The 114,329-nt window shown below is 36.9% G+C and overlaps 3 protein-coding genes across 12 annotated transcripts; 1 reads left to right on the forward strand and 2 right to left on the reverse strand.

The window, feature by feature from the left end:
* Positions 1–25,913: 25,913 nt before the first annotated feature.
* IPO11 (importin 11) lies at positions 25,914–107,433 on the reverse strand. 7 transcript variants are annotated; one of them, XM_077790056.1, is made up of 33 exons: positions 107,416–107,433; positions 106,326–106,395; positions 102,619–102,671; positions 99,708–99,792; positions 99,278–99,421; positions 95,441–95,541; positions 90,613–90,685; positions 87,087–87,290; positions 85,305–85,437; positions 84,287–84,345; positions 83,438–83,486; positions 82,160–82,230; positions 80,579–80,771; positions 79,614–79,766; positions 79,306–79,349; positions 78,315–78,405; positions 76,809–76,856; positions 76,056–76,161; positions 72,012–72,138; positions 69,999–70,032; positions 69,776–69,816; positions 68,615–68,731; positions 67,111–67,224; positions 65,811–65,926; positions 64,274–64,350; positions 60,349–60,428; positions 59,626–59,706; positions 57,888–57,983; positions 56,197–56,310; positions 55,152–55,273; positions 35,334–35,429; positions 31,092–31,176; positions 25,914–26,226 (listed from the first exon to the last, which is right to left on the reverse strand). In XM_077790056.1, the coding sequence occupies exons 5-33, from the start codon at positions 99,413–99,415 to the stop codon at positions 26,062–26,064; spliced, it is 2,928 nt and encodes a 975-aa protein (XP_077646182.1). In that variant the 5' UTR covers positions 99,416–99,421; positions 99,708–99,792; positions 102,619–102,671; positions 106,326–106,395; positions 107,416–107,433; the 3' UTR covers positions 25,914–26,061. The 7 variants fall into 7 exon arrangements, with proteins under 7 accessions (XP_077646182.1, XP_021390041.2, XP_021390042.2 ...); XM_021534366.3 differs by lacking the exon at positions 107,416–107,433 and adding an exon at positions 106,654–106,840; XM_021534367.2 differs by lacking the exons at positions 102,619–102,671; positions 107,416–107,433 and adding an exon at positions 106,859–106,891.
* LRRC70 (leucine rich repeat containing 70) lies at positions 41,980–45,623 on the reverse strand. Its single transcript, XM_021534370.3, has 2 exons — positions 45,521–45,623; positions 41,980–45,030 (listed from the first exon to the last, which is right to left on the reverse strand). The coding sequence occupies exon 2, from the start codon at positions 44,990–44,992 to the stop codon at positions 43,106–43,108; it is 1,887 nt and encodes a 628-aa protein (XP_021390045.1). The 5' UTR covers positions 44,993–45,030; positions 45,521–45,623; the 3' UTR covers positions 41,980–43,105.
* Positions 107,434–107,775: 342 nt separating the features above from the next.
* DIMT1 (DIM1 rRNA methyltransferase and ribosome maturation factor) lies at positions 107,776–113,412 on the forward strand. Of its 4 annotated transcripts, XM_077790517.1 has the most exons (12): positions 107,776–107,926; positions 108,032–108,105; positions 108,398–108,484; positions 108,859–108,920; positions 109,032–109,125; positions 109,227–109,276; positions 110,083–110,206; positions 110,318–110,410; positions 111,115–111,179; positions 111,437–111,500; positions 111,960–112,066; positions 112,792–113,412. In XM_077790517.1, the coding sequence occupies exons 1-12, from the start codon at positions 107,872–107,874 to the stop codon at positions 112,832–112,834; spliced, it is 918 nt and encodes a 305-aa protein (XP_077646643.1). In that variant the 5' UTR covers positions 107,776–107,871; the 3' UTR covers positions 112,835–113,412. The 4 variants fall into 4 exon arrangements, with proteins under 4 accessions (XP_077646643.1, XP_021390039.1, XP_021390040.1 ...); XM_021534364.3 differs by having other exon boundaries at positions 107,776–108,105; XM_021534365.3 differs by having other exon boundaries at positions 111,960–113,412.
* Positions 113,413–114,329: the final 917 nt, after the last annotated feature.

Consider the following 114,329-nt stretch of genomic DNA (forward strand, 5'->3'; position numbering starts at 1 on the left):
ACTCAATGAGTCAGGTGGATTCTTTCCAATTTAGAATATTCTGTGAAGTGGTCAAGGCCATCGAAGTTGCTGCTTCCTGAATTACCTGTAGCACTAATTCTTCTTCAAAGTAGGTGTTCTACCTGTAATTACTACACTGAACTTTTCAGGAATGGTTCTACAGCATTTTTTTTATACATTCAGTCAACTTAGGTCTGTAACTGAGATTTGTAATGTCATAAATCTAAGTGTACATACATGCTCTTTAAAACCTACTATTAAAATAAAAAATGACAATAGTTGAAAGATACACCCAAAATGAAATCAAAATTAGTTCAAGAAATCCCTTTTCTTTCTAACTCTTTAGACCTCCAGTCTTTGAACCACTATTCAGAAGGGCCAAGCTAGCCAAGAGACAAAGCAAGCACACGGCCAGTGAATGATTTCTAAGGACAGATTAAACATCACCCCTTCTTCTCAACTAACCATTGCATAATTATGGGTGAACATCACCTTTATCCACAATTGACACCCTATTCAGCATTCAAACAAAGTTTATAGTACATATTGGCAGAGCTGGATCGGTTCACCAAGCCTGACTTCGTAGCACGAAAAAGCACTTAGCTGAAGATATTCACAAATAGACAGATGGTCTTGCAAACTCTGCCAAGCCAGTGGGTCTTACTATTTATATGAAAATTAATTTACCTACTAATAATTTTTATCTCTTTTAAAGGTGAAGTCTCAGCCAGTGCTAATAAACCTACTTAAACCAGAGATTGTGTGCTTGATGGGAGATTCCAAAAAGTGAAGACAAGTGCTGCATTTCAAAAACTCCCTACATAATGAAGGTCCAGTGTGAATCAAAAGAACATCAAATAAAATATATGAAGCAGTGGCATTTTTAACCAGTATCCAAACAGCACAATTTTGAAGTGCGGTCTGTATTAGAAGAACTTGCAATGAAGACACTTGTGCAGAGTAAATCAAGACAAATGGATGTACAAAACTCTTTAGTGTTTATCCTATAAAAGCACAGTCACTACAAGCACAATCCCTTTGACTCCTTCAGGCAGGCTACCCATGGCAAGGACAGACTTCAGCTGCTGTGCCTCATGAAATCTACTGTGCAGATGGCCACTCATGGCTCTGGCAGCTGCTAGACATCTGTCCAGCAGAGGGGAAGACCTGTGCTGGCTGCATCTACGGAGATGTCAAGCTCAGTCTTGACCAGCCCTTCTCAGCACCATCTTTTGATCTACTATTGGCAAGGGGTCAATAACAGAGGAACATGATATGTAGGTGTTGCACAGCAAAAACATATATGAGCAAGTAGGTTTATAAGAGCAAGAGTAGATCTGCAGTTCACTAAACGATGGTAGAAGAAAACTGGAAGATGAACTCTGGCAGTTTGAAAATCAGAAGACTGCTTGGCTAAATTTTCTTTGGGTACTTCAGTATGTTACTACCAGAATCCCTATCATACTACCAGGGCAGCATGTGATATCATGGTGATAGCACTGTTTTCACTTCTCTTTTCTGCACAAATAATTTTGTCTGGTTGTGAATTTCAATTTTAAAATAAATTTTAAAGGTGAGAAAAATGGTTATGCACCATAATATTGACTGAGGAGTTGAAAACTGTATGATCTTCCCATCTATTTTAAGTGAGATAATTTTCTGCTCTACATGTTGAAACACTGATATTCCCAAGCATTACTTCTACATCTTTAAGCTAAAATAGGCTATAAATAGGAAGAAAGGCTCTAGCAGGTTTGATATCAGCTAGAGGAAAAAAGATAGCTGACTTTCTATAACAATAGTCATAGCAGATGAAAAACACTTGCAAAAAATGAAAAAATAAGGGTTTAAAAATCTAAGAAGCTAATACTGTTTTCCAGTTTACATACATCCAGAGCTTGTTCTATGTATGTCTAAAAAATGGTGTAAAAAATGTGGTTAATGTCTTGCAGGTGAATAACTCCTGGTTGCTTCATATTAGATACTTGTTTTTTCGTCTCTCATATAAGCTTGTTCAATTTGTAGACATCATAGATATATATCATTTGAATATAAAATCTCAAGGAAAATATTTCTATTTTGGTAATGCCAAGGATATAAGTGTACAGTGTAGAATATGCTATAATTCATTTGAGACAGATTTTAGGGAATGGTCTAAAAAGCTTACTTTCCCTGGGTGTGGAGTCTTCCTGTTCTGAGGAGGCTGTAATCTGATTTTAAGACTGTCCTCCCATGGGACACCTGATAAGCAGCCCTAGGTCTGCTCCCTCTCTGCTCTCCTCTTGGCTCTGGGCTCTCTGGGCTTTGCTCAGGCTCCTGGGCCTCTGCCCCCCTACTCCCCCCAGCACGGGGAGGGGGAAATAAATTAGACTCTCCTGCTAAACAACAGAGACTTGTCTGTTTTCCCTGCTGCTGGTGGTGGCCTCCCTGGATGACAATTGGCACTGCTACCACATGCTGCTACACCTGGGATTTTTAAAATAATATGTAGATATGTCACTTAGGGCACTTGGTTTAGAGGGCAATATGGTGATGCTGCATTAATGATTGGACTTGACGATCTCAGAAATCTTTTCCAAGTGATTCTATTCTATAATTCTGTTGGAGTCCAGGACATCCCTCTGGTTGCCCTGGCTGTCTTGAGAACCTGGCAGGGGGCTCAGAGACCTTGGCACAAAGTCCAAAAACACCTGTGGCTTTGGTTTTAGCCTGTGGAAAAAGCTGCCAACTCTGTATGAGGAATTACAAGCCACAAGGGTTTGAGTAATATGATAGGTGAGTTAACATAGGATGGAAAACTAGAATTTTGGGGTTTTTAGAATGGGGTTGAGGGGGTACAAGATGGAGGGATTTGGGCATGTCCTAGCCTTCTTTCCTTCTTCTTGTCCCCCATGTCTTGGAGGATAGTGACACTTCTCTATAGGTTCAAGGTAAAGAAACACTCTCTAACATAGATGATAGATATTGGCATAATACTGTAAACAGAATACATGTAGTTTTGTGTATAAAATGTACACTGCCTGAGGCAGCACGCAGAATGCCATGGCCTCCTTGGTAGATGGAGCTCAGCAGGTCAGAGAAAGAACGCTACAGGTAAGGAAAAATAAAAAACATTGAGAAGCTGATCCTACTCATTTCAGACTCCTTCTTTGGCTGCAGGGGCTGGGAAACAAGGACTTTTACAATCTTGGGATCATCCCAACACTGCAGACCTTGAGATGATTCAAGAATTGCAGTAGTCAGAGTGGAGCTAATACCATCCTCTGTGGCTACAGCCTCTCAATCCTTCCATCTCTCCCTACCTTCTCAGTCAATGCAGTGGCTTAGTACCCAATGCCACCTTTTCCTGACCAGCATCTCCCTTTTTTCATTCCTCTTTCCCAACAAAGTAAAGTCTAAGCTGGGTCCTGCCTTAAAGTGGGAAGTTATCAGTGTTGGATAAATTCTTGGACAAAGCTCTCCAAGCACAACTGGATCATAATGAAGTTTTACCATAAAATCACAGAATTATGATAGTAATATCAATCAATAGTTTTAGTAAATTAAGACAGAACTTTTAAATAACTTTGTCTTCATCACAGCTGAAGAACTGCTGATGGTTGTCAAGACACATTTATTTCCTTATATACACAATATGGACTACCTCTCAGGTGCCTTGTTTATTTTCTTGAGTTATAAGTTTTTCCCATATGAGCAGAATTAATTGTATAAATTTTAAAAAATATAAAAAAGGACAAAAAAACCCCCAAAGAACATAAACAAATCAAAAAACAAGCAAACAAAAAAGAACCCAAACAAAAAATTTCTAAACTATGTTTACCTAATATTCTACTGTAACATTCACTCAGCCTAATTAATTGCTTTAGTTCACATGCATCAAGTCTTATTTGTATTTGTGTTTTTCAGTGTTAAGCATTCATTCAATCCTGTTAATGCAAATGAAATTATATCAGTAAGAGCTACCTAGTGACACATATCTCAGCATTTATGCCTACAACACAGAGTGGGATAGCCTGGGAAAATGTATTCCTTATCATAAGGCAAGGTCCCTAGTAAAGCTGTTCAGTGATGTGCAGGGTGAACTCCAAATATAAGAACACTATTTAAAGCACAGACTAAGGGGTCAGCCTTTTACACTTCAAGTTCATTAATAGAGAGAAAGGCATCATGTCAAGGAAGTAGAGTCATGACACTTTTGTAGAGGGTAATATGAAACAAAACCTCATCACAAACTTGTGAACAATTTTTTCTCTTCAAACCAAGTCACCCTTTGAAAACCATGCAGCCATTCCCTTCGCCCAGGATGAATCACAGAATCACAGAATATTTGGCCTTATTGCTCTGCCACCTTCTTCCCTATGTTGAGCTGGAATTTCTTAAGTTTTTCTTTATGACCATTTCTCCTTGTCCAGTATCTGGGCACCACTGAAGAGTCTGGCACCATCCTCTTGGCACCTACCTTTCAGATATTATACGCATTGACGAGATCCCCTCTCAGTCTTCTCTAAACTAAACAGGCCCAGCTCTCTCAGTCTCTCCCCATAAGTGAGATGCTCCAGACCCCTCATCATCTTTGTGACCCTTTGCTGGACACTCTCCAGGAGCTCCTTGTCCCAGAACTGGACACAGCACTCCAGACGTGGCCTCACCAGGGCCCAGTAGAGGGGGAGGACCAGCTCCCTTGACCTGCTGGCCACACTCTTCCCAGGGCAGCCCAGGATCCCACTGGGCCTCCTGGCCACAAGGCCACCCTGGTGGCCCATTGTCACCTTGTGATCCACCAAGACTCCCAGGTCCTTCTCCACAGAGCTTCTCTTCAGTGGGGCAGCCCCAGCCTGTGCTGGTACTTGGGGTTATTCCTCCCCAGGTGCAGGACCCTGCACTTGCCCTTGTTGAGCCTCATTCGGGTTCTCTCTGTCCAACTCTCCAGCCCACCAAGGCCCAGCCCAAAGGCAGCAGAGCCTTCAGGTGTATCAGCCACTCCTCAGTTTGTATCATCAGCATGAAGTCAACTGCGGCTAAAAATGAAAAAAATCAGAGAAATCTGAGAAACCTGTATGTGCATACATGGACACAAAAAACATTGTAAATACATATATCTTGCCAGCAAAAGATGGTCAAGTGATAAATTGATTCCAGTTAGCACTTGCAAGAGGTTAGATATTTATATGATTAAATAATGTTCAAATAATATAAAATTCATTTAGTCTAGTTCTCACAACTGAAAACTGATCATCACAAAGCAAAATGCATACTCATGAGCTTATCTGAAAAATGGGTATGCAAATTTAAGATTTGATGCTTACAGCTAGATAAAAACCAAATACTACTGCTGACATACCTTTAAATCATAACTGGCTTTTCAAGCACAGCCCAGAGTTACCACTAATGGCTAATGCAACAACAGTGCTTGTAGTTGGCAATTTAATACACGCTTACTCATCCTGCAGAGACAGATGAGTGAAGAACATGTTTGTGATTAGAGAAGGCTCAAGAAATGCCAGACCTCTGAAGCAAATATCTCATTCAGAATCTAGTAGCAAAGCAACGGTAGCAAGAAGTCCACAATCACAGAGATTAGAGCTGTAATGACCTATTCACTCATTCCAGCTAATGAAAACTCAATATCCTTGCTAGCACTTCGCACCATTACCATTACCTCTCACTACTTTTATTGTTCAGGTTTTCTCTTCACCTTTGAGGTCAGAAGCACGCTGAGGAGAAATTACTTGTAACAGTGAAAACTATTTGTATTTTATCTGTAAAGCACTATCTGCTTTCCCCTAGAATCATAATCTCAGTTTATCAGAAAATGGTAAGGAAAGCACAGATGATTGACTCAGAACATTTTAATTTTTTTTTAAATTATTACTATTGTTTATATTTTCAGCTGAACAAAAAATATATCAAAGTTCTTTTGAGTGAAGTTGACTTTTTCTGTGCTTATGCTTTCTGACCTTTAAACTAGTAATTTGAAAAAAAGATAAGGTGTATCTCCAGACACTTATTTAAGTTGTTCAGATCTGTATTTTACCTCTTTTATTTTCATTAATAAATAACTTACTGTCCCCATAAATTACAGAAAAAAGAAGATGGTAAGTTACATCAGACAAAATGTACCTTCAAAATTAAGGAGCCCAGCAACCTAAAGTACCTAACAAATCTGTTATTCAGACAATGCAGATACATTAAAAACCAAACTGAACATACCAGTTGTTAAGGCAGGTATCACAATACTAAGAATTCCCTGGTGGGAAATCTCTAGCTTTGATCTGAGCCAATTCTCATAGGAACAAAATTCAATTCTCAGACAAAACAGAAGCAAAATTCTAAGCCTAACTTTGCATTTCAAAAGAGTCTTCTGTAAAGTCAACATAATGTTTGAAATGCTTAAAGAATGCAGACGGTTCACTTCTGAGAGAGAATAAGAACTGGTGCCCAGGGGTCAGTGAAGAGCCAGCACTCCTTGAGCTGAAATACAGGCTCAATGGGCCCACAGACAAACGGCTGAACACGTTACTCATTGTATCTGAAACGCATTAAATTCACATTAACAACCACAAGTATTTGTCTCTAACAAGAGTTGCTTGTTGCCTCTCTCCAAAAGCAATGACATCAAGCAATGAAAGCTGGTGTTCTCTAGGGGGCTCTTTTGTGGAACAGAAGTCAAGTTTTGTTGCACCTAAATTCTTCAAGCACAACACAGATTTCAGATGTGTCAATAGTCAAATATGTGGAAGACAAACCAATCTTTGCAACAGACCATTTTTTTGACTGTATTTGGAAGCAAAAGGAGGGACAGGGAGAACAAACAACTATTCCTGGATATAGGAACAGAGACAATTTCAGCCCTAAAAGAGGAATTGCATTTTAGAAGTGAACAGGGATACTAGCTGCAAGCAGTATTTTTTTCTCTCTATGTACCCAGCATAGTGGCCTGCCAACTAACTCATGGTGATAGCAAAACTGTGCATGGTAATAGTAAGGTAGGAAAAGTTCTGTTCAGTCTATTTTTGGACAAGTACTGCCTCACAGATATGGTTTCAGTACCAGAGGAAACTCCTGTGCTGATCCCAGCCTCCCATCCAAAAGCCAAACCTGCCCTCATTCACTTCTGCTCTGGGAGCTCTCCCTGGCACCGAAGCCATCAGTCTTCACTGCTCCATGGACAGCAACACAGCACCTGGGAGAAGGGAAGTCAGTCTAGGATATCAGCTGTCTCAGCAGGAACAGGAAACCTCCACAGCTTGGGAGTGTTCCTTAAGCCATGCTAATTGACAGAGGAAAATTTAGAAGGGATACTAAAAGCATGGGGACAACAAACCCACAGAGGAGTTCTGTCCCACTCCAGCCCTTCCTGCTCCCTCCCCTGTACCAGCAGCAGTGTATGGAGGCACAGACAGTATGACAGGATCAGCCTGACACTTTTTCCCTGCTTTCCAGATTTACAGTCTGTTCCTAGACAACTGCATTGTCACCTTCACACTTTCTACCTCTGTGCACAACCTCCTCTTCAACATAAAGTGTTCATAAGGAGATGTACCATCTGCAGTGCTAGTTTCTGCAACATCTACATTTAGTTTGGCAGTCTCACACCTACCCATTCCTTGCCAGCTGCAAACTAAGTGGATTTGACAAAATACAACTAGATCTCAGCAGCACAAATGAATACAGTGGAAAACAGAGGACTCACTACTGGCTTGTGCAATTCTTGTTCCTAATACTCCTCCCATATCATGTTGTGTCATCAAATAAATTAGATGGGAGAAAAGCATTCAATCTCTGTAATTGCTTTTTTATATACCTTTGACTCATAGAACTCATTGTTTTTAAAATCAAGACAATCTGAGAGAGAGAGAAATGTTTCTTTATATATAACTCTATATATTTTTCTCTATATATAACTCAACCAACTAAAATGCTTCTTGCTCTGTCTCTAGGGAGCATGAAAACAATTTCTTCAGCTTTAACCTTCAAGATATTATTTGGCATGTGAGGGCATTTTAAGAAAATAAAATTTTATCCAGGCAAAAGCATTACAGAGTGAAGAAGTAACCACGAATGAAAGTTACCCCACATCATAAGAGGTTGTGAAAGTAATTTCTACTTCAGAAAAAAATTAGGAGAAGCCATACTTGTGCATACTTTGTGGCTTGCTTGGAAAGTTTTGCTGCTAAATCCTGAGTCCTGCTGACCTAAACTGGCCTGTCACAGAGACAAATGTTCATGACTCAGCTTCCATATTTCAAAAAAGCACAGGGTTTTACTCAGTGAGTGTTAAGTAGTTTAGGAAATTAACCCAGACACAGAACAAAAAGTTTGGATGATTACTTAAAATCTGACACAACCATTCTGTCTGGAAAAACAGGATGCAAATCCCAATAGAAATTTCTATAACAGAAATTCTTTTTTTCCCTGTCTTTACTCAGACACAACTTAAAAATTTCCACTTTTTCCTATTCCACATTACCTCGAGCAGTAGGATATATATAATTTTTATCTCCATTTTAATATCCCCTTTCTCCCTTCAGAAACCCTACCCTACAGATAGAATACAGAATTGCATCATAACTTTTTTCACCTGTATTTATCTTTTACTGTTTTATCAGCCCAGCTCAATTTTTGCTCAGTGTGAACATAAAGTTCAACAACAACAAAGATTATTCTGGTTCCTTCAGACCTTGTATTGCCTTTTGAAATTTAGTGATCCCTGAAATCCTTTAGTCAAAAGGAGGCTATTTCAAAACAGCACTATCAGCCATAACTAAATTAATCTTAGAACATGATTTAAACTGTGTAGTCATTAATGCCACTTCTTAGACACTGCAGATGATATATAGGACTTTCCTGAGGTTTAATGACCAAAATAGGACCAAGACCAAATTTATTATGGCTCTATGCCTCCTGTTCTTACCTGCATAACAAAAAAAATTCAGAACAAAGCAAAGTCACAGAAAATGGGTTAGAAATTTTCAGAACTACCTCCAGAAAATAAATGTAATACTATAAAAATAGTAGTATTCATAATAGGTAATTGAGGAACAGCTATGAGCCTCCCACTCAACATATGCACAAACAGGCAATATAACTATTTTAGAAAAGCTGCAAGTGCTAAAAAGACCAAAGTGTTTACAAAGTTTTTTAAAGGCTTGGCCCTTAAGAAGAATCATCCTATGAACAGGTTACTAGAGGACCACAAGAGCTGAACTTCCAAATCTCAAAAAAACCCTGTCTTTTTTGTATTTTTTAAAGATTTATATTAATATACTGACCTAAATAAATAACTGCTGTCAAATTCCACCATCTCAAGTGCAATTTTCCACTGATATCTAATTTTTTGATTTTAAAAAGCACATTTTATTTCTGTCTTATCTTTGTTCACAAGCATATTTAAACCCCAGCACTCCCAACAAAACACTGCATGTATCTTCATGAATACTTTGTATTCAGATTTGTCATCATTACACAGTCTTGTGTAAGGCATCATATTCTCACCAAAAGCCTACAAAAAAACCTCTCAGTTACGACACATGAAGATCAGCTTTTGTTCACTGAAGAAGATTAAAATCCTTTTTGAAACCCCTGAAACCCATCATGACATAAGATCTGCCATCACCATACAGATTACTTTTCTCATTTTTACAATACAGTGCCTTGCAAAGAAGATCATTAAAGGCAAAGGAAAGAGAAAAGAAAAAGAAAACAATGTGTAGCAGCCAAAGTATAGTAAAGTTGCTCTAGAAATTTATCCATGCTAACAGGTACTGGGGGGTTGTTTTGGGCCTCATGTTTGGCTCAGCAATCAAATACATTTCATCAGTGTGAGCTGAATACTTTAAGGTTTTCACAGGTTTCAGGGATGCTAGCCCCAGGAAATTTCAGTTTCTGCATGAAAGAACCTTAGGTCAGCTCAAAACACATTTGTGCTAATGAAGATAAACTATTACCTTTGCATCTGATTTATTTGAATTATTACAAACTATCCCTTTCTAGAGACCCTACAATGACCAGCACATCTACTCTACAGGCTCACAAGGCTCACCTCACTCTTTGTGCCTCTAATAAGAATTTTGCAACTTCACAGGTAATTGCATACATGGAAACTATTTACATGTTTGAAAATACTGGCCACATAAGTCATAGACAAAATCAAGTAAACTAAGACAATTCTTGTTTTAATACTGTTAAACTCATGATGGAAAAAATACCATGCCAATTAAAACTCTTTTTTGACATGCCATATTTTGGCACTAAAGCTGTACAAATACACACATGTAGTCCCAGGATTCTGAGTCATGAGTCTCTAAAAATGAATATCAACTCACTGTCGTTTGCAACAACCTTTTCTTCTCCCCAGTTGTCCTGAACTCCTGAGTGCATTCAGTGTCAGGGGAACAAAACACCTGACATCTTGGTCTAAAGTGCTTTGCCTAACAAACACCATCTCTTTGATCTTTGACAGCTGTAGACTTAAAGGGTATCCAGCCTTCATCCAGGGTTTATCAACAAGATTGCAAAAAACAGTCTCCTCCTGAGTAGTGCAGAGACTCCTGAATGTCCCCTGTATTCTGTGGGATGCTACCTTCTACTTTCAGGTTATTGTTTTTAAGCATTTCAAAAGCACTTGCAGATAGTAAAAAGCTTAGTTTACATTGCCTAATGTTTTCTCTAACACAACTATTTTCCCCAGAGAAACATATCTCCTACTTCCACCCAAGACAGCCCCTTATATTTACCTCAAATTTATCATCAGAATTACCAGAAGCTTTGTTCTGAACCTGGTTATTGCCTCATTAATGCTCAGAGGACTGACATTTGCAAGCAGCCTAAACAAAGCGCTGAAATTTTCTTTTGAAAAACTTAGAGATGCATTCTCATTGTGTGTAGAAACATCTTTTACCATTACAGAAAACAGCTCTTTAACAAGGTTTTCATAGTTTGTTTTTACACACAGTGTGCAAATAGACCATGCAACTCAGTGAGATGGCAAATCCTTGATGACAGGAATTAAAGATTAAAAATGAGATTTGTAAATATACCAAGGATTTTGAAAGTTACTATTAAGAACCACTGTCTATTCTTTGTATATTTGGTCCAAAATTCTGGGATAAACAATGACGCTGCAGTAACTCAGACTCTGGAGGAGACCTGGAGCAAGGGCGGTGTTAAACTTAGAAATTTAAGTTGCATTTCATATAATGATAGAATGTTCTGGGTTGGAATAGGCTTTAAAGATCATCTATTTCCAAACCCTTTTCCATGGGCAGGGACATCTCCCACTAGACCAGGTTGCTCAGAGCCCCATCCAGCCTGGCCTTGAACACTGCCAGGGATGGGGCACACACAGATTCCCTGGACAGCCTGTTCCAGTGCCTCACCACCCTCCTGCAGTAAAGGATTTCTTCCTAATATCTCATATATAAGCCTATCCTTTTTTTGGTTGAAAACCATTATGCCTAGTCCTGTCACTGGTTGCCCATATTAAAAGCCTCTTCCCAGCTTTTTCCCAGCCACCTTAGGCACAGAAAGACTGCTAGAATTCTCCCCAGAGCCTTTGGTTATTCTCTGATTACGACTCATCCTACCTCAGGTAACACAATTGTGTTGCAAACATACATATGCTATAGCATGTATGTATAGCTGTATCTCTGCAATCCTTCTCTCATTGCTCACAGCAGACACTTGTAATGCATATCCAGTCCAAGAATATGTGTGGAACTCACACAGTTTTCGTTCTTGGAAGAGAAACAAATTTAAAATTGAATGATCTGCTATTTATTAGAAATTAAAAACCCAAACTATGACACTTCATGTGAAACACAGAGCTTGTTTTTTGTCCCAAAACATGAATTCCTTAAAGTCATTACATCACTACAGAAAGAAAAGGAACAAAAAAAAACCCAGCTGAAACACCTGAACGGTTGAAGTTATATCAGCTAATATATCTGAGCTTCTAAAAAAAACCCCTAAACCAAGTACACACATTCTGCAATATAATTTGCGTAATACTTGATTTTTTTCAGATAGTAATTCCAGAAAAAACAGTTGATTTGATACTTACAGAGCCAAACCAAACCCCTACCCGTGAAATCTTCATGACACAATTTTTCATCATGTACTTTTCCCATATATGAAAAATTCCTAATTTATGACACAATATTAGATAGAGGAAAGTATGTATAGGTTTCTGATATTGATGCTTTTCAGGGGCTGGTGGTGTGTTTGTTTAATTAGCAGAACTTCAGCTCTGCCAACAGCTTCTATATTATTGCAGAAGGAGCACAGAAGCAGTGCAGTGGAACATGTGATATGATGGATTAGTGATACTTGAGATTAATGGAATTGACCATACTCAGCTGCAAAGTTGAATAAAGAGGCCTGGTAAAGCTTACTAAGGTAAGCAAATCCACAAGATTTATTCCCTTTCCTCCTTCCTGAGCACCAAAGCAATAACCTCTCAGATAAATTTGTTATTTTGTATTTGGAAAGATTACACCCGAAAAAAGAACATTTATCAGTTACATAGGCAGAAAACCATATTGTGCTGTTAGGGTGTATATTCATCTGTTATGATAATTATATTTAATACAGGATTATACCTTCTCCTCCTGTGTACTACTATTAAAAACTAACATTATCCCATTTATACTGCATTTTTTCTTTTCCTCTTCAGGTGCCTTACAGAAAGCTTTGCTCAGGTGAGGCTCTCCTGCCAAAAGAGAGATTGCTTTCTGCTTATGCACAGTGTCAGTAGGCAAACATATGCTTTCAGCAAATTGTACAGCATCTAGCTAAATCCAGGACAAATGCATATGTCACCCCCTAAATCAAACACTCTCTCTGTAATTTACAGCTTACTCCAAATTATAGCAATTTAACCAAAAGAGGAATTTGCCTTAGTACTTCTGAGTTTTTTGGTAGACATTAGTGCCACATCATTTAATAGCTCAAATTAATGCACTCCAGTTTATTTTTGCTTGTCAGTTTAATGTGATAATAAGCAAATATGTGATGAGAAGCAACTGAGTAATCAGGTGTTGCTCACCCTATAGAAGAGAAGGCTGAGGAAGGACGTTACTGCCCTTTACAACTGCCTGAAATGAGGGTGTAGCCAGGTGCAGCTCTTCTCCCAGGTAACAAGAGGCAGGACAAAAGCAAATAGTCTCAAGTTGCACCAGGGGAAATTTAGATTGGATATTTGGAAAAATATCTTCACAGAAAGGGTTGTCAAGCATTGCCCAGGGAAGTGGTGGTATCACTGTCCCTGGAAGTGTTCAAAAAACATGTGGATGTGGCACATGGGGACAAGGCTTGGTGGTGACACAATGGTGGTATGGTTGGACTTGATGATCTTAGAGGCATGTTCCAACCTTAAGGATTCTATGATTCTATGAAAGCAAGAAGCATCATCAAACAAGAGGCTCATCATTTTAGTTAGAATATTTTTCTTGAACAGTAATGACTCTTACTATGAAGTATGACACAAAGAAGGACACAGCATACTATTCCCAGGAACAGTTATGAAGTCCAAGAAAAATCTGAAGCCACATTAAAAGATGAGGAGAGCAGCATTTCTGTCTGCTGTGCCTTAACCACAACCTCTGCCACCACAGCGAGGATGAATCACAAGGCCTTGCAGCTGCCTAGCCTCAGTCAGCAGAGCCACTTGCCTTTCCTGAGAGCAGCAGCAATGAGTAAAATACTAAAAAGAAAACAATTTCTCCACACAGCACCAGAATGAGTTAGCATGAAGCAGTATTCTAATTCTCTGCCCTGTCTATCCAATCCAATAATTTATTAATTAGGTCAATTTAGACAGATAAGTGTGGCTTGTGCATCAGTGCTAGGAGGAGCCAGAATTGAAATTGCCTGTCTCAGCCTGTGCAAGCAAAACCAAATGTGGTGTTCCTGGTCACCTTTCTTCACTTGAGAACACTGCAGGCAACAGAACAAGGGCATCTGTGGCAAAGCCAGCTCTGATTCAACAAATACCTCAGCTAGAGCTGAGATAATTCTTGCAGAGTCTGTTCATATGAGCCAGGTTCTGGGAAAGCACAAAGCGGTAGAGACTGTGTCCAACACGGACACGGAGATAGCAGAACTACAGAAATCCAGCCCTAGAGGGAGAGCACGCTAAGCAGCTCTACAGAAGAAAGAACAGCTAGCTTTGACTTGGAGCCTTAACACCCTGCTAAAGATCCACATGGTATAAACAACATCTGTGCACCATGTCTCATTATGTTCTCTAATATTAACATTATCCAGGCAGTAAACTACAATTATTCTGCTGTATGGGACCCCTAAACAAGTCAATGCGGAAAAACCAAAATCCTCCCATCTCTTACACAGGAACACACAGTTTTTCTGTTCCTGACCTCTGCTTTGTAATTGCATGTCATGAAAGACTGGAAAAGAATTTATGCCCTGGGTTAGGTATAATTTGCCTCTAATACAGTACTTAAATATCTCTTACAGTAATAGTGTATGTTATCTTATTAGTATCACAGCCTTTTCAGTTTAAATTGTCTCTAGTGCCTCAGCTGAAATGTATTTATGGGCACTAAAGCTTACATTAGTTATTGTATCCAAATTTACTGCAAAATGAAGTTGAGTTAGAACTTCAATTTAACCTGAAGCTGCACACAAAGTCCCTTGTACTTGCCTGAACTTAAGATTGCTTAGGATTTTATTGCTGTAAGATTTTATTGACTTTGAAGTGCAAACATAACTGAGGGCAAAGGGAAATAATATAGATTTTAATATAATTTCTACTGAAAGAAGTGTTAAAGTAATAACATTGAGCAAATTTAGTATTTGGTAGACTGACAACTCCAGAGATAAGATTATGCAAAAAACTCCACTCTCTGCTCTGAAGGGGTGGTAAATGGGATTTGTTTGTTTGTCTTTTCTTAATCATAACTTTCAAGTTGCATTTTTTATTGGTGATGCTTACCAGTAAGGCTTTACATCCATTTTTGGGATGTGCAAAAATGATCAGGAACAATTGAGTTGTTGTCACTTGGTGACTTATCACTGATCTGCTGCTGTTAAGGTCCGAAGCTTCAGTCCTACACATCTTCAGTAGGAGTTCATACTGTTTTAAGAAAATGCATTCTGTTTCTTATTTAGAACAGGAGGACATCTTACACCAACAGCATACCTACTCTGCCATGATTTCTACTCCTACTCTAAAATATGGCTGCAAGCAACAAAGAGCTTCCTGCTCTAAAACCGAGGTTCTGGTAAACTTGAATGCCCCAGATGCAAGCTTCAAGGCAAGCTCTGAGAAATAAAATAATCCTGGTGACAGAAACACAGATCAGTACATGCACACTGAATAGAACTTTATTACCCTGACACTGTTATCTGAGTTTTTCCTGTTTCCATCCACTTGTGTTTATAATTTTCATAGTTTAGTATCATTCACTTCTTATGTCCGTTCCCATGCCAGTTCTCATCACCTTCCTCTTTCCTTTTCTTTTCCAATACCTTTTTCTCCTAAACACACTTTTTATATTCTCTTCCTCCCTAAGGCAGTCCATTTCTCTTCAGCTCCTACTGAGGAAATCTTGCACTCACCTGTTTTCTGTAAGCAGGCAGTTAAAATTGTCCTATCCCAAAGCTACAAAGAGAAATCTCACAGCAGACAATATAAGCTGGTTGTGGTCAAACTCTGCTGAGTCACTGGCAGTAATGTGCAATTCAGACAAAATTAATCTGCATCTGTGAGCACCATGCTATGATCCCAATCTCCAGGCCAGGAAGAATTAGTTTAAAAATACAGTAAATACAAAGTTACACCTGTAGTCTTAGAACCATAGAATTATATAATGGCTTGGGTTGGAAGGGACATTAAAACTTATCTAGTTCCAACTCCCTTCCATGGGCACAGACACCTTCCACTAGACATGCTTAGTCAAAGCTCCTTCCAGACAGGCCTTGAACACTTCCATGGATGGGACATGCACTCCACACTCCTCTGAACAACCTGTTTCACCACCTTGATAGCAAAGAATTTCTTTCTAATATCTAATCTGAACCTACCCTATTTTAGTTAGAACATATTTTCCCTTATCATTTGACTACATGCCCATATAAAATCTCTCCTACAGGCTTCCTTCAGGTACTGGAAATCTCTGGTTAGATCATGCTGAAGTTTCTTTTCCTGGCTGAACAATCCCAATCTTTTTCTCACAGGAGAGGTTCTCCATGCCTCTCATCAACACTGTGGCCTCCTCTGGATGTGTTCCAACAGATCCCTGTCCTTCCTGTGCTGTGGCCCAGAGCTGATGCAGTCCTGCAGGTGTGGTCTCAGCAGAGCAGAGCAGAGGGGCAGAATCCCCTCCCTCCCCTGCTGCCCACCCTGCTCTGGATGCAGCCCAGGACACGTTTGGCTCTCTGGGCTGTGAGTGCCATGGCTGGGTCATGTCCAGGCTCTCACCCACAGCACCCCCAAGTCCTTCTGGGCAGGGCTGCTGTGATCTGCCCCTCCCCCAGCCTGGATTGACACCAGGGTTTGCCCTAACCCAGGGGCAGCACCTGGTCTTGTTAAACCCTGTGAGATCCCATGAGCTTGTCCAGGGCCCTCTGGATGGCATCCCATCCTTCAGGTGTGTCAACAGCTCCACTCAGTTTAGAGTCATCTGCAAATCTGCTGAGGGGGCACTTGATCCCTCTATGCCATTGAAGAGGATATTAAATAACACTTGCCCCAGTACGAACCTCTGATGGTCACCACTTTTCACTGATGTCCACTGGGACTGAGCAGCTGACCACTACCCATGGATTGAACTAATTCCTTATCCACCAAACACTCCTCCTATTGAATTCTTCTCTCCAGCTTAGAAGGATGTTGTGAGGGACTGTGTCAAAGGCTTTACAGAAGTCCAGATAAATTGCAGCCACAGCCCTCTATTTTTCCACAGATGTGGAAAAGTCACTGCATAGTAGAAGGGCACTGGGCTGGTTAGGGAGGACTTGCCCTTGCTGAAGCTGAGCTGGATGTCCTGAATCATCTCTCTGTCCTCCATGTGCCTTAGCACAGCTTCCAGAATAATCACAGAAGTGAGGCTGACAGGTTGGCAGATCCCAGGATCTTCCTTTCTATCCTTTTCTAAGACTGGTACCATGTTTCCCTTTCTCTGGTTATCTGGGACTTCACCTGACTGCCATCACTACCTTCCTCAAGTGCCAGTTGAGGCAAACTAAATATTTGTGAAAGCCTGAGAAAATCTTCTTAACTTCTACCTACCAGTTCAAAGTTTTCCAAGATTTATGGCCAGCAGAATTCTCTAATGCCACTGAATTTTATTTAGTTGCAGCCTGTGACTAATTTGCATATTCTATATGTCTGTAAAGGTAATGCAGCATATTAACAAAGGCCTAAGAAATACACATTGAAGATAACTCTGTTAAAGAAAAAAAGCTTCAGTAAATAGAATAGGAAAATGCCTAACACAGTGGTCAGTTAGGAGCAGCATCCTGGAATCCTTCACAATAAAAAGAGGTTAAAAATAAAGTATAGAAATAGATCAGCCTCTCATATGGTCTGCTAGGTCTAAGTGTTCTATACTACTCTAATGATAGTGAAGAAGTGACTCAAAACACTAAAACCGTTAAATTTCTAAAGCCAGTTTCTGTCATAATTTTTCTATTTACAAACTGATTTTGCATAAAGTGCAAAGAAAAAGAATTCCACTCAATGCCGGGGGGCAATAAGACATTAAAGATTTCATTATATCTTTGGTGCTTAACTCCCACTTATATGCTCGTATATTAAAATGAGAGCCTTGAACTCCAGAGATCAAGCTGTCATGAAAAACAGTTGACATCCCCATCTCAAATTAAGGTAAATACCTTCCTTGCTGTTTTACAAATGGGCCGAGCCAACATTGCTGGCTTTTGTTGAGATGCAATTTGCTCATGGCTGGGTATATGTGATGTCTCCAACCTAATTCAGGGTTCACCTGTCTGCAATTGTGCAAGTTCATCTTAAAAAATGGGACAAAATGATTCATTATTCAATCTCAAGGCAGATTTTGTGAGCAAATTCAACCTTAGACATTACAAGATTGGATTACTCCTTCCACAATTAATATGCCAGCTGTAGGTATCAATGCTGAAAGTCTTCAAATTCTGCCTTTCTCCACATTAGTCCTCCCTTTACAAGAAATCAAAATAAAACACGAACCTCATCTCTCTTGAAGAGGTCCTCACCTCCTTCTGGTCTTGGTTCTGACATATCCTCAGTGTGAAGGTTCAGATATCTCTCCTCCCTCATGACAGAGTATCTGTAAGACCCCTCCAGTCTGTGGAAATTCATATCCTCTTCTTATTATGGGTCTATCCAGTCTCCAACACAAACACTGACCAGTACTCTGTTCTAGACCATGAACAATCCTATTTCTTTACTACACCCAGTAACATTAGGATCCATTGAGTTTCACCATTTTATCTTCCTTGAGAGAATTTGTCCCCCAAACCCACTCCACAGAAAGAGACTGTCAAATTTTGAGGGATCTTAGCAGTATATACAAAAACCCAACATGAGAGATGAAGAAAAGGTTGCTGAATTCCTCTCAGGCATGCTCACTGACAGCACAAGAGGCAGTGGTAAAAAACTGAAACGTGAAAGTTTGTTTGAGTACAAGATGTGAGCATGGGCAAAGAGACTGCCCAGAAGGCTGTGGAGCCCTCATCTGTGGACATACTTGAGAACAAACTGAACATGGTTCTGGGCAATCTCCTGATTGTCTTTAGCAGGAGGGTAAACTATATGACCTCAAGAGAATATTCCAACCTGCACAATTCTGTGAAATCTCATTTCCAGCTGTGTGAGCTTGTTCAAATGCTCTCCCTCAACAATATGACCCTCTAGATTTCCATTTCACAAGCCCCAAGCGAAACATGACACAAAAGGGCTGACTCTGAACCATCTGTCATAAGGCAGATCAGCATTTTCTAGTTCTAGAACTTCATCCATCTTTCTGTTGCTACTTGTGTTGGTTCTGCACAGCCTGTTTTTTGGTACTGGGGAGCCACAGAGGTGGCTTCTGTGAGAAGCTGCTAGAAGCTTCCACCATGTCCAGCAGAGCGCGTCCCTGGTGGCTCTGAGGATGGACGTGCTGCTAGAGGCTGGGCCAATTAGAGACAATGGTAATGCCTCTATGATAACAGAGTTAAGAAGAAATCAAAACAAAGTGGGTGCACAGGTTTTTTCCCAGCCAGAGAGGAGGAGGAGATGAGAACATGTGATGGAAACAACACAGACACCAAGGTCAGTGGAGAAGGAGGGGCAGGAGATGCACCGGGTGCCAGAGCCGAGATTCCTCTGCAGGCCGTGGTGAGACCGTGGTGAAGCAGCTGTGCCCCTGCAGCCCATGGGAATCCACGGGGGATGCAGAGCTCCATCCACAGCCCATGGAGGAGGGGCCCACACCAGAGCAGGTGGATGCCTGGAGGAGGCTGTGATTCAGTGGGAGACTTGGTATAGAGAGAGGGCTCTGCTTCCAGGCTGGAGCAGCCTGTCCTTGAAGGACTGCACCCTGTGGAAGAATGACCCATGCCACAGCAGTTTTGGGAGGACTGACTGCCCATGGAAGGGACTCAGCAGATTTGGCAGGAGTGCTGCTCATGAGATTAGAAGGTGCTGCTTGTGAGGTTGGAACGACACTGGAGAAATTCATAGAGAAGTGTGTCCTGTGGGAGGGACCCCATGGTGCAGCAGGGGAAGGACTCCTCTCCCTGAGCAGTGGAAAAAAGCCTCGAGTGATGAACTGACCAAAATCCCCATGCCAAGTTTCTCTGCACTGTGGGTAGGATGAAGGGAGAGGTTTGGGGGAAAAAAAAGTGTTTTTAAGGCTTATTTTATTTCTCATGATCCCACTCTGATTTTATTAGTAACAAACTCACATTGTACCTCTAAGTCAAGCCTGTTTTGCTCTTAGTGTTTTTTTGGGTCCTTAACTCATGAACCCTTCATTAAGCGTTCCTCTGCTCTGCCCAGCCATGACAGTCTGGCCAGTGACAAACTGCAAAATGCTACTCCACCCTGCTCAGTTATATTCTTGCCGTTTCTATTTTACTGGCAGTTTTTTTTTCATCAGTGCTCCCGAACCATCCATAGTGTTTGATAAAACTCAGTCCTAATACAGAAACTTTGTGGGCTCTTTCTTCAGTCAGGCTGAAAATGGCTTATTCAGTCTGTTGATTATTGCCTGTTACTTGGATGTTAGCATTTCACATCTGACTGCACCACCACCCAGCCTCCCCAGGAACCTCTGTGCTGCAGCCTTCCGAAAGACCAATTCTCCCGTTTTTACACTGCACTTGCAGAATCTCAAGAAAGAGGCTGAGATAAATTTGTTGATTTCTTCACAAGTACTTCGGTAGGTGGAGGATGAAAAGGAACTTCTGTGGAGCAGAACAATTCTGCTTGCAGGGCTCTCAGATTCTTAGAAGAGAGACAATAATACATCTAAATGCTTCAACAAATGAGTACAGCTAGCAGCAAAAACCTAGATGAGGACTCTTAGGATCCAGGGTGTACCCACACATGAGGTATTAGAGTATCATTAAATAAAATGATTTAATAGCTTTAAAGTCAGGTAGGAGAATATGAGACCACTTCCTTCACCCATAGCTGTTGGACAAACCAATCTGCATCTTTTATTCCTCACCAGAGTGCTTGATAGCCAGCATATGAGGATTTCATTTATGTATTTAAGAACTGAAAAAGACAGTGCTTTTGAAACAGCAGGTACTCACTACAGATTGAGTAAACTAAAGAGCTACATCTGTAGCGTAAAGTGTGGAAAAATACAGGGCAGAGCATTTCAACAGCTGAGTAGGGTGAAAAGCTGTTTGTGCAGGTAGTTTATGCCTGTAACCTTCCTTGCATACCTCCCTGATATTTTACGTTTGGTTGGTGAAGCATCAGGGCGAATGTACAGTTTTTAAGTCTCTTGAAAGCTCACTTACTTAGTCAGTAGTCATTCCCACAATCCAGATGTATGAGAATTACTAGTTTTTCTCAGTATCCTCTTAAAAAATCTGTACGGTATCTTTGTAATTTTAGTTTTAAAAAACCAAATTGTAACAATTAATAAATAGATTATTTCCCATCAAAATAAAGACTACTTGGTTTAAAATACTTTCGAAATTACTCATGGTGTATATTTAAAACACCACCATGCAACAAAATAACAAGGTGTACACTTTCTCTGCTCAGAATTTATCTATCAGCAATTTCCATTTTCTCAAAGTGGCAAGTTATTGGGTATTTATCTATATTGTATGACTGATTCAACTGTTTCCTGAACAACTAATGAAACATTCTAAGTTTAAACCACAGCTAACATCTATCAAACAGGCCCCACAATGTTCTGCTACTTTTCCTGATTAACACCAAATATTGTGCTGGTGTAAATATTAGAAAAACAAATGTATCTTCTGGTTCAAATATTTGCATCACCTAAACATTTTCCACCTATTTCTAAACACGGCTTTAATAGTAATTTTACTAGTTAAAATTCCAGTGGGAGGGATGACAACCTGCAGCCACAGTAAACATGACTAATTTTTTGTCATTGTTTTAAGCAGTATCTCCTTATTAGCACTACACTCAATTATAGAAATGGGGAAGTTTTTGAGAGATTAATCTAAAAACTGAGAACTTTTACACTACCTGAACCAATATGCACATTCAGCAAAATGTTTTATCTAAAAGTATTTATTGTGAATTTATTGGGCTTTTCACAGTTTTAGAAGTGACAGCTTGACTTCAAAAGTGGCTTGTATTTTATTAAAAGCAGGTTAAGAAGTTTTAAAAAGGAGAGAAATACAGAATTAAAACTTACATCAAGTAATACGCTTCTGTTGAGCATTTTCCCTTCTTCAGAAAGGGAATGAAAAATCAACTTTTTGCACAACTCCAGCCCAGGTAAACTTCTTTTCCACCTGCCAACATCCACTGCTTACTTCAGAAATTACACACACTTTGATGTGGATTCTGTTCTTATTCCCTATAATCAATTTCTAAGAGACATTTTCTAGTATTGCTGGTTTGCAACAAATTATTTTAATCCTTTTCCCTTCATTTTAGACCAAAACTGATCACCCACTCTGTGTAAATTTGAAAACTAACTCCTTCATAATCAGTGTTTCAAGCATGCTGTATATACCAGATAGTGCAGTAGTACACAGAGCCTAACAAAGTGCTGCTTGGCCACTGTGAGGAGCAGAGGATGTAACATTTGTAAGCACTCCTTATGAATACCCAATTATATTTTGAAGGGGGGTGTCTCAAGTTAATTTGAGTTCATTTTCCCAAGAGTCAGCAAAATATGTTAAGAACAAGCTATTGAACCTTATGAAATGCTTTTACAGAAGTAGTCAAATCTGGCTACCTGGTGATTAGTCAGATTATTAATCACAGTTAGCAGTAAGATGGAAATTGTGTTAGTAATCGTTTATTTTTTGGAGTGGCAGCATTGAAGCAAGACAACTAAATGAGTCTGAAGAGCCTTCAAAACGTGTATCTTAGTTACCAAAGTGCTGCTTCTGCTAAATGAAGATGTGGCATGTTCACAGTTCTAACACTGTGAACTGCAATTTAGGAGCATTACTAGAGTTTGGAATTGAATAAAAATAAGGAAAAAAAGTCAAGCATACTAAACAGTATTGAATATTAACTGCAAACTTGTATCTGTGTTAATATGATGTAAAGAAGTGATTTTATCATTGCTGAATCATCAGAGAAAAGACCGGATCTGTTACAATTGTAGCTATGAGCTGTGATTCTGCTCAGGATCAGGAGTGCCTTCACTCCAGATACCCTGGCAGAACATGTCTGAACACCTGACTTTCCCTCTGGCAAATCCTCTGAGGCTTACAATCATCAAATCATAGAATGGTTTGCATTGGAAGGGACCTTAAAACCATATAGTTCCAATCCCTCTGCCATGGGTTGACACATTCTACTAGACCAGGGTGCTCGAAGTCCCATCTAAAATAGTCTCAGTAATTTAGGGAAAACACACTAGAAAAAGCGAGTTATTTATGTATAAGAAGATCTTGAGGAGAAAGAAGTAGACACAAATGACCTGCATGGTATGTTCTTCTCTGGAATTGTGGAACCCCCTCTCAGTGAAGGCACAGTGGGCAGAACACCCACTGCCCATCTGCCAGCTATGCTGCCAGCAGCTGCTTCCCTGGCAAGGAGCGGAGCTCTCTCCAGCAGCCTTGCCCACCAAGGGCTGCTGGGACTGGCACCCTGCACTGCCTCTGCACCTCCTGGGACACCACCCATGGCCGAGGTCTCAAACACACAGCCTGACTCTGGCACTTGGTTACAAATGATGCCAAATCCTCCACCACTTCACTGCAGAGAGAGGGTGGGAGTCCATGGCCTCACTGCTGGCAAGGCAAAGAGCACTCCGAGAACACAAGACCATGCCCACAGGCTATATAACCTGGAAACATCCTTGGAAGTTATTCCAGTTGTATTTTTCATGAGACAAATACCTCAACTATTAAATTATATAAATTATAACTTGGATAAATTTAATTTCTAAAGCTGAAAAAGATTTAACAGATTGCAAAGACAGCACATGAGTTATTAACACTTCAGTTAGGTGAGGGGCCTAAAATGGTCATCATTGATACACCAAAGCTAACGTTTTGAAGATGGAAGCAGCAGAATTAATCCTCTCATTTAACTCTTACCAGAAACAGGACACTTTTCTTCACCTTAATAATTGCCTTTTCTGAAAAGTAAACTGATAGCATTTTTAAGTATTCAGGGTGCTGCAGCGGGAAAAAAAAAAAGAAAACCAAGTTAAATTACTTTTGTCTTGAAAATCAAAGCCTAGAAAACAAGAGAACCCAAAATGCTTCCTCACTGTATTTTACTGCTTTGGTGTCAGTCTAATTGCTATATTTGGTTTCTACTCTTTCACTAGAGACCAAACTTAAAAATCTCACCATCAAATTCAAAAAGGGCTATAGCTTGCTGCGGTCCTAATCCACATTCTTCCAGTGAAAATTTAACCCTATGTGTAAGGGTTTAATATATAATGATAATATGTAATAATTTTTATGCTTTTTCAAGCTGAAATTTCTCCCCTTTCAGTACCAGATTGTTGCTGGTTGCAGATGGGAACTTGGTTTGGCATTGTGCTCATTGACAATGCCTGTCATATAAACAGTTATGATAATGATTATCATTTTCAGTTATAGTTCAAGTCTCAGAGAAAAATCTTCCAAGATCACAAGCCAAACACCTAGTAACAAATTTAACTTGTTCCCTAATGCATATGAAAATGAACACATGCAGTTATACAGAGACATTAGTCAGAAAGTTAATCACAACTTCTTGTGCTGTTATTAGCTGAAAGTACATCCATCATTCTTGACAGGGTCTTAGCCACCATCATGCATTAACATGAACTGCAGTTAACACTCTGCCACGTGAGGTAATGGGGGTGGAGCTGCTCTGAGAATGATGCAGGCAGGTCTGCCTCAGCCACGATGACAGACCTGACATGTGAGACACTGCACGGGGAACTGGGTGGCTTGGCCACACAGCACAGAGCAGCCTTTAGACCAGGGCTGGACTAGAGCAGGTGGGACCTGCCTCCCTCTGAAACTTCAGGGAGTGCTATTTGGCACTGCACAAGGGATTCTGCAGAACAGTGGAAGGGGAGTACTGCTTGCAGGATGTGTTTCTGTACACCAGGCAGTCATGCCAGGTGGGGTCAAAGGTGACCAGATCTGCACAGATTTTATACTGAGCTAAAAGCTTAGTGTCTGCAGATTAATTGTGCAACAAATCCAAACTTAGTCAAAAGCCACCAGGTTCTGCTAATTGTGGTTCACAACTGAATGGGACCATCAGCACACTGAGTCTCCTTGCAAATACCAAATGTAACCAGATAAGCCTCTTAATTATGAGATTATGATGGTGGATGACTGAGGAAATGACATATACGTAACATACAAAGACTAGCAATTCTCCTGGCAATCCTCCCTATGCCAAGGTAAAATGCAGGAAACAATGTGCTGAGTTCTCACACAACTTCTCCTGACAGATGCTGGCAGCAGGGGACAGGGGAGGTTTCGTATTCAGAGCTGTGAGAGCCCCAATAGTCACTAATGCCAAAGAAGGAGAGAAAGACGAGCCTTCCTCTACAAACAGAGGGAAGGTTTCAAAAAAGATTACTCCCCCAAAGTTCAGTAAAAAATACTCATATTTTTAAAAGCATCTGGTTATCTGTTAAGATTGTCAAAAGCTTGTAGGTGTCTTTAAACAGCTAATCCTCTCTGGAAAAAAAAAATGCCTGATTTAATAGCTGAATCATCCCTTAGTAAGGCAAAGTTAATTTCAGCTTTGAAGGTGGAAAATACTTAAAAGGAAAAATCTGAAAATGGAGATCAGCATTTTCTTCCCTGTTGCAGCCGGAATTGCCACTTCCACCTGCCAGGTACATAAAACAAAGGCATATAGAAAGGAGGAGCTTTACCCTGCAGGTAACTAATAAATAATTGAAAGTAAACGCCTTGTTTTAGAACAGGAATATTTCTATTACAGTCTTACAGCTTTCCTACATCCTTCTGTTTGTAAGGTTGAACATACAGTCTAAAAAGAGCAATAGAAAGGGAGAAAGTTACAGATCTGCAGTATTAAAAGAAGCAACTCCTGATACTGAATTATAGTGCTGAATTAACAAATTCGTCCCTTTAACATACATTAGTAAGTTCCCTCAAACATCTGACTTTATGACATACCTTAGTGAACCAAAAAATAGTACTACATAGGGCAGCATATACTGTGTTAGGAATCATGGAAATGTTAGCTTAATGATAGAAGCCTTAATTAACCTTTTATCATTAAAAAAAAAATCAAAAGAGCGTAGTTTAGGAGCAACAGCAGAAACTTTTTTTATTATTTAATCACAAGTTATTTTCATCTTTCATTAGACTCATCCATACAAGACTGAAGGCTAGAGTTTTTTCATATTTTTGAAATACAAATTTTACATAGAAAATATTTTTTCTGCTTATTTAGAAGCCTTGTAAAAATTCTTGTAGCTGGGCAACTATTTCTGTATCCACGGTTTCCATAAGGGCATGAAAACCTTGCTCTCCCAGTAATTCCTGCTGTGCCTTTAACTTCTCATAGATGAACTGCTGCAGTGACACAGTGTGTACTGGGTCCTTCAGTGCAAGCTGTGGAAAACATGTAAAATAAAAATATGTAACAATGCAAAAAAAAAAAAAGCTATGACTTACACATTTTGATTATAACCTCAGCTCAAGAAAGAAATCTACTTTTATTTTCCTTGTACTTACTTGAGAAACAAGAGGAAACGCTTGTGCAAAACAAAGATCAAATTAATTATTAAGGCAGATAATCAGTTTTAAACCATTTGAAACTGTCAAATCATGAGTCTTACACTTTGCTCTGAAGTTTAATGCTTCTACAAGATAAAATAATTTCAAAGCTACTTTATTAGTTACTGCTGAACAAGGTTCCTGTAACACTTAAAAATCAGATCAGATCTTACCAAGGATTTTATAGTGATGGCATGCACTATGGTCAGTTTTATTTTATTAGTAAGAAAACAAAACACTGAAAAAGTCAAACTTGTTTAGACTAAACAACAAACAAAATAAACTGTCCATATGTATAAAGAATAGCCACACTTCAGTACTGATAAGTACTACAGACCTCATAAATCCTGCTGGATTATACAATTTTATTTTGGGCAGGGAAGGACAGGATATTTGTCACTATTTTCCCATATTAGCTGCCTTTTAATAGCAAAAACAGGTAGAAAAAGAAGAGGCTACACTGACAGAGGATGTGTTGCTAATTTTAGTGTCAGCAGACACATGGGAAGGCTCAGGACATTGACAGTTATGCCACATTTGTACCCAGTCTACCAGGCTGGAGGAAAGGGGATGGGAGATGGGGACACCTGGTGCTTGCTGTATTATAAAGAAGTAGGATGTTGAAATCAATGGCAGTTAATGGAGACATGTCATCTGTTCATCTTAGTGTCAAACCCAAACAACACTGTCTATGCTGTTTCAAGGTAAGACTTGAAAATGTTATTACCTATTATTGCCATTATACTCTTTAGAAGTGGGAAGAAATTGAAGTAACAATTTGGTACTCTGTAGGAGCTTTTTTTCTTTCAGTAAATGTAATTTGAATCTGTAGAATGTAATAGAGTTTTCTAACAAAATTTATGAATCATAACTACTCTAATCAATATTTCCTGAAGTAGTGGCATTTTTTTCCTGCCTTGACAAACAAAGAATCTACCAGTTTCTGAATTATTTGCATTCACCTAAAACTGTAAAATTTGGGACATAAAATGAATTTATAGTTAGTTTCTGTAAGTTCATAGCTCTGAAAATCATGTATAAAATTACTCTAGGGAATTTTGCACGGAAAAACAGGTATTTAAATACGAGTGATCATCCTCGTGACCCTGACCAAAGCCATTCAATCATACTCTCCACAATTAGGACAGGAGAGAAAATATAATGAAAGGCTTATGGGCTGAGGTAACATCAGGAAGTGATCAGGTAAGATCACTCACCAATTTCTCACGTGTGCAAAACAGATATAACTCAGAAAAATTATTTTACCACCAACCAGATCAGGGTAGGGTAGTAAGAAACAAAACAATCTTAAAACACCTTCCTTCCTCCTGGGCTCAACTTTAACCCTAAATTCTCTACTTCCTCTGGAGCATCTTGAGGGACAAGGGAACGGAGATTGCAGTCATTTTATCACATGTTGTCTGTGGTGCTTCTTCCTCCTCACACTCTCACCCTGCTCCATCATGGGGTCCCACCCACAGGAGACTCCATGAACTTCTCCCACAAGTGCATCCATCAGCTGCAGTCCTTCACTAACACATCCAGTGTGGATCCCTTTTTTTCCATATGACACAGTCCTTCAGGAATAGGTTGTTCCCGTGTGGGCTCCTCTCCCCATATGGCCACAGGTGACAGGAGCCAATTCCAGTGTGGGCTTCCCATAGGGTCAGACTTCTTCAGCCATCCACCTGCTCCAACACAGGCTGTAGGTGGATCTCTGCTCCACCACTGACCCATGGGCTGCACTGGGGGCTGCGGGGGCACCTCAGCTCTGGCACCTGAAGCTCCTTCTCCCCTTCCTTTCTCACTGACCTCAGTGTCTGCAGATTTGTTGCTCTCACATATCTCACTGCTCCCTGTCTGCCTCACCATTCAAAGCAGTAGCACTTGAAGCCAGTGGAGACTTCTGTAGTATGCTTAATGCTTGCTGCTAGAAGCATCATCTACCATCTGTAAGTAAAGGCGACTTAAGAGTCTTCTGACTTAATTAAGGAGTTAATACAGTAATTTGTTTTCATTCAGACAGTCACATCAAAAGAATTTCAAGTAAATTAAGGATCTTCCTACAACAACAAGTTGATTTTCTTTTGCTCTACTTATTTAGAACTTGTATTCAGAACTAACAAAACAAATGAAATAGTTTGATATAATGAGTTTGTCAACAATATTTGACAGACAGCTGCAGTCTTCACTGACTTAAACAAACAAAATCATAAGTTTGGAAGAACAGTAAGCATAGTTGGCAAAGGACTACATTAAGTATGTATGCTGAGCTCCTAGGTGTGTGGCCATAGCTGTTTTATTGAAATGTGCTTGATTCTCATAAGACAAGAAAAATCTATTTTCCAGTTTAAAAATACCCTAGTAAATTCCAACAGCTTTTTAGTCAAAACAGCTACAGACAGGAAAGAAAAATTTGGCAAGTAATTGATTATCGAAATGTGCTTTAGGATGCTCAGTGAAAACATGGATTTTACTAGTTTTTTGATCTTGTTACTTTACAAATTGATCTTGAAACTGGATACAGGTTGTCCACCTTGGGGCTGGACTGAAGAAACCAATCTTCCACCTCCCTGGCTGTAAACACAGGCTTAAAGCAGACAAACAGTTCAGAGGTTTTGCTGATTCCCTTTAGGTTGTTCTTGATTTTCTTATCACATTATATATTTATTCCCTCTTTTACTTTACCAGCAGTACCAGCCACTATAGCTAGATTCTAAGTTTCATGTGAGTGTGTGCTCCTACAGAGAGGAAGAAACTTCCATCACACGTAGGTAGGAATGGGCCTGGGTAATGTTTTGGTTTTAATCCAGTTTCTAAAATCAAATGTTAGCTGTGCTTTCAAAGCCCTAACTAACAATTCTGATTATCATCTGACACTTCTGCTACTAGTGACCTGCCCAAACGACCTGTACAATTTTGAAGTAAACAGCCAAGTGTCATGTCTCAATTTCTTCACCATCTGCAAAGCTATATATCAAGCTATTTCAGTTGGGATTCAGAATGAATTTATAGCAAACAACTACAGTTCACTTGCTTTCCCAGCTGCAAGAAATTACAAAAAAGAGTAAGAATACAATGTATATTAAAGTTAGCTGAAAAAATTACAGCATAGAAAACTTAAGTCAAAAATATATCAGGAAGAATTAACTAAATATAAAAATGAGAAGACTAAAATACATGGCTATTCTTACAAAGAAGGCTTGAAAGGAGAAAAGCAAAGGATTTCCATAATGCTTAGAAATTTAGAAAACAAAACAACCATGGAAATAGTTAAATTTATACTATGAGATTCAAAACTAAAATGAAGCTTTGATGTTCATGTATGATAATTTATTCTCTGTAAACTTTGCAAGAAAACAAAGGCTGAAAATGTGTTGAAACTTGATGTTAAATAGAAGATGAAGAACAAAGCTCAAGCAATTCCTTAGGGAAAAAGGAAAGTGATATACAAAGGAAGATAAATGTAAGGGAAGATAGATGCAAGGGAAGTAAATCAAAACCTTTGATGTGGTGCTGTTAGTTTGTGAATCTCCTCCTTATCAAAGCACATTTGTCATTATTCAAATGACAATTAAGGCTGCATTGCATGTGACCCCAGAACAGTTCCCTCACTCTGTGTTCATCAGCAGAATATTGGTGTGTTGTAAATTTAATCATACAGTATAATTCAATATGCCCTGCTTTTTATTTTGCCTGACATATCTGCACTAAAGGTAGCCAATTACAAATCTAACAAATCTAAATTCCTCAACATACATCCAAACTATTGAAGTTAACCTGCAACAAAAATTAAGGTCTAACACAATGATATTAAAACTTTAGTCAGACATCAATATAGTCTGAGTATACTCAAAATTAAGAACATGAAAGCATTGCAGATTAAAATTAGCTTTTGCTATTTAAATCTGATTAATAAAACATGTCTCTCTATTGATCTATAGACATACTGATCCCTATTGACAACGATATACACATATATATATTTATATTGAGAGATTACACAAAACCACTAAGAATAAATGTCACTCTGCAACAAACAGCTAGAAATTAAGCCCACAAGAAGAAGGAAATTTAATAGAGTCCAGAGATGCTTTCAAGAGTAACAATTATAGAACTGTGTAATACATTTTTAAGGATCACAGAAAATGACATTTCTGCATTTTGTTTAAATCTGAAATTGCAAGACACTAGGAATTTCTCTTAAGGAATTTCTAATAGCAGAAGTATATGGAAAGGTTTACATTTTTTAAAGAAAGACATATACTGTATTGATTTTATATTTATTAGTATGTAAAAGAAAATACACTGGCTTCTTTGTAAGAGTTCTTCACACTAGATAAAAATTCTATGCATGCATACAAATTCTTTTAAATATGAGAAATTTGTCCTGCCATGACAGTTCAATAAAGTTTAGCTCTCTGCTTTTTTCAGTAAATTCCTTCTATATTGTATTAGTATTGTAATGCCCAGATATTGTGAATAGATGATGTTTAATTTGATAACGATTACCAAGATGCAAAAATCAAGCAAAAGTGTAAGTGTTGTGGTTGCAATGTTTAGCATTAAATTTCATCTTTTTTGATTCAAAACATAAATTTTCCAAGAACAATAGATCAACCAAACCTAAAAATAATTTTGTGTGACAGAACTGAAGTACATAATCAGATTTATGACTGAATAACAGATCTAAAACTTACCATTTTTTTCCTTTTGTCTTGTTCTGTGGGAGGTTCCTCATCTTCTGTAGCCTTGGGTTCTTCAAAATGAGACATTAACATGCAGCTAAAAATGGGAATAAGAACAGTTCTAACATACATTATCATTAAAAATTATTTTAAAACACTTTTGAAAACACAGAAGAGATATGGGAGTTTGTTGAAAGACAGGCAATCTAATCACAATTAATTTTTTTCTGAGAACAGTGAATCTAATGAAGCTTGAATGCATATTCTCTGTCACCTCTACCCATGTAACAATCTCAGTTATCCTTCATGTTTTAGCTGAAGTGGTGCGTTAAAATGCATTTATGTACATAGAAAAGAGACTATGTGGCTTTAAAAAAAATACTGACAAAACCTACTGTTACTTAGAAAAATTTTCTGCTCTTTCTCAAGAAAATGCTATACAAACCCCCTATACAAAGTCAAAGTGGCTAAACATATACAAAGATTGCAAAGATGTCTCATGGCATACAGGTTTTTCTATGAGACCTTTGACAAAAGGACCTGAAAACTAGTAAGGACAGTGCAATTCTACAATAAAATCTGCAAGACACTGAACAAAGGTTTTTAAAATCATTTTTTACCTGCCTCAACTGGCACATACCCATATGTAAAAAACAGCCATATTTTAACCTGTTTTTGAAGTAAGTGTAAAACCAGAAAATAGGAAAAAATATCCAGTTTAAAAGTCAGAAGTTTTCCTGTCTGCTGAAATGGTTTGAATGGACTTTATAAAGACATTGATGAAAGCTATCCTTTAGAAAACGTGCCTTTAATTCACTTTACATACTCTATGCTGAAACAACAGACAAATATTCCACCACTGCCAGAACCCCTGGCCTGGTTCAGGGGTCTCGTGTGGTGGTGAAGTCTCTCCTCCAACCCGTGCTTCCAAAGAAAAACTCCGCAGCCTCTTGTTGTTCTGTCTCAAGGGAGTTTATTGTAAGTTATCTAAAAGATTGTCTTCTCGGGCTGCGGCTGTTTGATCAGCGGCCTGGGCAGAGGCACACACACACCCTGACATCCTCTCTGTCTGCTGTCTTCTTCTCCCACCCGCCCAGGGCTGCTGCTCTCTTTTATATGATACATTACGTATTACATGTTTACAGTTTTTCCCCAATACCTACTACCTGTGTTACAAGGTGCTTTTCTACTCTAAACCAATACATAAGTGTCAGCATCACTAAGAACATGGAGGCAAGGAAGAAGAAGGAGGAAGAACAGGATCAGCCCACTTTCCTCCATCTTAGAACTTCTGACCCCCATGTACAAAGTAAAATCCCCCCTGTACAGGTGCTAAAACCCCCCTGTACAGTACTAAAAACTTTTCCCTTCTACTTTGTAACTACTTTTACTATACTATCTAACCCTTTGTGACTGCTTGTTCCACCTTCAGAGTTGGTAACTCATTCCATGGCTCAAACTCAAAATCACAGCTGTTTCCAGCTGCCTGCCAGGGTCTGAAATGCTCCTGACCAAGGGCTGGAACCTCTAAAAATGTCTGAGAGACATTTTGAGTTCCAACACACCGCTCTATCAAATCTTTTCCTGGAGTTTCTGCTTTAAAAACCAAAACTATTTATAAAACACTCAGGTGATGACAACTTACCATGTATCAGGTATGATTTAACACAGGAAGGACACATAATTCACATATTAGAAAGCACCAAGACAGATGCAGATTATTGTTAATTTTCAGTCCTGCACTACTGTGCATTTTTAACTGCTGTATTCCACTAGTATGTGAAATGCTCCATCAACTAAGATGAAGAATCCATTTAAATGTTACTAAAATGAAAAAAAGATTGTGATTTTATGTGTTTTTATAAGACTTTATATGAAGATGTTCAGACTTATTCTGTTTACATAATTAGTTTTCTATTAACATGTGTTTAGAGCTGTATGAAACACTTGCTAAATAGCATGGCAAGCAGGGTCAAATACTAACACAGAAGCCATTTTTGATAAAGGGATTAGTTATTTCAAAATAATACAGCAAATTGCATATCTCCTTTGCACACAAATGGCTGCTTGCATCTCAATTTATTAAAGGAAAAAGAGACAAAAATGTCAATGTCAACATACAGGATTGAATTAACTTTTTCAGACTCATAAATTTTGGGTACCACAAAATTCCAAACTCAAGGAGAGGAGAGAATAAAGGAAGAGATGGTGATAAAATTAGAAAAAATCTGAAGTGAAAATTGGTGAAGCAAGCCTACAGCAAGGGAATGCTCCCCTTTCCAAAAAATTTGAGGTTTGTAAAGCTCTCTCATAATTATCCCTACGATGTGAAATATGAACTCTAGGAAACTCAGATGAGTGCAATCCCTTTCTATTGTAGGTCAGAGTAAACATTTCCATAATCTGATTAAAATTCATAATAAATCTAAAAAATGACAAGGCTTTTACTGCTTCCAAAATTTCACTGCTCTAACTACAACAGTTTCTTTAAAATTCCAGTTTAAATGTATTCATTTTAAATGGTTAAGCCACTTAAGCCATTGCCATTGTTTAACCTTTACAATCTTGCCTGTACATGTTTACCCTCTGTTCATCCTTCAGTGGCTAAAGTTCTATAGTGTTTCAGCTTTGATTGTCCTGTGTTAAACAGAGACATAATTTTATTTCCCACACTACAATAATTAGCTAATATGATAATCAGAGGACAATACATTATCTTTTTTTTCTGAACCTGTTCGGGCTTAAACCATTCTTCTTTAGTCTGGAGAGCTACAAAAATGCACATGATTTCAGATGACTGCTCTCACTTTACTTCCAATATATTTACATCAAAATATATTATGCAAAAGTCAAAATCTTTCAAACAGCTCTTTCAGAAGCTGCCAACATAAATATGTCCTTGGTTCAGTGTGACTGTATTTTATAAAGTAAAAATAATGTCCAGACTTTGGAGAGTAGTGACAAGTTGTACAAGGCTACAGGCTTAAAATATGAAATGAACTAGGATAAAGTTTATTTATTTCTTGGTGAGAACTATTTTCAACAAGTGCTGGCAGAGCAATCTGTTTAGAAATAGAAGGGCTCTGCAATGTTTTCTCCAGCAGTATACAAAACACAGTGCAGACATTGTGCATATTTCCAGACTTTAGACTTACAACTTCTTTTAGTACTAAGAGTTTGATGGAAGTACTTTGGCAAGAAATCCTTAGGCATAGTTCAGGCTCAGTGTGAGTGTGGACTGTTCTGAACAATTGTGTGCATACCACCTGTTTTAACTGGACAAGAACTTAATGGATTGCATTCTGGCTGTTCTGTGCCACCTAGTTTCAGTGGCAGTAAACATCCCCTTAAGCAGTAAATTAATTAGTTCAGATAGAGTCTGTTTCATCACCATGCAATAATCTGAAAGAAAATGCTTGATTCTTAGCATCAGAGCATCAGTAAATTCTGTTATTAGCATGTCTGTAAGAATATCCCAAAGAGCATCTGTTTTTAATATCTTACAACTCTCCATTCTAAAAGTAAGTAATCATTACAGAGATAAAAAAGACACTAAGATCTCTGTCCAAAGAATATCTTCTATTCATTCGGTTTGGTTTTTTTTCCCAGCTTTGCTGGGCTACAACCAGAACCAGGGACCATGAGGAGATGGATGGATGAGTGTGGTGCTGGGTGGCAGTGCACTCTGGATACCTCCAACATCCACATTCCTGGCACAGCCAAGCTCTAGCTCCTAGCTCTGAAAACTGTCTTTTGAAATATATCCTGTAGCACTACATGTGTTACATGGAACAACTGGAGAACTCTTCTTGTGGGATATGCTTGTGAGTTCTGCAGGCTGTGAAATATTGTACACTAGGTAAACTCACATGAGGTTCATGTCACACTCAAAGAAACTCTGAACTTCCTCTGAACAAGGGTGGTCCCTATCAGTACACAAGCTTTTTATATTGAAATTTTAGATATAACAGTCAAGTAAGCAAAAAGAAAATCTAAGCATATAAATGTTTTAAGAGATTATTTAGTACATAACTTAATGAACAATATAAAATTATACTGTCATTTTAAGACCTTTTTCCCCACTGCAAATATTTTAAGACCAAAAGCTTCACATCTTCTTAAAACACTCACTCTTGAGAAAGTTAATCTCTAACAAGCATGTCTTAACTGCCTACAGATTTTTCAAATAAAAATACTTCATATAAAACAATACTGCTACTGTTAAACCCTGTTTAAATTAGATTTTCCGCTTACTCTTTGTATGTTCCCGTTTCAGAATCTTCAGTCATTACATCGTTCAGTCCTTCCACTGAAATGTTGATGATACCACAAAATTTATCTTGGATAACACTGTAAAAGAACAAAATTTATTTTGGATAACATTGGAAAAGAACAGGAAAGTGACTTAGCTAAAGGAACTGCACAGGAAATTTGCTCAATTGTAGAGTACATTTACTGAGAGGTATTTTCCTTGCTTACTGCTTAGCTGAGCATGCTGTCAAGCTACAAATTCAGTATTTGTTTTAATTACAAAAATGCTTCAAAATATACAAGAAACATTATTTTTAAATAGAACAGAACTTAGAACGCTACTGAAAAACCTAAAAGCAATTGCAAATGAGCAGAAGAAAATACACATTAGCAATGTCTTGACATTAGGAGTCAAGAGCTGAGCGGGAAGGGCATGTTCCTTCCCGCAGGGAAGAGAGTAGTGGCTTATACCCCCAACACATTTACACCTTTTTTGCCATCACTATTCAATGCATAAACCAACACAACCCCTTGAGCAATGGCTGCTTGTAAAGAAGGTACACTCCCCTACTTACCTGTATTCTTCAGCCTCCTAGGCAGCCAGCTCCCCAAAGTGGGTGGAAAAACCCTGCAACCAGTTCTGCAAGAATGTGACTTTCCTGACTGTACAGAGAAAGGTCGACAGGATTTATCTGTTTAAACACAGACACCATCTGCCATTTGACACATGAGGCTATTTAAGACTAATGAAAAGGGCTGGTAGATATCACCTGGGAGTTAAAAGGCAAAAGTATCTTTACTCAGCATGACCTGAAGGTTTGACTAGCGAGGCCCACAATGCCCAAAATTACACTGAACACATTTACATTTGCCCCTGCCTTGAGAAAGGATGTTCCTGTAGCGTAAGGGCATAGGAACACAATCTCCCTGTGATGGATAGAGTCACAAGCTCCTAGTTAATGGAGAGCAGCCAGCTGCTGCTTCTGCTCCGTTTCCTGCTGCAGTGGACCTAATGCCAGAAACAGGCTATTGTAGAACATGGGTTCTTGGACTCCTACTCTATGAACTGCAAAAGTGTGAAAACAAACTGCAAGTGAAAATATGTTCATCTCAAGAATACCTCTAGCTACATGCAGCAAAGACAGAGAAAGGACCTAACTGGTGATGGTAAACTACAACCCTTTTCCTGGGACTGCGACTGACTGAAGCACTTTATTGCTCCCGGTGGCTTCAATTCTAAGAGCACTTACATGTATTTTTCTTATAATTTTTATGATCTCAATTGCTTTGACCCTGTTTAAAAGAGCCTTAGTTAAAACCTTAGGGAATGTTTATTTAATTAACAAAAAGGGGGGAGATGTGGGAGGTGGTCCTGAGGAAAGTTATCTGAATATGCCTTGGGAAGCAACAACTGTATAAAAGTGTCATCTTGAGATTCCTGCCTTCCCCATGTAAATGAAGATATGCCCATCATATGTCATATCCTCCCCAGTTTATACTCATCACTGGTCGTACCATCCTTTAGTTCTACAAAGTTCTACATTCCCTGTTTCCCCTTTAGTTCTCTTGAGTTAACCACTCCTTCCCCTTGTTCTCATTGGTCCAGTTTATCCCACTCCATCTCTGCTCCCCCCTACACCTCCTTCCCATTGGACTGTCTGTACTCCAGACACCTCCCTTGCCTTTCCCAGTTATATACACTGGCCCCTCCTTCCCTGCTCACTCCTATAACCCGCTCCCCGTAAGTGCAGGTGTCTCCCCGCTCCCATCTCCTTCATCCTCATTCTATCCTCAATAAACCCACATGGATGACAGCAGCAGCTCGAGAGTCCTCCTGTCTTTTGGTGGAGACTTTATTACGCTATCCTGGCACCTGTGGTCTAGGCAGCAGCAGGCTGACCTGCCAAACAAGGCTCAGGTCACCCACATAATTCTCCCAAAAAGATGCTGCTGATGCTGCTCCCTAAGAGATAAAGGCAGAAGCATACACTTTCCATTTATTTACAGGCACCAAACATGTACTTCTTATATCATACTTCAATTGTAGTTGATCATTGTTTTAACACAGACAAATCTGTTTCTTAATATTCTTTAATTTCCTTATTTCCTTTTCTTAAAACTGAAGACAGGGATGACTGTAGCTCCTTATACAATAGCAACTGCTTTTGAAAAATTTCTTTTGAGACACACAACAAAATTTTACAGATGCGACAAATAGTTAAATAACAATAGATATCTTGGAAAAAATGCTTATCAAGTTAGAATATTAAGTATAGAAAGTATTTATTTTATATTTGTTCTGATAAAACTGTAATCACATTCATGATTCTTTCTTTCAAAGGGATTATTTTTGTTCTCTTTTTAAAATTCAGCTACTGCTGTATGCCAGAATCTGAAGTGGATTTTGTATCATCACTCTTGAAACTCTTGAATTCCACAAAATGAAAACTGATGTGATTTTTACTGCCTGATTGCCAGCTATGTATTTAAAAGACACTTATTCCTTTGACAAAAGGCTTCCCTATCACATTCAGAACAGCAAAGCATTGCATGTTGTGAGACTGAATCTCTGTGAGGTTCTGCAGACAGCAAGCAACCTACTGACCTCACAGCACAACTGAGAAAGTCAACATTGCCTCAGTCACCAGCACAATGAGCCCTCAGAGACAGAGCTGGCTTCTTCACCAAGTCAAAGGTCCTGCATAGCACACCTCCATTAAGACTCTTTTGCCGCATCCTTGTTTTTGAAACACATCTCTAGGAAAATGCCATTAACACATTAATATTTTCCAACATGAATAAGTTTAGTATTTTCCAATAAGCTGCCCTCAGATTCATGTCAACAGTAGAGAAAGGGCACTCAACAGAGAACACATGTGAACACTTTGAGCCCTAGAGGAGTAAACTATGCCTTACTCCTACACACTATTTAATTAATAATACAGGATGCTGTCCAATACTTGTATTATTTCTTCCTTCCAACTTGCATGAATCCCAGAATGGTTTGGGTTAAAAGTGACCTCAAAGGTTCACCTAGTTATGAGCCTGCTGCCATAGGCAGGTCACCTTCCAGCGGACTGGGCTGCTCAAAGCCCCATCCAGCCTGCCTTAAACACTTTCAGGAATGGAGCATCCACAGCTTCTCTGGGCAACCCAGTGCCTCATCGCCCTCACAATAAGGGTGAGGTGAAAAATCTAATCAAAACCTACTCTCAGTTTTCAGCCATTTCCCCATGTCCTATCACTACAGTTTCTGATGAACAGTCCCTCTCTGGCTTCCCTGCAGGCCCTTTTGGAGACTGGAAGATTGAGGTCAGGTCTCCACACAACATTCTCTTTTCTAGGCTGAACAGCCACAACTTTCTCAGCCTGTCCTCATAGGGGAAGTGCTCCACTCTTATCAACCTTCTGGCCTCTGGATTTGCTCCTGAAGTATCAGGTCCTTCTTATATTGAGGGCCCCACAACAGGATGCAGCACTCCAGTTAGGGTCTCATCAGCACAGAGAGTACAACATCACTGTTCTTGACAGTTACCACAAAAGCACATAGGGAAATCATTAATTTCTTGGAAAGAATATTCCTACTTTGTAACATAAATGAGAAATAGTATTTCACTTCTTTAGTGGAAGATTCATGAGAGGTTTTTTTGGGTTTTTTTAAGTAAAAGAAAGAATGTAGAACACCTTTCAAAATGCAATTTTCCTGCAGCTTTCAGTAAATATAATACCCTTCTCTGCTTTCTTTTTTTTTTCCTTTTAAATGAGACATACAGTTTCTTTCTATCGAAGACCCACTGAAATATTTACCAAGTATGGGGCCATTAAACAATGCAACTATTTCCAAAACACAAAACACATGCAGGTGAAAAATAAAGATACCACAGATTCACATTTTAAAAAAAGAAACCTCAAATTTCAGTGGCAATATAAAATGCATCAGGCCTTATTTTCAGTGATGAGAAAGCATGCCATGCCACTCAATGTAATACCTTTTCAAAAGAGACTAAAATTGGCCTGCTTATTTCAAGAAATAAGTAGAGAAGTCATATGAGCGGATTCAAAGACAAATCCATTCAGATGAATTTTCAGAACAGAACAGTTAATGTTTCATACTAAAACTGTATGCTGGGAGGAAGGCACCATTTAAGCAGCTCCCCCCTTGAATTGCATACAATTCAGATTAGCAATGAAACAAACAAAAGCATCAGGCTATAACTGGTTTTATATCTACCCAGACTTCCTAAATTACTGGGACAAAACCTCTTTTGGTATGCAGGAAAAGGCCCACAATTAGGCCCTGGAACACTTCATAATCCAGTTTCAAAGATAGACTATTTTTTTTTTTTTTTATTGCAGTAAGGCTATTGTATGCTGCCTGTTATATAAAATTCACCTTACCAATACAGAAAACAAAATCTAGCATTCAGAGCAGCTTCCATAAGAATCATCTCAAAACTTCTATTTCAAAGTTTGCATAAGTTTTTTAGATAAAAGAATAAAAGCTTTGCAAAGGACAGAACAGACCCCATCAGTTCTGAAAATAAAATAGATAGTTTGGTTTTTTTTCATTCTGTCTGTAATTTCTAATGCACAAAGCTATCTATACAACTTATTATCCTGGGGTTTTATGTGAAAATTCTTAATTTTTACTTAAATTATATAGCAAACTACTGTAGACAAAGCTCTATCATCATATTAAAAGATGTATTGACATATTTCTTAGTGGTCCTTAACTAAAATGGACCCCATATCTCCTTTGCATATTCCTCAGAGAAGGAGGAAAAAAAATCTGTACGAGAAGAAATACTTTTTCAGAGATAAAAAGATAAAACATTTTCTGCTTTTCTACATTCACCAGGATAATGCAATGAATGCTAAGAAGAGTTTGATTTCATATCTTTACTCATTTACATACTGAGAAAGCTTAATTAATTTTTTTCTTATCTCATTAGCCAAGGAAAGAGGTGGAGTGGGACAAACAGAGATTACTCAGCACATACTGTAAGTGATGTAAATTACTATTAGACACACACACATACCCTCGTAGGAGGTGCACAGTTCTAAGAAGCTTGTAAACCAGCAAAGCAGCAGCTAAGACTCTTTCCAGGGGAGTCCTATGACTGACCATAAACCGTGATCTTCATGAAGCACCACTTAGTTTCATGAGGGCAGACTCAACTAAGACTTCTAATTATTCCCTAATTATTTTAATTGACATATGAACCACACATGTACATGAAAGGCTTGGTTTCCCCATGTGAACATTTAAATACAAAACATACTGACTGCTGAAGAAAGGCATTTCCCTCATAACTGCGTAATAAATCTCCCAGTGCTTTGTTATTCTAATCCCTGTGTTATTTGAGGTCTCCACTCCAAAGGATGGCTTTCAATGGCTTTAACTCGCTGCTGCACAAACAGCTGCAACACCAGTTTCCTTTAATGTTCCACCACTACAGATGGTGAAATGCATACCTGGCAAACAACTCCCACAGCAGCTTGTCAGTGAAAAAGATGAACCTACAGAAAGAACCTCTCATGCCTTTCTGTAAAGAGCAGCTGTGGAAACCAGAGCCTAAAATAACAGAGCTGCTCCCTGACAGATTTCTTTGAGAATTAGGTTTATTCAGTTTTTAACCTCTGTGAACTACTAAAGTTCCTCTGTAAGAAAGGCATAGCAGCATTTCTAGCAAGAAAAACTTAACTAGTTCCTACTGCATTTGAAGTCCATTATTTCTGAAGGTGTCCACATAACATTAAAAATTTAAAAATATAGCACATAAAATCACAGAACCTACTACTGTGCAATCACTGATTGTGCAGTTGTTACTAAGTGAAAACAAAATCAGTATTTATCACAATGAATTATGTAGAAGAGACAGAAGGTAACAAAAAATGGGTTAAAGAGGAAGAGACTGCAGTGGATTAGCCTCTGGAAAAAAAGTGCATAAATTACAGCCAGTGTTTTCCCTTCTTAAAAGCATTTGCCCATTATATTTAACATCTGGTCTTAAGTTAGAAAATCATTTAAAAAAATAGTTTCTACTCAAGCAATACTGAACAGCTTAAGATTTTGTCCAAGAAGCTGAATTTTGTGTTCTCTACAAGTATTCAATCTATGATACAATAAATTACAGTCTAATACAGTATTATTTCATTACTCTAATAACAAACAACAATGAAGTCATACTTGCACTTTCACACCCATTCAGTGCAGTCAAGGTTTATACATGTCCTGGTAGCAGATAGTAAGATTTTCCCTGCTAGAAAAGAACTGCAGATGGACAAACAAGATGACCGGGACCTGCGTAGCCTGGATACGCACAGGATTTACACCAGCAGGAAAGAGACGGGAGAGAACAAGAATGCTGAGTGCAGCTCTGGCTCAGCCAGAGAATGCCACAGGCTCCAGGCTGGAGCCTGGAACAGTAACATACTTCTAACACAATTTAAATCAACCCCGCAGAGGAAAGTCTATCAAAGTATTGTTCCCCACTTTTCCCTGAGGAAAATGGTCTACCTGTCAACTATATAACTCATAAACAACATGACTGAAATATCTAGGGCACAGGCCTGTAGAAGAAAAACAGCATCTACAAAACTAAGTCCCGTTGGCTGAAAATTTTACAGCATTGGACCATTTGGCATATAGTTTCATGACATTTAATTCCAGAATAAAGTTTGAATTATTGAAGTAACAGAAAAACAAAAATCACAGAAATTCAGGTTGAAAATAAAGCTACAGCATATGAGACATAACCTGACAACAACAGAACACCAACATTTGAAATAGAAATAAACAGTTATATGCAAACTATAGAAGAAAATATCCCCATTTTGAAGATGAAGTTTTAACTAAAAACACATATCTTGACCTGACACCTCCAAATATAAACCAAATATGTAAATGCTTTCAGCCATTCCTTTAGCATTATGTACTTACAGTGTAGTGTATTTCTTCAATTTGTACCTCTTCTCTAGCTAAAAAGTTCCTCAAAATATTACTATATAGTACTGTGACATAGATTATGATCTTTTATTAACCAGCTCTATTACCTTAGAGATAATAAATTTGGTCATTACACTTTGGTAAATTTCAACAGCAATTTTGTTTTTCTCAAGTCCAGTTTGGGGTATTTCATAAAACTATACAGATACACACTAATAAAAAAGTCACTTTAATATATTTATTACACAGATTGAACATACAAATTGTATATTACAATACGCTACAGGTATGCATAGAATTTGTATAGTTTGAAATTTTTCTCTTAAGAGTTTGAACATGCTAACTGTAAATGTGCTTTTTTTCCCTGTGCTTTATTTAATAGAGGAAGAGTAGAAACTCTACTACAATAAACACATGAAACACTGTATTCTGATTCCCCAAGATTTCTTGGCTTCATGATCTGACTAAGAATGCTTGCTTCACAATAGCTGCGGAATTTCTACAGGAACTTACATCATGAAGTATGGAAAAATAAATTAAAATGTACTTTATACTGCATGTATACTTGAGAATAGGTGAACGATTACAACAAACAGGGACTTAGTTTAATAAACTTACCCATGTTAGATTGAAATTACTTATAATGAAATAATCAATAAATTTCAAAACATTCAGTAAGCAAATGTTGATGCAGAACCCGAATTGAGTCATTTTCCACAGTTCTATTAAGCAGTTGATTTTAATTGGTGGAGGTATTTTTACGGAATCAAGTTCTTGATTTCTTGACCTTTCATATCACAGTTAACACCAAACCAAATGAGATAAATTACAATGATGAATGTTCAAACAAGATGACCTGTGCCTGACTTTCTGATACTGTTCGCTTGAGCAGCCTTATTTGGTCCAGTTCTGAATGTTCCATGGATTTCCGAGTTAGAGACTGCACTGAGTCAGTTATGTTGTATCTGCCAGGCTGGTAAAAGCCATAATATTCTATACTCTTTTCCCCGGAGTTTTCCAGCACCTTTAGTTTTTGCCTAAACTGAATAATTTTACAGATTAAGAACAGGATAACAGCACAAGCCAGAATGAAAAAGGCTAGTAAAATATCAAAAGCTTGATTCAGCTTTTTAACCTGTTGTGTACAAATCAGGGTTGTTTTTAATGACACAGGAGCAGGATCTGTTGCAAACAACCATTCTTCTTCTACATTTCTATTAGTAGGTATAATTTCTGCTGTTATTTGCACTGGTAATGTTGCTGCCTGTGATGGCACTTCAACAGCATATTGCTGATAAAGCAATGGGGTAGAAGATGTAGCTGTAGTTCCTTCCCAGAAAGCAATATACTTCGTTTCTGCAGTGACAAACTGTTCCAATGTATTGCGCCTGTTCCCTTTATGCCAGGCCATCAGCAGAGTGGTAGCAGAGTGATGCATCCCGACAGATCCCAGACTCGGGGCAGAGCCCGGGCTGGCAGTGGGGCCAATGCAGTTTGAAAACCAAGCCCATTTCATATAATGCAAAGGTCTACCACGCATACTCTGGGGATTCTGACAGTGAATTTTTGCAGAAACAGAAGATGATGCTAGCCAATTCAGTAACGCAAGCATTTTACAGCTGCAGTTCCAAGGATTAGAATGTACCTGCAGATGAGTTAAAGATACTAAGGGCTTGAGAACTTCAGGTTGTAACTCTGTGATTTTATTAAATGCTAAATTGAGTACTTTAAGTGACTGCCCCATTTTTTCAAAGGTACCATTGCCAATACTGGCTATTTTATTTCTGTCTAGCTGTAGATACATTAAATTGTTCAATAAGGTAAAAGTGCTAGCATTTATATTTTCTAAATCATTATAACTTAAGATTAGCTGGCTAAGGTTGTTTAACCCAAAAAATCCATTTACAGCAACACATTTTAGCTTGACATTTTTCAAAGACAGGTATTTAAGCTTATTAAGTCCCTTAAATGCAAAAGGCTGAATTGATCCAATGGGATTGTGAGACAAAGAAAGTCTTTCAAGATTTTTGAGCCTTCCAATAGCATTTGATGGCACATGTGGTAAGTTGTTACCTTCAAGAAACAAATAAGCGAGATTTTCAAGATGATGAAATGCTGCATCTGATATCCGTGAAATCTTATTATTTGCCAGGTTTAGTGTTTGGAGACTTATCATTCCCCAGAAAGTCCCACTTCCAAGGACACTGAGACAATTTCTTTGAAGAGTTAAATATCTAACAGAAAGAAGATCACTAAATAATCCTCTGGGAAGAAAAGCTATTTGATTATTCTGAAGGTATAAACAATGAAGATTGGAAAGCCCTTCAAAGATTCCTGGATCCAGGCGTTTAATATTATTGCTATTTAGATGCAAGTAGCACAATTTGGGGAGTTCCACAAAAGCTTTTGGGTGTACATACAAAATACTGGAGTTATCCATGTAGAGTGCAGCAAGCTTCAGAAAACCTCTTAGATGATTTGGAGTGACATGTGATATATTATTTCCACTGAGGTAAACAATAATTGTTGTTTTTGGAAGGTTCCAAGGGATGCTTGAAAGCCCTGCATTACGACAGCTAACTTGTCTCCCTGTGCAGAGCTGACAAGCAGATGGACAGCCAAAAGCCTCCTTCTGGAGCAGCAACAAAAGAAAACAATTAAATATATACAGGAATGCTCCTGGGCAGGGTGAAGAACTTTGCAGAACACACATATCCCTGTCTTTGGCCTTCTTACTCCTCTCTGACTTCACTAGTAGAGATAAAAAGAAGTATATAAATATTATTTCAAATATATTTATTAAATATATTATTAATAATTACTTTAATCTATGTGTATAATTATAAAAATATTAGCATTGCTCTCAAGATTGGTATTTTACATATTATTCTTTCATGCCAAAGAAGCAGTTTTGAATTCCAACTTACTAACTGGACGCCACCGCAAAAAAAAATTTCTAAGTAAATAGACAATTATGTAACTATACTGCTAACACAGCCTCAAAATATTTAAATGGCTGTAGCATAGAAGTATCTAAGCTGCCAAAATAGCTTTTATTAATTTAAAAATACTATATATTCTGTACTTCTTACAGTTAACCATTACTAAGAAATGTTTTAAAACCATCCAAGTAGAAGTGCCAACTGTAAACAAGTTACATTTTACTGACAAATCACTTACAACTTGCATTTTATTTTATTAAACTGAGTTACATTTAAAATAAACAGAAGCATTTCCTTACCCCAAATCTGAAGTTCATTATTTCTGTTATTTTGCTGCTTGCAGTCCGCTAGACTATAAGCTGACCAACTACACTCCTCTGTGAAACCTTTGTAAAGGCAGTGTTGCTGAATACTACAGCATTCACATTTTTGCACTAGGGTTTCCAACAGTTTGCTCAGGAAACTAAGAAAGAAGTGCCTGAAGTCAGGTTGCCATGGATACAGGAAACCCTGGGACAGGAAGCCATTTTATCTGTACTTCAGAAGTATTGTCGGAAAGGAAATCTCAATGATTTGTTTCTAGAAAACCAAGAACTATCCTAGTCTGTAACTGCTAGGTTTTGTTGTTTGGGTTTTTTTGTTTTGGTTTGGTGTTTTTGGGTTTTTTTTTTGTTTTGTTTCTTTTGTTTTGTTTTGTTTTATTTGTAATTCACTGATTTAACTAGGAGAGGTTAAAAGAGTTCTATCTTAGTTAGGTTTAACTTTCAGAATAAAGCACAACAATTTGTAACAACACTATTGCATTACCTTATCTTTCAGCCAGAACCTGAAATGCTTCATTAAACTGGTAGCAAAACTTACACTGTTCTCTGTCTACAGAGCCAAACTGCTGCCACATGCACACACGTTCCAATGGTCTGGCTGAGAGGGAAAAGATACACACTGTGGATGGAAGAACCCAGTGTCTTCTGCCCTCTGACAAGACACAACCTGCCAGGAATCCCAGAGAAACCCTTGAAATCTTAGGACATGAGACCCACATGATGTGGCACTAAGCTGCTATGTACTCGTATTTCTGACCTGACCCAAGCACTTTGTTAAGTCTCACTGTAAACCACCCTTTTAAAACCAAATTTATCCACAGAGGACTATGAGATGGTTTCCGGTTCTGAGAGCCACACCTTTCATGCACAGCTTTCAGTTCCTGCAGTGTCCCCTGTGCAGAAAATGACTACATGGGCTATAAATATCCCTCTTGCTTAAGGACCAGAGATTACACCCTCAGTTTATCCATCACAGAGAAGAAATACAAGAAAAGCTCAGTCACATTATCAAAGAGAGAAAGGGGAGATTAAGCCTACAAATAGCAATGTAACTAAAACCCCATGAGTTTATTGTAACGAGACCTTCTGCTCAGCAAAAGAAAGATGGCAAAGCCCACCAGTAGCCATAGCCAAAAAGGAGGCACAACAGTAGGAGAATCAAGTCCCTTCAGCTACAGTGATCTCACACAGGAAGCATGAGTTCACATAAGGGGTGAAATGTAACCCAATTGTCTTTGTCTATATAATCCAATCTGAAATGCATGCATGAGAAAGGGAAGCAGAATAGACAAGGACATGTTTTTGAAGAAGCTTTCTTCCAAATACCTAGTCTAAAATAAGAAATCAGTAAGTAAATTTGGTCCATGGGCCATTTTAGACAAAGCCTGTTTCAGTTACAGCCCAGAATTAAAACTGTTTGTTTCTTTTTGTCTAAGACCAATAGATCAAGAGGAAAACTAATTCTTCTTCAGATTCGAATATTTATTTTTTCACTTTTTTTCACAGTATTTAGCATAATTGTTGACATAGAGAAAGTAAAATAAAATGTCATGTCATTTATTGTATCATCCACAGGACTGGTGAAGTATCCTGGATATGTGGGAACAATACAGTAAGAGTAACAGAGAAAGATTATCAACAGAGTCAGATGAGGGACTACCCAAAAATGGAAAGTGACTTCAAACAGGAAATTACCTTCTACCTAGACTTCACTGCCTATAGTCTCTTTATATATAAACCTATATGTGTAAAAAAAGCCCAAACAAAATAAAATTATTCTTCCAAGGTATGCTGTATGAAACAACCCTTTATAGCTACAAGAAGTAAGTAAAAATTTTAAAAAAAGTTTTAAAAGGCAAATGTTCATACAGATCTTTTTGCAAAATGTCAGAGGTAACACATTTTGAAAAACTAAAGGAATTAATGAAGCTCTATGGTATATCAGATAGCATGAAAATTTAGAGGAGCCAGTAGAGCAGTGACCAGATAAAAGAAAGCTGATGAGCAGTAAGTGGCTAAATGTCTCTGTGATCTTGCACTGAAAGTACCGTATGAATATTCACAAAATTTTTGCTTGAACCCTAGCTCCACTGTGGTTCTGACCACACTGACTACTCTTCTAACAGTTGAATCCCATGCCCAAAATGGGGGGGGGGGCGGGGGGGAAATCTTAATCCAGGTCGTACTCCTTCCATTCTGCACTAGCAAATCTAGTGAAGTCCTGCTTTACGCTTTGTCAGTACTGCACCCGAAGGCCTGCAGATCTGATTGCAATGTAATTTAGAGTTATTACTTCATTTATACTACATATTGTTAAAGTATTTGAAAGCTGTATCTGTTAAGAACAAGACACAAAATTATGCAGCACATAACTTTTAACATTTTGGGGAAAACCATAAAAAAGGCTGGGTGGAAACTTGTAACTTGGATCAGCATTACTCAAAGTGGCTCATACTTAAGCAATAAAATCCATACTTTTTGAAAACTGCATGAAAAAACCCAGGAAAAACCAACAAGCTTAGTCTGCTTTCATATTTCATTCACTGCAATTTTTCTTCTGCAGAAAGAGAACTACTAGGTGTGTACTTACATATAGCTTCACAGGGTAACAGAAAATTATTTTTGAACCCACAAGTGAATTTTATCTTAATATATTAATATTGATGAAGTTCCTAATGCTACTGGCTTTTTAACATTAAAATCTAGTTCAACTATGACTCGTTGTAAAATACAAGCACGAAGCCTGAGTAAACAGCAATTTGTCAAATTATGCATAAAATAACAAGTCAAAGTAATGGAAAGAATATACATGCACTTCACCCGTGTTATATTAAGCCAATATATGAATATTAGGTGACAAACTAATCATCCAAATCCCACTTATGCAGAGCAGAAAACATGCAACAGGTTCAAAAATAGGGTCTAAAGTCAATTTTTGAGAAAGAATTTCATTCTCATAATTACTACAAAATTCTGTTAAAGCCCACAAATGAGGGCAACCAATTTTTAGCAGTGTAATTATTTTTTTAAGCTTGTAAGAGTGAAACTATAATGCCCTCCCATTATGTATGTAGCAACCATCTGCTCTTGCAGGGCTTCCTTCCTTCTACTTTTATTCTCCACAAGTAGGCTATTGTACAACTTTATTTTTTCAAATACCTACTTCCTTCAGCCCACATCATCTCTAGATATGACCACAAATCAAAGCAATTCAGGAACTAAACTACTGCTTAGGTAGCACAGACAACAACATTTAATTAACATCCAATAGGCAAGTGAACTGTTGACACCTTATTAACTTATCAGATCCCAAACCACTTTTCTGTTTATCTTATTATCTAGTTTACCAAAATATTTCTTTTTGTCTCAACTATTGCAGATTTCTTCTAGTATTTAGCATTTCTGTTTCAGTAAGAATCCTGACTTGCTGCTCCATTTACCAAAAATTTGTCTCTACCACAGCGTGAAAACTATGTAACTATTTTTCCCATTGAGGATATAAAAATAAGTTTCCATTCCATAAATCTAATTTGACCTTAGACTCCAGTAAAATAATATAACAGAAAGCTCTTGCAAAACTAAAGGCTTACTTTGAGAAATTAGTTTATTCTCTTTATTCAGAAATCTGTGTCTTCTGTGGAGCAACCATGAAGTTTGTGAACAAAACAGTAATATAAAAAGGTTGGCCATAAATGTAACATGCAGATGTGATATACTGATAACAACAACATAGCTTTAGCCTTTACTTTTCACTGCAATAATTAGCAATGCTCTTCTATCTATAAAAGCATTTATGTACTCAATATGAATGTAATTCAAACCAAAAAACTCAAATTAATTCCCCAAATTTCAACTTCTAGAAATTTAATCAAAACTAAACTCAATTCCAAAACCACACTCTGCCTGCTAGTTTAGGAGACAGGACAGGTATATACTTGGTATTAATAACTGATAGCTCAAAATATTCAACAGACAGAGAAAAACGTCAACAGTTCCTAACAGCTACTACAGAGAATACCCACACACAAAATACAGAAACTATTCCTTAAAAATACAAGCTTTCTTTATACTAGGGCATTTTTTTAATAACAAAACCTCATGTTTTGTTTTAAATACTCACTTTCTTCTCATTAAATTGTTTTAATATGAAACATTACTTTTCAAGACAGAACTTATTTGAAGAAGGTCTTGTAGTGACATGGGTTGTGGTGTTTATCACTTCTGGCATCTTACCATAATAGTCTGGCACTCTTGAAGAAAGTCACTGAAAAATCTCAGCTATTCTCTGGCAGTCTTAAATTTGACAGAGTACAGCACAGAGAGGAGATGCACCAAAATGGCTCAAAGAAACACAGGTGCAAAACCAGCTGTAAATCCATGGTTTGGGTGTGGGATTTTTTTAACTTTTCTTACAGTCTTGTGATATTTACACAATTTTAGTTATAGGCTACACTTCAGCCACTACTTATCGAGCATCTGCAAACGTAAATTTGCAAACGTAAACCATACATTGCAAAGAGTTTGAAGGAAGCTAGTGGTTTATTATCTTTTGCTTTTATGTAATTAAAATCTTAAATTTTAGGGTAAACTGTAATTAGAATAGTTCTAGGAAAGACTTCTGAAATATTCTATATAGGCCATAAACAAAAGCAAGATATCAGTTTATTTTTTTTGCAGCAGTTTAGCTGCAATTAGTAACATAATTTCTTGCTATCACTTGGTACATTTTTCTTTGAAATCAAGGCTTAAGGGTCCTAGGGGAAAGGATAATATCCTTCTGACCAGTCCTCAAGAGCAATCAACTGTAGGAGAAAAATTGATGTAGACTGCGAACAAGGAAAGTTTAATGAGTGCATCCTTTTGCCAATACCATAATGTGACATGCAATTAAAGAAGTTGGCAGTGCTCTGTGTAACCTTCTGAATTATGCAGACTCTGATAGTCAGACTAAGACCAAAGCCACATTTTTCATTCTTATCATTAAAACTGCACTGTTACCTGTCAGGCAAGCTAAATAAATCCAAGGCCAAACACTGATGACAACTGCAAAATCATAATTTAAAGAGCTCCTTTAAATGCTAATAGTCTATTAGAGGCGTGGGTGAGCATTCGTTTAGCTAGAGGGATTAAAAAAATGGAGAGGAAGATAAAATAGCTTCAGAGTATCATCCCTATTAAAAAAAGGAGGATGTACAAGTAATTATGTAAGAAATTCTGACTTTATAAATGAGGACATAACTATCCTGAGGAGAACATGACATTTTATTAGGCACTTTCTTGCCATTTAACTAACATTACATATAAACAACTTTTTGAGAGGAAAATTAAAATTTCTAATTAAGTAATTTTAACAAATGACAGAGGCAAAGCTCTATAATAACCTAATGAAGATTTATAATTGCATACTGTAAGTGCTTACACTCAAAAAATGCCAATTATCTAACTGGCAGAACTCATACTGGCAGACATATCAGACTTGATACACAATGAGGAAAAGCAGACATTAATTTGCATAATTATTAGAAACTTGGGGAACCTCTTAACCCCTTCCCCACAATACATAAAGATACTTAACTCAAATGGATAAAATGAAAACTACTCATGTACCAGCAACCAAAATGAAGAAAGATAAATTAAAATTCATAACTTAAAATAACTTCATGTTTTAAGGTCAGTAAAGTCCCCTCTACTTCAGAATGGTACCACTCTACACAGGTAGTTCCATCAAAAATGAGCCTATCCACAAAGACCACAATTTCTAGCCTGTTTTGTAAAGCACTGATTTTGAGTGAAAGTAAACATGGCAGTCTCCCATTCAAGAGTGACAGACATAGCAGAAATAACCCTCACTTGCAGAAGAAGAGTGTTTTGCTTTCAATATGGTATCAAATGCTACCTGTGGGTACAGTTAGGTATCACCCCAAACAAGTCTGATAATTGACACTATAATCCTTCCAAAATCTGTTTCCATTTCCTTATTACAGAATAAATGTTCCTATCACTCTTTAGCATCTTTCAGTGTTGTTTGTGTTCCACTAAAATACACACAAGTGTAGGAATAAAAAGAGATACCTACTTTGCTAAATAAATCATTACAAGTTTTCAATGCCACCAAAGAAGGACATTCCAAAACATTGTAATTCTGACACTATACTGCAGTAAGCAAGCTAATTATTTCCACATAGATTGGGTCCTTCTACCTGTATCTATTCATCTATCATAGTACTATTTTAAACACTTTGGCATCAGGAAGTACAAAGGATGCTGAAGAGCTCAAAATGCAGAGCCCTAGGTAGTGGTGGAGGCCCACACATTTTCCACAACAAATAAGAGGTCAGTAGCAGAATGCTGCTACTGACCATATTCACTAGGCACTTCTTTAGGGACCAAGGGCACATCTAATAAAACTCAACTCAGCCTTGAAGAGTACCCCTTGCAGCTGTATGTTCACAAACAAGCCATTAAATATGACTGAATACAATAGTAGGAAAATCACAACATTTGTGAATATACTCATCCAGGTTGCTGTCACACCTCATGTTTCACACTCTAGCATAAATACAATTTTCCTCCAAAAAACTTCAAGTCCTTGCATGTTTTTCAAAAAGCCATTCCTGTTAGAGCTACTGTGTGTCTATCCACACCTTTCTAATGTACTGAATATAGAGACACTAACTCCACAAGTGCGTCCTTACTACCTAATTGTTACTGGTCCTCACTTGAAGACAGAAGTCTTTAACCTATTTTTTTAAATAGTAAGATTTTTTAATAAATGAATGAAATGCATGCAATGGGTAAGTGATAAACAGTAAGAATACAAAATATGGAAAATATTGCCAATGCATGTATCGGTCCAACACCAAAAAACCATGCTAACATTAATTGACTGCACTTGGATAGCAAATGCAGACAACTACATAGCATTTAATTTTGGCAAACCCCTAGGTAATACCAGGAAATTATTGTTCCGTGAAAAGGTGCTGCAACACACTAATCAGGAAAGCAGCAGTTATTGTTCTTTTTTTAATATGAATTTCTAATCACTAACACAATGTGCAGCTGTGGGAAGATAAACAGGATGCTAGACCGAAGGACATGCATGCGATTAAAATGCAGCACTACTGTTGATACCAAAAGCATGCCATTACATTTGTCTCCGGATGGTACTGCCTAGATGACAAAATTAGTGTGGCTAACAATTTGTCACTTCATAACCTGCTTAGTCAAACTACTCAGCCCAAGAGCAACTGTGAACAACTGCTCTGTAGAGAATCCTGTCGTATCTGCTGTAAAATCCTTCACTCATTACACTGTCAAAGGTGCTGTACTTCAAACAGAAAATTATTTGTGTCAAGCTGGTTTTAAATTAATAATGATAGAAATTTTACCTTTCCCTAAAATGCATACCTTTTCTGAATGTCCAGATTTCCACATATTTCTAATTAGAAGCCTGACCGCTAACTAGAGAAACAATTAAAATTGATGAAGTAATACTATAGTTTACATGGAGAATAAAAAAAGTCACTGTTTAAAACTTTTTCCAACATTTCATCCATAAAACAACTCTGAATTAAGAATGATAATACATGTCATCTTCATTTTCCCCCACTATTTTTGTCTACTACCTCTCTTTCCTCTCTAAAATAAACCAGTGCTTCAGCTATAGGCTAGAGGAAGCAACTGGTAAAAGGCAAAAAATTCTCAGGAAGTGTTAGACACAGCACAGATGCCTGTTTTCCTTTCAGCAGAAACTTGAAAATCTGAGCTTGCTACTGGTACTGATCCTGACCACCACAGAGCAGCAAGCTGAGGGAAGAATCTCACTCTCACCTTGGCCTTCCCAAGACAGCCCATCAACCATCCACAGAAGACAAAATTCTGTTTTGCCTCTGCAGTTGAGAAATCCTGAACTTATCTTGGATATCCAAAGTAAAATCTAATCAGACAAGTGGTTAGTGAGGCATTTCAACAGGAAAAGTTACTTTAGCTTTTCTTGAAAACACATTAATCCAAACATTTTGTTTAAATACTGTATAACATTTAGAAAATTTTTTTGCTTCAACTGTGCAAATGGACTTGGCACAAGAAGCTTGCAGCAAATATGTGTAGTATAATCCCTGAGATATGGCAAAACCAGAGTGGCTCACATTGTTCTAGTTAAAGAAACAATCAATTGAATCTATTTCACACACTCTGTCTGAAGCTAAGTTTGACAGTCTGTCAAATGTATAAGTGAAATTTTCATAGCTTTGACATGAGTATGTCCACTAAAGAGAGACTTTTTATTTCAGAAGCAGCTTTCTTAAATGATATAGGTAACTGAAAAATAAAGCTGTCATTTGCAGAAGGTTTTATTAAGTTAAGGACTGCCAGAAATAATTGGCTTTTACAGCAGGAAATCTGGAGCAGCAGAACATAGTTCAAAATAACATGGTTATCTAAAGGAATTTATTTTTTTCCTTCCTCTCTTTAACAGATATTTCACAGGAAGACAGACGTAATTCACCACCTTAAATTTTAGCTAACACCTCCTTAAAAACATTCAAATATACTTATAAAAAACATAATACTGTTACATTTACTGGGGAAAAAACCTCTCAAAGCAGTTGCTTGGTTTACCTTTAGCTGGATGGTTATCCTGACTATCCATATGGCCAAAAAAAAAGGAAAATTTCTGTACATATAAACAGCAATGAAGCCTTTAAATTACACGTAAGTGTTCGCTTATTTTTTTTTAGATAGTGACTGCATAGACTACAGCTTTGACAGATACTACATATTCTAGAGATACTAACATAGCTTTTAGGACTTGGGAGCAACATCTAAATTCTCAACAAACACAACAGACAAGACTGCTCAGGAAACCCAGCAGACGAAATGTAAACTCATGCAGTCTTGTCTTCCTGAGTGTCAAACAGATAAAAATAATCTAAGGTAACTATGGACTGAACTCTCACCTAAATGTGTTATACATGACTTCTAGTATTGACAACTTAGAAGTCAGTTTATTCAGCATTTTCATTTAAAACTTTCATTTTCTACGTATATCCAACAATGATGATAACTACTGAAAGGATAATAGTAAAATCTCCTTGCTATAAAACTTATAGAGCAAAAACTGTTTCACAGCAGCAACACAGTCTTCCATAGCAACTCTTTCTTCTATTTAATGTCATAAGGGAGAAAACCAGGATGAAATTTCAGATAACAGGAAAGAAAATTGAACATTGCTCCCTGGAAGGGACACCAAAATAGTAGCATGATGCAACTAAAGCAACTACTTAATCACAGATGAGAGAAGCAGATAGTTCTAAGTTAATATGAGAGTCAACAATAAAATCTACAGTGCTGGTTCCTCACTTTTAACTAAATGACATTTCTTATGAAATTGAAGAAATGTTACTGTAATGCCATGAAGCCAAATAAGTAGTTAATATAATGTAGCATGGAAGTTCTATCTTTTAAAAATTTCTCTTGGGGGCAAAAAACAAGCAAATAAAACTATTTATATTGGAATATTTATATTGGAATATTTAGCTGTGAGATACTTTAAAAACAATTTCAAGGGCCTTTGAAGCATTCTTATTTAAGATATTGTATTGCTTACCTATTCAATGATGGCAGAAGAGAAAGCAATGCCAAAGCAGAAAGTTTTCTTCTTTCTGGCTGAGTGATATTATCCATCCGATCAACCCACATTTCAATCATGTTACCAAGAATTTGGTCCAACTGCATTGGGAAACACAATGATCTTTTTCAGTTATAAGTATATCCGTGTGCTTAGAAAATAACTTATTTTAATTTTTCTAGCAATAAATACATTATTTAGTCTCGGAAAGACACTATACAGCTGTATGCATACCTGACAGAAGTAACAAACAACAGGTACTTTTTAAATTTTTTATGACAATGCTTCCAGGCCCCAAACCCTCCATACCCATTAGGTGTAACCTACATGCTTGAAATGAATTTCATTTATGGAGAGGGAATTAATTCAGGACAGCAAATTACTCCATTTTTCCCTAACAGTCTCATAGAAACAAAGCACATGGACTTATTTTGTTTTATCTACACAGTGACAAATTAAAAGAAGACTTGTCATTATCTGCTTGAAAACTGTATTATACCCCAGAAAAGCAAATTTCACTGAAAGACCTAATAGAACACTTGTAGCAAAAGAACCTCAGTAATTTCACCAGTGAAACTGAAGCACACTGAACTGGAGAGAATGGTTAGAGGAGAATGGGGACCATTCTCCCTTTAAAGGGGAGAATGATTAGACCACTCTCCAGGCTGCAAGACACATCAAGATGGCAAAGGGAAAGAAATTCTCACCTACAATTGCATGCTGACTAAGGGGGTTTACATGGCTAATTATGGGATGCAGAAGGAAGAGAATTTAGTGACCATATAAAAATTTAATGGGATGTTTACGTAATTATGGGAACATGTAAAAGTTGTTGCAGAGTGTTCACAGAGAGGAGAGAAGGAGGGAGAACAGCCCCTGTTAAGATTTACTGGGCAGGAACAAGCGCTGATAACAGAGAGGGAAAAGTTTATTCAGGTCAAAAGAAAGCAAGACTTCCCTATGTAATACAGCTGATATATCAAGACACAGAAAAACCGAAAGGACAAAAAAGGACAAACCTTACCTCTTGACCCAATTCACATGCCATCTGGCTCAAAAATAATGAAAAGAAACTTGCATTTTGTAGTAGAACTCTACCCATGATCCCGAGATAAGTAGACATTACCACTGGGTATCTCTGAAACAAAAATAAACCAAAACAAGAAGTGCTTACTTTAAGAAAAAAAAAAAAAAAAAAAAACAAACATTTGACACACAGAGCAGCAATACCTGGAAGATACATGCATCCCTTATGTCTTTCACTAAATTTTAAATTAAATTAAAATTAAATTAAATTGCAATTTAAGAGCCTCTAGGAACAGAGGACTGAGTGAGCAATCTTTACCAGAGTTCTCAGCTCTTTTATATGAAAACTATGGCAATTTCAAAGTCAATTTCATCCAAACAGCCAACACAACCTGCAAGGTGATTTTACCTTGAATTTCAAAACCTATGTCTTGAGGAAATAAGGTTATTGTACTGTTAAAATATTACTTTTGAAGTTGATTATGGTTCTAAGTTACTGCTATCAGTTTCAGTAAAATTAAGAACACTTAGTATTTCTGAAGTTGATACTTTTTTCATATAGAAATTATAATACATTTGCCAAAAACTAATCCCAGGTGTCTCAAAATTAACTGGATACAGTAATAAGTTCATTAGTTTATTATCTTTGGTTATTACTTTTAAAAGAAGCTATAGATTTTTTTTCATATTAAATTCAGCACAGTACAATATTTTGTATTTTGTAAAATAGCCTATTTGAAAAACAAAATGCCAACATTTACCTGAAAATTCTAACCCAGAGTAATACATTCTGAATAGGGTATAATGAATTTATTAGTCTTAAATCAGAAGACATTTAAGACATTTCAAAAATCCACTCTCTTTTAAAAAATCCACTCTCTTTGTGCTTTTAGGAGCAAAACGTACTTTGCTATATACTATTACTTGGCCTAAATTTGGAAATCTTAGTCAACTCAGTAACTGGAGCTATTTATAGATATTTGAAAGTCTTCAACTGAGAAAAAAAAGCAAAGGTTTTGATCAAAGATGTCAAAAGTCTTGAAGAATTCCACCCACTAATTTCTGCTAGAAACTGAAAGGTTCAACACAGTTAAGGCATATTTGATTTTACTCATTTTCATTCAACATAGAAGTTTATTGAATACTAAGAGAAAAAATGGAGAAGTTATGACATGTAAGCCAGTAAAATCTTAAAGGCTATCTCACACAAACCATTCTCACACCCTTCAGCTCTTCAGATTAGATATGCCAATTAGGGAAAGAAGGTCAAGTTGATCTTCTCCTGGTTCAGTTTGTTTTTCTTTCATCCAGGCACAATTAAAAAGGCATAGTGTGTGTCTTTAAAAAAAAAACCAACCAAAAAACCTCCATCACTGACTAATGATTAAACTAGGTCTAATGTTATAGCTCTTAAAAATGTTAATAGTGAAGGAACAGTAGAACAGCAGACAAAATTTGTGCTATTTTTTTAAAACAAACACAACATGACAAAACAGGTGGTGGATGGGTTGTTTTTTCTTGTGCTACTGTGTGTGTTACCTTAAAAGATTTTTAAACTACAGGTGAAAAATCTATCAGATACTCTTAAAAAAATAGAAAATCCAAAATCAATATGAAAAAAAGTGGAGATAATGGAAGGTACTTTCATTTTCCAACAGAAAAGTAGAGAGTAATTTCAGAAACTCTTACCTCCCCATCTACAATCCCCCTGAATACTGATGGAAGAAGGGGTTGAAACACTTGAGGACCCAACACAGGATTGACTTTTAGGACATTTTCTACAACCTTAAGAAAAAAAGCAAATTGGACAATTAGCAAAGTATGTTCATAAATCTTAACTAAAGCTTCAAAGCCATGTGTACTGGTGTACACATATAAAGTGCTCATATGATGCTTACCATTAAATACCAGCAAACCCCAGATTGCTGAAACTATATTATAGTAAAATATTCTGCAAACCTGATTTGCATAAATGCACCTGGCGAAAGCTGACAGGCTAATGAAACCCACCTAGCCAAACACCTCACAAGCTTCCCCATGTCCCAAGCAAAGCTGATGAGGTGGTTTGGAAAAAGGGACCTTGTTACGGTTCTAGGAAAAGCAGTACATTAAGTGGTTGGTAGGGCTAAGTACTGGAGTTCAGGCAGTATTTCCATAGCTTTGTCATGTTGTTTTTTGAGAAACCGCTGATTAGGACCTACCGCTCTTTGCAGGTGTGCTCTCAGAAGTGCTGTTCTGGGTACCTTGCACTGGTTCACAATGTTTAAACTCTTTACCCTTTGTTTTTCAGCTCCTTTCCCCCCCCATGTCCTGTTTCCTGAACTAACTTGTTTTCCTGCATTCTTCCATTTTTCTTCTGCCCAGATGTTTGCGTTCTACTCTTGTATCAAGAGAGACGGGAAAAGGCTGTGAGAATAATGGGCTGAGGGGTCCTCACTCCTACTTCCAGGTAAAGAAAGTGATACCACATGCATTAACACACTGATGTGTTTATAAAGTATATATAGGTATCATAAATCTATCATACCTAAACATTTTTAGTCTCCATTTACTTCCACCTCAGAGGAATTTCAACAAGGACCAACACTTCTGTGCTCTTGACCAATCTCTGCTAAATATTTTTTCTCTGTTTTGAACCTTGTTTCATTTAATACTCTAGTTTTTTGCACTGAGAAAAGTGTTAAGCAGCTGACCTTTCTCAATGCCTCTCAATTTTCTAGATGTTTAATATGTAGAGGTATAAAAGAGGCCTATTATATACAGAGGTGAACATAACTTTTTCCCCACTCATGTTTCTGGGTACTGGAAGTTTTTGGCCCATATCCTTTGTTCCTTGTACAGTCTTTTAAAATTTTTTATTGTCTGTGTCAAGATAATTAGAAAATCAAGTCACCACTGGAAATGTTAGTAGTAGTACACTAAGCTACTCCTCATCTTTCTATGTCTATTCCAACTTTATTTCCTGAAATTCTTCAAAAGACACATTCAAATTATAATATTTCCAAAGTTTATGATTTCCACAACACCATTTGAAGGCTGTCTGAAAATATAAATTTCTGGGGTGCTTTGAAAAACCTTTAGCAGCTTTATTTAAGCAGCTATGACAACTACAATAGCAACGTATGTGGAAGTCAAACAAAGACTGTTTGAACTCCATGTCTGGTACAAATGGAAGTATGGTATACAAAGGATTTTAATAGAGACCACATACATACAACATTCAACAAAGACAGAAGTTAGCTCTATACTCACTAGGTCTCTACACAAATGCACAGGCTTCAAAAAAGTAGTTAAATGACCACTGATGGTTTAACTCCAATATCAATTCTGCTAAATATATTGGTTTCTTCTACATGTTCTAAATTCTACTTGAAAATATTGTATGTGCAGAGCTGAGCCTCTAGTTATTATTTTCATTATACTCCACCTTTAAAACTTGAACTTGACCTTCAATAGTTATGTCCTTCAAAAGTTCACAAAATGACCGACATAAGTCAGCAGCATACATCTGAAATAAAATTAAAAAGAAGGTATAATGCAATGCAATTTATGTATTTGTATATATTTCAAAACTCAATTCCTTAGGGTTTATATACGCCTAAAGACCCCATTTGCTCTTCAAAGATCATATCTGCTAAAATGTTCATCATCCTAAATTAATTAAAATTGAATATAAGCATTTTGTTGCATTTTTAACATTGCAGGACATTTAAACAATCAATCTCAAAAAATTTTCTAATGAAGAAGGTGTGACAACAAGACATAGTATCTTGTCCAACTCCTGCTAGAATGTATATTCATAATTTCCATCTGGTAGGGTAACAGTAATTATTATTAAACAACGTAGCAATTATTATTAATTACAGTTATTAACCAACAGTAATTATTATTAACCAACTTAGGATCTTTTAGATATCAAACTACTAAATCACTCTGCAAATTATTAATTCTGAATAATAACATTTCTCTGAAATGTGAGTGTCCACCATGCACCATAAAGAGCTAACATTAGAACAGTATGTTTATATATGCATATATGAATAAGAGCATAAATGTTTATGTGTATGGTATGTTCCAAGATGAGAGAAAAAACAGTTTGGCAGTTAGAAACTGTGGTGGTAATATGCACCTTTATATAATGGTAACATACCTGCAAAAATTCAGGTGAAGATAAGAAAATATAAGCATTGATGATCTTAAAGCAATTTTTGAGATTTTCTGAACTCAGCTCTGTAAAAAACAGAAATCACAATTCATAGCCTGATCACCAAACTGAAGTACAACAAAGATGATTTGCTTCTAAAAGTCTTTTTTTCTTCCAGCTTGTAGCGCCAGATGCCAACAAATAGAAAAAAATATCTTGGATCCAGTGCCAATCATGCTCTCTCACTCTTCAGAGACAATTACAGATGTGGGATGACAGCTCTCATGCTCAAATAGAAGCACAAGAAATCCTACGACCTCAAAAGCCAGTGCTAACTAAAACCAAACAAAAGTCAGGTTTTGGATGTAATACTGGGTTAAGAAGATATTAAAGAGAATAAATGAAATGTGTACTTTTCCAATTACAGATAAATGGCGTCTCTCATGCTGAGTCAGTAAATGCTGAGCAGAAAGAATGAAATAAAGATTGCAGTTCTGCTCTTCTGACCCAGATACCATATCAAATGGCATTGAGCTGACACACACTGAGCTGTAGGGCATAGCTTCAGTATTTCAGTAAAGAGAGCATACCCATCTAAGAGACAGATGCACACAGAGGATGATATACAACAGCAACTTGAAGAGAGAAAAAAAGATATATCCTCAGGCACTACCTGTAAGACTGTTTAAGAAAAATAAAATCACTCTGATACATGTATAAGCAGAAAATTTTCAAAGTTTCACATGGATGTTGATACTAGTGCAGAAAGTCCACATTGTATAAAAACAAGACAAAGACCAAAAGAAGCTCAAAGAAATAATTTCCTTAAAACCAGTTTGGGAGACAAAATATTCTTGGTAAAAGAACTGGACTTCAGTTCCATCACCTTTAAAATACCCAATCAAACCATCACAAACAAGTAACAGGAAAATGCTTTTGTGTGAATGTTAAATAAAATTCCTTTACCAGGAATTTTACAAGTATCTGGCTAAGACTTCATGTGTCTCTCATGGCTTAGAAGAAAGCAGTTGTATGAAAGTATGGCTTACACTTAGTGATATTTATATATAAAAACTTCTACCAAAACCAGTTATCACCATGACCATGGCTGCTTTTCCATTATAACATTTGTATAGTTCTGGGGAGGTTCAGCAGATATTCTTTTTTACCCCACCCATTAGGTAGAACATTAATGTTCTTCCATTTGATATGGCCATAGGACATTTTTGCATTCATGAGCAGGTTCATATGTCAGTACTCAGACAAGTCATATGTTGTAATCATTATTATGAGTATTTTTGTCTCTTGACTTAAAAGAGATCACTTATCAATCCAATATGATCATCAAAAAATTCCAAGATATCTATGAGTTTAGCTTTAGTAGCATATTACCAGAGTTACACATTGTATTCTCCTTAGAAGTCTGCATTTGTGTTTTTCTCTTTACTGGACAGAATAATATTTAAGTTTCAGACACTGAAGCAAGTAGACAAATTCTAAATAAATGGTCATATAAGCATGAAGTGCTACTAAGTTTTCCATAACTTTGTATTCTGTGATAACCAATAAAAAGTAATAAAATGTGCAGCAAAAATTGTACTTCAGGTCAAAATGAAAACAGGTATGAGAGATATAATGGAAATTACAGAACCTCCATCACTCATCTGCAGCTCAATGTTTAGCAAAATTTTCTAAAAGATCTCATGTCGAACTAACTACATTAGAAGATAATTATACATCAACTAATTATACATCAATTCTCTCGCCAGGTTTTCCTGAATCAAACATTTTTCTGAATTCATTAATGCACTCTTTTGAGTTTTGTTTGGATCAGAGGAGTTAATCCAGTTCCAGTAACCTGGTTTTTGCTACTACCTTTGTAAATACAGCACATGCACATTAAACTTGATGCTTCTCAAAACAGGTATGTCTAGATTATGATAATGTTCCCAACATGAAATTGTATCAGATTCAACTGTCATTTTAAGCAGCCTCTGTGAAGAAACTTTCCATCCTCAGACAATTAATGTATTTCTCCATTCACATTATTCAATACATTGCAAGAGATGTATTAAAGAGACTGTGTAATCCCTCTACAGGGCAATTACGTTTCAATAGAGTTCAAACAGTAGCAGCAGTACTGAAACGAAAACCAAGTATGACAAAAGTATGACAATTATGCTGTGAGTAATTATTGTACAGCAGTGATAGCGCCATAATCTTTCACTTATGCAAGTAAATCAAACCTTCATATCAAATCCAACATTCTGCTCCTGAAGGCAAATCTAATTGATTTGTGTAACTCCTCTGATATCCACATACAAGAATCGTTTCCACTTCCTGGAAAAATGTGCATCATTTTGCAGCAATCAAAATTTTTGATGAACATGACACTCAGAAAAACAGTTTTTCAGAAAAATGTTCAGGAAGTGAAGTAGTACAGAAGCCTACAGAAAAAAATCACTCTGTGATTACACATCAACTGCTGTGTTTTTGCCACTCACTCCCAACTCCGATAAAAAAAAAAGTTTGACATAAGCATGTTTGAAGGCCTGTTCTAAGAAAACCCCACCCAACTTAACCGTACTGCTACTACACCAGCATCATTTTTCAGAATAAATAATAATTTTAATTTTCATTTTTCAGAATAAATAATTTCTCTTGAGAATGTCTTTTTTTTCCAAAGGAGAGCATCACTATTCTCCAGGATTCATTCATAAAACAAGGAAATCATAGCAAGTATAGAATATTCGAGAATACCTCCACCTTTTCTAAGGAGAGTATGCCAAGGTTTCCATTTCTGCTCATCTCTACTCTGAAAAGTATCACATGAGGATTGGGAGGAAGAGATCAGTAGCAAACAAATAAGCCACAAATACAGAGTATTTCTGAATTTAAGTCAAGCATATTTCCAGTGTGACAAAGCATGAAAACCATTCATGCAGTGCAGGCCTCCTGCAGCATGTATCACCTCTGATTGACACAGAACAAGAAGGTGGAAGGGTAGGTGTGTAGTTATAGATGATTACAAATTATCAGGACTCAGCAGCCACCAAATTTTAGCAGTAGCTATGGAATATTTAACCATAAAGTCACTACTACTAAACAGAGTTTTGTCATTAGAGATCTTGTATACAGGGAGAAATAACAGAAGACATAATCATGCACCTACCTACCATGACATAACTTTCTACTGACCAGTAAAAGTAGAATAAAATATTAAGTCCTGAAAACAATTATCAATTAAAAAGATAACTTCTGTAATTCTAAAAAAATTAACCCATTTGATGTATTAGTATTGAAACCTCAAAAGCACAGCTAAACATCTAAACACAAACATACTAACATAAAATTAAACCACAGAATTTTTATACTCCCTTTAATTATGAAGCAAAAGTACTTGAAATATCAGTATTTCCTAAGCATTGAATCCTATTTCTCATTACTAAGTTTATATTTTGCCAACAAACTGCTGTTTTTAATTTTGATACTCGACCCAAATGTTTATAGACATAGTCAGGTAGTATGAAATATCCTACATTGTTATTAACTGGATAAGGGAAAAGCTAGTAACTTTATTCTGGTTGTAAGCAGAACAGGCAAGTATTCCATATAATCAATATCAATAATATTTGGCATATCTGGTGTTAAATTTCAGAAACTTCTTAAAATAACCTCTGAAATTATAAACTTTCTTTGAAATTTGTCTTATCTTTCATGTACAGCAGCGCCAATTTATTTTAAAAAAAGAAGGGTAAGTAGATTATAAATATTAAAAAATATGAGAAAGTCAGACAATAAGAACCAATTCACGGATTTTTATTACAATTCTACAAGCTCCTTTAGTACTTGCAACCACAAGAGTATTGCTTAGTGCATGAACAGCAAGCAGCAAGAAAAAACCCTGAAATTTTATTAGTGAAAGACTTACCAAGAAGGGCAGACATATTCTGAAATATTCTCAGGAGTTCTGGTGTAAGACATGGACTATTCTCCAATGTCACTAACCTAAGAACAGATCAAGCAAAATATTTCAGATGATGTATGTGTAACACTGAGAATCATTTTGAGAGACATAAATATTTTAACTTCGAGTAACCATCTATGTTATTAACAATGCGTAACAATTACGCAGAAGCATACTTCAAGCAGAGCAATTTTCCTCATAACACACTCATCTGTACAGGCACAGGTCTTGTCAAGGTAGGAAAACAAAGAAAAACATGATACTGTCCTTTCATGAAGACAACATAAGTTCTGAAATGCAACAGCAAGAATGTTGAAGCAGCCAGCCAGGGAACTTGGAGAAGGTGGATAGAGAGGGATATTTACAGTGCAAAGACAACACGTGTTCTAATTCTCAAAGAAGCTGTGATGGATCAGCTCACACATTTACATTTTTTTAAGTCTGAAATGAGGCATTAGATTACATTGTTTATAACAATTTATAATTCCTGAGATTTGAAAACAGTAGTTTTCAAATTAAGTTTGCATTTAAAGCCCAGCAACAAATTCCATTTTCTCCTAGATCTTAGGCATGGGATTACCACATTTAAATAACAGGTCTGGTTATGTGAAATAGCTTAGTTGTTTTCCTGTTCTTGGTTCAAGAAGCCCTCAGAGTCCTAACTGTCCCTGCCAGCTCTCCGGATTTCTCTGATGCTCTAGGACATCTTAAAATACCATTCTTATGCACAGACATCAGTGGGACAAGCTCAAGATCAGTATTATTAAGAAGATGTAAAAGTTCTGAACTTATATATGTAAAAGGCATATATACGTTCTATATTTTGAGGCACTCTTGCACTTTGACTTGCTGCCACCAGCATTATAAATCAGTTTTGCTGCATATATAGAACAGATCATTTGTAGGTTAAGTATTTGTAATTGAAATCCTTATTTATAATTTAAATCAAAGGAATTGCTCACTATTTTAAGACAAACTCTGTGTACTCCTATCCTTCAGAATTTGGTTCCATCTTATATTCTCCCCTCTTACAGCATTAGCTGCACCCGAAACAAGTAAATCAGGCTCATGGCAAACTGAGCACAGTGTCACTTCTTGTTTTATGTTCAGTCACCAAATAATCTGAGATATAGAAAGTAACTTCCACATTTTACCCTTGTAATTATGTCATCTCTTCCAACCAGCTCTGATCCACTGGTTCACCGTTCTCCCTAAGTCAAGCACACCAAAGTGTTAAATTAGCAAGCACATTATAATGAGTCTATAACTTTTGTCCTGCTACAGAATGGTATCTCGGTATCAACTACCTGAAAATGAGTAATAGACAATGCACAACTAAAAATAGCTGAGTATATTCATTTCCTAAACTCCTGTCTTCTGAGCAAAGGTATGATACAGGTGATGTCAAGGTAAAGTAACAAGAACATAACAAAGTTAATATTCAAAGCTTTTTACAACTTTTTTTCTTCTGGGGATACAAAAATAAAGACAACATTCTTACCACAGCTCTAAACCATCTTCCAGAAGATAGACGTGTGGAGGCTGAGAAACATCTGTACTTAGTTGGATAACAGGAAGTAGAAAAGGGTAGAGATTTTTGCTGTCTGCTCCCAGGCCCTACAAATTAAGTTAGAAATGTAAAATATGCTAAAAGCCTTAAATCAAGCATTTCAAAAAATAGCTTGGAAAAGATCTACATTGCTGTTACAGTCACATGTAAACATGCATTCAAGCAATCAAAGGTTGAACTTGCTTCCATTTCATAAAACACCAAAACAGCCTGATGCCAATAGCCTGCAAGAAAAAAATATAAAGAACATACATTCCTAAAATCATTTACTGGTCATTCTCCTTCTTGGAGAAGTCACAAGTTTAGCAAATACCAAATGACTAAAAGCTGAATGTTTTACAGGTCAAGAAAAGAAAATACTCTTTGGTTCTTATAATTGACAAAATCATTTGACATATTCTAATATTCAGGAGAAGGGCTTGTTTATATAGCTACCCAAAGATTCACAAGCTGATGACAGTGATTCAGTTTTTAAATGATCCATGACAAAGATCCAAGAGTTAATTGGGAACATCTGCCAATTACTGAACAGTAATACAAAGTACTGTAATATTACTACTCAAGAGAACTGAGGCTAGTGGAATGCTGAGCTTGCATAATTCCTATGTTTCGATAACAGAAAAGTTAAAATTATTTGATATTTTAAAGTTGCAGCTTCTTTGTGTATTTATCTACTTACTTAAACAAATACACCTTACAAGAAAAAGATTTTTCTACAAATCTCTCTCATCTTTTTCTGTCTACACCAAGAGATACACCTTTTGTAAAAAAATACTCATATTTTAGTCTCCACGGGGGACAGGAAGAAGAATTTCCACGATTTGTTTATGGTAGAAAGCTATTTCCTCTTCATTTAAAGTTACAGCACTTTGGAAAGAACCTTTATTTCTCTCCTTTTATAAGATTTGTTATTTCCCTTTCACTTTCTCTCCACTGTTAACCTCTACAATACCATCCTTTTAAGTAATGCATTTCCACAAGTTCAAGACTGCATATTTAGTCTATTCCTGTACAGACACTGTTGTAGGAGCATTGCTCTTGGTCTCTGCTAGTCCTACTACATTTTCTTTAGGATGCAACAGGAGCTGGAGAAGGTAGTGTGGCATATAGTCTGTATTAAAGAAGTAGTTAATACCATAGATTCTGCACACAATATAACCATGTGCTGTTTTATTATCAATAAAGAACTGTAGGAAGTACTGATAATGTTTATGTGGCTCAGACTCCTTACCTGGACGAGATGGATCAGGGTGGTTAGAATGGCACACCGTAGCATATTGTGCTCCTCACTCTGCTTCCAAAGGAGTGGTAAATACTGAACCAAACATCCTACATATGGTCGTATCTAAAGTTCAGAACACAAATTGGTTTCTTAGTATGTGAAACAAGACTAATAGTTTATCCCAAGCATAGTTTCTGCAAAATACAGGAGCTGTTTTTGTCTCAGTAAAAACACAAGAGTTTGCTTAAATCTTTCTAAAACTCTTTAGAGTTGTACTCTTTACTCTGTGACTGAAGTAACTTCTGACTGCACAATAGTTTGAAATGAATATATTACTTATGATACTATTTGTGCATGGCAATGAAGCTTATGTAGCAAATGCGACACAAAAAATATTTAAAGCTTGATATGCAGAGGTATTTTCATATTAGTATATTCTTCACTTAGACATGATTTCTAGAGTGCATTCTTTAAAATCAGAAACAGTCCCAGTTAAAAAAAAAAAAAAAACAAAACAAACAACAAAAACCACAAACAACTGAATAACCTCTGGAGTCACTGAGTCTCTGACTAGGAATTACACCTGTGTAACTTTCAGAGATTTGTCCTAGCCTGTATTATTTTCTATTATGGTCTTCAATACTAGAATACTAAATAATATTATTTGTCTTTGAAAGTATTTAATTAGGAATTACTTTAAACACATTCAAGGGTTCTTTCTCAACTTTTTTTTTTAATGCTGCTTCTCTAAACTGCAGGGAAATCTGCTGTCATGTTGACTTTTTTGACAAGGGACAATTATGAAAGTTTCATCTGGCTCTCAGACAGGATTACTTATAGAAAGACAAGATAAACTTAAAACCATGCATTATCTCTGTCCTTAATACAGTAGCACTGAAAAAAATACGCAAACCAAACCCACCACAACAAAGCCTGAGATAAAAGGAGCCAACTATTCCTTGTTAATTCTGGAAAAACATCTTCCAATTCTTAATGTAAAAGCTGAAGGATGTACTTTAACACTAACATACTGAGAATTCATAATGTGATTTTGAAACCTGTCATGCAATTAAGGAGAAAGCTGTAGAGGCAACTCTGACCCATATCAGTATCAATAAGAAATTACAAATTTAACTGCACAATCCCTACGAGTGCAAAGCATTTTTCCCCAAAAATGCCTTTTCTCATATGTAAGATAGATTAAATACTTGTTCAGATATGAGACAATTAGAATAAACCACAAATAAAAGAATAAAATTGCAAGAAATGGCACAAGATGTAAAAATCCTTCAGTACTCTGAAAGTGATTCAATACAAAAAATACATAAGGAAAGTAAGTTAACATTTTTCACAAAAGATAAATGAGAACTGAAAAGAGGATCAAGTAATGCCAACAGTACAGGCATCTCTGACAGCAACAACCAGTCTATTGATGACATTTTCCTTCCACAATAAGGCCTCCTCCATGTTCTTAGGACAAAGCTAAAACTGAAATATACAAAAAAAAAAATACCTGCATATTGACTCTTTCTATCACACAGGACAGAACATGAAGAACATGCATTTTGGTGTCACACTGTGTTACTTCTTGAAGTAGCTGAAAGAGCAGTGTAAACATGGACTCCAGGTACTAAAAGAAAAATAAAGAAGCACAGATTATACCATCAAAAATACAACTCGTCACATGAACTGGTAATTTTCCTGTATGCTTAAAACTCTAAAACAGCAATAAACTTTGAAAACACTTACAAAGTGTGCAAAATGTTACTCTTTCACTTGCAAAACAAGCACATTAGCCAATCACTGACTAAGCAAGGTAATAGAAAATTCAGTTCTACCTCAACACACCAGTTTAAACATGACCAGTTTTAATGTATACCATTTCCACATTTTCGTAAGCGTAAATGTGATTTCACAGATAAAACAGGCTGTCTCTCCAGAAGGAGCACTTGCTAGAGTCAAACCAAAAGTACAGTCTTCCAGCTTTTGGACCAGCAGATAAAAGTTAAATACTGAACCAAAAAAGACATCTTAGAAAATTGCAGTGTTTACAGTCTAGATGCACTCTGCATTTTGGTTTCTTTGTTCTCAAGAGAGTCGAAATTAATATGGAAGTCAAAATGAAACGAGGAAACATCTGCTAAACCTGAGTGACCAAAATAAAACTTTGGCATATTTATTTCTTTCCATTGTTTACTAACTGACAACAGAAATGACCATGGTAAAGAACACAAATACAGGAGGACCACAAAGCAGTGCTTTAAGGCACTACCGAAACCACATATTTGTATTTAATAATTTTAAGCAGCAGGTTGGAAAGTACTGTGTGAAACAGCATTGTGGGAGAGCCACAGTGGTGTGGAGATGTATCTGTTAGATACAGTTTTAGTATTTTCTTATCATGAAGAAACTATCTGGCAACACCCGGTATATAGAGCACTAAACACACTGCTATGAAGTTGTAGTAGCATAATACTAAAATGTGTCTACACATTAGCAAAATTAACAGCAGCAGCAGGAGTATATATTTGAGTCTGTGAAGACTGAACATACAATAATAACATGCATGCAAATCAATTACTAAATAATGCAGTTCAAAATAAAATTGGAAAATATTTTTTCCTGCTTTTCTCTACGTATTTATCTATTCTTCAGAATATATAAATGCTCTTACTGGTAAGAACTGGTCGGTTCTGAATTCAAAGTCATCTACAGGTAAACAAACATTAAGGAAAAATAATACAGACTGAAGATAGATATCAAGACTCAAATGAGCAAATATTTCATGGATACTCAAAAAAATATAACGTGAAGAATTTGGTAGAAAGTTTAAAATTTATTGTTTTCCAGTAAGTCAGAATTAAGAACTAATCAAACAGCTTTGCAAATAAGGATATTTAACTTCAGTGTTGTAGCTGTCTCAATACGGACCTGAAAGACAAAAGTCAAGAAGCATCATGCATACGTCCATTAAACATTTTGATTATCCAGAGAGTACCTGACAATATCAAATCACTTGATGTTTTGGCAATTGAATCACTGTGTTCTATCATCCTCTAAGAAATGTAGTTACTTCATTTTCATTCACTTTCATTTTAGTATCCTTTACATTTTATTTGTCATTGCTAAAGTGGTAGAAATTGAAAAAAGTTACTCAGGCAAAACCTTCAAGGACAAGAAGTAATTAAAGAAGATATCTATCTAGACTGTGATAAAAACTCTTGTAATAGAGGAGTTTTACTCAGAATTATCTCAGAGCTTGCTTCAACCAAGAAGCACAGAATCAAATAAACTCAAGAAGTTAGACTGTTCTTCATGTAGGTGCGTAGAAATGCCTTACAAAACATTATATAAAAATAGCTGATGAAAAACACACCCTCCTCTGCTAAAGCTGTCTGGAATCAAATCTCTCTAGAAATTATTGTTATGACTGGCAACTGCTAATTAATATGTACTTACCAAAATAGCAAAATTCATTTACTGGGTTTTTTTTGTGGGCTAGTAGCTCAGTTTGTTTAAAAACAAAAACAAAAGAAACAATAGCAAAACCAGCATCTCAACTCCATCTCACCTGCCGGTAAACTGGAGTTGTAGCTAAAAGCTACAGATTTGTACTTAAGCAGTTTAGCAACCAATGCCATTTATCATATCCTGTTAGCAGGTAACTTTAATGCCTAAGTAACCATAGAATCACAGAATCATTATGGATGTAAAAGACCTTTAGGATGATCTAGTCCATCCACCAAACCAGCACCACCATCACTAAACCATGTCCCAGCTGCCATATCCACATATTATTGAACATTTCCAGGTGACTCCACCTGTTCCAATGCTTGACAGCTCTTTCAGTGAAGAAATTTTTCCTTACGTCCAACCTGAACCTCACTTGGTGCAGATTGAGGCCAGTTCTTCTTGTCCTATCACTGGCTGCCTGGGAGCAGAGACTGAACACACCTGGCCACAATCTCCATTTCAGCACTTGTAGGAAGTGATAAGGTCACCCCGAGCCTCCTTTTCTCCAGGATAAACACCCCCAGCTCTATCAGCTGCTCCTCACAGGACATGTGCTCTAATCCCTGCCCCAGCTCCACTGCCCTTCTCTAGATACACTCCAGCTCCTCAGTGTACCTTCTGAATTGAGATGCCCAGAGCTGGGCACAGCACTCGAGGTGTGGCCTCACCAGTGCCCAGCACAGGGGGACAATCCCTGCCCTGGTCCTGCTGCCACACCATTGCTGATCCAGGCCAGGATGCCATTGGCCTTCTTGGCCACCTGGGCACACCCTGGCTCATGTCCAGCCACTGTCACCAGCACCCCCAGGTCCTTTCCAGCCACTCTGCCCCAGCCTGTGGCACTGCCTGGGGCTGTTGTGACCCAAGGGCAGGACCCAGCACTGGGCCTTGTAGAACCTCACACCATTGGCCTCAGCCCATGATCCAGCCTGCCCAGATCCTCTGCAGAGCCTTCCTGCCCTCCAGCAGATCAACAACCCACACAACTTGGTGTCAACCTGCAAATTCACTTGATCAATGTTGTATAGTAAAGGGACTAGTCACAGAATAACTCAGTTCTAGTTACACAAAGTATCCATTAGTTTATAAATCACTATAAGGCATGTCATAATTGCATTCCAATAAAAACCAGATTGGTGGGAAAATGAATTCCAGGAACAACATCATCACTTATTGAACATCTTCAGGCCTCATTTAATATCTTTGACATTACTATTAGTATCTCCACAATTAAACATCATCACATCTTCCCAATGGTTTACCTTTTGTAAGACACAACAGACTTTAAAGTATGATGTTATGAAATTCTCAATCAAGTGTACACAGAGTGAGGTATTTCTGTTTCATCTGTGATTGCAACAAATGTGTAGTCTGAAAGATTAGTTATTTATGCTTACCACTAAGTCACAGTCTTGAAGCAAGTTACAAATTGCTTCATATAAAACAGGTCTCAAATCTGATTTGAATTTTACAGAAATCCACTGTCCAATCAGCCATATTACTCGTCGGCGTATTGGTTTATACCTTTAAAAGTAGAAGGAAAAAAATTGCACTCGTTAACTCATTATACCAGTTGTATAGAATACTTTGATGAAAAAGAAATCCAAGAATCATTATGAAAATGTTATTGCCTAAAACAATTAGAAGACTTAGTTTTTCAAGATCAGCTTCAGTGCAAAAACTGAATTTTCCATTAAAATTCTTCACAGGAAGGCTCAGGAAAAACCAGCTTAGTCTGAAAAAGATAATTTTCATCCTAAACGACTAGATGTTGAATGTCTCCCTAGGGATACAGTTCATTCTGCATGCAGCACACAAATTAAAAAAATTAAAATAAATATTACACTTATTACTGTAATCATAGTATCTACTGCTTTCACAATGGTTCCCAGAAATTCCCTTAACAGTCTGTTTATGCTCAAAAATTTTAAGTCAGATACAATTTAAAAATGCAAACTTAAGGACTGCACTACAGCAACTGTCAAAGTAGTTCATTAGTCTAAAACTATTCTGAGAACAGACATTAGCTAATCTTGCACTAGAGCCATGACAAGGGCACAAGTCAAACAGTTTTAGAGTTGATGGAAAAAACAAACCAGAACAATGATTGAGAAAAGCATTTCACAAGAGCTGCTATTTTTCTCTACTGATCAAACAGCTCAGATTTATATGTTTAACTTACAGTTGTATAAAGTTAAGAAAGATGAGCCATATTTAACCATATGGTTAAATGGTTTAAACATATGGTTAAATATGACCATGATAATAACCATGAACCTTTCTTAACCATAAAGTTAAGAAAGATGAACTAATATATTGTTATCATAAGTATGTTTTTCATTTGAAGAATTACTGCCTTGTAAGCCATCAAGATGCTATTTAAACTGATGTTTTTGAGATTTCTCTCTATTAAGTGTTTTTTATTAAATATTCCCATAACTACAAGACTATAAACAAAGAACACCTTCAGAGAACATGAAAGTTGTAGAAATGGCATGTATAAAGTAATTCATTAGAGTGGAACACATATCTAATGAGGAATAACAGTCCAGTGTTGCTTGATGTTTACTGAGTGGCAGTGAAGCATAAATAACACATGCTGAAGCATTATTTACACAAAACATTGCCTTATTAATGCACCTGTCATTTTGTTCAAGAAGCTGTGATGATAAAACTTTTTTTATTCTTAGAAGGCCTCTGACACTTAATCTTGTAAACATCAGAGTATTTAAAAAACTAAGTGATTGTATTGAGACTGGAGTTGTATAATTTCCAAACCACTATCACATAAAGTTTTAAATTTTATGATATATGTACATAACTCTGTGCTGACAGCAAAGATTTCAGGTCTGGTGGTGTCTATTGTTCAATGAATATATCCTACCTCTGCATCTCTATATTGTTTCTCTCCATGGTAGATAAAATACAGCATGTTTTTGAGATTTTTTGGGGTAGGTGCGTGTTTGGGTTTTGTCTGGGTTGTTTTTTTGTTTAGGTTTTTTGGTGGTTTTTAATGGGTTTGCTTTTTAATACTGAAGTTTCTCATAGGTGCTCATTTTTTGAGGTCCTACTTTTTCTACATTCACTATTTCTGGGAAAAGCTTAGCTTTTTTTTTTTTAGTTTTTTTTCAGAAGATTAGCTTTTACAAAAAGAGCACACAGTGACTGAGCATAGGTCCACCACTAAGCCTGGTGGGCCTAAAGCTCATACAGGAAAAGTGACCATATTTCAAAATAAGGTAACTTCTGCTGCATTAGTCATAGGACAGTACCTTTAAGCAGTCTGGACTACATCAGGTATTCAATTCAAAAGTACTTTACTTTCTCTCTCAGGAGGAAATGTTGTTTTACAAATGAATAATTGCAAAAAAAAAGTATACTTCCATGTCATGGAAAAGTTTTTCATTAATCAGTACAAAAGTAAGCATCATGACAAGAGATAAATTTGGCAGTGCACTATTTCTAAAAATCTAGGACTCTTTTATTAATTCCATATTTATGCTATTACTGTGGTCATGGTTGATGGACATACTATCAACAGGTTATGAAACATTCAGAGAAAACAAAACATCGCAAACTCGACGCTCACTGCTGACAACACATAGATTTGTGTTTCCAAATATCAACCAGTTCTGAACAAGCATACTAGTAACCACAGGACATTCCATGGGACAGCAGAGGATACCCTCCAACCCACTTTATCTGAACTGCATACATATTCCCAGAGCTGCTCTTAAAGCAGTACTCCACTCAAGCCACTAACACTCCTTCTCTTATTGCCACGGTGGTCTCTGATGATGAAGGCAGTAAAAGCTGTTAAAGTAAACAGGGCTTCAAAATTCCAGACAACTTCTACTGCCAGCTTCTGTCCCCACAGGAACTTCATCCTGGGATATCACAAATGCCAACCAAATGGTTGAATCAGGTGTCTTCACAATTGCAATACAGCTGTACCAACAACACAAAATTTGTCAGTTTTACTTAAGCTATATGGGTAATAACATAAAAATGCCATAGCCAGCATGGGCTTCTAAGGTCATGGCAGCTTTAATTAGAGACTGCTGCTGGAGGAACACAACAGCAATTGAACAATGTTATACAACATCTCCCATTTTTTCCTGCTCTTCTGACATTCAGCCTAATCATTAGGGTACTTGGCAACTTGCAAATAGTAAGTGAAATCTTAGTAAAAAAAACAGTCTTATGAGAAGAAGAATAAAAGCATCAGGAGACAGAAAATAAAAAACTGTGGCAATCATTCTTTGACACTAACATAACATCCAAAAATAAGTAATTAATTTTTTCAAAGTTTACTGTAGTGGAAAAAAGCATTTTAATATTTTAAGTTTCAACCTACAGGAAACTGAATTCTCTTTGTAAATAGAACATTTGGAAATAAAAGAGCTGACTAGTGACCCATTATGGAAAATCATTTACAATTTATAGTAGTTCCTAAGGGTATAAGGAAACAAATTAATTCATGTTTCTCTTAAAAATTGCCAGTGGTAAAATGAATTGCAAATGTGGAAGAAAAATATAGCAACAGTCTTCGAAGGACATTTTGGTCATTGCTGATGAATTTGTTGAGAAAAATAGAACATACTTATTTAGAGTCAACGGCTGATTTGAACTCGTCTGATAAGGATTAGCATGCACAATAGTGGTCACTGTCCTTCCCCTGGGGAGTTTGAAGGAAAGGGCGGAACAGATAGTTACAGTAAAGGAACATCCAGATAGTTACAAAGAGTGACAGCTCAGTCTGTGTGTACTGAGATGCCAAAAACGATCTTTAAAATACCCCATGATATCCACTGAATAACAGGAGGTACTCATGTGAAGGCCATCCAAGTGAGGATGACCTTGGTGAGAAGGAAATACCACAGCAGATGGACTGTATAAAACTCTTCATGTTAGAAAAAGGTGCAATCATCCACCCTTTACAACACAACCCAATCCCTTATTTCCCCTCTTTATTGCAGAAGAATTAACTGAACAGAATTATAGAAGGCTTGTATTTAAACTTAAAGAGAAGAACAAATCACTGTCTTGGCTAAACTATCATTTTACTGGCATGATTTCCACAGTCTTCAGCTGGACTTAGCCTACAGGACTCCAGGGTCTCTGGAGGCCTAAATATAATTTTTTAAACAAGCAAAGGTGGTTATTCTGAGAAGGCTTAGTCAACTCTAATGTATGCAAGAAGACAGACAATGTACTTGAACAGAACCCTGAAGGATTCACCACACAACAATTTAAACATGAACTGTCAAGAACACTGTCACTTCTGTGACTGGTATCAGTTATCTGTATGCACTTCATACCTCTCCTCATTTTTAGTGGATATGTTTCAAGGTTGAGTATTTTACAGCTTTATATCTTACCAGATTTGTATCAACAGTTTGTATTTAAATGATGAAGGCATAACAAATTAAAGTGTTTACCTGTCATCAGAAACCTGTAGTTCTGCAAATAGCTGATTTTTAAACCATTGATCAAAATCCACACTATCAAATAGTTCATAAGCAGCCAGTCCAACCGCATTATACACTGGGGGAAAAGAATAGTTATGCTTATTGTTTACTTCAATGTTTCTTTTTAATATTAAATAATCAGATTAATTTAATATTCAAACCACATTTTTGTAACCTGAACATAATAAAGAAAACAAAGCCGAAGCATATCTTTCTTTAGAAAGTTTTATCAGATCACGATGAAAGGAACTCTGGTGCAAATTATTAGTAAAAGAAAGACATTATGGAAGATGTTACATTCTCAGAAATAGCTAGAAGCCAAAAGAACAATAAGGATCTTATTCTGTCATCAAGGATCGTTCCATAAGAAACAATTATTTTCTTTTGCTATAAAATCTCCTCACTTATAAAATGGAGAGAGTATCTCTATTTTTTTCAGAATCTATGACTGAATGACTGAAAGTCATTTACTTGGCACAGCAGAAAGAACAACACAGTAAAGGAGATTGCCTGTTGCAGAAAAAAGCCAAAAAGCAGTGTATTTTTACATAAACATTTTCAAAAGTGAAGGCAAACATCAATGAAAGAAGAATTAGGATTTAGGTCCCACTTTACAGAAGACTTTAAAAAAGTCTTGCAAAGTTTTCATGCAATTTTTAAGAAGTAAAACACATACAGAAAAGTGGCTCTGTTGCTTCAAAGATAAACTAAAACTTAATTTACCAGCATCTTTAATCAGTATAGCATTGGTATTTTCCACGTTGGTAGATCCTAGAAGCCAAAGTTAAAATAAATAAAAAAGTGTTACTAAAACAAGGAATGCAAACAACTTTGCACTTAAATGCTTTAAGAAAGAAAGACATGTATTAGGACTGCATTCACTGCTTTTATTCAATTTACAAATTCAGTCATTTCAGTTTTGATACCTTGTCCAGTGACTATATCAAGATCAAATCTCTGCTTTCATACCCTATTTCTGACTTACTTCTTTGGAGAGGAACATTTTTAATAACAACATACATCTAAGTCAGAAGCAAGTATTTCAAATGAAAATACTCAAAACATGCAAATTGCAGACAACTGTTAACTACACAGTACTACATCCAAAAAGGTCCTACCCCTAATTCCTTGATGTTTTTTATACATGTGTGCCTAAAAGTAAATATTTTCTAAAGTTCTAAGAATTAATGGATTCTTGATATCATCTAGTACTTCAACAGTTAATCTCAATTTGAAAACATGAAGAGCAGAAGAAAACTGCTATGGGCCCCAGGAGAATGAAAAACATACAGGAGTACCTTTAGCATTATAGTATTAAGTAATTTTTGGGAAACAAAAACACTAACTGTCAACCCTATTATAAGGAATCATTTACTACTCCCCATATTACAGCACAACAAGCCACCCCAAAACCTATGTACACAAAGCACTTTATGAACAGATTTTGTGAAGTCAGAAACCACTCTCAAAAAGTGAGTATGTATTTTATTTTAATAGAGTGTAATGATCCTTTGTGATAAGCTCGAATACAAAATATTGTAACTCAACTAAGACAGCTGGGGGAATCAAACTGAGCTGAACTGCCAGGGGAAAAAAAGCAATCTTACTTATTATCTTTGCTGGTCATTATAAAACTTAGGTTGGGGGCAATAATCATAAGGTAAAACAAAGAAAATATTAATCACTCCTCAATCTATGAATAATTCAGTCTTCATACAGAAAACCCATAAATTTTTAAAGCAGATTCTTCAGATTTGGAAAGTCATCTAGACTCTACCAAATGACAGCATAACTTAAACTTTTTCCTTTAAAATTTTTTCTCCCCCCAAGATTTTGGCAGAGACATAGCATGAACTTCCTTGCAACATCTGAACAGGAAGTTCCCAACTAAAAACAACCCAAAGAATTCATTAAGCTTGTGGATCACTCCCAAGAAAGCCTGAAACCTCATAAAATTAGAAATGCCACAACATTTGTCAATCATCTGGAATAGTTACAATGAAAACCAAAGACCCTTTGGGACTTCCCCCTCCTAGATACACAATGCATTCCATTATAATAGGTTTAGAAATAATTTTAGAATATTAACATGTCCTTTTAAAAATACAGAGAAAGCACTATGTAAAATTAGATGTTACAAGGTCAAATTGCCTAATAGTTGACAAGAGTAGGTAATGAATGTAAACAATTCTAAATTTTATACCTCCATAATTTTTGTCAATAACCTACCTTGTAGACTGTGAACCATTTCTAAAAGAACTGGGGTAAGAGTCTGATTATATTCATGAAAAATATCCATAAAAAGGACTTCCGTGCATGGCTGAAAAATTAAAAGATCAGGTTAGAATCTATTAAAATAAAGGCAATTAAAATATATTTTATGCTAAAATTTTAAGTGCTGAATACCTCGCACTGAAAGTCACAATTCAAAACACAATATATAGTAGCAAAATTAATATTGTAAGAAATACCACTCTTTCTACTATACATTATGCTTAACTCTAGTAAGAGCTTGATGGCTCCATCAGTATCACCCAGTTCTGTGGCAGAACAATGAATCTGTGGAGTGAAACAGCTGGTGCTGTGCTGCCAGTGACCACTCTGTAGGTATGTCACAGGTTGTTTGTGTATTGGTTTAGTGGCTCTAGGCCAGGGACTTGGACTGAACACCATTTTACAACCCGAATATACTATATGCACCACGCTGGGTTTTTTAGTTTTAAAATAAAAGTAATCCAGCAAATAAACTTTGAGATCTCTCTGAAAAATAAAACACAACAGTTACAACTGGGGGATACACTACAACAGCATATTTCTGATCTGAACTAAATCTACTAATATAATAACTAGTTAATTAATATAATTAACTAATAAAGATGCATCTGGAATTTCCTTCACTCTTCAAGACTACTAACAAACTCCTAAGTGATTACATTAGTTATGAGCTTAAAGAAGAGACAACTTCTGCTGGCTTTAACCAGATGCTACATAATTCAGATGCTGAAGCAAATTCCTTTTCCCTCCCTCCTAAAACATGAAGTGCATAAATTCTCATGTATTTCAGCAAGTTTGAACACTGAAAATAGAACAAAGCTAAATTTTACTAAATCTGAAGAAACATAAGAAAGATTTTTTTTCAAGTATTATCTGTCTTGGTTACAAACTATCAAGAATTGCATTCAGGAATGTTTAATGGATTTCTTTCAATTTGAACACTTACTCTGAGACTGTACTTCCAAGAATCTCCTCCAGTCTCTTCTACAGCTATTATTTCACAAAGAAAAGAAAAACGTATTATTTCAACTCTTTCAAACAAAGTTTAGTGTTAGGTTAAAAGGGTATCACAGACTACTGAGAAATCTTTTATTACAAAAAGAATGTCTAGAAGGAATATTTGTACATGTAAGAAGACTGCAGGAAATAAAATGGCCAATACTGCAGCAGGCAATTTGTAGAGACAATCTGGATATGAAGCACTTATACAAATATCTAATTACACTACTACCAACTATATAGCATGTTTCTTACTGAAGCTTTCTGGATCTTCTTCCCACATGGTCAATTCTTCCTTTGTCAGTAGGAAATAGTGAGTGACTAATCTCCTACATATTTCCATTAGTGTTGGGTATGTGAAAAATGCTGTCTTTATCTTATGTGCTTCAAGGGTTTCGGGACTGCTGTCTGAAATAAAACATAAAGATCTCAGATTACAATTAAGTGGCTTAATGATCAAAGACTTGTTTAGTAAAATTAGAAAAGTCAATCAATAAAAAATTCTTATCCTCTGAGAAAAACAGAAAAAACATATTTTCATGGTAGACTTTAACTGACTTTCAGCTGGTAAGGTAGGTTTTTAAGTAAGTAATCTATTCTGACACATACCAGTATGCATATAAAACTTTTTTCAAATTCATAGAGAATGCTAATTGCTATCTAGTCACTGCCACATGTAAAATTAATGTGAAAGGTTGAGGTATTTTTTTAATTCACACATACAGCACTGCATGAAGTTTCAAAATGAAACAATCCTACAAAGCAAAACATATGAACTCCTTTATATTCAACTGTATCTCCAATCCATTGTGTTTCTGTGTTACATTGTATTGGTATTAGTTAATTACAGAAAAGATACCATTTTTATACAGAAAATATACCATTTTAGCAAACATCTCATGGGAAAAATGCAACAAACTAGTTGATGAAAAAAACCAAACTCTACACCTCAGTACTTTTTAAAATTCATTCAATGGAAACTAAGACAACCAAAAAATAAAATATATTTGTGTTCCTTTTGCATTTAAAATTCTTTTGGAATGTCATTATCTATATACATTAGTAGTTTAAAAGTTAAAATAACAATTATCAATACAGACATAGAAACATACATATTTCAATAATTATTAAAACATTAATAAAGGAGTTTAACTGATGAGAATAGCTAGCAAAATGTTTCTCAAGACATAAAAAAATATTTTAGTAAATAGTGACAGTACCTTCAATATTTTTGGATGGTTTGTATGCATAATTTTTTACAATCATCTTAATGAGATTCATGCATTGTACAATAAACTGCTCAAATACAACTCCTTCACCAGTTTCTGTGAAAACATAGCTTACAGAGAACTCCAGTGATCTCTGAATCAAAGCAGTGAATGAGAAAGGATGTTGATCCAGAAAGTCCAAAAGCTTAAAAGAAAAGGAAGTAGAAACAGAAAAAATCAAAACACTTTTAGTGAAGTCTTATTAAATGCTTTAGTAAACTAGTTATCAAAAACAGCTGACAATTTATATAAAACTATAGAAAACTGAACATGGACAAGAAATTAGGAAATGATCAGTATCAAGTGTTAATGCAGCATTATTTAATGGAAAAATTATCGATTTTGGTTCGAAACTACTTTTTTTTTTTAAGTATAAGGAAGAATACCAATTCTTCAAAAAAAATGGACCAACTGACTAGTAGTAAATAGTAGTAGTAGTAAATAGTAGTAAATAAAATATATCAGCCATTCTTAAAACATTTTATTTTACTATTATAGCAGGTAATTCATCCCCATTAGAATCAATGTAAGCAAAAGAGGTATAAGGCCTATACAGCTTCCCCCCACCAACACTATCAATGCAGTATGACTTGCTTCCTCAACTTAGCTTTTCCAATTAGTACTCTAAAATACACTGGGGGATTCCTTTAGTCTTCTTTAGTACTGCAAAAATGCCTAAACCTATACTCTTGCATGTGAATTTCTATAGGTGATAGATTACCTATTAATCAAATTTGCTTTCTCTTCAGGTCTGTGAAAAAAGATGCAGATTTGCAATCTAAGTACTATGACAAGACCAAAATAATGTGTCAGACCATCTTCAGATCAATTTTGGTGAAGCTGCTAGGTGCTTTTTACTTCTGATAACTAGGCTGAATATTTAAAATACACCCACGGCCTCTAGATAGAATCTGAAAACAATGGGAACTCTGTAGATTTTTTAACTTTAAAAAATAAAAAAAGGACAAAACAAAAACAGTCAAAGTGTGTATGTTAAAATTCTCTTTGGTAACAATATGCATTTAAAACTTGTATAGAATCAGCTGACAAGTCCAAATGTATTGGACAATACAAACCTCAGAGGTCAAGAGTATATTGTTCATTTTGTTTTCATTAATTAGTGTGGCCAGTAATTCCACAGAACTAACAAAGCCATAGAAACAGTGATCTAACTATTAAGGTAAGATGAAAAGCCTCAATCTTCTCTATTCCTTTATACCATTACCATTGTTTAACCAATGCTTCCTGAACTCTTCTTTACACAAATTCTAGTTCAATAATTTACTTATGGAATGCACTTCAATTTTTTTTGAGCTAAGAAAATGTACTCTTCACTGCTGCAACTTACATCAGCATGAGTAAACAGACACCCTTTTCTTCAAAAAGACATAACAAAAAAGTTTTAAGTTACAGTACCTTCCACTTCTTTGAAAGGTCTACAACAGATTCATTTTAAGGCATGTATGAGTCTGGATGGGGACTGCTCCTCCAGAAGTATAAACTATGCAGTAACTGAAAGGAGATTTTACTTACCACTTTAGTGAACAGAATTATGGTCTTTTCTAGATGATCTCTGCATATGCTTTCTGCTCTTATACTTCTACCTGGTAAATCAGACATTTCACAACTATAATTTTTTAGACTTTCACATTCTTTCTGGATAGCTAAGTTCTAAATAATTAAAACAGAGAAGAACTTATTTTTACTGTACTTAAGAGATTAAATTAACCCTGGAAAAAGTTCTAAGGCAAAATAAATTCCAAATCAAATTCAAGGTAATGACTGGGAATAGAAAATCTTAAACTGTTTCTCTCAACTGTAGTGAAATTCACTGCACTTGATCAGGCTATAAAAATTGTGACATCATTACAGAAAATTCAATGATAAAAGGCATTTAAAATAATGCAAGCAAAGGCTAGTATAGTCAAAAAATAATTATGCATTGAAAATATAAAGATGTCCTTTTAATAAAGCTGCATACTATTATGTGCTTTTCTAGAAACTCCACCTTAAAGAATAATTTATAATAGACATTAGAAAACATTCCAAATTAGGAAAAAAAACATGCAAAACTTTTATTTAAAAAAAAAGAAAATAATAGAAAGTACCATATTGAAAGCATACAGGTAGAAACACAATATAATAAATGTAAACACTAATCCTATAAGGTAGTTGGAACCTGCTTTTGCTAAACAATCTACTGATTAGAAAAGTAGAAATGGGAAGGTTCAGCTCAGCTCTTGTCTTAGGACACAGAAACCCTAAAGTCTTCATAGTCTAGCGGACTACAATAAACATCAAACTTCAGTATGGAATGAATTCAATTCCTCCTATTCAAATTCTGCACATTTCTTGTCGAAAACGAAAGAGCCAGAAGGAGCCTGACTGTAATATAGTGAGAGTGGCAAATAGAGGCAGTTTCCATCTCTTCTAAAAATGAGGCCCAAAGCCCCAAAGCCACCAAAATACAGACTCCTGAACCCAGGAACTCCACCAAAATATTAAAATTACATATAACTTATTTAAAAAAAAAAAAAAATCTTCCTATTCAGTTTAGACATCTATTCTCATAAAAAGTGTTGTTGAAATATGACAGCTAATACAATTTTGATGTGATTTTAGTCTGTTGATGCAAAAAGACACTTCTACTGGATTCCTCTTTGATAGTTTCAGCAGCATTTAAAGAAACAGCGTTAATTTATATAAAATACCTTGAACCTAAATGATTATTGATGATGCACTAGCCTGTATATTTTCATCCAGCTTCTAATGTTTAACAATTAATACAGAGAAAAATACTCAGATACTTACTGCACTCCAGAAACTGTTTCAGCCGTTCAAATACAGCATATAGAAAACCCTGAAAAACAAACATGTCTTTGAAAGATGAAACTTATTCTGCACTGTATTATGGGAACTAAGTTATGTCAGACTGAAGTCAGTTAAGATGTGCTACCAGCTCAGACATGACCTTGTAATTTTTAAGTGAACTCTTTGATTATTTTGAACAAACAATTGCCCCAAGAAACTAGCAAGCAGACTGCATCGGTAATCCAAACTGACCTTATTAGTGCTACATAAACAGCATAGCAACTCTAGTAAAAGGTAACTACAGACATTTCCTTTAAATTATGCATTTCAAGTTCTACTTTGTTCTCAACTTCCTAGTGTAGGCTGTAGGTACTCAATTCCTCCAGCGAAACAGGCAGCACTGGAGGTTAAAGAAGGTGCTTGAGTTTCTTTGTCTGACTGTACCCTCTCCATGGGCTGCAGAACAGCGACTTTTATTTCAAAAAAATGTGATAGAACACATTAGCATGGTATCTTATTCATTGCTTGACAAATTGGCTTTAACTGGGGTGAGGAGAGCACATTTAAGGCATCTTTCAATAAGTAACAAGTGTGACCATCATGCAGTGTGTAAATTGGAAAGGGTGTCTTTTCTTTTTCTAAACATTATGCCATTAAGTGTCATACTGTTTAGAATCTGTTTAGGATTTGAGAGCTCTTGACTGATGGGAGGACAACCTTGAGAGAATGTTGCTTCATCTTCCTTTGCATAATACAAACATATGCCTTTCAGCAATTTTCAAATGTAGCTCTAATAACACCTGAAATCATCACAAAAGTTTTCTAATCTAGACCTAGAAACACACTTACCATCACCTCTGCATTCCAATGAGGTTCTACAAAGCCATGGACCGTTAGTTTCCGAAGCACTAGGAAAAAAAATTACTTTTTTTGTAGCTATTTCTTAGCTAATAGATATTCACTCTTGTTTCAACAAATTTCAGAACACAGTTACAATTCCACTTGCCACGCCTTTCTTTGAACTCAAGACTTTAAAAAATATACATAATTTTAGGTCCTGCATGCTTCAGCCATACCTAACATTCACCTTGTTGAAATGACTTTAAAAAAAAACCTTATGTGAAATAGTGAAGATAACTTCTAATAATTATTCAATCAGGAAGAATTCTGCCAAAACTCTAAGTATTCAACTCCTGAAAGATCCTGCAGTAGTAGGAAAAGGGCCAAGTACAGTAAGGTAAGGCCCATAAGCCACTTGTAAATTCTCAGGTTTATTACTGCTTGTAACCCAGCAAAAACTGCATGCCGCATCTTCTGAAACAATTCAGGATATATATTATTTACATTGCAAGAATTGCATACAAAAACCTCAGTTGTTAAAAGCAGCGAAGTAGTCAGGATAGGCATTTACTCCCCTCACACACCTTTGAACATCAACCTAAGACAAACTAACTGCTAAGGCTAGCATTTCACTGGATACAGGGTGAACTTAATGGAATGAAACTTGTAGCTAAGCTTCCTCAATTAAGTGTTAAAGACATGCAAACCTAAATTACAACATATGTAAGAAAACATCCTGTTATGCCACCCACCTTCCAACTTCCTAGACATTGATTTCTTACAATATGCTCAGTGGACTGCACAGCTTCTCACATATTGAGAAACAAGACCACTCTCTCCCCATTTTGCATGAGTAATCATCCTTCTGCCTTACTAACAATACAGGTAAAACAAACCAAAATACAGTTATTCCCAATGGGAATGGCTTTTTTTAGAGAATGAGAACTATTTACCAAAAAACTTCTATGCATTCCCTGTGAAGAAAGTTATTTGATTCCTTACACTTAACATCATTCTATATTATTACCTTTCAATGACAACAAGGTCCTTTCTAGTGAATTTGCAGCTGCAGCTTCATCCCCTGTACAAATCTGTTGTAGGAATGTATCTGTATGGTGATTCCACAAGGAACATGCAAAGCTATAAATACTAGATGTAAGCTGCAAAGGGAAGATGAAGAATAGATTTTGTTTCCTGAATTTTGCTATACCATAATAAATCCCAAATTTTAAAGGCTGGTTTAGACTATTAAAATATTTAATCCAGCTTCTTGTATGTATCATGGACCACAATGTTTAATTTGCTTCTTTGTTGTAATGAGTTGTACTAACCTTAAGACATTTTCCAGAAAAATACCTTGCCTTAATTTGAAGATGTTATGATAAACTTACTGCTTTCCCTGACTATTTGGGTCCATGACTCTCACCTTAAAGAAAACTATTTAGGCCTCCTTTCTTACCTGATTTTCAGTAAATACATCTGCTGGTACATAATACGGTATGATGCTTCAAAAAATTATGAGCTTTTATTATCACCTCTTCTCCCACAATGACAAACTGTCCATCTTACAGTTAATGTCTGAATCAGCTTACTCTGGGACACACTTAGCAGTTACAGGTGCAATATTATTAAACAATGCCTACTTCAAAACTCACTTTACTTTGTTGATAGCTGCAAATACTGATACTTTCCCTCATTATTTTTAAAACACAGAATGACAAATAGTTTCTAATCACGTAGAACTGAACAAATCTCAAACTTAATTCACATTACAGTTGATACACAGTGCTTAACTGATAAAGATATGTGAATTACAAACAGAAGATGAAGGTTTTCTCAGTCAGTTATGGTAGGAATTGATAGCAGCATAATTACAGAAATCTGCATTTAGTCTGCTACACTTGATATGAATGGAGTCAAAAGCACATGACTTTGGTTATTTACTTTCACTGAGTAAAGATTAGTAAAGGTCCTATTTACAAGTCAGTCTTCAATGCCTCAGACTCCTGATAGTTAAAATTTCATCTTATTGATTACATAGATAGAAATTTCTACAACCGTAAACAATCTTCATGTCAGGTGCTCAGTCTTTCCTTTAAAATGAAGAAATAAACTAAAATTTCAAGAATTCCAGAATAACACATTTGGAAAAAATGTTTAACTCAGTAAATTCGTTTAACTGTACTACATCGCTGCCTGACTCCAAGCGGGTTTGGAGATGCATGGCCTACAGCCAAGGTTACATCTGTGTTCTAATCAGTAGGTTTTTACAGAGAGAATGTAAACTGAATGACATGAGATTTGGCATTTGTGTTCACATCTTGCCTTTTAATTAACCTAAAGAGATGGCCTAGAAAAATCTCAAACATATTCATGCTGATGAAAAAAGCTAAAATATGGTAGTATGGAAGACTAAACCCCAGTATTTCTCAAAAACCACACTGATTTAAAAAATCAGAACACACTTCCAAAAAAACTCCATAAATTCCTAGAAAAGTAAGATCATGTACATCTTAAGTCTGATATGCAGATACTGTTCTGTAGATGAAGTTCTGCTTCTTTACATGAATTAAGATAACAATAGTCAAGCTGTATGCAAAATTAATAAAGATCTCAACCATCTCACACAGAAACTGACTTCCAGTTATTCCATAGTATCAAGCTCCCACAACATAAGAGCATTTCTGTTCCAAGGGCAGACATTGAAGTCCACAGACATGCCACTAATGCCCTGCCAGCTAAACTCAGGAAGACGCAAGCACGTACAATACAGTTAGCATGCTCTAAATTACTGCATCACCTTACTTACATCATAGAAAAGCTTCCTATCTGCAGCAAGCCGTTTGGATGCCAGGGTCTTTGTAACATGGTAAAACGTAAGTAGAGCCCTGTGTTGTTGAAGATCATCCTGCACCTTCACAGATTCTACAAGAGTGGGTATAAGTTCTGGCCATTGCCTTGGGCAGTCCACTCTGGCAACTTTAGCAATCAGTACAGAGATCTGAGTTGCTATCTGCAAAAAAAAAAAAAAAAAAAAAACCAGACACCACTAAGTCAAAGAGCATTTAGGAAAGGAATAATTATGAGATCCACAGCCAAATAAAACCTGAACCAAAAATAACTAGAATGATTTTTGACTAGACAGATTTTTGTGTGCTTTTTCTCAAGCTGTTTTTAAGTTTGCAGAATGCACATAAATGTGGAGAAAACTTTTGTGTTTGTAGCAAGTATTAGATAAAATACTAAACTAAATACCTTATTTAAATTTTACATGAAGACCAGTAACTATATTTATTCTAGAAATTACATAAATGAAGAAACAAGTATCTGGGAACCATTTTTTACTTAGTGATCTTTTTTTTCACTTTCTATGAACATAGACTGCTGAATACATATTACCCATAATTCTGCCCTATGTGACTTTTGGATAGAGGCCCAGGAAGACATGTGTATAAGCCTATGCCCCATCCTCGTAACCAATACTGAAACTCTCTCTTGCTCCAGACCTTCAGAACCACAGGCCAGGTGCACCTGCACCACGCATACCATCTGACTTTGGTTGCTGGGCCAAATCCCACTGGCGCAAGTCTTGCAAGCAGCAGGAACCTGGTCCCTGGAGCACACATGTATGATGAACTGAGTGAGACTACACAGTAAGACAGGTAAAGGATGCAATCAGAACACATGCAGCGGTCATCATGCACAGGGTTTGTTCAGACACAGGTATAGACCACCCACGGTTTACACATGACTGGCCCTTCTCGTGCCCTCTTTCTGTCTATTCCACACTTGGCTGCTGTGCAACTCCCTTCCCCTAAACATTCCTCAGCATATTTTGTATAGTTGCTCAAAGCCCTACCTCAAATACCCAAAACTTTCACATTCTTATTTTCCCTGTTCTTATCCCATTCCAATTGAAAAGGTCCTTGACTGGACTAGTGAAGCAGACACTCCCTCCTTCAGCACTCTAGAATAACCACACTTCCAGCCTGACAAAGAAGTCACCTTCTTAGGCTACCAGAAGGAATCCAAGTAATTTAAAGGAATAAGAATAGAGGAATGCCTCTTGTCTTCACTGGTGCCTCAGCTATTTCATATGGAATCCAATAACCCCACCAAATTTTCCACAATATTGATTTCTACCATGCTGCTTAGTGAGAAGAATTGCTTCAGGAAGATGATGTCAACATTCACAAGGAAGAGCTGCGAGTCCTACAAATTACCAAATTACGTCAGTTGACAAAATAGGGGAGCAAATAGTCTTCTCCCTACGTGATACAAGAAGCAACATCTCAGGAAGGCCATTAAGTACTTCTATCATGAGCACTGGCATTTTAAATGGGGAGAAAGAAGAAAAAGAATTTACTGTCATACATTTGAAGAACTACTTTGTTCCACTGTTCCCTCCATATGCTAAATATCTTCAGAGGGCATGGAAATTATGCTTTTAGCAGATGGTATGTTCTCTTCTTCTTCTACACCTCTCCTGGAAGTCAAGTGGTATCATTACATCTCCACACTATGCCTATTTCTCACTTTTTGGTGTTGTTTTTCTTTCTATACAAGAGTCATAATTTCTTCTGACTTCAGTGATGCAAAAAGCATAAGCAGATAGCAACTGTGTTATGAACTGTCTGTGACTGGAAAAGTGCAGTTATCAGGAACACAGGATATCAAAACTCAGACATATCAAGCAGGCTGGGAACTAAACAAAAGATTTCTCAGAAAGGACACCTCAGGATACCTACAAGACAGATTGGGAAAAAGGGGATAAAAAGGGGATATGGACTCTGTAAACATATTTCCATATCACACATAATTGTTTGGACAATTATTTAGACCGCTGCGATAAAAACAAATAAAAATCTCCACATTTTAAAAAATGATATCCCAAAAAACAAATCAACACATGAAGCCACTACTCTTTAAATGTCAGTTTAAAAGGTTCCAATCTCAACTGCAACTATAGTCAGAGAACTCCCAAAACTGTTCATCAGCAGCGGCATTCTTAACTACAAAAAATGCTATGCTATCATCTTAGCAGGCAAACTGATGAAATACTAATGAATGTATGGAAAAATTTATTGATAAAAAGTTTTGTTTTGCAAACAATATCGTTAATATCAGAATTTCATAGTTAATTTACCTATTTACATGTGCAAAAATCAGACAAACTTCAAAATTAAATATTTGATAAATTATATTCTACCCAGTAGAAGCATAAATGACACATACTATGGTTCAGCTTGACATGCTTCACAGTTCTATTTAATTAAAATAGAGAAACTAATTATATTTGTCATATTGTTTACATTGAAACTATACCTTCAGAACAACTTTTAGAACACTTTATATGCTTTTTTTATAATTGTATTTGCAATTAAAAATTTTAACTCTAGTCAAAATTGTTCATTTCACAATGGACTTCTACAAAGACTAAATTATCTTAATTTTGATAAAATGCCCTAATCCTAGAAGTGACATTAATCCTGTACAGAAATCCCAAAAAGTTAAAACAGAACTGTCTGCAGAACCAAAGTTTATTCACAATGCCTTTTTTTTTCAGTCTTAACCTCATGCCTATCTATCATTTCTGTATTTCCTTGACAAAGTTTTTTAAGATCTAGTTTAAACTATTAGCAAATACTTGCTTGCAGAATCTTATACTTACATGACAAAGAAGTTAGCAAAAGTAAGATTGATTCATCTAGCATGGGCATACAATGTGCCCCTAACATTAGTTCTGTACTCAATACAATAATAAATTCTTATTCTAATGAAAATCACAGCTTACAATTAGACATTTTATGTAAGAAAAGACACTATCACAGTGAAGCTTTATTAAGCTTATTTCAATTCATTGAATGCTGTAACTAGGCATGTGACAGCAATACTGCTTAGGTGGGTTTATGCAGCAGCAATCTCAACAGCTCATTCCTGCTCTGCCACTGCCACACTTCCTTGCATGGCCACACTGGGAGTCAGGTATGAGAACAGACACAACTGGAAAAAGCCAAAAATCACTCAGGGAAAGGTTACCTTTCAGCCACATCCATTCCCTGAACCATTTCACCAAATGGCTGCACAAACAGCAAGAGACAACAAACTGCCACTGCAACACCAAAAGAAATGAACCACAGAGACAAAACGTTGGGTTCAACCAAAGTGGTTCTATAATTCAATGATGGTAAAAGATCTCACTTGAAGATCTGTCTGCACAGTAACATGTAAACTGCAGCTTCATTATTATAATTAAATACTTTGTAAAGAAATAAACCAAGAAATCTATCAATACAAGCATTTTCTTGTGAGAGTAATAAACAATCACCACTAACCTGATTCACTGGCTCATTAAAGTTGGTGATAAGTCCAGCACGCAATGTAGTTTTTTCTTCTTCAGAAAGAGCACTGCCAGGATATATTTATTAAAATATTATTTATTTTCAAATTAAAAAAACTACTATAAATTCATTTGTAACTACCAAAAACACTATCAAAACTAACAAAATAACATCCTTTGTTCTTCCACTATTTCAAGTATCTCTAAAAAGAGGGAACAGTGAAAAAAATACTTATAGCATTTTAGTTTCATGTTCTGAGACCTTAAGTGACCTTTTTAAAGACAAATGGCAAGAGTTGAGAGAGTGAGATACACAGATATATAATGAAAAATCATAAAACTGTACAAAATACAAATTGATTACTCAGAGACAATTGTTATATAGTTATTACTGACAGAATTGAGGATTTGAACATGAATTTGCTCATGTACACTAATGGACAATGGCCGAAAAATTGTCCAGAATAAGGCAATCACCATATCAGATGACAACTCTTTTTGTAAAAGCTGTAAGTCTTTTCAAGTATAAATCCTTTTCTATAAGAAAGTAATATATTTACACTTAAAAGTACAGTTCCACTTAAAAGTACAGATCTTTCGAAAATTATAGCTTTGAGTGAAAAGTACATTGATACATTCTCCATAAAATGCAGGGAAAAACAATGAACAGGGCAAATTCTAAGCCATAAAGGTTAATTTTCCTTCAAGTGCAGCATTGTGGTATCTTAATACTTAATTTTGAGTGACCTCTATCAGTTTAAGACTACAAGTTACACTATTATAGCACTCCTGTATTACTTCAGATTTTATATAATTCATGCAATTTTCCTATAATTTCCGGCAGGAAACACAACACACTCCTTTAAAAAAGGTTTTGTTGATATTTATAGATTATACTATCAGGGAAAAAGAAAATCAAAACCAAACTAAACAAAAAACCCCAACAAAATTTCATTTACTGATAGCACCTAGAAAGCTGTTTCTTCTTCATAAAAAGCCTGTAAGTTATCACACAAGGTTGTTCAGACCGAAGTTTCCCCTAACATTGCAATGACTTAGAAGCATGCAAAGAGCTCATCTCAGTGAAGACCAGTAGCTGGAAATTAAAATTAAACACACCAACACAACCACTTGCCCTTATCTGACCTCAGGCATAGATATTAACCAACTAGTTTTATATATTGAGGTTTAAAATTATATCTAAAGCTCTCTAAAGCATAGGTTTTACACTAATCTAGACAAATACTAAATAATAATCTCAAAAGAATAAAAAAACAGTAGCAGGAATTTCCATAAGAACAAACATCTGCAAAAATTTTCTAGTTTTCACTTTCCTTTCACCCCTGCACAAAACACAAGTATTCCCTATTTCCTAGATAAGACTTATCATTTGAAATACAGTACAAAAGGGGGGCAATTCATTGTTTCACTGGTGACTAAGAACTGTACACTAAGTCTTATTTTCCAAGGTAATTACTGCATTCAAGAGGCACAATTTTATTTTTTATATTTTAAATCAAGACATAGGCTGTAAGATTATTTCCACAAAAAATTAAATTATCCCTAAAAATATTTTGGCTAAAATTTACAGAGATTTCTGCAACAATAAGAGCTTTTCTGCATGTAACTATTTAATTTATTAATCTAAAGCCATGAGATCACATTCCAGGAAAATAAATTTTGAGGGTTTTTTCTTTTGTAATATGAAAATACAGTATACAATTTCCACATATGTAGGCATCCTCTAACTGGTTTCTAAAACTTAATAGCTCTTGTTAATAAAATTTAAAAATCTATTCTCAATTAAATGTAGTTTGTATAATATCTCACTTTCAAAGACAACAGAAAGCACCTAAAATCTGGTTTGTAAAGAAAAAAAAAATCCATTTTACTATATTACTTCATTTGCTTTGTTTCTGGACTCACAAAACCCCGGCTTTAACCATTTTTTCATAATTATAATTATATTAAACTTATCATATGCACAGTCTAAGAGCAGCAAGAATTCAGTTCATTACTTACTGTAAATAAAAACGCTGTAATTAAGTGTTTGCCATTGCAGACAAAACAAAGGAAAGAAAAGAAACAGATTCATGAGGATGAATGCCTCAAAGACACAAGCTCGTGATAAGCAAAACTGGAAAACAGTAATGAAAAAAATTCTAAGAAATCAATGTGGATGCAAGTGTCACACAGCAGTACTGTGTGACAGAGCTCCTAAGGGTTTGCCGGACCGTTTAAACAACAGGAGAGTGACATCTGCCGGAGAAGAGGGACAGACACCCTCAGCCCCTGAAGGAGACACAGACTGCCACCACTGCCCTCAGCCTCCCTTAATGCCTTGCAAGGAAGCCAATTCCATAATTCCATCTATAAAAGTGATAGGCAGGCGAGAAGTTAGGAAGAATGTGCCTCACTCAGCCAGTTACTTCCCTTCAGCATTGAATTATATGTGCCTAAAAAATTAAAATAGCTTCATCTACACATGAACTTCTATCTACTATGCTGTAGTCTTTCAAAATTTGAAAGTTCAGCAAAACTTTATCTTTCTCTGTGTTTGTGGTATGGAGAAATATGCATCCAAATACTTTAAATATTATTTTCAAGCTTTTTTTTAAAAAGCCTGATATTTTACATTTGGATTTCTGGCTTATGAGAAGTCATCACACAAGTAAAAACATGTTAAAGCAGTAAAATGTTAAAAGTATTGTACCATGTTGCTAACACGGTACTCAAGTAAGAGAACAAAGTCCACAACAGACATGATACAAAAGTAATTGTCTGTATAATCAAAAACACGTTCAACTCTTGAAATCAAGACAAACCATTTCTGAAGAAAAAAAAACCACATAAAAATCATTCTGTGAGACCAGCTTTTCAGGAAGCTGCCAACAAATATATCAAAAGAAGAAGACAAATTGTGCCTGAAAAGAGACTATGACAACTCTTGTCTCTTCACCACAGCTATATGAAAAGCTGCCTGAAAAAGCAGGAGGGAGGAAGTTCATAGGCTCATCTTCTAAATCACTCTCACTGGAAAATGCAGTTTTAAGCCTGATCTGTACATCAAAACATGCTTGATGTACTCCTAAGGATGGAGAGCAGACAGCTGCTGAGACACAAGACTAAAAGACGAGAATTTTACAAAGACAACAATAATGCAATCTCTACAATGAGGCCTTCAAAAAATCATGATATTCCAAGTGTGATTGGTTCACAAAATAATCAACAGATAATTTAATTTAAATCAGGATTTCTAAAAATTAGCTCAACATATTCTAAGAGAAACATGATCTGGCTCAGTGCTGACAAAATGTCACATCTAACAAATTTAGTATGAAAAACAGTTGGATACAGACTAAAAATTTAGTATTCATTACTCCATTGAATCCTTAACAGCAGCCAGCAATTTTTAAAATTTATTTTATACTTTAATTGCAATAACTTAGTAGCAGCAAAGTTAGAAATGGGGAAAAATAGGGTTGTATTGGAAATTTAACATAGATTTAACTCACGGAATCTTCTATAGCCAAGAAATATTTTTTTTTTTAAATTACATTTAATTTCAATCTACAAGAAAATATTTTTATTTACTTTTTACATCAAACAGTAAAATTCTAGTCTTTAGTTCTACAAGAAATAAACTATGCGTTTTTACCACAAATGCTACTAGTGGCTAAAAATATTTACAAACTAAAATAATGTTTAACTTCTTCCAGTAAGTCTTGCAAAGTACAGGTACTGTAAGCAGAATCCTTTTAATCAGAAAAGTCAAAGATACATGCCATCTTTCATGAAAAAGATGGTATTTTCCTTTCACATAAAAAAGAATCCAAATGCTTGCAGATGTTTTGCAATTATATACTAATTCACACATAAAAATATTTTAGTGCTCTATGCTATAATGAAGGAGTACTACACTACTTTAAATGTGCTATGGATACAGAATTTTATAATTTTTCCCTCCTTTGGTAGATCTTTGGAAAGGCTTACAATGCAAGGCAAAATACATGGAACTGTCTCAAACAATGAACAATGAAAATCCTAGTTTGCATCATAACACTTAGATTTGTGATCCAGAAAAAACTGTACCTAGGATTCCATCTAATACCCTATATCTGATAGTGACAGTCCCACCTATTACTAGCATTTGCAACTGAACACTTGCAAGCCTTTTTGAGTTCTGGAATTGAAACTCTTTGTGAAATCACACTTGCTTTTAAAGGAAAAATAAGCACATACAAAAGACTGGGAAGTATGCAATTCTATGGGTTATATATTAAAATGGCACCTTTTGTAATTTTTAAGTAAATTACATGGTGCTCATGAAAAGTGCTTGTATTTCTCATCTCTGGAGAACTCTTTGTTATGCATTATCAGAACCCACATATCAGAACAACAAAAAAGAATACCAAAACTTTTTAGTACGATAACTAGTGCCTGTTTCCCATGTACACACTGAATATAGATCAGCTTAAACAAAGTATCTCTCTCACTATCCAAGAGACTATCTTTCACTTCTGTCACTATTAGTAAATCCAGGTGTTAATCTTGTAACATGTACTGCATCACTTCAAAACCTATTAGCCTCTAATAGAAAACAGCCTTCCAACTCAGCCCTCAAAAGTAAATCATAACTAGAGTAATACAAATCAATATAAAGACAAAATGTTTTATCAGCAAGTCCTGAAGTTTGAAGAATGTTGTTAGTTTCACCATAAATTCTAAAGTAACTTCTACCAACTAAGGATCTGCTGTTTTTCCAGCCTGGCAATCATAACAGTCAACTTTAAGATGGTTAAGTGGAAGAACTCAAAACTTACTGCGGTGCAACTCGTCTCCAGTAGCGATCAATTCCATTTTTAAAGTACAGCACAGCTAACCATCTTACATTCACATCCAGGCTATGATTTGTAAAGATATTCTGTTAGAAAAAAAAAAAAAAAAAAAAAAAAGTTAGAAAGTGCCCAAGATCTCACAGGCAAGACAAAAATTGTATCAATGCATGCCCTGGTGTATGTGGAAATACACCACTGTGATATGGGTATACATAAACAAAAAGCCTTAAACATCATTTGACAGGGAAATGAAGACACTGTGCTAAACATAAATTTTTAGAGATTAAAATAATGTTTATCACTAGCCCAAGTTTTGATTTATTTTAAAAACAACATATAAGGCAAATGTATTGCTAATCTTGTCTGGCAGGGAAGGAAATATAACGGTAGTAATTACTATAATCAGACATTTTTTACATTCTTTAATGACATAGCTCTCAGAAGTTTGTGCCCCTGTAGAATACAGGATAACTCATTATTCTAGTCAGAATCCAGTCTTTAGGTTACTTATTCATTATGTTATTTATTGATTTGCCAAGAACCATCCTGTTTACCAATACTGTTTGTAAAATAGTGACCTGGTAGGTCTACAATTTTCAAATTTAACTATGCTTAGGAAATCGGGAAATCAGTTTCTACCAATAAAAAGCCATTTATCTGTAGATAGATAACATATGTATCTATCTGTATACACTTTTATATACCTGTATGTACATACAGACAAACACAGATGAGTTATTTTGTATGGTAATAGTGTAAAATTAACCATCCAAGGGTTAATAAAGGTAGGCTATTGAATGGGTACTATGAACAGCAGCTCTCCTCCTGTTTTCTACTGCATCAGATGGATCCTACTCAAAGCGTGAGACATCATTACTCGCGCCTTTAGAGAGCAAGCATGTGTGAACTCTGTGTTCTTATATACAGTGCGCTGCAGAAAAAGTGCACCACTTATATTCATTGCTTTTAGAAGTCCAGTATGAAGGGACCTGAAAAATGCAGGGATTCTGGTCAAAAGTATCTGCAACTTTTGGGCACCATGCCTGCAAACACAGGCATAAACAAACTTTTCAAATAACTCAACACTGTAGAAACCTGGGACCTCATTTTCAGCGTGAATTCAAAACCTAACTTTCACTCAAAATCTGCTTTTATTAATAGTAGCATCTTTCTAAAGGTAATGGCCAACTCAAAAAAAAACCCAAAAACAACCCAATCACTAGAAAGTTAACAGACTTACATGCAAACAATGATATCAACTTCAAAACAAGCAATTTTAAAAAATATCAGAAATGTGGTAACTCACCAAAAATACCACACAACATGAAAATTATCCATATGCAATATGCTCTCCTAACCCAAAGCTCATTTAGGAAGACAGACTGAATCTCTAAAAGACTTGACCTTTCCCAAATGCAACTTAAGCATATTAAAATACTAACAAACACCACTTCCATACAAATACTAATGTCAAATACCACTTCCATATCATAAAAATAACATTTCAAAATAAATGAAACACAGAAAACCCAAACTACTCATACTGAAATTTCCATTGATCTTACAAAGAACTATTCCTCTCCTTGCTAAAATATTTAGCAGAAGCAAAGCTTCCACAGGTAAAAAAGACATTGAAATTAGACCAGACCTAGATAAAAAAATGAAAAAAAAGACCAAAGAATCTACACAAAAACAAGTAGAACTTCTCATTATGCTCTGTATCTTCATACAAACTTCTTAAAACATGAAGTATTTAATATAACACAATAACGCTGTCATAGACGTAACAGGAATGAAGCCAACATAGAAATTCATATAACTTGCACAGTGGTTCTTTTCAAAACCATCCAATTCAGAATCAAAACAGAGATATGTAATACCTTCAAAAGAGAAACACAGAAAAGTAATTATAGTAACTCCACTAGTACTAAAAATGGTAGGATCAAGGATGAATGTCTCATGCTTCTTTATGATTTTCTCTACTCTGACTATCCCAGAAGAAAGTGTATCTCACAGTAATTATATTACTTGCCACATCCCACAAATACCAGCTGTCTTACCCACTCTATCTACATTAACTTGTTTCCCTGCACCCTTCTCTGTTCTACCAACTATTTTCTCTCCCAGCCAGCCCACCTGTCATGATCAAGTTAATCAAAGAAGCAGACACTTCACTTGTTAGTTTGGAAGGCTATATTGATATTTCACACTTAAAGAAAGGTTAACGTGCTTCCAACAAATCCACCTAATCACATAAAAAAAATCAGCATTTGTATATTATGCATCAGCATATACATCTTTGATAAGCATCTAAGCACCTGAATTTTTAGCCCTTGTATTTAAAATTAACTCATATCTGCTCTAGTTACACCTGTGAGTGCTCAACTTGTCTACACTCTTGAGGTGCAAGGTATCAAAGCAAACATCCAGAGGAAAAAAAAACATCACTAGTGGCAATTTCTGCTGTTTTCTATCAAGATAATTTACCACCATAGCTATACTATTGCAAAGGCAGTGCATAAAAGGAAATTTGACAGCTCAAAAGTATCTTCTTCTACTCCTTTCCCTAAGTCCTCAGGCTCACCTTCAACTTTCCAAACAAATCAGAGGGTCTACGGAGAACAGAATACATCGCCCTACAAATCTGAGTCATTCAATCTATGCACTGAGGACAGATATTGGCAGAAAAAACATTTTACCTGTGTTTTTAAGACTGTTATAAACATACTCATAGATACTGAAGAATAACAACAGTGTTAATTTCAAGTGTCTTTGCTGAAACAGTTTCATTTCCTTTTTTAACTGTGTTGTCATAATTTTGACTATTTTAATGCATCAATTTCACCAATGGTCATAGTACTTCTATCAGTATTTACCTTCCCCATTCCAGGACCTTACTACCACAGCCAGGCCATGTTATCTCCCTGAGAGTCTCCCTCCACTAACAAAAAGGAAAGCAATCCCAGAGAGGCATCACACTGCAGGATTTGTAATTTTCTCTTCTTCCCCCCTCATTCCCCCTCCCCCTGCGTTCCCCCTTTGTCCTGCGTTCCCTTATCACTCCCCCCCCCACCTTTCCCATCTCTGTCCCCGTGGTTTCCCTGCCCCTTTCCCCTGCCTCCCGTCCCATTGGCCACAGCTCAGGTTCCCCCCGCCCCCAGCACGGGTATAACCGACCCCTGCTCGGTGTCCCGGGGTCTCGGGGACACGCTCCCACAATAAACATGTGTCTGCCCCCGAGCCCCGTGTCGTCCTTTCTTCTGTTCCCGCACTAGAACTGAGCCTCGCAGAGCCGAAGGGGAAAAAACAGCCGCCTCCTCTCCTCTCCTCCCACCGGCACCCGCCCGGAGCCGGTCTCGCACGGCAACATCACACAATGCAAAGGAAAGCTTCAGGGAATTTCTATTAAAATGTTCAAAAAGCATCATCTCAAGAAAAAAAGAAAAGGTCCTTACTGAGTTGGTATACAAAAGGCCCCTTGCCTCTTGAGGTAGTAAAGGCAATTCCTTTGACAAGGGCCGTCTTGGCCTTTTACCATACACAATTCACAACAGACAAATAAAAGATTTAGCATTACTGCCCACTCATACTGCTAGAGGCTGGATTTCCACCTTCTGAATATCTGGGAAAAGACACAGTGATGACAATGCTTATCATTGTTATATCCTACATACTATATCCTTCAGCATAAGGATTCTACTATCTGGACCATGACAACTCAGGGTTCCTCTCAGCCAGAAATTATGTTTCAACCATGTTCTAGAGACCAATACTCAAAATTATTCAGAGTTTATTTAGTAGCACTTTTCCACTGTATCTTACCAATAAGACTGAATAAAAACCTGGCTGTGTCTCCCACTGCTTCAGCTGTTCCTCAGCTGGCTTCAACACTGCAGTATCTTGGCTAGTAGCTTGCGTCAAGACTTGCAAAACTACAGTACTAGCACTGTTGAGATCCATGAAAATCTGAAAACAATTTTAAAAGAAGAAAAAAGACTTAAAGAGAAAAAGATAGCAAATATAGACAGGTATTTTCCATTCTTATTATTCAAACATCCCACACTCATTTTTCATTAGACTACACAATGTAAAGATAGCAGGACACCCACACACAGGCAGTTGAGGTGCAGAGATAGAATTATTTGCTTTCAGAAATCTCTCAGCAGAACGAGCAAGCATTGAATCAATCGTTACAAGCACATCTGCTAGCTCTGAGGAACTGAAGGAAATATTATGATTGTAAAACAGTTACCTCTCTTGTGAGGCACAGTAGTTCAGACCAAAACTGCAACTAGAGATAATTACTCAGCTGTAAACAGAGCAAACCATGGAGTTGTCTGAAAGAGATAAAGATGCATATTATTAACATTTTTGCATTTTACTTTTCCTTCAAGAGAGAAAATGACACATTCATATAGTCACATTCTGTAATTCAAATTAATCCAAACAATTCATATTAATTAAAAAAGAAAGCATTAAGTCTCACAATTAGTCTTACATGATACAGAATTTTCCTCTACATATTGTTTACTTCTTATTTAGCATACAGATACCAACCAGCTGAACTACGAATGCGTACTGGCAAATGCCCCGTGTATATACATCCTTTTGCACCCTTGTACTCTATGAAGGCAAAACAACACTGCTCTCCAGATGACAGAAGTTGCATTTATAATGACTACAGTAATAATATTACAAGAAGAAAAAGACACATATACGAAAGAAACTATGAAGTCTGTTTTCTGCTCATAAAAAAAGACAGTTTAAAGCCTATGTTAACTTTTAATAACACATACACACTTGAATATTCATGTACTTAAGTTTTCTAAATAAAAGACAAAGAACAGCTTCTTGTCAAAGAGGAGACAGAAGGAGGTTCAGATGGTATATCAAGAGGAACTTCCACATAGAAATTATTGTTAAGCATTGGAATGGGCTGCCCAGGGAAGCTGTGGAGTTGTCATCCCTGGAGCTGGTCAATAAAAGACTGGATGTGGCACTTAGTGCAGTGGTGTAGCTGACAAAGCAGTGATCCATCAAAGGCTGGACTCAACCCTGGAGGTCTATTCCAATCATAATGACTCTGTGATTTGCCTTTGTTTAATGGGAAAAAAAGGTTTATTTTTACACCTTCAGGAAAAAAAAATCAAAATTGAAATTGTTACAGTAATGGTAAGAAAGTGGAAGACATGAAATTTATTCTGACACAGGTTTAAAATTTTGATTTTTAGAAAAATCACCTTAACAAGGAAACTGGCCACAATACTGAAGACCTTTATACCAGTAATAGCATTGCACAATTGAAAAAAAATTACACTCCTAAAAAGAAGTTCTTAATCTCCAAATCTCCAATCATCCTCTAGAAAATCCGACTAAAATTTGAAGGTCTTAAGGTCAAAGAAAGTCTACATTTAAAGCTGTGAAACATAAAATCACATCTCTCTATACAGCAATAATTGAACAGGTGACTCCATCTTAGCTTTATACCTCCCATATGAAGTATCTTCCAATCTTTCTGCTTTAACTAGTTGTGCACAAGTTAGCAGAAGAGGGGGGGTTACTACAGGAGTGTCTTCTGTGAAAAGCTGCAAGAAGCTTTCCCCATATCTGTCAGTGGCAGTGCCAGATGGCTCCAAGCCACATCTGCCACTGGCCACGGCTAAACCCATCAGCAACAGTGATAGCACCTCTAGGATAACATGTTTAAGAAGGGGGAGGAAAAACCTGAAGGCTTTGGTTTCCACTGGAAATTTATAGACTTCATATATAGAAGTATACTTTATATACTTCTAGAACAGTTCTCATTAGAAGACATACTTATTTAGGTTAGTAAAATGCAAGCACAAAAAACAGATTATTTTTTCCAGTTTCTTATTTCAAAACAATTAGCTAGCGGTTCTAAAGATAACAGTAAAGAACAACAACAAAAAGCAAAGTGAAGTATTTGCTTCTTTTTTCTCATTCTTGAAAAGGTTTGTACTTCCATGTAAAAACTGGAACAGCTACTGTTTGAGCTACTGCTAAAAAAAAAAAAAACTCAAGAAAAATCAAACTAAGCTTAGTGGGTCAGAACAAAAATTTATTTAACCCAATACTCTTTCTCTGTCAAAACCACAGCAGACACCTAGGTCAGGACATTTCTACATAGTGCTGGCCTGTCATCCAGAAAACTCTGGCTCAAGGATTTTCTATTAAGAGGCAAGGAATTTAAGAGCCCTCAAGATTTAGTCTTCAATGAATTTGCACATCTGCTTTTTGATCCCATGTAAAGATTATTGGATGAGGCTGTCACAAGCCAAATTGCAAAACTGAAAATAATAATCTCCCTGAAGATGGGTCAATTTTTAAATAATGTTTATAAATACTACACAGTATTTAAGGAAGAAGTATATTCCGTATAATTTGAATAGCAAAAAATTAACTGGAAAAAGACTAATAAATGTATAACAAATACAAACAGTAGAGACACAAAAAAGCTGTCTATTGCGACTACTTTTTAAAAATTCCTCTGAACAGTTTCTGTTTCCTTCTAGTAAGTCACTAATCTTACTTCTATTAATGTCTAGTTAAAAAAAAAAAAATCAACAAAATTATTTTGAATCAATACTACTGCACAAAACTCAAATTTGCAGTTTAAGCTAGCTACAAATTAGTTAAGCTAAAACCAAGAGCTATGGTCATCGAAACAGTATAATAAACAGTACATATATATATATATAAACAGTATAATCCTCTGCTTCTCCCTGAATCCCTTAAATACCCAAAGATGGAAGGAGCAGGAAAATAGCAGGTTTTGGTCTGGAATAAGTTTTGCAATCTTTTTCACACTACACTACGGACAGGTAAACATGCCATGCATAAAAAAGCAGACAGAACAGCAAGCAGCTTTTATTTCACGATCTTGTCAAAATGTAATGTAAACTTACAACAAGCTTACAAATTGTTACTGAGCCATAACTGTCCACAAAAGGCAGGGGTGGGATACTGGGAGCATGCACAACAAAGCAACCCAAACAAGCTAAAAAGTCAAGCCATCTAAGCACACTGTTCCACAAACACCAGAGGATACTATGGGAGCAAGGAGGAATACTGACTTTGAACAATGTCAAGCCATTACAGGCTCAGGTTCTAGCATGTAATTTCAACTCTGACAAAGTCCTTACCTTCCCTTCTCACCAACAGAATTTCTATGGAGAGCTTATTCTCTGCATGCCCCCTGTAAAGACAATTGACTCAGGAAAGGCACCAGCTCCTCTTAGTGGGATCTGCTCAAAATACAGTTTTAATTACTGCCATGTACAAATGCACACGTGAAAGTTATTCCTGCAGACAGACACAGCTGCACCTTGGGAGTTTAAACCCAGATTTCTCCAATCTTAGTTTGTTGTGATAACCTCACACTGCCCTCATTCTTTTTCAACTGATGAACCAGGGCTCTTCAGACCCTAATTTATACAGAGGATATACGGATATACTTAACCCCACAGAACTGCAAAGGCTGTGAATATTGGCTCTAATAGTATGAGACAGAGACAATCCTCACCTCTGACATATCTGACTTCACCTGTTGCACGGGAAAGGCAAAAGGGACATAGGTTACCCCACAGATTGGTTAAATCACAGGGACAAGGACTTTCTCCATAGTTTATGGGACTTCTACAGCTTTACTCACTATTGAGCTATACCTACAAGACTGTCCTAGAGATGAAACTCAGAAGGTATTAAATAGCTATTGTCTTTTGGGTACTTTCAGAGACATGAGCACCTATGGAAATTTTGGCAGAGTCTATCAAACTTATAAGCAACACATTCTTAGAAGGAAGTCAAGGTCTGCCTTTCTGTCACAGCAGCCAGAATTTCCAGGTTTGATTACTTGAGTAAAAGCGTTATTTCTATTTTTACTTACTAGCATCAGTCTGTGTCTTCACAATAAACACTGAGCAGTATCAGGTATGTTTGTTGTCTTCTGCTTTTCTGTGGTCTACACCCATTGCTATAACAACCAGATTGCACACAAACATTTTGGAAGAAGGAAAAGAAATTCCTTTCACTAGAAAGTGTTAAATGTGGTCAGCTGCAAACCCAAGCATGACTCTTACTGCCATGCCTGAATTTTGTCTTGCAAAAGGGAAAAGAGACTATCCATATCCCACATGAAAAAGATGCTCTCCAAGATCCCACTGGATATAACACTATTGAACTTGACAATAGCCTATCCTCAAGTCTCAGCTGGCAGGAAAAAAACCAAGCAGTTACACCTAGAATAAAAAACAAAACATCAAATCCTACCCCTTAGCATAATGAGTGTCTTCAGAGATCACAAATACCAGTAACAGTTCCTCATCATTATAATCTAATGTCCTATACTTCCATTCTCACTTTTAGACACCTTAATCTCCTTTAAGAGGCAAAGTCTTACTCCTCTTCTATTCTTTACTCTTTAATTCCCTTTCTGAGGAGGTATCTGCAAACACATTTTACCTTTCAAGACTATTCCAAGTGTTCGAATTTTATACTAGCCATGCCAGTTTAATGTTTTTCCTTAACAGGCTTCTCATACGACAAAAAGGTATCTAGGTACTTTTCCCCTCACATTAAAATACATCCTAATTTTAAAATCACATCAGCTATAAAAAGAAATTGGTAACTGCTAAACATCTGAAGAGGTACAAAACAAAGGATTTCATCACTAAACACCTCCCTACTTCACTTTTTCTGAGGAATGCAGTGTAACAGCTCACTAACATCCAGACAATTAATTCTGTGTATTTTTGTTCTCTTTCGTAAAGAATTCAATTTTTTCCTAGTATAAGAACGTGCAAGAACAGATTCAGTCAAGATTTCACAAAATCAGAAGAAGAAAAAGCCATAAACACATTGCACAAAATACAGTGTGCTCTCACGGATCATAGTGCAAATACATTCTGGGCTACTTCAAGAGCACAAGTGGCTCTGTGGATGTTGTTATCCTTCTTTACCCAGTGTCTGAGACGGCTTCTAGGACCCTGCTTCCAGCTTGGTTCTCTCCTCAGCTCAACAGGCAACAAACCGGAGAGAGGCCAGAGCTACTAGGATAGTCTGTGGTCTAAAGCAAATTATCTATGAGGAGGTAATGCTTAATGTTGTTTATGACCGTGGAACCTGAGGAAGACTTTGCAGACACCTAAACTAATTCCCTGCAGAGTGCTTACAAAGAGGACTTGCTGCTTCTTATCAGCAGATTATACAACTAATGAAAAACTATAAAGCTACATCCTGCAGTTCAGAAGGTTCAAGTAGGAAACTGTGACTTTTACAGCACATTTGTTTCAAGGAAAAGACGAAAAACAACGTTTCCATGCTGAAAGGCCACAAGAACTCCTGAAATAACTAACGAATTCTGGCATTCAGTCACACAGATATGATACATTAGCAAAGACACTGTCACCTTCAGGAAAAGTTGGTTTTACACTGGTTTCTCTCCAGCCTTCTACAAACTCCTCCATTAATCTCTTTTCTAGCATTGCAGGATCTGCATCAATTATGCCACATGCTCATAATCCTACTAAGGACTGGACCCAACAGAACTAAAACTATCCTGGTTATTGAAGGTACTACTTAAACTCATTAGTAACTACAGCAATCACCAAATCCAACACAATGACTAATGTTAAACATTCCTAATTTTTTTCAAAACCTACATATTAATTTTTTATTTATGTAATTAAAGCAAGCTATCTAAAGTTTGCCCAATTTAAGCCACAGTAAAGAAGGCAAAAATGTCTGAGCAGGAAAGAGTCAGAGATGTTTTCTTCCCATGCTGCTAACAACAGAAATACAGGAGTGGAATTTACAAGATTTCATTTTTACAAAAATTTAATACTGAAACTAAAAGCTAGGTCTGAAAAAAGCATGAAAAAGACACGAAGGATAAATAAATTAAAAACAGTGAGGACCATAGTAACAAAGGATAGCAACAAGTAAGGCTGACAACAATGTTACAGAAGGTCAATCAAAATTTATCAAAAATTCTGAGAAGAATGAACTCTGATATTAGACAGTAACCACCAAAGTGACCAAAAATTCCTAACAGAAAAAACAGGGAGTAAAGAAATGACTGAGACAATTCTGAGGATTAACTCAAAAATGACTGTCACAGGTTTCAGTACTGATGACATAGGAAAAGACAAATTGATACAGAGACAATGTAAGAATATTTTTGAAGTTTAATCGTAAGTTTCTAGGATGAGCAATAGTACAAGGTCAATCATATTCCTTTGACTTCTTCCTAATTTACCTAATTTAATGGATTTTCAAAAAGACCTGACAGACCACTTAAGAACAAACTAGTGCCAAACAGCTGAGATGGAAATGCCTGTTTCAGTCAGCCCTCATGTTCTGGAACAGGTTTCATTTTAACTACAGTTAACTCCCACTTCTGATGATAACATTTCAAAATGTTATACAGAAAGCATGGGTGACAAAAACCTTCCTTTTATCATTTATGGACATGACAGTAAATGTCCTTGATGAGAACAGTACGCTGAAAGAATGAGAGAAGAAAAACAGAGAGCAGTGACAAATTTGGTGCTGCCATGAAGTTTGATGAAACCAAACTCCATAAGGAACATGTGTTTTACAAAAATTCAGGTATAACTTGTATACTATGAATATAATTTGAATTTGGCAGTGTTTTACTGATGTGCTCTTTGGGCTAATTTAAAAGCCATGTCAGATATGTCACAGACATGACTTCATGTATGAGACATGGGAAGCAAAGCACATGGGAGCATAAGTGGGAAGCAGCCATCACCATTGCACTTAGGGTCTTGTTCTTGTATTTTACACACACTGCTGTCTTCTATGGTAACAAATTGGAGAAGTAACTCACCACTGCTGCACTGAGCCTGCCTCTGATTAAGGGAAGATTCTGCTCTGCAGAAAAACTGCTGTTCTTCAGCCTGCAGGAAGAAAACAACCACCTGGAATGAAGGCCACTACGCACCCCTTCCCGCAAAAAACAAGTTCTCTCAGGTTAATGCCTCATTATCCTCCCATGCTTTCCATGAATTCCAGCCTGACTAAAAACTGTTTCAAGAAGAAAGCGGGAAACCGTTCCCTGGAATTAGGTAACAGCTATTTACTTCCAGCTCCGAGCAGGCCCTTTGCCGTGGCCAGTACCATAGGTAAAAGAGGCCTAGCTGCCTTAATGCCGGTACCGTGGCGGTCAATCCACGCCGGAGTCCCGCCGGCTCGGGCACTGCAGACGGGGGCACAGCCGGCGGAGCAGCAGCCGGAGCGAGTGCGTAGGAGCAGCGCCGCCCGCAGCGACACAGCCGCGGGGCTCCGCGCCCCGAGCGCGGTCCCGCTGGAAGCCGCCGGCGCCTTCCCCCCTCACCGCGTCCCGCCCGGCCTCCCACGAACCGGGACCAGCGCGCGCCGCCGCGGCACCACCGCCTCCCGGCGCGCGGCACTGACGTCACTGCCCCGCGCCGCCCGCGCCGCCGCCAGCTGCGGGGCGGGGCAGGGCCTCGCCTGCGTGGTGCTCGCGCCAGAACGTAACGCTGAGGATGTGTATGAGAACGTAAATTAAAAAAATTCAGACAGGATTAAAAAAAGGAATACACTTTATTGGCGTGGCAGCTGCTGGGAATGACTGCACCGGCACTGCTCCGGCCGTGAGCGGATGGGCGCTTTGCGCAGAGACGGGGTTAAAGCGCCGCGTTATCTTATCGGCAGAAACTGATGAGGGTCGCCCTGAAAAATCCAGCCTTCCCTTCCCTTCCCTTCCCTTCCCTTCCCTTCCCTTCCCTTCCCTTCCCTTCCCTTCCCTTCCCTTCCCTTCCCTTCCCTTCCCTTCCCTTCCCCCCTTTTTTTTCTTCCTCTCTTTTCTCTCTCTGCCCCTCTTTCATTCATCTCTCATTTTCTCTTTCCCTTTCCACCCTACCGTTTTAATCGAAAACCCACTGCCCTGTGCTTACGGACTAGGTCGGGGTACTGGACACACCCACTTTTAGGCCGCGTGTCATTTACCAATAAACCCTGGGAAGCTTTTGTGGACCCGCTGACACTGTCCCTTGGGACTCGGGGCTGCTCCGTCCCCCGAGGGTGGGAGGCCCGAGGCCGCGCTCGTGCGGTCCGCCGGCGCGCCAGGGGGCGCTGCCCGCCGCCGGCCGCGCGCGGGGCCGCCGCCAGCTCCGGTGCCGCGCGGCACGTGCGGCCGAGCGGGGCCGAGCCGGGCCGAGCCGAGCTGAGCTGAGACGGGCCGGGCCGGGCTGAGACGGGCCGGGCCGAGCCGAGCCGAGCTGAGACGGGCCGGGCCGGGCCGAGCCGAGCTGAGACGGGCCGAGCCGGGCTGAGCCGAGCCGAGCTGAGACGGGCCGGGCCGAGCCGAGCCGAGCTGAGACGGGCCGGGCCGGGCCGAGCTGACTGCTGCCATGCCCAAGGCGCGGGCCGGGAAGCGGCCCCAGCGCCGGGAAGGCGGCGCCGGCGGTGAGTGCGGAGCGGAGCGGGCCGGCAGGATCCCGGGAGCCCGCGCCGAGCGGGGGCCTGTGGGGAGCGCGGCTGCTCACGGTAACACGCCCGTCTCTTCCCCAGGCATCCTGTTCAACACCGGGGCCGGGCAGCACATCCTGAAGAACCCTCTCGTGGTGAACAGCATCATCGATAAGGTGGGAGCCGGGCCGTGCCGCCTGCTGCGGGCGGGGTGCCTGCGTGTTGGCGCTGCTCCGGACGTGGCTGCTCGCCGGCTGTTCACGCGTGGCCAGCGAGGCGCCATAAATCGGTGCCACGGCATTCTGGTTCTCCCCGTTTCCCACTCGTTACTTTCTAAACGACTCTCACGCTCCCTTGATACCCAGTTCCAACTTATTACTGTGTCAAAAGCGCTTACTTTAATTTTAAAGTCAAATGATTGCACGAAATTGGTTCTACGGAAGCACTCAAAATGCTGTTTGTCCTTAGGCTGCCCTGCGCCGAACAGATGTCATTCTGGAAGTGGGCCCGGGAACTGGAAACCTGACAGTAAAGATGCTGGAGAAGGTCAAAAAAGTAAGTACAAATTCTCTTTCATACACCCCTTTCCCAAGCTCTGACTGTGCTTTGGCTTAGAGTATGGCAAATAGAAGGGTCTTCATAGGCATGATGAACATACGTAGAATTACTCCACTGATACTTTTCTTAACATATGAATAGTCCCGATGGGTTTTTAGCTGATCACATAAATTTTGTGTGGTTTTGTCAAACTACAGTGCTATAATCCATTTATGTGGTAAAGCTTCCTTGTATTTGAGAGGGAGGAAGGTACATAGCCTAACATTGGAAGGATTCTTTGAACCCATAACAACAGATACAGGGCTGGGATTTTTACAATTAAATTCCAGTTAGGAGATGCATGGAGTTTTAAATATATAATTTTTTTTTAGGTTATTGCTTGTGAAATTGACCCTAGACTTGTTGGTGAGCTTCAGAAGAGAGTCCAGGGCACGTAAGTATCAATTATGGGAAACAGGAAGCACTAAAGCAGTGGTGCTGCTTTGGTACAAATTTTGGCAACAGTGCTTATCTGAGTATAACCACAATGTATCTTTTCCCCCAGGTGTCTAGCAAACAAACTTGAAATCAAGGTTGGTGACATCTTGAAAACAGATTTACCATTCTTTGATGCATGTGTCGCTAACTTGCCTTACCAGGTATGGGACAAGCAACATAGCAGGCAACACCATAAACAAAATTACTTTTAAATGCTCATTTCCCAGAAATTATACTAACATTATTAATTTTTTTTTCTCAGATTTCTTCACCTTTTGTTTTCAAGTTATTGCTTCATAGACCCTTTTTCAGGTATGTGGAAGAATAGAGCTCTGTGTTACCTGAGAGGAAAGAAAATAGTTTTAAAAATGTTTTCAAATCCAGTATTTTTTTAGTTCCTGAGGTACAAGTGTGATGGACCAGAGCTGTACCAATTTTTTTCTGTAATACATAGTCTAACAGTGCCTGGAAATTAAGTTTATGTTGATATATTGAGCATGAGGAGAAAATTTAAAGTTGGCAACAGTGAGTGCCCAGCAGATAAAAACAGGAGTTACATCTCCTTAGTATTACAACTAAGTATTATTCCAAGGATAAGCAGGGCATAATAGCATTTCAAATACCTTCCTGGCTAAGGGTGAAAGGGTAGAATCAATGCCAAATCACTTTCTTGTTGTCTGATGTAAAAATGTAACCATCTTGTCTGTGTGTCAGACATCAGTATGTCAGCAGCTCTTGATTTCTCTCAGAGGAACATTGGTAACATTACCGGTCAGTTTTTGGAAAGCTTGGGTTTGAAGGACTCAGCAGAGAGTTACTCAAAATTATTTATTACAGTCAGGCAACTCTGAGACTAGATAGTCTCTTTGATCCTGATCCATCTAGCAGTAAATAATCAAATTATGTAACAGCTTTAAGGAGACTTGGATGGCTTCACCAAGTTTTGTGATGGGTTTTGGGTTTTTTTTCAACATGCTAATCAAGGCAAAGTTGTTTATTACGAACATTTACTCTTCTAATTGCTGAGGCAAACTGTATGTTTTCCAAGTGTGTTCATTTGGCTTCTGACATAAAAATGGAACACTTAGAATTGATTTTCTCATTTCTGTTACTCTCAGGTGTGCAATCCTTATGTTTCAAAGGGAATTTGCACTTCGTTTGGTTGCAAAACCAGGAAGCAAACTGTACTGCAGACTCTCTATTAATACTCAGTTATTAGCTCGAGTGGACCATCTGATGAAGGTAGGTCACTGCCTTTAGGTAACTCAGCTATGAAACACAGAAGAGTGTTGCAAGGGATGTGAGGAGTTTGCTGCTTATTCACACAGCTGCTTGACTGCTCTTAACTAACAGGTTGGAAAGAACAACTTCAAGCCTCCTCCCAAAGTCGAATCCAGTGTTGTCAGAATAGAGCCAAAGAACCCACCACCACCTATCAACTTCCAGGTGAGCAGTGTATACTCAACGTAACGTTAGTGATAATTTCATATTTCTTCCCAGTTACTATTCAGTTCTATGTGCTGATTCTAGTACAAACTACCAGCTATTTATTCATTGGAGCTTCCAAAATGGCTTTTCCTCTCTTGATCAGGCTTGTTAGACCATTAACACAACATGCCACCACCAGCTGGGGGCAGCTTTGTCAAGTACAGTATCTCTTATAAGACTAAGATCAGCTGGAGAACTGCTAGTAGTAATGTCCCTTTGGTCATGGTTTATGGCTCCCAGAGATGTTTCTGGCTGATAATTTTGCAGGTTTTGATCAGAGAAATATATGAGATTTATCTTCAGGTGAGTGTGTTTAATCACCGAAGACAAATGTTACAGAAGAGTATTCTTAATTCTTAAAACACTTCAAGACCATTTCAGCCTTGCCCAAGGTTAGCCAGATTTTCTTCGTGTCTGCCTTCTCTGCATGTAATAGCACTTTAGGCATGAAAAAGAACAATTCAAAGGATTTTGGGGGTGAAGTATTTTCTCCTCCTTTTGTATTTCTTTGTCTAAGAGAACTGGTTTTGTGTTGTTTAGAAGGACATTTCCATGAAGGATATTCCTTTTGTTCAGTATTGTTATGAAGATGTCAGTAGTGACTGTTCTTGTTTGTAGTAGCTGTATGTTGCTTTCTAAAATTCTGAAATTTTCGATTCCAGGAGTGGGATGGTCTGGTAAGGATAGCCTTTGTTAGGAAAAACAAGACACTCTCTGCAGCATTTAAGTAAGTAACTTCTATCGGAGGACCAGTTAATGATTTCTTTTGTGCAAATGCATAGCAGTGTTACATAGTCAGTGATAAACCATGGTGGAAGATTAATACTGATGTCAGAAGCTTTTTCTTTTAGAAGAAAACTAGGCAGCTTTTTAAGAAGAACAATTTTGTGTAATTGTTGCAGTTTTTTATAGTAGACATTTACAACCAATTAAGTGGACGAACATTACAGTTAAGTTTTTATGCTAAATATGTATTTCTTTCAGATCAAGTGCTGTAGAGCAGTTGCTGGATCATAATTACCGAGTTCATTGTTCCTTACATAATATGGTAAGTTCCTTCTTAATCTAGTCTATTTCTGTGTACTGTGACCTACATACTAACTTCTATGAGTAAAAAATTAACATTGAAAAGCTTAACGTATCAAAGGTTTTCCAGAAGAGTTTGAAGGTGGGAGGAACTTTCCTCTTTTCTTAAAGAAAAATCTAAAAGGGTAATTAAATCATAGTAAAAAAGCTTAAAATCAAGTCTATTTTGACAGTATAGTCCACATTATGTATGTCTCGAGGTCTTTTACTAATTTAATAAAACATGTCTTGTCTACTTTTAAAAACAGATATGATTCATATATAATGAGTGAACTGAGATACAAAAATAGAAGAAGTATAACTTAATTTTTTCACTTGAAACAAGAACTGTTCTAAGAGCAGGAAATAATTAGATTATTTAAATGAACCTTTTTCTGTGTTTTGAGTAGAAAATAACTTCTGTCCCATTTTTCATTGACAGGAAATCCCTGAAAACTTCAAAATTGCAGAGAAAATACAGACAGTTCTAAAAGATACAGGTTACTCTGAAAAACGAGCCCGTTCAATGGATATAGATGATTTCATTCGGTACTCTTTTTTTTTTTTATGTTTATGTCTTCCTTTTAAGCTTCTTTAAATTCTGTCTGCATCTGTAGCTGCATAGCACAGATTACTAGTGGATTGCACAGGAATATTAGGGTTTCCCCCTTAGTACCAGACACTCCGTGCTTCCAGTCCTGAACATGAACAAACACTTAAGGCCTAGTTATATATTTTAAATGCTGTTTATAATATTCAGAGCCAACTAGCTAAGGATCCCTATTTCAGGTGTTTGTATACTAGACCCTTCTTTAAACCTCCTTTAAAAATGGCCATTGTGTAAATTGGTTATTAAAACTTCTCTAGTCTTACACAGCCTTTCTCTGCCTTGAGGATTAGGCCATTGTCTGTAGCATAATTTTAAATATGAATGATTAACTGCTATATTCTGCTCTTACTTTCGGTGGCATTATGAATCTTACTCAATTCAAGATAGAAATTCCTAGCTGTTTTTCATTTGGAGAACTAAGGTCATGCTCTGAAAAAACAGTGAACCTGGAAGGATCCAACGTAAGTAACTGTATCAAAAATAAACCTGCATCTCTAAAATTACAAATTTGCTAATAACTTCTAGTTTCAGTTTTGTTAAAATTCTTTCTTTGCAGTTGATCAGTGATGACTGCTTTCATGCTATTTTCTTTGCACATCTTAAAAATGCCTCAAGCTGAAGTTTATATTGCTAGAATTGTGATATACATATTTTAATCTTTCAGATTGCTACATGGCTTCAATTCAGAAGGCATCCATTTTTCATAGCTACTCCTAGAAGAATGGAAGATGCTGTATTTTTTCACCAAAGTTTTGCCCAAGACAGAGTGAGTGCAGTGGGACAAGGTCCTCATAAAAGCAACAAACAGAATATGGCACATATGCTTGGACTCAAAATAAAATGTTAGATATAATTTTATTGCAGATGGTAGGCAAGAAACTGCTGCTTGGTATTTTAAAAGCATCAAATTGTTTCAGAGCTGAAGTGAGGAGCTGGACTGCCTCATGACTGTACTATCCTCTATGTATCCAAAACATGGATTGATGATCATTGAAATATATGGTCTCCAATGATGGACTTCACCTCAGTATATTCATGCACAATACTCAACAATACAACCCATAATGGGTCTGGACAACAAAAAGAAAGTCGTAGTAATTCCTTTTTTTGGTATCAATCATTTGTGTGTTTGTTTTGAAGTGTATTTAAACACTTCCTTTTGATTTGAAGTGTCTGTTACTCTTGTCACTCTGGTAACTACCAGCACTCCAAGCCTGTTAGTAATCTGCTTCTGTTAGAGAATTCCAATGAGTGTTTCTCAGAAAACAAAAGAATTTATCTTGTGGGCTTGATGTCATTTAAAGAATTGCCTTTACCCTCTCCTTCACAGTAGGAACTGGAAAAAAAAAACTACCAGTGGGCCAGGGCTCATAAACACAGACAGCGGGGTTGGGTTTTTTGTTAACTAAATTCAAGTAGCTATTTTTTAAGGTAACTATTTCACTGTTAATGCTGGAAAAAGTTTTAGCACAGATCATAGCTTTCAGTGAGATTAGAGCAATGCATGCAAATAAGCAAAACCTCCTTTAAGAAAAACACATTATTTAATCATTAAGGTTGGAAAAGGTGTCCTGAGTCCCAACTAGCAGCTTCATTGACATCCCATCAGTTTTTAAAAAGTAATTGATTCAGAAGCATGTATAGAAATAGGCACTCAGATTTACAGACATGCTGAAGCATTGACTTTAAAAACTGACTTGCACATTTATTTCACAGTTTAATAATTCATTAATTCTAGTGCTGCTTCACTTCATGCAGAATCAAATGATGATTTAAGTAGATTCCCAAAAAGAATATGGTTGGACTAATACAGAAGGAACAAGTGCTGAAGATACGTGTCACACTTCCTTGATGCTTTTGTATTGCTGGAGAGGAATAGAGGATCAGCTTGTTTGAATCCTGTTAAAATAATTTTAGTCTATTATGGCAATGGGCTGCAGAAATTCAAGTTCCACAACCAGCCTTATCAATTTTTCTTTATTCTGACTGCTTCAGTATCAGGTGCAGATCTCACTTACAGCAGGCTCTGGCACAAAGGCTGGCAGTAGACACAGTTTCAGCTAGCATGTGCTACTTGACAGGACACATTTAATTTACAGGGCTTTGTAAAAAGGTGCTGAAAGCTGACTCCTTTCTGTCCTTTTGGGACCCATAATAAGGTACAGCCTGGTTGTGGTGCTAGGCTTGCATGGACAGATAGTA

Source organism: Lonchura striata, chromosome Z (assembly GCF_046129695.1).
Source record: "Lonchura striata isolate bLonStr1 chromosome Z, bLonStr1.mat, whole genome shotgun sequence".
In the NCBI taxonomy this organism is placed as follows: Eukaryota; Metazoa; Chordata; class Aves; order Passeriformes; family Estrildidae; genus Lonchura; species Lonchura striata.

Bases quoted from the DNA above. Each gene is read 5' to 3' on its own strand.
- LRRC70 (XM_021534370.3), bottom strand. From the start codon at position 44,992: ATGTGTGTTCTGCAAAGTTCTTCACCCTGCCCAGGAGCATTCCTGTAT.
- IPO11 (XM_077790056.1), bottom strand. From the start codon at position 99,415: ATGGATCTCAACAGTGCTAGTACTGTAGTTTTGCAAGTCTTGACGCAA. The intron at 79,350-79,613 runs GTAAGAAACATG...GTGAAATAATAG, and splicing joins AGAAGATCCAGAAAGCTTCA to CTGTAGAAGAGACTGGAGGA. The intron at 76,857-78,314 runs GTAGGTTATTGA...TTTGGCTTCTAG, and splicing joins AATGGTTCACAGTCTACAAG to GATCTACCAACGTGGAAAAT.
- DIMT1 (XM_021534363.3), top strand. From the start codon at position 107,872: ATGCCCAAGGCGCGGGCCGGGAAGCGGCCCCAGCGCCGGGAAGGCGGC. The intron at 108,106-108,397 runs GTGGGAGCCGGG...GTTTGTCCTTAG, and splicing joins TGAACAGCATCATCGATAAG to GCTGCCCTGCGCCGAACAGA. The intron at 109,126-109,226 runs GTATGGGACAAG...TTTTTTTCTCAG, and splicing joins TCGCTAACTTGCCTTACCAG to ATTTCTTCACCTTTTGTTTT.